This window comes from Rana temporaria, chromosome 10 (assembly GCF_905171775.1).
Source record: "Rana temporaria chromosome 10, aRanTem1.1, whole genome shotgun sequence".
Classification (NCBI taxonomy): domain Eukaryota; kingdom Metazoa; phylum Chordata; class Amphibia; order Anura; family Ranidae; genus Rana; species Rana temporaria.
Window position 1 is genome coordinate 111,739,833 of NC_053498.1, and position 121,896 is coordinate 111,861,728.

The 121,896-nt window shown below is 46.8% G+C and overlaps 1 protein-coding gene across 1 annotated transcript; it reads left to right on the forward strand.

Annotated features, from left to right (window-relative positions):
* The first annotated feature begins 6,657 nt into the window (after positions 1–6,657).
* Positions 6,658–121,318, forward strand: TTLL10 (tubulin tyrosine ligase like 10). The gene is made up of 12 exons (XM_040325993.1): positions 6,658–6,771; positions 28,128–28,539; positions 37,036–37,198; positions 65,206–65,324; positions 68,304–68,415; positions 73,403–73,488; positions 76,448–76,619; positions 98,266–98,437; positions 100,903–101,043; positions 109,135–109,251; positions 116,633–116,726; positions 120,584–121,318. Exons 2-12 carry the CDS (start codon positions 28,203–28,205, stop codon positions 121,270–121,272), a joined length of 2,202 nt encoding a protein of 733 aa, XP_040181927.1. The 5' UTR covers positions 6,658–6,771; positions 28,128–28,202; the 3' UTR covers positions 121,273–121,318.
* The last annotated feature ends 578 nt before the right edge of the window (positions 121,319–121,896 follow it).

Genomic DNA, 121,896 nt, shown 5'->3' on the forward strand with positions numbered 1-121,896 from the left:
CGCACATACTGCACAAGATGACCAGAGACTGCGCACATACTGCACAAGATGACCAGAGACTGCGCACATACTGCACAAGATGACCAGAGACTGCGGACATACTGCACAAGATGACCAGAGACTGCGCACATACTGCACAAGATGACCAGAGACTGCGCACATACTGCACAAGATGACCAGAGACTGCGCACATACTGCACAAGATGACCAGAGACTGCGCACATACTGCACAAGATGACCAGAGACTGCGCACATACTGCACAAGATGACCAGAGACTGCAGACATACTGCACAAGATGACCAGAGACTGCAGACATACTGCACAAGATGACCAGAGACTGCAGACATACTGCACAAGATGACCAGAGACTGCAGACATACTGCACAAGATGACCAGAGACTGCAGACATACTGCATTACTTGTCCTGCGACTTGGGACTTCAACGTCGCATGACGAGTCGTACCCTATGATTTCCAATGAGAACCGTTCATATCTGTGCGACTTCAAGTCACAGCGACTTCAAAGTAGTCCCTGCATTACTTTGGTCGCACTTTGATGCAACTTGAGGTCCATAGACCTCTAGAATACACAGGCATTGCTTTAAGTCGCATCAAACTTTCAGACTGCGTTAGCCTTAAAGTCGCAAGATTCTGCCACAATTTTTTGCTGCGATTTTGCAGCGACTTGAAGCAATGCCTGTGTATTCTGGAGGTCTATGCACCTCAAGTCACATCAAAGTGGGACAAAAGTAATGCACGGACTACTTCGAAGTCGCTGTGACTTGAAGTTGCACAGATATGAACGGTTCTCATTGGGTCCGACTTATCCTGCAACTTTCCAGTCCCAAGTCACTATTTCCACCAATTAAATATAAAAACCAATTAAAAAAAAAAAAAAAAACATTTTAACAAGCCGGGGGTGGGGGGGGGGGGTGCGATCGGATGGGGTCCAAAAAAAACGAATAAGCGGCGGGGGGGGGGGGGGGTGATGGGGTTGGGATGGTTTGGGTGCCGTTACGGCTGCTATTTCCACCAATTAAATAAATAAAAAAAAAAATGTTAAATACTTTTTTTTTAACAAGCCCGAGGGGGGGGGATTGGATGGGGTCGAAAAAAAATGAATAAGCGGGGGGGGGGGGGGGGGGGGGCTTTGGGTGCCGTTGCGGCTGCTATTTCCACCAGTTAAATTAAAAAAACCAATGTTAAATACTTTATTTTTTTTAACAAGCCCAAAAATAAAAAATGAATAAGCGGGGGGGGGGGGGGGGCGATTAACAAAAAAAAATTATTACTTAATTTTTTAAGAGCCAGGTGAAGGAAGGGGTCCGTTTGCCCGCTATTATAAACATGTCGGCTATTTGCAATAATTTGATTAGGCAGGGAGGGGATTCATACCGGTTACTGCAGGCATGCAGGCAGCATAGCTCAGCTTCCAGGCGCACTGAGCTCGAGAGTCCCGACGTCACTTCCGGTTCTTCCTGAGACGTCGGAAATAGCATAGAGACGTGCGGGTGCATACAGAAAGTGTGCACCCGAGCCATAACAACACAGTCCATCGCGCCGGAGGCAAGTGGCGCGATGGAGAACGCCACAATGGCATTTTTTTCCGGCCAATGTAGCGCCTCGTCTGCAATCCCTTGATTGCACAGACGTGGCGCTACTCACACAGCACTGTGCCCGGCGTCCGGCGCTGGGACACAGTGCACCGAAGGACCTTTTTTGGAAAAAAAAATCCTTAAAGGGACATGTTTAAATAAACTTTTTTTTTTTTTTTTTTAGATTTTTTTTTTTTTTTTACTGATTGGGGAGGGGGGGCGGCGCCCGGGCGCCCTCTATGGACGGGCCGCCACTGGGTCCCAGTGGCCAATGTAAATGCCCCCATTATATTAAAGGCTAGATTCAACTGTAGGAACACATTACACTTATACTTAGGAGGTAACAAAATATACTCCCAATCAACTGTCTCCCACCATCAGCGCCTCCTCCCCTTACAGCAGGTGGCGTTCATTTTTGTTTGAGCTTTGGGGTGCACACCCTAATACAATAGCTATGACTTTAGACCAATGCATGGGGGAAAAGATGGTGAGGAGACCAGTCTAGCAGTGTGGAGAAGAGGGGGATCTGGTAAGTAAATCTTACTTTCTATGCCTCCTAAATCTAAACAAGCAGTTCATTCTTGAAGTGTAAGTAGAGTCCAGGAAGACTTTTTAATTTGCCTAAAGTTGTACTTTTTATTGCTCTCAGGCTCCTCCAAATCTCCAAATTCCTGCTGAGATCCAACTTCTTGTAAAAGGTGTCTACATTTGTAAGACAAGTGAGCCCATAGACTTCTATGCAGAGAGCGGACAATGGTGGGAGTTGTAGTTAGAGACGGCAGCCATATACAGTAAAGGCTGGTTTATAATGGTTGCACTACAGATCCCAAGATGCACTGTGCAGTAGGAGGAGATGAGAGAGGATTTTTATGAAATTGAAAAGTTATTCGTCTTGGTGACAAGGAGGGAGGGAGAGAAGAGCACATTTATCTGAGTATTCACCTGCCAGCGGGGATGCGAGCCTGAGACTAAAGCCTCGTACACACGACCGAGTTTCTCGGCAAAAACCAGCAAGAAACTTGCTGGGAGATATTTTTTTGCAGAGGAAACCGGTCGTGTGTACATTTTCGTCGAGGAAACTGTCGAGAAAAAAAAGAGAGCACGTTCTCTATTTCCTTGACGGGAATGGAGAAACTTGCCTTATCGAGTTCCTCGACAGCCTAACAAGGAACTCGACGAGGAAAACGATGTGTTTCGCCCGTCGAGTTCCTCGGTCGTGTGTACGAGGCTTGAGAGTGAGAACACTCGGGGGCAACACAGCACTGCCCACATCACAGATTCTGAGAGACTGGAGCATCTGCTCATCCTCTGTTTCCCACCATTGATCACAGGAGGCCTTTGGAGAGACACTGAATAGGCCACCTTCTACAGCAAGCGTCCACAGCAGCATTCTGGGAACTGGTGATAGGGCTATCCACCCATTACTGACACTGCTAGCAGAGACTGTGCCACTGAGAGCAGGACACCAAGTGTACTCAATCCATACAGCACCCATACTGCATCCTATACCGCATTATACCCAACCATTACCACATCTGAACCAAATCTAACTTGCACCTGTGCTGCTGAGACTTTACCATACCTATACTGGATCAGTGGTATCTCCTCCCAGGGGAGATCAGGGCAGGTAATCAGGGCACTAATCATCAGTGCCCTAATTACAGTAAAGCCCCAGCAGTGCCCACCAGTGCCACCAATCAGTGCCAATCAGTGACATCAATCAGTGCCCATCAATGACACCAATCAGTACCCATTAGTGATGCCATTGAGTGCTGCCGTTGAGTGCCCATCAGTCCCTGCTCATCCATGCTGCCTATCAGTGCCCACCAGTGCCACCTATAAGTGCTCATCAGTGCCACCTATCAGTACCTGTAACTGGAGATTAATCTGGGCTAATGGAATGGACTTTTGACGGTACAAGTAAATATTGTAGAAAATCTATACATATTTTTATTCATAAAAAAAAGGATGTACGAAGAAAAAATGATGATATACAGAACTTCGTGAACAAAACAGTAAACAATCAGCATATTATCACAGTACATAATTTAGGACATATTACATAAAAGCTTATACTTATGCATATGTGTTTGTGTAGACAAAACCATACAGCACCAGAAGGTAAACAAACAACGTTTAAATCCTAGGGACTGGATTGAATATGCTGAATGATGGATGTTGCTTTTACTCGCTTTTACTCAACATGTTTCGCGTTCAGGACGCTTCATCAGGAGCATAACGGTCTGATGGTAAACATACATGACACAAACAAGAAACATCAAAAGATGTTAATTAATTAAACAGAATTAAACATAGCAAATACATAAAAATGTTATTAAAAAGAATGTATATAAAATAGAAAGCTGCCAATTGATTATTAATGATGCATAGCAAACCAATATCCCTATCAGTACCCACCAGTGCCACCTATCAGTGCTCATCAGTGCCCATCAGTGCAGCATATTAGTGCCTCCTCATCGGTGCCCATAAGTGCTGCCTCATCGCTACACATTAGTGAAGGAGAAAAATTACTTATTTACAACATTTGCAGTCTTTTTCTTTAAATACCACCAAAAGAAGCTTTATTTAATAAAGAAAATGATTAAAAAATCATTTGGGTACAATGTTGTATGACCGCGCAATTGGTATTCAAAATGTGAGAGCGCTGAAAGCTGAAAATTAGCCTGGGCAGGGGTGAAAGAGCCCTGTATTGAAGTGGTTAATGGGGACACTATTTCTGGTGACCTGTGGTTCTCCAAGGGACTTCCCTAATATTCAGGGTTTTCCTCTTACTTCCATTTTTGGTTATGAGACAGGAAGTGAGGTGAAATCTCCCTAATGGCACACAGATGGCAAACAAATAAATACAAATTCTGATAGGAATCATAACCTTTACTTGCTCTAGCCAAAACAAAAAAGAAATGTTTTGCGTATAGTTCTACTAATTTTTGGACTAAATTTAAAATTGCTGTATTGTGATGCAATGTGTTAGCCACGGCATTGTGTACTCATACAAGCCGCACCATGACGGTTTGTACTGTAGGTGTTCAGTTTGAGGACAGGAAAAACCCTGTTTTTACCGACCACTGGCTGCCCATGTTAAGAAGCCTTATGCCGCGTACACACGATCGGACATTCCGACAACAGAACCGTGGATTTTTTTCTGACGGATGTTGGCTCAAACTTGTCTTGCACACGGTCACACAAATGTTGTCGGAAATTCCGAACGTCAAGAACGCAGTGCCGTACAAGATGTACGACGAGCCAAGAAAAATGAAGTTCAATAGCCAGTGCGGCTCTTCTGCTTGATTCCGAACATGCGTGGAATTTTGTGCGTCGGAAATTGTGTTGTTTTCGGAAAATTTGAGAACAAGCTCTCAAACATTTGTTGTCGGAAATTCCGACAGCAAATGTCCGATGGAGCCTACACACATCGCACATTTGTTGTCGGAAATTCCGACTGTGTGTACGTGGCAATACAGTGAATGTGGTTTTTATCTCGGCAAAGTCTATTTACTCCAAATTCGAATGGAGTTCCCGGAAGTGCGGGTTGATTTTGCTGCATGCTGGCTAGTGAGGATCTTAATACGCTTATGCCCCGTACACACAATCGGAAATTCTGACAGCAAAAGTCAAAAGTCAGATGTGAGCTTTTGAACGGAAATTCCGACCGTGTGTATGCTCCATCGGACTTTTGCTGTCGGAATTTCCAACAAAAGACTGAGAGCTCGTTCCCAAATCGAAAAATCTGTATGTCTGTAGCAATTCCGATGTGCAAAATTCCGACGCATGATTGGAAACAATTTGACGCATGCTCGAAAGCATTGAACTTAATTTTCTCGGCTCGTCGTAGTGTTGTACGTCACCACGTTCTTGTCGGTCGAAAGTTCAGAGAACTTTTGTGTGACCGTGTGTATGCAAGCCAAGCTTGAGCAGAATTCCGTCGGAAAAACCATCCAAGGTTTTTCCGACCGTAAATCCGATCATGTGTACGCGGCATTAGCCTACCACTTTGGCCCCATACACACAATAGAATCCATCCACTGAAAAATCCCAGCGAATGGGTTTCAGCGGATAGATCCTATGGTGTGTACACTCCAGCGGATCTTTTTCCGCGGATATTTATCCCCTGGGATGGATTTCCAGCAGATAAATATTTGATGACATGCTATCAAATCTATCCGCTGGAATCCATCCCAACGGATGGATCCGCTGGTCTGTACAGACTCACCGGATCCATCCGTCCGAAGGGATCCCCCGCATGCGTCGTAATGATTCGACGCATGCGTGGAATTCCTTATATGACAGCGTCGCGCACGTCGCCGCGTCATAATCGCGGCGACGGCGCGACACGTCATCGCCAGAGGATTTCGTCGCGGATTTCAATGCGATGGTGAGTACACTCCATCGCATGGAAATCCGCACAAATCCTCGAGAGGATTTATCCGCGGAAACGGTCCGCTGGACCGTATTCGCGGATAAATCCTCTCGTGTGTATGGGGCCTTTGATGTAAGTGCATCCTTAAATGTATAATAAAGTTTACTAAGATTTTTTTACACTACGGGGGTTATTTACGAAAGGCAAATCCACTTTGCACTACAAGTGCACTTGAAATTGCACTGAAAGTGCACTTGGAAGTGCAGTCGCTGTAAATCTGAGGGGTAGATCTGAAATGAGGGGAAGCTGATTTTATCATCCAATCATGCACAAGCTAAAAACATTTTTTTTTATTTTCCTTGCATGTCCCCCTCGGATCTACAGCGACTGCACTTCCAAGTGGATTTGCCTTTCACTATATCACTATTTCAATGTGAATTACATTTTGTCTAAGCGCAGTTTTAGTTATTTAATTACTGATGAGAATGTTCATGTAAATTTTTGCACGAACGTATCTTTGAAAATCTTCTAGATTAGTCGTATTCTACGATACAAAGGAACCATGTCATATGGTGAAGAAGCGGACCTATACAATACGATCTGTAGCCAGCAGTTGCTATGGGACAGGCTATAAGAGAGGAGGGGGGGGGGGAGGGGAGGGATACAGCCGCTGCTCCACCTCAGTAAACCAGAGTTGTGGAACTCCCTTCGGTGTCCTGGCAACCAAAAGCAGCTTCTGTGACAAAAAATGACTTCCTGCAATGACTGGACCTTTCACTGGCACACAGGTGACGCCAGGTTAGTGATTGTGGGGACACAGTGCCAAGAAAAAAAGAAGGGGGGGGGGATAATCAGCAAAAATATCATCTAGGAAAGGCCACAATGGCAGTAAGAGAGGGGCTGAGCTGGAGCTGCTCATTTCTCAGCTCCCTTTATAATACATACTGTCATTATGTATTGCACAATTCAAGTGATAGTCAAGCCTCTCTACATAAAAGGCAAGGAGGAAATGGCTACAGTTGTGCTTTTATCTTTACCTATTAGTGAGTGTAAGTGCTTTTATCTATAAACGGATGGTATTTGTGGTTCCAGGAGCTTGCGTTAATCACAGACAATCCTTCTTGTGAATGAAGGCAGCACCCAACACGTGTTCACTCACTTTACAAATGCATGGGATGCTCTAAGTGTATCTAAACCTAATGCCGCGTACACACAATCGTTTTTCGTCATGAAAAAAAACGACGTTTTTTAAAACGTCATTAAGCCCTGGTTCACACTGGGTACGATTTGGAACGATTTGAGATGCGATTTGACATGTCAAATCGCATCTCAAATCGGCGGCAATTGTCGGCAATGGCACTGTCCTAATCAGTGCGACGCCGCATCTGCGATTTCAAAAAGTAGTTCCTGTACTACTTTTTGCGATTTCGGGCTGCGAGTTACATTAAATTGCGGCCGAAATCGCGGCAAATCGCGGCAAAATCGCGGCCGCGAAATCGCGGTAAAATCGCGCATTTTACCGCGATTTTGAATTCGCAGCAGTGTGAACCTAGGCTTAAAATGATCGTGTGCGGGCTTCACATCGTTTTTCGGCTTCTGAAAAACGAAAAAAAAAAAAAATCAAACATGCTGCATTTTTTCACGTCGTTTTTTTAAAATGACGTTTTTCGTGTTGTTAAAAATGATTTTAACAACGTTTTAAACCTGCGTTTTAAACCTGCCCAAAAGCAAGTTATGAGACGGGAGCGCTCGTTCTGGTAAAAATACCGTTCATAATGGAGTAAGCACATTCATCACGCTGTAACAGACAGAAAAGCGCGAATCGTCTTTTACTAACACGGAATCAGCTAAAAGCAACCCAAAGGCGAATAGAACTTCCCCTTTAGAGTGCCGTCGTACGTATTGTACGTCACCGCGCTTTGTTCATAATTTTTCAAAAACGATGGTGTGTGGGCAACATCGGGCCAGATCCTCAAAGAACTTACGGCGGCGTATCTATTGATACGTCGCGTAAGTTCTAGGATGCGCCGTCGTATCTTTGTTTTGTATCCATAAAACAAGATACGCCTGAATGTGTGCTAGATCCGACTGACATACGTCTTAGTACGCCGTCGGATCTTAGGTGCATATTTACGCTGGCCGCTAGGTGGCGCTTCCGTTGATTTCCGCGTAGAGTATGCAAATTAGACTTCTGAGGAATATACAGTGGTCAGTTTTTATTAAATCATTTTGTAATATTGTTTATGTATTTATATGCTATTAAATATAATTTTTTAAAAAATACTTCCTTGGCCTGAAAGTCTGACCATCAATGTCCACTTGCTAGATATTGTTCTTTTTTTCTCATGCAAATTAGCTAGATACGCCGATTCTGAAATGTACGTCCGCCCGGTGCATTTTTTTTACGTCGTTTACGTAAGGCTTTTTTCGGCGTAACTTTACCCCTGCCTCTATGAGGTGTACGCAATGTTAGGTATGTACGTCGGGACAGCGTCTAATTTTCTGTTGTTTGCGTAAATCGTTCGCGAATAGGGCTTTGCGTAAGTTACGTTCACGTCGAAAGCATTGACTATTTGCAACGTGATTTCACGCATGCGCACTGGGATACGTCCACGGACCGGGCCTGCGCCGTTCGTAAAAAGCGTCAATTACCTGGGGTCATACCAGATTACCATACAACACGCCCACTCCAAGCCTACTTTGAATTACGCGGGCTTACGCCGGCAGATTTACGTTACGCCAGCCCGCATATGGGAGCAAGTTCTTTGAGGATACCCTAGGAGCCACTCAGATTTACGGCGGCGTAGCGCATATGAGATGCGCTACGCCCGCCTAAATATACGCCCGTTTTTGTGGATCTGGCCCATTGTTTTTAATGATGAAGTTGGAAAAACAAAGTTTTTTGGACATGCTGAAAAATTAAGTTTTTTTTTTCATGCCGAAAAACGATCGTGTGTACGCTGCATAAGAACAAAAAATTATAGTATTGCAGTTTAGTGGTGTACTTAAAGCGGATGTGCCATGGGAAAAAATATTAAAAGCCAGCAGCTACAAATACTGCAGCTGCTGACTTTTAATATTAGGACACTTACCTGTCCTGGAGTCCAGCGCTGATCGCAGCAGAGCACGAGCGATCGCTCGTCTCTCTGCTGCTCCCCCCGCCATCCACGCTGAGGGAACCAGGAAGTGAAGCGCTGCGGCTTCACTGCCCGGTTCCCTACGGCGCATGCGCGAGTCGCGCTGCGCCCGCCGATTGGCTCACACGCTGTGTGCTGGGAGCCAAGTGTTCACAGCACACATCGGGCGACAGACGGGAAGTCAGAAAAACCCGTCTTTTGCCCGTAGCGTATGGCCGGAAGTGGGTGCAAATACCTGTCTTTAGACAGGTATCTGCACCCCCCTCCCCCCTGAAAGGTGTCAAATGTGACACCGGAGGGGGGGAGGGTTCCGATCAGCGGGACTCCACTTTAGGGTGGAGAACCGCTTTAAAGGGTAACTCCACCTTAAAAAAAAAAAAAAAATTATATATATCTATAATTGCACAAATATTTGCAGGGAAAAAATATATGCATGTATTTGTTTATTTTTGCAAATTAGCCTTCAAAGCATTGCAAAGCCATGGTCGGTGAAATGCCAGGCTCCTGCAAACCCTTCCTGCAGCTCTCTGTCTTTACCGAGGTACGGGTTTCAGTTAGAGAGATGGAGGAAGTGTCAATAGAGTATGAGTTTTGGGTTTACGGTGGGTGGCAGACGGGGCCCATAATTCATTCATTCACAGAGCCACTAAAACTTTTGCAGATGTCACATGTGACAGTGTCTGCAGCGGAGAAAAAAACCCCCACATGCTGTCACAGAAGGGGTGGTTTGGGGGTCCCAATTTGGACCATATTACTTCTTAAAGTGGAGTTCCACCCATTTTTTTATGTTTGTCTGTGCTGCATGCTCTTATCTCATAGGCCCCGTACTCATGACCAAACATGTCTGCTGAAACTGGTCCGCAGACCAGTTTCAGCAGACATGTTTGGCCGTGTGTAGGCCCGAGCGGACCATTTTCGGGCGGATCGGACAGGTTTCCAGCGGACAACTGTTTCCTGGACTTGCTTTAAAACAGTCTGCTGGAAACCTGTCCCCCCGACATGTACGGTCGTCTGTACAGACCTACCGTACATGTCCGGCCGCCCGCCATCCCTCGCATGCGTCGAATGACTTCGACGCATGTGTGGAAGCATTTTAAAGGCAGGCCGTCCACGTCGCCGCGTCATTGTCGCGGTGACACCGCGTCATCGACGCGGCGACACCGCAGACACGCCCCACGTATTGTTTACGCGCGGACCTCTGTTCGATGGTGTGTACAGCCATCGAACAGAAGTCCCCGGGCAGACATGTCCGATGAAAACGGTCCGCGGACCGGTTTCATCGGACATGTCTGCTCGTGAGTACTCGGCCTTAGTGTTCAGAATGGACAATTTTTATTTAATTTGTTGCTTGTAAATACCTTTATTTTGTAGTCCTTCATTACTTCCTCCTCCTTATTTGCCTAGGCTATTTGCAAGGGTTTCTGGGATAGGCATCATGTTTCCCAGTAGTCCTTGCAAACCTGACTGAAACCTATTACATTGCTTGTGCACTGAGCATGTGCGAGATATGCAAAGCTGAAATCCAGGAAGTCATACAGTCTGGCTTCATGATGCCCACACTTAAGATGGCCACGGTCTATTTCTAGATTATAAACTATTTAAATGCTGTAACAACCTAACAAAACGGACCTTAGTTTACAGACTAACTTTACTAGAATACATTAAGCTTGTGTATTACAGGGGTATTTATATTTAAAAAGTGAAATTGTGGGTGGAACTCCCCTTTAAATACAGATGTAACCTTTAACATGGTTCAAAAGGTGGAGTCACCCTTAAATGTGGTCACTGCAATCATTTTTTTCACACTGTTTCCTTTAGTTTAACCAGGTAATTCTGCCATTCACTCCATTCCTGTTCTAGGGTGACAACCATACTGAGCAGGGTTGTCACCATAAGACAGGGAGTGTGTTAGGACTACATATTCCTTTCTTCTCCATAACGGGGGGGGGGGGGGTTGTATGTTTTGTAGTCCTCAGAGAAAGAACGGAACAATGCTAACTGATAACAGTCCAGAGGCAGAAACTATAGGAAATATCAGCTTGCTAGATTTTGTTTTTCACTTGTCGAAAAAGATATTCTGAAACACAAGAAATTGATAGAAATCTATTGTTACGCATGATCGGAAATGGGTGCACCAGAGGTGGGGGATGTGCCACTTCTATACACTCATGTGTCACATACATAAGGATGACAGGCTGGTCTCTCCTTGACTAAAGTGTATCTATAAATCAATAAATAAACACGTGCTGCACTAAAAAATGAAACAAACCGCAACAAAGTGTTTATTTCATTTTTTAGTGCAGCACTTGTTTCTTTTTTGTTTTTGTTTTAAAAAAAAGTTTTATTTGGAAGACAAGAAATAATACAGTTCAGTACAATGCAATGAGTTGGGAATCACACAGGGGCTGCAACATAAGGGCCAAAAGAGAGAGAAGGTTGGGAACATGAATAAAACTTGTTTCTTTTTTTAAGGATCTTGCACAATTTATGTCAGTTGTCCTGCTAGAAGCTCAATCAACCCATTAGCGCAGTACAGCCGTGGCCAAACATTTTGAAAATTACACAAATATTAATTTTCACAAAGTTGTCTGCCTCATTATTTTTTATGACAATTTGCATATACTCCAGAATGTTATGAAGAGTGGTCAGATGAATTGCAATTAATTGCAATGTCCCTCTTTGCCATGAAAATTAACTTGGTCCCATAAGAAAACATTTCTACTGCATTTGTGAAGAAGGCTTCAGGGTGCACAAGAAAGTCCAGCAAGTGCCAGGACCGTCTCCTACAGCTGATTTAGCTGCGGGATCGGGGCACCACCAGTGCAGAGTTTGCTCAGGAATGGCGGCAGGCAGGTGTGAGCGCATCTGCATGCACAGTGAGGAGAAGACCTTTGGAGGATGACCTGGTGTCAAGAAGGGCAGCAAAGAAGTCACGTTTCTCCAGTAAAAACATAAGGGACAGACTGATATTCTGCAAAAGGTACAGGAATTGGACTGCTGAGGATTGGGGTAAAGTAATTTTCTCTGATGAATCCCCTTTCCGATTATTTGGGGCATCCGGAAAAAACCTTGTCCAGAGAAGAAAAGGTAAGCGCTACCATCAGTCCTGTGTCATGCCAACAGTAAAGCATCCTGAAACCATTGATGTGTGGGTTGCTTCTCATTCAAGGGAGTGGGCTCACTCACAATTCTGCCTAAGAAGTGAGGATGCTCCCACTGAGTGGAGCCCAGTGTAGGAACTCACTTGTTCTGGCACTGGGCTCCGGGACTTTAGCCCTGATCTGCGGGACCCCGGGACTTATTTCAAATCGCGGGACGCACCCGCAGAATCCGGGACGTGTGGGAGGTATGGGTAATATCTGTTGCCAACTCAACAATGCAATGCATGCATTGACTTCTATGGGTCTTTCAATGCAATAAAACACAGAAAGAAGCCAGATATGTTGTATTTTTAAAACACACTACACTACAGTGATATAATGACAATAGGCTCTATCTTTATAACTGGTAACCATGACACATACATTTTAGAATGACAGAACACATGCAACAATATGTAGCACTACCCCCGAAGGAGCTGCTGGTTTGTTTTGGGCGGCATGTTACCTCGTGTTTCTCTGATGTCTAGGGGTGTTTGGTGAAAGTTGTAGTAACGGAATGTCCACGACAGGTGTCTTTTTCTGTGCTCTTTATTACCCAGCCGGGTAAAAACAATAAAACTTGGTGAAGAATAGAGGTTCAGAAGAAATGAAGATAGCAGATTCAGAAATAGGGAAACAGTCCTGCTCCCACGTGTAATGTCTCTTTCACCACTCCAGCCTGAGTGGGTATAGTGCACCTGGACAGGCCTCTCTCACCAGCCTGGCAGCCAGAATGTCACTCGAATGTTAGGAAAAAGTCTCTGCCATAGACCCTCCTAGTAAATGAACAGCGGAGATAATCCTCCTTAGCAGACTTGGCACCTGGATCTCCTTCAGGTAGTTTTGAATTAGGGTACCGACTGACAGGCGGCCAACATCCAGCCTTTCAGTGTCCGGTTCCTCTGGTCCCCAATGGATAGTCAGGCCCCTATCAGAACACCAGCCTCTCTTGGTACGCCTCGGGCAGACTCTCCACTGTACGGCCTCCTCCAACTGGACGGACGACCCAGGACCTTCTTAGGTGGGACCCAGTCGATTACTGAGTCCCCAAGCAGCAGATCAATTGCTCCGGGCCAACGTGGTCCCGAAGCTAGGATCCTTGCGTTGTACCCGCAACCCTGGCACGTAAGGCCAATTCGCCAGGGCGGCGCAAAGTGGCTACCCTAAAGGTGAGCGCCACACGAGGAGAGACCCAGGAAGATGGTGTCTGCCTCATAAATACTCTCTCCCAGCATGCACAGCGAGGCCAAACCCTCCTGATAGGCTGCTGGGCAAGAGCACACAACCCTTGACTCCACTGCTGCCATCTGCCGACCCGGGGTGAGATCAGCACCACAGAAACAGCAGAATGGACCCACAACACAGCCAAAGCTGAGACAGAGACCCAAATTTGAACAAATCAACATGGTCAGAGTGGACTAACTTTCTGACCCCCTCTAAATTTAACATAGCACCGGTACTGGAAAGTAACCAGGCACTACAAATATAACGATGTACATGCACACTCATCTCACAAAGGTCTATTTTATGTGAAATTTACACGCATGATTGGATGTTTGAACTGAACACAGGGTGTGGTTTCACAATGTTAGTGAAATATGAGTCAAAGCTTAAAGCTGGGATATTATTGATGTCTACAGGGGCATCCAGATACTGTACACACTGTAATCTTGTAGGTCCCAAATGGAAAGCATTTTAGTGTGTGCTGGGAAGTGCAGCCACAGGTGAACTGTACTTTGAATATTCAGAGTGTGGAGAGCCAGACGCTAAAAAGAATACAATTCTATGGCTCTAAACACATGAGAAACGTTATCTGTAATAATGCAGAATTTTAAGTGATAGATATTAAACACACACATTCATTTACATTGTCCTTTCTATTTCTATATGTGGATGATGGCACTGTAATTTTGTTTTAATAAAAAAAACGGAAAAAAATCTAAGAACCTTTTTCCTAATCGATGTACAGCTGTCACATGACTGTCTGCAGGAAACATAAGCAGGAGGAGCTTTTAGTCCTCTGCTGCTGGTCCCATGTTAAAAAAAAAACAGCCTTTGGAATACAGTAAAAATAAATAAATAAGATCAATAAACGATTTTAAATTGTCAAAGAAATACACATGTTGCCAAAAGTATTGGAACGCCTGCCAGCATTTGATAGGGCACACTGGCAGCAATTGATGGGGCAAACTGGCAGCAATTGATGGGGCACACTTGCGGCAATTGATGGGGCACACTGGCAGCAATTAATGAAGCACACTGGTGGCAATTGATGAGCACACTGGCAACAATTGATGGCACAAGTGGCGGCAATTGATGGGCACACTGGCAGCAATTGATGGGGCACACTGGCAGCAATTGATGGGCACACACTGGCAGCAATTAATGGGGCACACTGGTGGCAATTGATGGGCACACTGGCAACAATTGATGGCACAAATGGCAGAAATTTATGGGCACAGTGGCTGCGCTTGATGGGCACAGTGGCTGGGCTTGATGGGCACAATTGCTGCAATTGATGTGTTTTTTTTTTTTCAGTTTGTTTGCGCTCCCCCAAAAATTTTGAGCACCAGCCGCCACTGGCACTGATCACTGTATTAGTGTCACTGGTCCCCAAAAAAGTGTCAAAAGTGTCAGTTAGGTGTCCGATTTGTCCGCCACAATATTGGTATCGCTAATCACCACTATTACTAGTAAAAAATAAAATAAAAAAAATAAACAAAAATGTCCCATAGTTTGTAGACGCTGTAACTTTTGCACAAACCAATCTTTTTTCAAAATTGTCGGTCGTTCTTTGTTTCTAGCGAAAAAAAAACAAAAAACTGTATAGGTGATCAAATACCACCAAAATAAAGCTCTATTTGTGGGAAAAAAAGGATGCCAATTTTGTTTGGGAGCAACGTCGTACGAACGCGCAATTGTCAGTTAAAGCCAAACTACTTTTATTTTGCTAAATTATTTCAATTTGTTGTACACACAATATCATTTTTAAGAAAAGATAATGAATTTTTTGCCTTTCTTATTTTTTAATTGTATAATTAAATAAATGTGATTGTTCAGTTGCTGTCCCTATTTATTCTATCATTTCTCAGTTTCTGTAATGGCCAGGAGAAAAAATATATTTTTCATCATGTTGTAATAAGCCTGTTACCAACCTCCTGTAGATAGTCTAGAAAGTTAGAAAGCTGTAGAATGAAAACAAGTGATACTTTGGAGTTCACAGGTCACACAAGGGGTTCACCAACACAAAATGAAATAAAGACATTTATTTTCCTATCAAAAATGAATTTAGCGTGAATCAAAGGGTTGCCCCGAGGCATTTATCTTTTTTCTTAGGGTTTCTATTCTTAGATTCTGAAGAAGAAACTTGATTTGTGTGAGAAAATAGCACGATGGTATGTCTCAGTCTGCAAACAAGGCCTAAGGTGTGGATGTGATATAAGGAGCTAGGTCATTGACTCCTATCCTGTGATCATATGACACTTCTCTTAGCTTTTGTCTGCTATATGATGCTGCTGCTTTATTGTAGCTTTTGGTAGAAAGGACTGCCTTTTTTCTTTTTGGAACCAATTATTTTTGTGCAGAATGGTAATATGAACAATGTATATGTTACCAGGTGCTGGTACAGATGCTATTTAAGGAACATTGGGCAACGAGTAACTCTGCAGAACTCTAAGGCCTTGTACACACGACCGAACATGTCCACTGAAACTGGTCCGTCGGACCAGTTTCCACGGACATGTCCGACCGTGTGTAGGGCCTACCGGACAGTTTTCCGGCCTAGCGGACAGGTTTCCAGCGGACAAAAGTTTCTTAGCATGCTAAGAAACTTGTCCGCTGGAAGCCTGTCCGTCAGACATGTCCGATGGTCAGTACAACTCATCGGACATGTCCGCTGGCCCAAAATCCCGTGCATGCGTCAAAGTGATTTGACGCATGCGTGGAAGCATTGAACTTCCGGGTTCGCGCGCGTCGCCGCGTCATCGTCGCCGCCACGTCACCGCGTATTCTGTCCGCGGGGAATTTGGTCTGATGGTGTGTACACACATCAGACTAAAATCACCCAGCAGACATGTCCGATTGAAAACGGTCCACGGACCGTTTTTATCGGACATGTCTGGTCATGTGTACGAGGCCTCATGGTGGGACAGCATACCCACCCATTACGTCCCCATTGTCTCCTTATGTCTTCATCTGATTGGTCAGCTTCAGACTGGGAATAGAAGATGCTGTTTAAAAAAGGACTTTGGGTGGTGTAGTTTCATTATGTACAGGTGCCACTGCATTACAACGGCGAGAAAACTATAATTCCCAAAGGGGCATGTAGCCTAGGAAAAGGAGCGGAGGTGGATTGAGTGAGTTGCTCAGGGAGGTTCGGGACATGAGGAAGGAAACAGACATCCAGGCTAGAGTGCTGAGCCCTCGGGCACTTGCCTTCTAGTATGGCCTAAACAGCAGCATCCCCAGCAGTATAGAGGTTGTTTGCCTGTCTTCTTCTGCATCTCCAGCAGTATAGAGCAGGTTCACCAGAGCTCAAGACAGCGATCCATGGAGGACCCCTCTGCCATCGGCATCCACTGCTGAAGAGCAGGATTGGTGAGAGGGTTGTCAACCGATTACACATGCTGCACAGTAGGAAATGAAACTTCATCCCAACTAACCTAAGAAAGAAATTTGTTTCAGAGGGCCCATTAAACTAGCGGCTCCTTAAGGGTGCAATTTCCACATCAACTACATGTGGGGGCTTTCTTGGATCCCTATGATTCTTAGTTGACACAAGCAGAAAAAAGCCAATAGACTGAACAAAGGATGCAAACGATAGAGATTCCCAGCACTACCTGGTCAGAAGAGCAAATTAGTCAATCTCACTCCCAGGCAGAGAGTGTCCTTTGTAGATCTCAAGACTTGCCAAGATGGAACACATACTCTGGTTCTATTGGAGTGGTAAAAGGGGATCCCAACAAACTTCAGGGGTCCCAGTCTAAACTTGAACGATGAAACAGAAGTTTGAGTAATACAGATGAGGCCTTTAGTTAGAAGCAATAGGGAGGTGAGTGCAAGCACTCTGCCCAGCGGGTCCCCTCACCCCTGCTTCTGTTACTGTGAGCACAGTATTCATCACAGCCCTGGAAGGCTTCATGATCAAATGTGAACACCTTGCCCTCTGGAGCTGGCTATCGGAAACCAAGACTCTTCTCTGGGACACTCCAATGGGGCACCTGCAAAGCCAGGGCCCATGGAATTGGTGTGCATTGACTTTCTGTGCTTGGAACCTGGATCAAGTGGGCAGGATATTGTATTGGAAGTGACTGACCACTTTGCTTGATATACTCTGGTGTTTTCAACTAAAGACCAACAGACCTCAACTGTAGCTAAAGTTCTAGTAGAGAAATTCTTCATCCATTATGGTCTACCCCAACAAATCCATTCAGATCAAGTGAGAGACGTTGAAAGTAAGCTCTTTAAGAGACTGTTAGGTATGCTGGGCATCCAAAAGTCAAGAACGACTCCTTATCATCCCAATGGAAATCCTCAGCCTGAATGCTTCAACTGAACCAAAACGATGCCACAGGGTTCTCCCCGTATCTGTTAACATTCGGGAAGGCAGCACGGATACCAATAGCAGCCCACAGGATATACCTGGAGTTGTTGAGGAACAATTTGGCCACTAATGAAAAAGACACCTGTGAGCAGTGTAATAAAAAGCACAATATTCTTAGGGTAAAGATTCAGGACTTGCTGCCAGGGGACAGAGTGTTACTGAGAAATCTGGGCCTGACTGGCAAGCATAAACTCGCTGATCTTGGAAGTCACAACACTTTGTAGTATGTAAGAAGCTGCTCAGCTTACTTGCTTATTAAATCCACCTGTATGGAAAAACCAGGCCATTGAAGGTTTGAAATCAAATTTATCTTTTGAGAATCACAGACACAGAAACGATAACAGAGCCACAAGCCAATGACTCCCCTCTGGTGACACGTAGAGAAATGCATTTGCAGCACAACTTAAGGAAGGCCACATCAGACTCTGAAAATGAGGGCAGTGAGGATGAAGAAGCCCAGCTGGACTGGTTATGGCAACCACCAGCAGAAATGACAGTTACTTCTCCTTCCAAACGTAGATTCAGTAACCTATGCCTCCAATATGCCCGAAACATCACCTGCCACCCAATTAATAGACTGCCTTGCAGATTCTAAATGCTCAGAATTCCCATTAGCAAGTCAGCTAGCAGACAGCCCTATAGATGCATTGTCCTCAGATGCAGAGGAAGAGGGAGAGAATGAAAATAGTCCAAATTCCCCTAAAACATTCAACAAGGCGGCTATACAGCCTCCAAGAGGGTTGACATATAATACACATGGAGAGTTCCAAAGAAATGTTGTGTTTTCGAGTGATGATAGGCCAGCTTGCCTCCACATCGAACTAAAAATGTGTGACCTTTTTCTTGTTGGTAGCTGTTTCATTATTCTGTTGACTCTATGTGATAAATAATCATAGTCGTTTTTTCTATCTTTTGGGACCAAATAGATTTAGTAGGGGGAGTGTGTAGCCAGGTGCTGGCACAGGAGCCCTTCAAGGAAAATAAGGCAGCGAGGAACTCACAGAACTATCATGTTGGGACAACAAGTCCAGGCATGGCTACCTGTTATGTTCCCATTGCTTCTTTATTTCTTCACCATTTTTTTGCTTTGGTTCATGTTCCCCAGAGCAGTTCAAAGCCCCCTGTCATATTTGTTTGACAATCCCTTGCCTAGAAAATGTCCATTACCTTTTTTTTGACATTCGGCTCCCATTGACTTCAATGGGGTTTGCATTCAGCACCCGAAATGATGCAAGGGGCGGTCACTACCAACCTACCGCTTCTTTAAGCAGAAATAAAAAATGCAAATACTCACCTCTGCTAACAAAACTTGACAGGAGTTCTAATCTCTTCATTACTTAACTTTCAGTTTTGGCTATTGTGGGATTGTTTTTGGTTAATAATCATTACTGACTTCGGAAATTTAAAACATATTGCATTTACTCATCTCACAGTACCAATTAGTAAATTGGCTCAGCCAAAAATAGAGGTTCAGGTTCTTCTGTTGTGATGCACACGAAGATCTTATGGTCCAACCAGTATATGAAATTTCATCTAACAAGTGCACAAATACATTTTGCTGCTCAACCTGTCTGCACAAAATCTCTCTTGGCACGGACAAAATGTTCCTGTAGATTAGAAAATTAGGAGCTGTCTTTCGTCTACTATGTGCTTCCATTCATGCCAACAGCCTGTTTTTAATAAGTAACTTGGCATGACAGTTCTCTTGTTTCCAGTATTAGCAGATTGGATTCCATCCAGCCCATTGTCCTTCCTGTTGTATTCACACTTGCCCTTTTTCTGGGTGTACAATGACCTGCAAAGAGAGCACAGCACAGGAGAGCCTTTAACTGAGGCTATCTACCAAGAAAAGCACAACGCTGCTGGCAGGCACAGCATGTGAAAAATCATCCACACGTATATGGGCCGCAAGGATTCGTGACATGTCTCTCACCACAAATCACCTGTAAGTGCATGAGCACCAAGGATTGGTGATCTGTCTCTCACCACAAATCATCTGTAGGTACATGAGTCCCAAGGATTGGTGACCTGTCTCTCACCACAAATCATCTGTAGGTAGTCCTAAGAATTGGTGACCTGTCTCTCACCACAAATCATCTGTAGTTAGTCCCAAGAATTGGTGACCTGTCTCTCACCACAAATCATCTGTAGGTACATGAGTCTCAAGAATTGGTGACCTGTCTCTCATCACAAATCATCTGTAGGTACATGAGTCCCAAGGATTGGTGACCTGTCTCTCATCACAAATCATCTGTAGGTACATGAGCCCCAAGGATTGGTGACCTGTCTCTCACCACAAATCATCTGTAGGTACATGAGTCCCAAGGATTGGTGACCTGTCTCTCACTACAAATCATCTGTAGGTACATGAGTCCCAAGAATTGGTGACCTATCTCTCACCACAAATCATCTGTAGGTACATGAGTCTCAAGAATTGGTAAACTGTCTCTCATCACAAATCATCTGTAGGTACATGAGTCCCAAGGATTGGTGACCTATCTCTCACCACAAATCATCTGTAGGTACATGAGTCCCAAGGATTGGTGACCTGTCTCTCATTACAAATCATCTGTAGGTACACGAGTCCCAAGGATTGGTGACCTGTCTCTCACCACAAATCATCTGTAGGTACATGAGCCCCAAGGATTGGTGACCTGTCTCTCATCACAAATCATCTGTAGGTACATGAGTCCCAAGGATTGGTGACCTGTCTCTCATTACAAATCATCTGTAGGTACATGAGTCTCAAAAATTGGTGACCTGTCTCTCATCACAAATCATCTGTAGGTACATGAGTCCCAAGGATTGGTGACCTGTCTCTCATCACAAATCATCTGTAGGTACATGAGCCCCAAGGATTGGTGACCTGTCTCTCACCACAAATCATCTGTAGGTACATGAGTCCCAAGGATTGGTGACCTGTCTCTCACTACAAATCATCTGTAGGTACATGAGACTCAAGAATTGGTAAACTGTCTCTCATCACAAATCATCTGTAGGTACATGAGTCCCAAGGATTGGTGACCTATCTCTCACCACAAATCATCTATAGGTACATGAGTCCCAAGGATTGGTGACCTGTCTCTCATTACAAATCATCTGTAGGTACACGAGTCCCAAGGATTGGTGACCTGTCTCTCACAACAAATCATCTGTAGGTACATGAGCCCCAAGGATTGGTGACCTGTCTCTCATCACAAATCATCTGTAGGTACATGAGTCCCAAGGATTGGTGACCTGTCTCTCACCACAAATCATCTGTAGGTACATGAGTCCCAAGGATTTGTGACCTGTCTCTCACCACAAATCATCTGTACAGTAAGTATATGAGTCCAAGGCATGGTGGACCTGTCTCTCATCACAAATCATCTGTAGGTACATGAGTCCCAAGGATTGGTGACCTGTCTCTCACCACAAATCATCTGTAGGTATGCAAGCCCCAGGGTATGGTGACCTGTCTCTCATGAAAAATGATATGTAGGTATTTTACCATGCAATGATCGGTGAGACCTATCTCCAACCAAAAATAGTCTCCAGGTATTTGAGTCCCAAGGATTGATAGCCTATCTCTAACCACAATTTCCCCCAAATCATCTGTATTTATATCAGTCACATGTCCTGTCTCCCACCAAAGCATTTCTGTAGATATGTGACCTACAATGATTAGTGACTTGTCTCCCACCAAAAATGATCTGTAGGTATATGAGCCATACGGATTGGCGACTTGTTTCTCTCAGCAAACCATCTCCAAATATATGAGCTACAATGATTGGTAATTTGTCTCTAACCACAAATGATCTGTAGGTATAAGACCAGAAATGGGTGGTGAGCTGTCTCTCACAAAAATGATGTGTAGTTATATGATCCCCAGGGTGTGTCGACCTGTCTCTCATGAAAAATGATCTGTAGGTATATGACCTGCAATGATTGGTGACCAGTTTCCAAACCAAAAATGATCTCCAGGTATATGAGCCACAAGGATTGATAGCCTGTCTCTTACCACAATTACCTCAAAGTATATGAGCCCCAAGGATTGGTGACCTGTCTCTCCACAAATCATCTGTCTTGTGCACCCTGCAGATTTTCTCAAGTAGTCTTATTTGCATCTGTCTTGGTTACCTCTGTGGAAAAACAGAACACCTTACCCATATGTTATAGAGATGAGAAGAGGGAATGTGACCTGTAGTCATAAAACACTTTTTATCCATAGTAAACAAAGCTGCTTCTACGTAGATATACAGTTAGATCCACACATATTTGGACACAGGCACAATTTACATATATTTGCCTCTGTATACCACCAGAAAAAAATTAAAACAAAACCATACAAATTTATTTGAAGTGCAGACTTTCAGCTTTAATTCAAGGGGTTGAACATTAAAGTCAAGTACAAATTTTAGGAACTGTAACCATTTTTATACACCGTCCCACCATTTTCAGGGGCTCAAATGTAATTGGACAAATAATATAATCATAAAAAAAAAAAGTTTCTTATATTTTGTTGAGAATCCTTTACCGGCAATGATTGCCTGAAGTCTGGAACCCATGGAGATTACCGAAGACTGGATTTCCTCCTTTTTAATGCTTTGCCACGCTATAACTGCAGCTGTCTTCAGTTCTTTGTTTGTGGGGTTTTCTGCCTTTAGTTTTGCCTTCAGTAAGCGAAATGCAAGCTCAATCGGGTTGGGATCAGGTGATTGACTTGGGCCATTGCAGAATGTTCCACTTCTTCTCCTTCAAAGGCTCCTGGGTTGCTTTTGCAGTGTGTTTTGGATCAATGTCCATCTGTACTGTGAAGCGCCGTCCAATCAAATTTGCTACATTTGCCTAAATTTGGGCTGACAGTATTCATCCGGCTGCTTCTGTCCTCTGTCACATCATCAATAAACACCAATGACCCAGTGCCACTGGAAGCCATGCATGCCCATGCCATCACACTGCCCCCACCATGTTTTACAGATGATGTTGTGTGCTTTGGATTATGAGCTGTTACAAGCCTTCTCCACACTTCTTCCTCCACGTCATTCGGTACAGATTAATCTTAGTTTCATCTATCCAAAGAATGCTTTTCCAGAACTGGTCTGGCTTTTTTAGATGTTTTTTTGGCAAAATCTAATCTGGCTTTTCTATTCTTCTTCAGGCTCATGAATAGTTTGCACCTTGTGGTGAACCCTCTGTATTTGCTCTTGTGAAGTCTTCTCTTGATTTTAGACTTTGACAATGATATGCCCACCCTTGGAGGGTGTCCTTCACTTGTCTTTTTTTTGGATCCAACAAAATTTTATTTCGTTTGCAGAGGTACAAGGTATGCAAGGTCCCCTTGACATTGCGGGGACAGAATAATAACAAAGATTAAGATAACCAATACTCATAAAGTATCCATAGACAGGAGGTAGACCCCCCTCCCCCAAAACCGTTTCAAACATCACCATCCCGACAAGTATCACAGTCCCCACCTCACCCCACATTGATGCCCAAAAGTCTATCCATCACCAGGTCACCCATGTGATTTCTGTTTATCTGCACTGTCTCCATTGTGGGGGCCCCAGAGCATTACTTTGCTCAGGGGCCCATGATGCTATTAAGATAGCCCTGATTCAGGGGTGTGCTACTGTATGTACAGAGTGCAAAGTTCAGGGGTACAATGTGTACAGAGTGCAGGGTTGAGGAGTGTGCTACCCACTATGTGCAGGGTTCTGGCTAAAAAACAAACCCTAGGTGCGAGGGCCACATAAAATGGCCTGGTGGGCCGAAATCGGCCCGCTGACTTGTGTTTGACACCTGTGACCTACAGTATTACAGGTGGGCATGTTGATCTGGTGAGTTCTCTGGTGTGGAGGATCTTCAGAGGTTATTCACAGATGATAAGCACACAAAGCTAATGGCTTAATATCTTTGATGGAACTTTGCACAGCATTGAGCTTTTTTGAATATATTTGCATAGACACTTTATATATGCACGGACACTTTTGTATAATATTATTATGCACAAGTCAAGCGCTGTATATATAGTTACTAAAATATAAGGGGTTTTATAGTCATCAACCTTCTTGACTGTTGCTGGCTTCAATATTTTCTGAGACACTGATCCCAGGGAAAATGTGATGGTCAGGAAAGTTAGAGTTCCTAATCTGCATATTGGTTTCAGGTCAGTGACTTAAAGAACTGAAATGATTGGATTAGCATGATAACCAGGAAACGAATATAATCAGAATCAAAGGTCAGCAGTAGCAGCCACTATACTTACTTTTAGTATGGGTATTCTAAAGCTTTTCTGAAAATTTGCATTCACACTTTAAATTTGATATTGTAATATAAGGAGGAAGGAATACAATTCCACCTGTAATCAGGGCATGAAGGTAGAGTTGGTAATACTATACACAATAAATGTTCCAGGTGTGGCATTAAATATGAAGCATTTGTGTTCAAGTAAGATTTAAAAATCTGATAAGAAATTTAATGACAATGTATTTCATAAGAAACATTTTTTTTTGCCTGAATAATGGCACACTGCACTGGAACTTTAGAACAAACCTAAAGTTTGCCTGAGGACGATTCACTGAAGTTACATTAATAGATAGCTATTGATGTCTGACAACTCGGGATGAGCAAAATGGGTTTCTGTCTCCTTGATGATGAAAAATAAAGTAATTTCAGCAAAATTGCACCATTTTAGTCAAAAGTCAATACAGAAAGTTAGGCCTCGTACACACGACCGAGAAACACGTCATAAAAGAAACATCGTTTTCCTCGACGAGTTTCTTGTCAGGCTTGTCGAAAATCTTGTCAAGCTTTCTTTGCGTACACACTGTCAAGACAAAATCTCGTTGTTCTCAAACGCGGTGACTTACAACACGTACGACAGCACTATAAAGGGGAAGTTCGATTCCACTGGCACAACCCTTGGGGCTGCTTTTACTAATCTCATGTTACTGCGTGTTAAATAAAAGTTTGGTAAGAGAGGATTTGCACTTTTCAGTCTGTTACAGCGTGACGAATGTGCTATCTCCATTACGAACGCTGGGCCATATTCTGAGTAGAGTTACGACGGAGTATCTCAGGAAACTCCGTTCGTATCTCTCTTTTTTGACCCGCGTATCTATGTGAGTGATTCCTAGAATCATTTTCGCATAGATACGCTGAAGATCCGACATGTGTAAGTCACTTACACTGTCGGATCTTAAATGTAATTTGCCGCCGGCCCCTAGGTGGCGTTTACGTTCAGGTCTCATTTGTTTATGCAAATGAGCCTGATACGCCGATTCCCGAACGAATTTGCGTCGCGTAACCGTCGCTTACGTCGTTTGCGTAAGCGTAAGGTTACCCCTGCTATATGAGGGGTAACCTTACGCCAGTCCAACGTATGCCATGTTAAGTATGGCGTCGGGTCTGCGTCGTCTTTTCCCGTCGTTTTCCTAAGTTGTTCTTGAATACGACTTTACGTCAATGACGCACACGTCGGCGTCACTGACGTTTTCCGCCGAGAACTGGAGCATGCGCACTGGGCTATTTTTAGCCCGGCGCATGTGCAGTTCAATCGAAACGGGGCACGCTTAATTTAAATATAAGCCGCCCCCTTTGAAATACGCGGGGATACGCCAGGCCTTTTACACTACGCCTCCGCAAACTACGGAGCAAGTGCTTGAGGAATACGGCACTTGCTCCAGTAAGTTGCGGCGGCGTAGTGTAAATAGCTTACGCGAGGCCGCCGCAGAATATTGGAGAATCTGGCCCGCTACTTTTACCGAAGGTGCGCTCCCATCTCATACTTTATTCTCAGCATGCGCGGGTTTCTAAGCATACATACGAACGTGTTTCTCGTCGTAAACCAGCCCGACAAGAAACACGACGAGGAAATTGAGACTCCCGACGAGAAAAAAGAGAACTTGTTCTCTTTTTTTCTCGTCGAGATCCACGACAGTTTTCTCGACAAAAAACATACACACGACCGTTTTCCTCGGCAAAAAAGCTCTGCCGCCAAGTTTCTTCACGGATTTTGTCGCGGAAAACGGTCGTGTCTACGAGGCCTCAGAGTAAGGTGATATGGCTTTTTTCTTAAGGGTGAGTTTGCTCTGAAAGAGCTTCTGAAGGTAATGGAAGCCCCTATACCTAACATGGACCTGTTCTTTTGCCATAAAACAGCCCCTAATTTTCCCTCATTATTTCATAATTTTTCATTAATTTAAAATGTAGCACTACCCCCAAAGGAGCTGCTGGTTTAGATTTTGGGTTTTGCACGTTACCTCTGAGTTTGTTGTCTAGAGAAGAAAGTCTTTAGTAATTGCAATGTCCACACAAGATGTAAAACCTTTACAAGTTTTTTTTTGCTGCATAAACTTGTGAAGGAAGCAGAGAGTATAGAGAGAAGGGAAAGGTTCAGGTACCCAGTACAGAATGCACACAAAGTATTCGAAGTTCCAATGTTCGCCGCTCACTCCTGAGTGGGTATTGCTCACCCGGATAGACCCCTCTCACATGGCCTAGCAGCCGGAATGATACACGGACAGTATAGCAACAGTCTCTGCCACAGACCATCTGAGAAACAGAAAAATGGATAGCCAGGAATCCTCTGCCACAGGATTTCAGTGCCGAACTTCCTTCCTTACAGCAAAAGAGACTTTAAGCCAAACCGGCGGGCTGTAAGACAAATTGTATAGTGGATCCCTTTCCTTAACAAGGTCACCAGGCCTATCCCAGGACATCAGTTTGCCTTGCTTGGTCTCCTCCAGGGCAGGTCCTCCCCTGGTGTCCTTCGCTAAGAAGCTTCCCCCGCTTGGATGGACAGCTTGGGATCCCTTGTAGAACCATAGGCCCCAGCCAGCATAGCTGGGCCTACTTGATAGGAGCACAGCCTCGGACCAACGTGGTCCCGAGACTGGAATCACGCACACCCACCTCACGCCATGAGGGCCACGAGGTAAAGCACCCTGAAAAATGGAGTCTGCCCCTTAAGTACCCCTTCTCAGCATGCACAGCAGGGCACCACTCCCACTGGACTGCTGCCGAGAAGGGTCACCTAACACACCATGGTTCGCCCGAGTTCCATCATGGTGGTAACGCCGCCTACAGGCAACAGGGGAAAATCTCAATCGAGCACAACCACAGCTAGAACAGAGGCTAATTTACATAAAATTAGCAAAGTCTGAGCCCAACTATTGGCTCAGACACCCCTAAATTTACAATAGCGCCCGACTCAATGGGAGACCAGCGCTACAAAAAAATTACACAGTGGAAGAAAAGTACATTTAAAAACATTAAGGTGACTAATATAGTGCACAAATAATGACCAAATAAAAACAAAACAGGAAAAGAACACAAATACAAAGAAAGAGGCCCGGATTCAGATAGCCTTTACGCCGGCGTATCTATTGATATGCCGCGTAAGTGCTACGAAGCGCCGGCGTATCTTCTTTCTGTATTCAGAAAGCAAGATACGCCCGAATTTTACTAAGATACGGCCGGCATAAGGCTCTTACACCGTCGTATCTTAGGCTGCATATTTACGCTGGCCGCTAGGTGGCGCTTCCGTAGATTTCCGCATCAAATATGCAAATTAGGTAGATACGTCGATTCAGAAACGTACGTTCGCCCAGCGGATTTTTTTTACGTCGTTTACGTTAGGCTTTTTCCGGCGTAAAGTTACCCCAGCTATATGAGGGGTATCCTATGTTAAGTATGGACGTCGTTCCCGCGTCAAATTTTGAAAATTTTACGTCGTTTGCGTAAGTCGTTCGCGAATAGGGCTGTACGTAAGTTACGTTCACGTCTAAAGCAATGACGATTTGCGGCGTAATTTCGAGCATGCGCCGTTTGTAAAAAACGTAAAATACGCGGGGTCACATGAAATTTTAATAAAACACGCCCACATCATCCAGATTTGAATTAGGCAGGCTTACGCCGGACCTCATACGTTACCCTGCCGTAACTTAGGGCGCAAGTTCTTTCTGAATACGGAACTTGTGCCCTAATTTACGGCGGCGTAACGTATCTGAGATACGTTACGCCTCGCCGGGCCAGAATGTTTAATTAAATAAACTAAACTATTCTAAATGTATTATCTAAGTACAGATGTGATTTGCAAAAAAAATACTTAATGATGAGATCCTTATGATTAAGCACTTGTTGTGCAAAACACGTTAAAGCAGCCCTTGATGCATGCTTGTGAAGTGTTTTGTTTGTTTGCATCTCATTTATTTGCATACACCCAAAAGTACCTGAGATGATGCTTTGACCAGCCTTTGGCTAACATCCATTAAATATTATTCTCTTTGACAGATAGACTGCATTAAATTTCTGTCCACAATTAACTGACTTGGGCTTTCTGATGACCCAGCCCAACCCTTTCACAAAATGCAGTTAAAAGCCAGTCCGACTGAGACGAGAGAAGAGGACTCTCCGCAAATATCATGTGATGCATCAAAACAAACTCTGGGGTCAGAGGGAATCAAACAACATGAAAAGCAGATGAAGACAAAGGATACGCATGTAAATGAGACAACACAGCAAAGCAGAGGCAGCGAGACACCGTGGTCAAAAAACGGTGCTCAGGAAAAAGTTCCTGATGAAGCATCAAACCAAATGCGACTTGTGAAGATAGCATCTATTTCCCGTAAAACACCAACAGCAAGAAGGAAAAAGAAGCATCAGACGGGCACAGATTTGCAGGTTTTACCCAGGATATCCCAAGGTGAATATCTTAAATATACTTTATTATGTTAGTAATGTTTGGGGGGGGGGGGGGGGGTAGGATGGTCATCATAAAAGAAGCAGCTATTTCCATCTCAGCACCAACAATCATGCACAACTATTATTATGCTGCGTACACACGGTCAGAATTTCCAACAACAAATGTTCGATGTGAGCTTGTTGACGGAAAATCCGACCGTGTGTAGGCTCCATCGGACATTTGCTGTCGGAATTTCCGCCAACAAAAATTTGAGAGCTGGTTCTCAAATTTTCCGAAATTCCAGCCGCGTGTACACAATTTAACGCACAAAAATTCTACGCATGCTCGGAATCAATTCGACGCATGCTCGGAATCATTGAACTTCATTTTTCTCGGGCTTGTCGTAGTGTTGTACATGACCGCGTTCTTGACGTTCGCAATTTCCAACAACATTTGTGTGACCGTGTGTATACAAGACAAGTTTGAGTGAACATCCGCCAGAACAAAATCCACGGTTTTGATGTCGGAATGTCCGATCGTGTGTACGTAGCATTAGGTGCCAAAAGAACAAGTGAGAATGTTTAGGGTGGAAATTTTTTTAAGGCGCAAAATAGTCAACAAGCATAAAACTTTTAAAATAAGAAGTTTTTATTTACAATTATTATTAAAACAATGAAATATTGGTATAGCGATACTGTATACACGTTGTAGGTAATCCCTTCTCATATAATCGTCTATGTTTCGGCATCCTGGCTTTGTCAGGAGGTACATTTAAGGGATGCTACTAAACAAAAAAGCAATAACAAAAATTAAACAATAAAATAGCTTACAGGATAATCATACAAACATTTTTTTTGCATGATTATCCTGTACTTAAGCTACCGTATTAATCGGGGTATTGCGCGCTCCGGCGTATAGCACGCACCCCTAATGTGGACCCGCAATTCCTGTAAAAAACCATTTTAGTACTTACAGTTTTGGTGTCTTGCGCGGCGTCCATCGGCGGCCTCGTCGGGTCCGGCGTCCGTCTGCGACTTCGGTGGTGTCCTCCCGGCTTCTCCCGCGCTGTCTCCCCATCGAATTGCCGCTTCCCGCGCTCAGTTTGAATGCCTGCACCGACATATACCGAGTGCAGTACACTCGGCTACATTCGGCCAGGCTCGGCTTCAGTCGTGCTCACGCTCTGTGACGTTTATGCGTGAGCACGTGCGAAGCCGAGCCTGGCCGAATGTAGCCGAGTGTACTGCACTCAATATATGTCGGCGCAGGCATTCAAACTGAGCGCGGGAAGTGGGTATCGGCGTATATCGCGCACCCACGATTTCCCCTTATTTTAAGGGGAAAAAAGTGTGCGGTATACACCGATAAATACGGTATTTGATTTTTGAATTTTTGTTATTTTTTTTTTGTTTAGTAGCATTTTTCCTTACTTCCTAACAAAGCAAGGATGGCAAAACTCTTTTTCAATATTTACTGTACAACACGTATACAGTATCGCTATACCAATGTTTTATTGTTTTAATACAAATTGTAAATACAAATTTGTTATTTTAACAGTTAGGCCCCTTTCACACGGGGCGGATCAGTAACAATCCGCCTCCGTATGCTCCGTATGCTCAGCGGGGGTGGCTCCGTTGATCCCCGCTGACCCGGCGGATCACAGGGTGGTCCCTGCACCCTGTGCAGGGACCGCCCTGTCTTTTCTCCGCTCTACCCTATGGCGGGATCGGATGAACATGGACCGTATGTCCGTGTTCATCCGATCCGCAGACGGAAGGAAAAATAGGATTTTCTTCTGTCTGCAGAATCAGATCATTGCGGAGGCGGACGAGATCGTGTGTCAACGGTTTTTTATCCGCTGACATCCGCGATCTCATAGGGACCAATGTATGTCCCTTTTTCATCCGCAAACGGATGGATGAAAAAGCGGACATATGGTCCGCAGGTGTGAAAGGGGCCTTATATGCTTGTTGACTATTTTGTGAAAGGGGCCTAAGCCTACAAATGTGAGTAAAATTAGTGGGGCAGATTCACATAGTGAGTACGCCGGCGTATCTACTGATACGCTGGCGTACTTTAAAATTTCCCGCATCGTATCTTTAGTTTGAATCCTCAAACCAAGATAAGACGGCATCTGGGTAAGATCCGACAGGCGTACGGCTTTGTACGCCTTCGGATCGCAGATGCAATACTTCGGCGTCCGCTGGGTGGAGTTCGCATCGTTTTCCGCGTCGGGTATGCAAATGAGCTTTTTCCGACGATCCACGAACGTACGCGCGGTCGTCGCATTCTCATACGTCGTCTGTAGTCGGCTTTTTCCGGCGTATAGTTAAAGCTGCTATTTTGTGGCGTATAGCTAGACTTGCCATGTTAAAGTATGGCCGTCGTTCCCGCGTCGAAATGAATTTTTTTTTTTTTGCGCAAGTCGTCCGTGAATAGGGATGGACGTAAGTCACGTCTAAGTTAAAAAAATGACGTTGTTGCGACGTCATTTAGCGCAATGCGCGGCGGGAAATTTAGAAACGACGCATGCGCATTTCATTCGGCACGGGGATGCGCTTCATTTAAATGAAACCCGCCCCAACCCGCCCAATTTTAAATACGCCTCCAGAAAAACACGACGCTGCCTAACTTACGGGGCAAATTCTTCCTGGATTCGAATTTACGTCAGGTAAGATACGGCGGCGTAGCGTATCTCTAAAACGCTGCGCCTGTCCAATTGTATGTGAATCTGCCCCAGTAAGATTATGCTAGGAAAATAATTTTTGAAATCGAATTGGCTGCTGTGACACCCCCGTGTTGCACTCTTCCAGTTTGCAGGAGAGATATTAAGTGGTATGGTCAAAATGCAGCTGAGGGACCTATTAAACAAACATAAAAAAAAGAGCGAGATTATAATGAAGCCATCACCATACAGAGCTGTGTTAAAGAAGAAAGCCAAAATAAGAAAGCAGATAATCAGCTTTACAGCAAGGAAAGCTTGTTATTTCCACTGATTAAAGCCAAGAGTCTGGCTCTTCCGCATTATGGAAGGTGAGTCATTTCAGAGACCACTAGCTTTGCAAGGCCTGGAAATAATGAATTTTACTTATTGTCTCTCTTATTTGAAAAAAAAAGATTTCTAGGTTTCTATTTTTTAAGCTTTCTTATCCTTTACATATGTGAATATTGTTTAAAAACTGTACCTTTATCTAATAATTTAGCACTTGGTAGCTTTTGTTGAGATGGTCGGTTTGTTTCCCTTTTGGAGCTCTGATTTGAAGATGTACTTTGTGGTTTTTATTTGAAGGTCCTATTTTCTTATGTACCCTTCTCCCCTTCTTATTTCTTACTCTTTCATTCTCTCATTTTTATTTTCTATAATAAAAGAGTGTCCTTGTCTGCCGTCTAAATACTACAAATTCTAGCTACGGTCTTGACTGCTGAGGCGCAATGAGCCCATGTAGGTGATTAATTGTAACATAAATGCATAGAAAAACCTTCCCCCCTGCCCCTCACCCCATTAAAGGGGAGTTCCACCCACAATTTCACTTTTTAAATATAAATACCCCTGTAATACACAAGCTTAATGTATTCTAGTAAAGTTAGTCTGTAAACTAAGGTCCGTTTTGTTAGGTTGTTACAGCATTTAGTTAGTTTATAATCTAGAAATAGACCGTGGCCATCTTAAGTGTGGGCATCATGAAGCCAGACTGTATGACTTCCTGGATTTCAGCCTTGCAGATCTTGCACATGCTCAGTGCTGCACAAGCGATGTAATAGGTTTCAGTCAGGTTTCCATAGCAACGGGAGTGTCAGTGGAAGTTGCCGCCCCTTATCTATGCAAATAGGATATTTGCAAGGACTACTGGGATACATGATGCCTATCCCAGAAACCCTTGCGAATAGCCTTGTGACTTAATAGCCTAGGCTAATAAGGAGGAGGAAGTAATGAAGGACTACAAAATAAAGGTATTTACAAGCAACAAAATAAATAAAAATTGTCCATTCTGAACACTATGAGATTAGGGCATGCAGCACAGACAAACATAAAAAATGGGTGGAACTCCACTTTAAATAAACACACTTAACACCATTAGGTTGGAAAGGGCAAGGCCACAGCTTTATTAAATCCAAACATAACATGTGAACACTTTTCAACCAGTGCCAGTCATAGTTTTAAATTGTCGCTCTATTTTTGTCTATAGCGCAAAAAATAAAAACCGCAGAGGTGATCAAATACCACCAAAAGAAAGCTCTATTTGTGGGGAAAAAAGGACGCCAATTTTGTTTGGGAGCCACGTCGCACGACCGCGCAATTGTCAGTTAACCACTTAAGACCCGGACCATTACGCAGGTAAAGGACCTGGCCAGTTTTTGCGATTCGGCACTGCCTCGCTTTAACTGACAATTGCGCGGTCGTGCAACGTGGCTCCCAAACAAAATTGATTATTTTTTTCCCACAAATAGAGCTTTCTTTTAGTGATATTTGATCACCTCTGCGGTTTTTATTTTTTACGCTATAAACAAAAATAGAGCAACAATTTTGAAAAAAAAAACAATATTTTTTACTTTTTGCTATAATAAATACCCTCAGTAAATACCCTGCAGTTTTCTTTAGACTAGGGTTGTCCCGATACCACTTTTTTAGGACCGAGTACAAGTACAGATACTTTTTTTCAAGTACTCGCCGATACCGAATACCGATACTTTTTTTTAAATGTGTCCCCAAATGCAGCCATGTCCCCCACGAATGCAGCCATGTCCCCCACATATGCAGCCATGTCCCCCACATATACAGCCATGTCCCCCATATATGCAGCCATGTCCCCCACATATGCAGCCATGTCCCCCACATATGCAGCCATGTCCCCCACATATGCAGCCATGTCCCCCATATATGCAGCCATGTCCCCCACATATGCAGCCATGTCCCCACATATGCAGCCATGTCCCCCACATATGCAGCCATGTCCCCACATATGCAGCCATGTCCCCACATATGCAGCCATGTCCCCCACATATGCAGCCATGTCCCCCACATATGCAGCCATGTCCCCCACATATGCAGCCATGTCCCCCACATATGCAGCCATGTCCCCACATATGTAGCCATGTCCCCCACATATGCAGCCATGTCGCCCACATATGCAACCATGTCCCCCACATATGCAACCATGTCCCCCCACATATGCAGCCATGTCCCCCACATATGCAGCCATGTCCCCACATATGCAGCCATGTCCCCCACATATGCAGCCATGTCCCCCCACATATGCAGCCATGTCTCCCCATACCTAGATGCCGCCGCCTAGTTAATCGGCGTGCGGGGAACATTACAGCTTTCATTTGAATAGTTGTCTGTTCCCCGCCGCGCCGCGTATAGACACTCCCCCTTGCTCGGGATTGGACGGGTGATCTGCACTTTGATAGACAGATCACCCGTCCAATCCCGAGCAAGGGGGAGTGTCTATACGCGGCGCGGCGGGGAACAGACAGCTATTCAAATGAAAGCTGTAATGTTCTCTGCATGCTGATTAAATAGGCGGTGGGGGCAATGCGGCGTATGGGGTAGTATCGGATCTGGCATTGGGGGCATTTGCGGGAGTACAAGTACTCCCGCAAATTCTCAGTATCGGCCCTGATACTGATACTGGTATCGGTATCGGGACAACCCTACTTTAGACTGTGCACTGAGCTAAGCATGCGCAACATTCTTAGCAAGGTACCTTGTTACCAGGATGAATAAACTCCTGTGCATTCATTGGAGTTAGATCATCCCCTGCTAGCTGGTCAAGATGGCCAAAGACAAGGCTCCTGGAAAAAGCTGGGGAGAAGATGAAGAGGGAATGCACAGACTTCAGATCATTGGAGTGGAGTATTTGTGAACCTTAGCTCCACTTTAAGGTTTACGAAAGGTCGCTGTCAAAGTGAATCTCTTGTCATGCCCTACAAAGTGTATGAACTAACATTACTGGTACAGTGCAAGCAGCTTGAGGTGCGTGCAAGTAAATTTGTTTGTTTTTACTTTAGTTCCTTGCATCTGGGGAGGACTTGCATTTTGAAAGCTTTCTTTATATGGGCCTTGACTGCTCCCCAAATGGAGAAATAAAGCAGAACTAAACCCTCCTATCCACTACAACTGAGGATGGCGCCATCTTAGCCTCTATTTAGATTTGCAGTTGCCATGGTTCTGCCCTTGTAATCACTATGATACAAGCCATTTGAGGGTTTGAAAGTTCGGTTGAGAGCTGACATAAGCACATTGGCGACTGTGACAGTTATCATCAGAGGCCTACCTTGAATGTAACTGTTTAATTGTAACAAGTCCAGCCCCCTCCTGGCACTAAGCCCCACCTCTATCCCTCAACTGTCAAACAGCAAAATCGGTAGTGACCACGGAGGAAAGAAGGCACCATCATTTGGGGGGAAATCAAGACCCATTATACACGATCCAAGGTCCTCCTAGGCACATCTGACCCCTGGACAGGTAAGGGAAGCAGGGACACACCAATAAAAGCAGGCAGAGAATCTAACCTTCCCTCCACTTTCCTAGAACCTGCTCTTAATGTGTTTTTGCCATGAGAGTGACACCATGGAGGGACACAAGGCCTAATTTTCTCCAAGCATGTTATCTCCATCGATACATCTTATGAGCTAAGTAAGCTTTTGCTGGATCCTGAGTGTGGGAAGATTGCTCACTTATGCCGCGTACACACGATCGGAATTTCCGACAACAAAACCGTGGATTTTTTTTTCCGATGGAATGTTGGCTCAAACTTGTGTTGCATGACACTGTTGTCTGAAATTCCGAACGTCACGACCGCGGTGACGTACAACACTACGACGAGCCAAGCAAAATTAAGTTTAATGATTCCGAGCAAGCGTCGAATTGATTCAGAGAATGCGTAGGATTTTTGTGCGTCGGAATTGCATACAGACGATCAGAATTTCCGACAAGAACTTTTATTGTCTGAAAAATTGAGAACCAGCACTCAAATTTTTGTTGTTGGAAATTCCGACAGGAAATGTCCGATGGAGCCTACACACGGTCGGAATATCCGACCAAAAGCTCACATCGAACATTTGTTGTCGGAAATTCCGATCGTGTGTACGTGGCATAAGAATTACTGGATGGTTGATTTGTCTGATGGCTGTACCACAGGGATAGGCAACCTGGGGCCCTCCAGCAGAACTACAAGTCCCATTATGCCTCTGGGAGTAATTGTAACTGCCAGCCTTGCAATGCCCCATGGGAAATGAAGGCCCCTTGACCCGCCCTGCACTAAGGAAAGGCAGCCTTGACTGCTGGATGCTTGGCAACCAGGTGGGGCGTCAACATAAGGAGGGAGTCGGTGTGGCTCCGCTGGGATTGTCTACGATGGCACGAGGTGAGGGGGTGGTGACAGAACTCTAGAAATAGCTACGCAGAGGCCCGTCCCACTACTTCTGAAGAATTAACGTCACAAGAGTTAAGCACCCACCCACCCGCCCATTGTGTTGTTGTTTCTTCACAGCTTCTTTGGCGGTTTTACCTGGCCAGCAATTGGCATTACTTTTTGGGCTAAACTGTTGAATTACAGGGTCAGTTAAGGCCTGTCTCGCACTGATGGTGGAGACAGGCCTCTTAGACTAGACAGTTGGTTTAGAGACTCTTACGGTGTAACCGTGACTGGCATGGTTTTTGGAGTTTGTTATAACAATATGTTTCAATAAAGCTATGGCCTTGCCCACTTCCAACTTTAAATGGTCTATGTGTAATTATAAGGTTTGTTATGGTTGAATTGACTGGTAGTTAAAGGGTCACTAAAGGAATTATTTTTTTTAGCTAAATAGCTTCCTTTACCTTACTGCAGTACTGGTTTCATGTCCTCATTGTTCGTTTTTGCTTTGAAGTAGCTGTAATTCTGCTGTGATCTCCACACTTCCTGGTTGCCTGTTTTCTTATAACCATTGTACTGGGAGATTTTCACGGTGGTCTAAGCTGTCATTACTGTGTGTCTAAAACTCCTCAGAACCAATCAGATTAATTTTAAAAACAAAACACTGCCCTGGATTTGTTTGTTTTTGTTCTGTGTCTTCCTGACTCACCTCTCACCCGGAACTTCATGTATGTACCTTTGAAACCGAAAGTGAAACTAGAGGCACATTATATGATAGATTAAATTCAATTTTTAATCATTTTTAAAAGCAATCAGTTAACTTTTATGTCTCTATACCCAATAAACAGTCATTTCAGCAAAAAAATTGTTTTCCTTTAGTGACCCTTTAAGTTAAGCCTAAGCTTCTCAGCAGTCATGTAGTTCTACAACAGCTGGAGGGTACCAGGTTGCCTAACCCTGTTATTTCCCTTCATGGATGGACAGCAATTACTGATACTGAGCTGGTTGCAGGTAGTATCCATGCGCTATAAAGAATAGTTTTCTGTCTAGGATAAATAGAGCTGGATGCATTTTTCTGCATTGTTTTACGTCTCTAAATTAATGAATAAAATGCTAAGATTGGTATTAATCTCATCTCTCATTTTACTCTGAACAGACAGATTTGAGACCAACGATTCGGAGAACTCAGAGGCAGCTAAAATGCAAACCACCAACCAGAAGATTTTCTCAGTGTCATCTACTGCCATAGAGAAGAAACCAGAAGACCCACGGGGCCTGGGGCCCTTCTTTTACATTGGTGGCAGTAATGGGGCACAACTGTAAGTGACTTTCAGTTCTAAAAAAAAAAGAGCATTTGAAAAACAAGTGTATGTATCAGGTTAGAAACATTTACAAATGCAATCATGTAGATTTGTTAAAGCGGTAGTATAAAAAAAAAAACCTGCAGGACAATGGCACAATGGGGGTTATTTACAAAAGGCAAATCCACTTTGCACTACAAGTGCAAAGTCAAGTGCACTTGAAATTGCACTGAAAGTGCACTTGGAAGTGCAGTCGCTGTAAATCTGAGGGGTACATATGAATAGAGAAGAAGCTCTGCTGATTTTATTATCCAATCATGTGCAAGCTAAAATGCTGTTTTTTATTTTCCTTGCATGTCCCTTGCATGTCCCCTTCGGATCTACAGCGACTGCACTTCCAAGTGCACTTTCAGTGCAATTTTCAGGATTTGCCTTAAGTAAATAACCCCCACTGTGTATGCATGGCATACTAGCACACTATGGAATACTTACCTTAGAACGAAGACCCCCAGCAGCGCGCTTTTACCGCTGACAGGGCTTCCTTTTTCACCTGGTCTTCCTTCCAGGTTTGCTTGCTCCGGGCCCTATGACTAGCCAAGCCTTCATGACGCCACTCCTGTGTATGTGCACTGGAGTCATGGCCACAGCCCAGTGCTCTGAAGGGATGGCACGGGTCTGCCGTCCCTTCAGAGCGATGCACCAGTGACATCACCGGCTGCATGCAGTGTGAATATCTCTTAAACTGTGCAAGTTTAGGAGATATTCACTGTACCTACAGGTAAGCCTTATTATAGGTAGTGTTGCTCACGAATATTCGCATTGCGAATATTCGACTCGAATATAGCATATTCGAGAAATCGCGCTATATTTCGAATTTCGCGGTGAATATTCGCAATTCCGAATATTCGCATTTTTTCAATTTGATTTTTAAAACAGATCACATCCTATCGACGTCTAAAAGCATTGCTGGTATGATTAGAGACCCTGGGCCGAGTAGCTAAGCTGAGGCGATCCTTTTATGTTGCCAAATTGAAAAAAAAAAAATTGCGATTTTTCGCTATTGCGAATGCGAAAATGATTGCGAATTTTCGATAACTGTGGTAGGAGAACTCTGATTGTCTCTGATGCAAAATGGGGGGGCTTTGTGTATGTGTATGTTATGAATATTTGTATGTTTGATATTATTATTTTTTGTAAGAAGGAAAAAATTGCGCATACCTTAAAAAAGGGGAGAATACAGCAGCAACTCAAAAATGTTATACAACATAAATTAATACAAGACAGAAAATGGAGTCGCTCTACAAGAATAAAAAATATGTCTAGTGACAAGACATGTGGGCAAATTATAAAATAAGCAAGCGCAAATAACTTGTGAAATACACAGTGAAACAAATATATAAAGAAATATAGTCCCAATAATAGAAAAATAATCTTTCATAAAAATGTCTTTGATATGTGAAGTGAAAAAAAGTCCAAAGCATGCAGCATGAACGTGTTCAATCTTCAAGGTGTTTGATTGACAAATGGCTGTGACAGATGGATAGAGTAAAGAATCGCCACCAATGCAAAACACTTTTTATTTTCTATTGTAAAATATCAAGAATATTCTGAGCCAATCAGAGTGCTCCTTCCGCATTTCCCGAATATTCGCAATTATTTTGTATTGTAAAATATCAAGAATATTCTGAGCCAATCAGAGTGCTCCTTCCGCATTTGCCGAATATTCGCAATTATTTTGTATTGTAAAATATCAAGAATATTCTGAGCCAATCAGAGTGCTCCTTCTGCATTTGCCGAATATTCGCAATTATTTTGTATTGTAAAATATCAAGAATATTCTGAGCCAATCAGAGTGCTCCTTCCGCATTTGCCGAATATTCGCAATTATTTTGTATTGTAAAATATCACGAATATTCTGAGCCAATCAGAGTGCTCCTACAGCATTTGTCGAAATTGCGCAATAAATATCGCATTCGCATGTTGCGATATTTCGATAAAATATCACGAATATTCTGAGCCAATCAGAGCGCTCCTCCAGCATTTCTCGAAATTGCGCAATAAATATCGCATTCGCATGTTGCGATATTTCGATAAAATATCACGAATATTCTGAGCCAATCAGAGTGCTCCTACCGCAGTTATCAAAAAATCGCAATTATTTTCGCATTCGCAATAGCGAAAAATCGCAATCATTTAATTTCGATAAAATATCACGAATATTCGAATTTAGCGAATATATCTCGAATATTCGAATATATATTCGAGATATATCGCGAAATCGAATATGGCATATTCTGCTCAACACTAATTATAGGTACAAGTTAAAAAAAGGCTTTACTTCCACTTTAAGACTAGCTTCACACCTATGCAGGTTGCAGTTGATGTGTTTCCCCAGCGTTTTTTGTGATTTTCCCCATATGGTTTTTATGCCTTTTTATTTATTGTTAGACAGCGGTGTCTCATGCGGAAGAAACCAGCAAAAACGCAGTTGAACCGCATCTAAATGCACTGCTTGCGTTTTTGATGCATTTCTTCTGAAGTCTATGGAACCAAAAATACAACCTGTAGCAGCCAAAAAAGTTCCTGACCCTTTCCAAAAAACGTACCAGTTGAAAACGCACAGATGTGAATGTGACCTACAGTATAGGAAATCATATTAAATGGACTGTAGTGCGTTTCTGCAAATCTGAAAACGCACTGCAAAACACATAGGTGTTAACCTAGCCTAAAGTGAAGTTTTGGTGCTTTCTCTTTCGTCCAATGGACGGACACAGCTTCCTTAAATCTTGACATTTGGGTTATGTTCTGTCTATTAGGAGAGGACTAGGCAGACATGTTAGATATATAAAAACATGTAATTATATCAAAGCTGAACAGCCCCGCCCAGGGGGCGGTCCCTCTGGTCATAACCCCTCACCCTGTACTCTGCAGCTCAATTTTTTTCTGCCTAGTGTAGGAAAGGGCCTGGCTCCCTAGGGGCCCATTGGTCCTGCAGAAACTTTTATTTTTATTTCTTATTTTTGTTTTTCTTGAAAATTTACTTTTTGACCCTGATATCTACTATCAACTGCCGGCTGGGTGACAGGCTGGATAATATAGATCCTTGTAGTCTCCCCAGTCCGGCCATCGAGCGTGAGCAGGCCTTAGCTACGCGCTGGGTCGGCCACAACATACCTTGTTTGCTTTAGGGGTGGCCGGTGAGCTATATGCTCCGGGGCCCACATATGACCAGGCTACTGCTGTCCAGTCACAGTGGCCGTCAGCCACTACGTACTGCTCGGTTTGGGTCTGTCAGAAATGCGTCCAGCAGTCCTCGCAAGGACGGGTAAGTAGATTCCCCCTGTCTTGGCAGGATGGAACAGCTAGGCATTCCAGGGGGGGGGGGGCAGATTAGGGGGTCTCTAGTCCGCTCTTTCCTCTCTCCCGGTCCTTCCCCTAATGCTTTGCTGGGCCTGCTGTGGGGGGGGGGGGGTCCGGGGCCTGGCTGGGGGCTGCGCAAAGTGCCCGGGTCTGCTCTAGTGCAGGTGGTCTGTATTTTTTTTTGGGGGGGCCCTGTTGTGTACCCAGTGTTGTTTGGCCCTTTTTTTTACCTCAGATTCGATCGGCGCCTTTTTGGAAGCACGGGCGCAATTTTCCTGTGGCCACGCTGTTTTTATTGCTAATACAGCGGCGGCCATTTTCTTGTAGCCGCACTGTGTCTATGGCTAATACAGCGGTCGGCCATTTTCTTGTAGCTCGCACTCTTTTTTCCTGAGGTAACCGGCGGCCATCTTGTTGAGGCTTTTCACATTGGTTTGGCCTCTAGCGCTACTTTGTCATTTCTGAACGGCGCGAATGGCAGATCACCTCAGAGACACCTCAGGCACACACTATGCGAGGGTTAGAGCAGACGGCAGCGCTGAGCAGTGCCTGGTTCAGGATGGTGAGTCCTCTGGGAAAACCACTCGGTCTGTGCAGCTAGGAGGGTGGGCATTTTTGTACCTTGACTTAGTCCTTGAGTGGCTGTCAGGTGTGTGGGTCAGCATGGCGTCAGAAGCTAGCGCTTCTTCCCCAGACATTCCTGCATTAGCAACCGGTGCCCCTGCATCTGCTAGACCTATGGACGCTTTGTCGGCAGTCCTGGAGTCATTTGTTGCCAGGGTAGAGGCGGTGTGCGGGCAAAAGCGGGGGGGAAATGCCCCCTCCCCCACCATCTTCTGTGGAAAGCTCTGACTCAGACTCGGGCCCAGATGTAAAACAGGACCCCTGTTCTGAAGGGTCAGAGTATGTGGACCAGGACAGTGAGGGAGATGTGTCCGGGTCAGCGCAAGAAAAGCGCTTGTTGGAGCACTTATCACCACAGTGCGGGAAACCCTCAACCTGGAGGATGCGGCTGGGGCACTGAGGTGTCGGTCCCTTTTGGGTCCCACAAGCCGACCCGCACTACTAAGGTGTTTCCTTATGTAACTTATTTTGATACGTTTATAGACAAGGTATGGGAAAGAACGCAGAGGACCTTTTCGGTCCCAAAACGCATGGCGGCCCATTACCCTTTTGAGTAGAACCTTCTGAAAAAATGAGCTTCTCCCCCTGTTGTGGACCCCCCGGTATCCAGGTTAAACAAGGTAACCACAATTCCGGTGGAGGGGACCCCTGCATTTAAGGACCCTACAGACAGGGGGGCCGAGGCGGTGGCCCGGTCCATTTTTGCCATGCTGGGGTCAGCCTTACGGACAGTTTTGGCTGCGGCTCTGGTGTCACAAACACTCACTGAATGGGCAAAATTGTTGCACGGGGAGTTGAAGAAGCAACATGCTTCCCCAGTCTGCGTAGAATTGTCCGACCAGTTGATTCCAGAGCCTCAGTATGTGCTGTGGTACTGCGTCGCCTAATTTGGCTAAAATGCTGGTCAGCGGACCAGACTTCCAAGAAGGCTATGGCAGATTTGACCATCAAGGGAGGGAGGTTATTTGGTGCCTCCCTGGACGACATTATCAAGGATATCACTGGGGGTAAGAGCACGCTGCTCCCACAATCCAGAAAGGGTAAGGAGCCGCGCCAATGTACCGAGTGGTACTTACATTTAAGACCCTATACATTCAGAGTCATATTCTTGGAATGTAGGTATTCTGTGTTCCGGCATATATCCCTGAATGCCCTGGGCCCTGTCATTGTTGTGGGGCCCAAAGCAGCTGCCTCATTGCCAACTATCCCAGTTTAAATTCCCTTGTCCCTGAAAGTCCTTTGCTGTGTCCTGATATCTCAGTGTGAAGTGCTGCTACTAATACTGCCCAGTTCTCTCCTATTGTTGTGTACAGATGACTCACCTGCAGACCCTGCATTTACCGTCATTCATATGTAAATAACTGGAGATTTATATGTAAATAGTGCATTCATATGTAAATAGCTGAGGCTGGCGGCATTTATATGTAAATAAAGGTGGCATTTATATGTAAATAAAGGTGGCATTCATATGTACATCATGCCCCTCTGCAGTGAAGAGATGATGTGCTGTAACCTCTAGCAACCAATCAGTGAGAAGTATTACTATACAGTAATCTCTAGAAACCCATCAACAAGAAGTAATGATATGCAGGGCTGGACTGGGACAGAAATTTGGCCCTGGACTTCATCCAGACTGGCCCATTTTGACAGGTCTCTCCCATGGCGGCCGGACAACTCCCGCACACCCCCCCCCCCCTGGTCACCCAAGCCCCCTCTCCCCCTTCACTAGCCACTAGCCGTTCTACTTTATTACTATTAGAGTAGAAAGGCTGGTACTGGTACTCTTATAGGCAGTACCAGTGGGGAAGCTAGACATTATTTCACCCGGGACAAGATTAGGCAGAAGGGAGAAACTCCCAGGCCATAGCTGTTGAGTCAGCTGTCTGTCCCCTCCCCCATGCACCTCTGTTGCCCCCCCTGCTCCTCTGGTCCTCCCCCTGCTTCTTTGTTCCCCCCAGGTGAGCGCTGTGGGGAGGGAGAGGAGGTGAGCGCTGCGGGAAGGGAGAGACAGAGGACCGGGGGGGCAGCGGTCCACTGTCACTGAAGCCGGCCCACTGAGCCATCGGCCCACCGGGAAACTCCCTGTAGTCCCTATGGCCAGTCCATCCCTGATGATATGCTGTAACCTCTAGCAACTAATCAGTGAGCCGTAATGTGTGCTGTAACCTCTAGCAACCAGTCAGTAAGTGGTAATGATATTCTGTAACCTCTGGCAACCAATCACAATCACTGCCTGATCTGATACAGTAAACTGATTTTAAGTCTAGCTGATATTTATTGCAAAATTGCATGGGGGGCCCCAAGAACATTTTTGCCCAGGGTCCAATCAACATTAAAGACGGCCCTGCCTGTGCCTCCTGAAGCATGAAAACTCCAGAATTTACTGCACTGTGCTTATAGCCTAGCAGAAGATCTACTACCACATGCCTGATAGCTCTGAGCATTATTATACATGTGTTCAATAGCACTGAGGATAGCAGCAGGCAGTACACCTGGATTCCCTACTTTTCCTGGCATGGGCGATCTCTTGGGAGATGGAGGATTATGTTAAGATGGCAGCTGCTACAGATGAAAAAATCATCAAAAGGTGTAGTAGGTCTTTGATATTTTATTGATTGTTGTTTCTCTTTTGACCTTGTAAGCCACATCAATAATATGGGACTTAACGCACCAAGATGTCGATCGGCTACAAGATTTGGTGCACCTACAATACGGAAAAATTGCCATATTCTGCATTTTCAATTGTGTAAATGTTTACCAGGCCCTCTGCAACCTATGACACTGGTCAAGGAAAAAAAAAATGACATCCTCAAGAGGTGGATTATTTCTGCATAGCTCCCAACTGTCCCTGACCTGGAACAAAGTCCCTCTGTCCCTCTTTCCTCCTCATTTATCCCTCATTTGGGTCTGATTTATATAGTTGCATTTAAAATGTACTATTTCTTTTTCAAAAAGTGTTTCCCAGTGATAAACCTTTCATCCAATTTCTAAATTGCTGCATTTGTAAATTTCAAAAGCCAATATAAAGGAATAATAGTGGTAAAAAAAGCCCTTGTGGGTTTAACTACCATATTTATCGGCGTATAACACGCACTTTTTCCCCCTTAAATTTAGGGGGAAATCGTGGGTGCGCGTTATATGCCGATCCCCGCTGTCTCTGAGCGCCGCCGACAATGACCGACCCGGGCCGAGTGTACTGCGCACTCGGCTAGGCTCGGCCACGTCGGCTCCGCCCGCAGGATCACGAGAGAAGCCGACATAGACCGAGCAGAGCCGAGTGTACTGCGCCCTCGGCTAGGCTCGGCCACGCTCGGCTCTGCCCGCAGGACCGCGAGAGAACACGACATAGACCGAGCCAAGCCAAGTGTACTACGCACTCGGCTAGGCTCGGCCACGCTCAGCTCCGCCCGCAGGATCGCGAGAGAAGCTGACATAGAACGAGCAGAGCCGAGTGTACTGCGCACTCGGCTAGGCTTGGCCATGCTCGGCTCCGCCCGCAGGACCACAAGAGAAGCCTAGAGAAGCCGACATAGACTGAGCCAAGCCGAGTGTACTGCGCACTCGGCTAGGCTCGGCCACGCTCAGGTCCGCCCGCAGGACACAGGAAATCCGGCAAGACAGCAGATGGACACCTCCAAAGCCGCAGATGGACACCCACAAGGCTGGATGGGCCGCAAACGGACGCCGGACAAGGCCGCCGATGGACGCCGGGCAAGACAGCAGACGGACACCGAAAAATTTAAGTTTTTTTTTTCCCCTTAAACTTCCCTTCTAATTTTGGGCTGCGCGTTATACGCCGGCGCGCGGTATACGCAGATAAATACGGTAATCATTTTTTTAACAATTCTCCTTTAAGGGGACGTGGCAAAGGGTGTGTCCTATGGCTACATACTTTTGCTAATAGGTGTCCCTCGTTCCCGTCTCAAAACGTTGGGAGGTATGTTTCTGTGTGCCCTGTTTCCTTAACCGCTTGCCAAGCAGCCGCAGCAGTTATACTGTGGCCTGGTTGGCTTGGCTTCATGAATCGCCATAGCTGTACGCCAGTTTTTGCACATGCCCATTGGTCAGCGGGGGAGCCAATTAGCAGGTGCGGTGGACTCAATATCCGCCAGCCGCCCACGATCGTTCCCCGCAGTGACCAAACTGGGATCTGCTGTGTAAACAAGGCAGATCTCCGTTCTGACAGGGGATCACACAGAGATCCTGTCTTTCTGCTATGCAGGAAGACGGATTTGTGTGTTGTCCCAGGCGGCCCACCCCACCCTCCCCACACAGTTAAGCCGGCCCACCCCACCCTCCCCACACAGTTAAGCCGGCCATACACGGTTCGAATTTCGCAAATCGTATCAAAGAATTTTCATACGATTTTCACACCGTTAGTGGGCTGCAGCAACAGCCGATTTTTGTGCGGCAATCAAATTTGAGGAATCGGACAAACGATTTTCTTTTTTTTTTTTTTTTGTTTCAAAGATGTTTATTGTTAGCTCTTCACAGTACAATCATTAAGACAAAGGTACACGGAATGACATCTCGGTGGTCACAGACCCATAAAGCGAAAATGAGCGGGCGCAGCCGCTTCGCCATACATAGAAAGGGTTTAAATAAAACATCTAAGGGTTATAATGCAGTGAATTAGGGTGATAACCACCTCTATAAACAATCTTCAACTTCTGTGATTGGTAGTCGTGCCAGGAGGCGAAAGTCTGCCCCTCGTGCGGCTTCCATAGCTTGCCTAAAGCAGTGAGTAGCTTATCTGAGGAGCGAAGGTAACGTGCTCCTCTCGTTCAGCCCTGGCGTCTTCCGAGCGCCTTTATGGATAGCTAATATCAAGTGTCTATCTGTCTACCGAGTGTGTCACTAGGCTGATCGCCCTAGCCACATCTCAGCTCTGTTGTCTGTACCGTTTAGCGAAGGGTCATCCCCGTGTGTCGAGGAGGGTATGTGGGATACTTAAAGACAAGGGGAGGGGGGGGGGTAGGACCGGCAATGGGACTGGGGGGGGGGGCCGAGATGAAGGGAACGGAACATTCCGCCACAGCTCTGTAGGGGGGTATAGCACAGACGTCTGAGGTCCGTGACGTCAAGGTCTAACAGTCCGGTAGTCGGCTGTCGAGGTGTAGTGTTTCCAGCAGGCCCATGTCTCGTTGAATCTGGCAGGGTTGTCGTTGGCTTGATGGATTAGGTCCTCCATCTCCATCGTCTTCTGAATGCGTTGGAACCAGTCCGCCAGAGACGGGGGTTGTGAGGATAGCCATTTGATTGGGATGCACATCCGAGCAGCGTTCACCATGTGCATAGCCAATGAGCGGTTATATCCCTTCGGGAGCGTCAGGGCGTGGTGAAGGAGGTATTGTGCGGGAGAGAAATCTAAGGTAACGGTGGTTATGCGTGCAATGAGCTTGTGGACCTCTGTCCAATAGGATTGGAGTGAAGGGCAAGTCCACCATATGTGGAGAAAAGAGCCCGTCTCCCGATGGCATCTCCAGCATGTTTTCGAGAGCGTGGGGTCAATTCTGTGTAGTTTGAGCGGAGTCTTGTACCATCGGGAGAGGAGCTTGTATGCATTCTCCTGTGTTTGGACATTAACCGAGCCCTTGTGGGCTAGTCTGTATACCGATTCCCATTCCGCTTCCGTGAGGTCAAGTGCGGTATCCCTTTCCCATTGTTGGTTTGCCCAGTGGATTTTGGAGGAGTGGGTTGCAAATAGTAGGCCATAGATGATGGAGATAAGGTGTCTCTGAGGCTCCTTACTGGAGCAGAGGTTCTCGAATGGGGAGTTGGGTCTGGACCATTGGGGGCTCGGGGCTGTCCTGTCTAGGAAGTGTCTGATTTGCACGTAAGTCCAGAAGGGGAACTCGTCCTTGTCAGTTTTAGCTGCCAGTTCCGTTTGTAGCATGAGTCTGCCTGAAGTAAAAAATTGATGTGCCTGGACCGTCGCGTGGGGCCAACCGTCCGACAAAAAGGCCTGGTGCATGCCTGGGGGGAAGTCAGGGTTCAGTTTGAGGGGGGTTATCGGGCCGCATTGGTCCGACAGGTTGTGTTTGATACATGCCTCTCTAAAGGCCCGTAGTGATTGGAGTATGAGGGGATGGTTCCCGCAGTCAGGCGGGGTGTTTCCCTTTGAGACCCATGGCAGGTGAGACAACGGGAGGGGAGAGAAGGCCTGCTCTATTCCCACCCATTGTTTACGTTTCCCATTGGTGGCCCAGTCAACTATTCTAGTGAGGCTACAGGCCAAGTGGTATTTGCGTAGGTCCGGGAGGCTCAGTCCCCCTTGCAGTTTGGGGACTGTGAGCCGGTCATAGCTTAAGCGAGGTCGGGTGCCCCGCCACACAAAGGATGTGCATGCCGATCTGAAAGATGAGAAGAACGCCGGGGGGAGTCTGATGGGAATCGTTTGCATGGCGTACAGTAGTCGTGGAAGGATGTTCATTTTGATCACCGCGATCCTGCCGAACCAGGACAGGTGCTTTGAGGACCACCCCTTCAAGTCCTTCACCACCGCTTGGAGCAGTGTGAGGTGGTTAAGGGAGTAGAGGTCTGATAGGGATGCTGGGAGTTGTATCCCCAGATATGTGATGGCTCTAGCGTTCCACTTGAAAGGGAAGTTCACCTGACATAGATCCCCCAGGGATTGGGGTAGGGAGACGTTGAGAGCGTAAGATTTGGAGAGGTTTATTTGCAAATTGGAAAGAAGCTTAAACTCATTGAGGTCTTTTAGTAAGTTGGGGATGGTCGTGAGGGGGTCTCGAAGGAACAGGAGGATATCGTCCGCGAATGCGGCGAGTTTATAGGTCCGGTCCTTGATCTCAATGCCCTTGATCGTCGGGTTGGACCTGAGTCGTCGTAAGAAGGGTTCTAGTGTGAGGACGAAAATCAGGGGGGATAGGGGGCACCCCTGACGTGTCCCGTTCGATATGGAGAAGGCGTCCGACAGGTGGCCGTTCACACTGACCCGTGCCGTGGGGCCCGCGTATAGCATGGCTATATAATTTAACATGAGTGGCGGAATATTGGTGGCTTCAAGGGTCGCTCGCATGAAATCCCACGCCACCCTGTCAAACGCCTTCTCCGCGTCGAGTGAGAGAAAGAACCCCGAGGATTTGGTGGAGGTAAGCCAGTGGTGTATGTTTAGGGCCGCTACGGTGTTGTCCCTCGCCTCACGGCCAGGGACAAAGCCGGCCTGGTCTATGTGGACAATATTGGGCATGTAGGGGAGTAGCCTGTTCGCTATAGTCTTGGCGAACCATTTAAGGTCTACGTTGAGGAGCGAGATGGGTCTATAATTGGTCACTATTGTCGAGTCCTTGTCAGGTTTGGGGATGACTACAATGTGTGCGGTCAGTAGGTCTCGTGGAGGGGTTTGGGCTTTGGCGAAGGAGGCAAACGCCGATACGAAAAAGGGTGTTAGAACCTCAGCGTAGGTCTTATAGTACCCCGTAGTCAGCCCGTCTGGGCCCGGGCTTTTGCCCGTTTTCAGTTGTTTTAGGGCCAGTCCTACCTCTGCACTGTTTAGGGGTCTGTCTAATTCTGCCCTGGCCTCTGCCGTCAGCTTGGTAGGGCCGTATTGGCGCAGGAAGCCGTCAATTAAGTCTTTCCGTGTGCTTTGTGCTTTTGGTGTGGTCGGGGATGGTAGGTTGTAGAGACCGGAGTAATAGTTGACAAATAGCTTGGCTATGTCGGGAGTGGATTGCACCTTATGGCCTTTGTCGTCCGTCAGTGAGTAGACGGTTGCTTTGGCTCTTTTGGTTTGTAGGGCTTTCGCCAACAGTTTGCCCGCTTTGTCGCCGTGTTCGTAGAAGGATTTCTGGGCTAGAGCATAACTACGTCTGATCTTTTTACCTATAATCTCCAGGAGTTCTGTCCTAGCCTGGCTGAGTTCCTGTAATGTCGCGAGAGCTTGAGATTGTTTGTGTGCGGACTCCAAGCGTGAGATCCGTGCTAGGATATCGTTGTACTGTTTGCGCTGTGCCTTGTTGCGTTTGGCAGCCGCGGCTATTAGAAGGCCTCGGACCACGCACTTGTGCGCCTCCCAGTTGATGATAGGGGCTGTGTCTTCCGGGTTGTTTTCCCGGAAATATGCTGTAAGAGCCATCTCCAGCTCCTTTGCCACTACCGAGTCTGTGAGTAGGGACGGATCTAGCCTCCACACCCTCGCGCGATGGTGGCAGGGGGGAAGGGACAGTGTCATTGAGATTGGGTGATGGTCCGACAGGAACATGGGCTCTATGGTTGCAGCGGTCAGCCTGTGTAAGTCGTCCTGGCTTATTAGTAAGTAGTCGAGTCGGGAGTATCGATTATGGGGGGCTGAGTAGAATGTGTAGTCCTTGCTGGAAGGATTTAAGGCGCGCCATGTGTCGTGGAGCCTGTGGTTTTGGAGGATCGCTTTAATTCTCCTCAGGGCCGTGTACCGGAGCGAAGACGAACCCGTGGACGTATCTAGGGCTGGAGTGAGGGGCACGTTGAAGTCGCCCCCCAAAATCAACATCCCTGCCTGGAAGGGTGTCAGCACTTCTGAAACTGATCTAAAAAATGGGACCTGGCGGGAGTTCGGGGCATAAACATTTGCGAGTGTGATCGTACGGTTCATGTAGGAGCCCTTCAGGAACAAGTACCTTCCCTCCGGGTCAGCTAGCGATTCTGTCATTCTAAAGGGGCAATTTCTGGCTATTAGTATGGAGACACCTTTTGTCTTGATGCGTGTGTTCGTGGCGTGGTGGGCTTGCGGGAAATGAATATTGTGCAGTTTGGGTGTGGTTCCTGACTTGAAGTGTGTTTCCTGCACAAACACTATGTCTGCCCGAGCCCGGTGCATGGCCAGGAGGAGTTGGGCTCTCTTTTCGGGGAGGTTCAGTCCCTGTGCATTCACCGAGATCACTTTCAGTGTTGGGTTATCAGTCTTCGATCGTGAGTCCGACATTGTGATTGTCACTGTAGTCACGTGTCAACGGGTGGGGGGGGGGGGTGTCTGAGCTGTGGCGGAGTAGGAACCGGCCTCTGGGGGGAGCTTTGCAGAGACGGGACTAGGGTTATAGTTCAATCGGGGGGAGGGGGAGGGGGGGTTCGTTGCCGGGACTACCACCTGAGTGGTTAGTAGCGTACGGTGGGAAGGAGGGAGGGATGTGTGCCCGCAGAAGGGCGGGTGTTTGTAGGGGGGGGGAGGATGAGGTTTTGGGGGAGGGGGGTGACCAGAATTCCCCTCTCAGAGGGGGAGATAAAACCGATTAGGTGGGGGGCACTGTGGCCCACCACCTATCTAGAGTGATGTACTCAATCGGTTTAGTGCGGCCGCACGGGATACCCACGCCTAATGATAGGCCCAGACACCACCGTGCGGTGCCGCGGGGGGGGTTAGCCAAGTCCCAGCCAGAAGGCAATTGGGTAGGATGTGGGGGATCAACAAAGAAATGCCCGAGCCTGGTATGCCACCCCAGAGCGGTCTGCCTTGCGTGTCCTCAAGGGGGCAATCTCTGGGGCCCTTAGTGTATGGAGGTCAAGGCGTCTCGGTCTAACTATCTGCTATATTTGCAGCCTAAGGGGGTCTGGTGATGGCGGGCTTATAGAGCTATGTATGTTATGGGGTGCGTCTGCGCTCGCCTCTCCCCGCGGCCGGGCCACCACCGAGCCATCGGTGTACTTGCGTCCGCGGCGGGAGGGCGAGAGAGAGACACCCGCGTGCCCCCTCCACCTCCAGCAGAACCTCCCGCTTATAAGACTGGCCAAACATCAGCTAGCTAGCATGATAACCCCGCTACAGGGTTGCATCTTATCTCGGGAGCAGTCTTGTGAGGCGGTGAGCCACCGTGCTTATACTTATCCTAAAGTTCGGATCTTGACCGGCATCGCTATTCTTTGCGCCCGCAGCTGCCTGGGTGAGAGAGTCATTCGGGGTTGCTTCCACGTTACTCGGTGAGGGAGCTCTTTTGCGGAGGAATGTCTGTTGGATGATGTGTGAGGCCTGAGGCATTCGGGCCTCGCCCCCTTGTTGGACCCCGGCCCCTTGACAGTGACGTGAACCAGTCCTAGAGGGCGTTTCCCTCCGGTGTATCTCCATAACTCAGGGGTGCTGTCACCGTTCCAGTCAGCCCGGGGCCTTGCACGTTGTTCCTGTACGCCGGGCCTGGGAAGCTGGTGTGTGTGAGTGCCAGTAACGCCTCCGTCGTTAGTTCAGATGAGGAGAGTGACGAGGGTATCGCGCCCGGCTGCATTGCTTGTGGCAAGGTTCCCCCCCGCCTCTTGGTGGGGGGATGAGTATCCCTGGCACTTCTCCTCGAGACATGTCGCTGTAGGGATCCAGGGTAGCAGTTCCTGCGTCGGGAAGAAGGAGGTGCACTTTGCCGTAGTTCCGGTGGTGTAGGCTGGCGCAGGGCATCTTGGGCAATGTAGTATGTAGTTGAGTCCGATCGTTGCGGGTCCCGAAGAGCGTCAGAGGATGGGCTACGTTTTGCTGTCACGCCCCTAAGGTGGGTGGGACGGAAGTTTCCCGCTCGGAACGTAAGGCCTGGCGACAGTCAGTCAGAGCAAAAGACCGCGCATTTCAGCTGTCTCTGGGGGATACAGGAAAGTTCAAACCGGTCTCCCCATACAAACGAGAACATGTGTAAAACACCCAACATGGCAACGGGGGTAATAAACTTGCCAACAACACAGCGGGTAACAGAAGTAATAGGCAGACCTCGGGGTTGTTAGTGGTCTCTCCGGGCCCTCCGTGACCCGGGTGATGATAGCGGGTCTCGTTCGCTCCTGGGCCCCACGGCTGTGGTCGAGTTGCGGGAGCCTGAGGGAGATCTTCTCCTTCGGTACCTCGTTGGCTGCGTATCCATGCTCTCTGCCGGAGGTCCGTTCCATCTGCCCACTGAACGGCGGTATACTGCGTACCATTCCGGAACCGCAACTGGTTGGATGCCCAGAGCTTCAAAGAAGTGAGGGAGATCCTCGGGGACTTTTAGCATTGCGGTACGGCCTTGGTGGGAGGCCGACAGGCAGAAAGGGAACTTCCACTTATAGCGAATGTTCTCGGAGCGCAGGACATCAAGCAGGGGTTTGAGGTCCCTGCGATGCTTTAAAGTGATTCCCGAGAGGTCCTGGTAGAGTTGAATTGGCGCTCCTCCATGTTGAAGGCGCTGTCCTCTGGCTTGCTTCAGGATCTCTTCCTTCAGGCCGTAATCAGAGAGACAGCAGACAATATCCCTAGGGGGATCTGTGTCCTTGCCTCTGGGGCGTAGCGCCCTGTGGATCCGTTCCATGGCGATCTGCGTGTCCGGGGGCCTTTGAAGGATCGAGTTAAAGATACTTGTCACTTCTTGTCTGATCCTGTCACTTTCCACTGCCTCCGGGAGGCCCCTCACACGTACGTTATGGCGGCGTCCCCTGTTCTCTAGGTCTTCCAAATGGCGGTTTACCTCCCGCAGCTGTAGTGTGTGGTCATCAATTTTTCTGGTTGAGCGCTGGAGGACAAGGTCGTGGTCTTCCAGGGCTTTCTCCGCTGCCTGTACTCTCCCATCTAGCGCCTTAAAATCCAGGCGCAGGTCTGCAATGGCCGCCGCGAGTGCATCTTTGATGTCCGTCGCCACCGCCTTCAGGTCTAGGATGGTGATCGGTGTAGCCGCCGATGCCGGGGTCAGAACTGCGTCCGGGCCCCCGAGAGCCCCCGGGGGGGAAGTGTGTGGCGTCGCGGAGAGAACAATCTCCTGATCTTGTGAGGAGATCTGCGAGCGGCCTACTCGCGCTCCTTGGCGGGAAGCCGTCATGGTCCCGCGGCCGGCCCGGAACATCTCCGGTATTGTATGCTCCAGCGCGTCGGTATGTTCCCGGGGGGAGCGGGAACGGGAGGCTGAGGACTGCCTCGACGCCGTGCCCATGCTGTAGTCCGAAAAAGACGGGTGAAAAGTGCCGCTAAGTTTGATAAAGGCTCTGAGGTGGCAGGAGCTCAGCAATCAGGCAGCCATCTCCTAGCTCGGCTCGGCCACGCCACGATTTTCTAATCAATGATGGGAGAAGCATGCGAGAAATGTAATAGAAAAAAAAATGCGCATGTACAAAAAAAGAAAATTCCCGGAGAGAAAAGAATATTTCCGACCACAAAAATTCTTTTCTGTAGCAACATGAAGCCTTGTCGAGAAATCAACGGTGGCATCATCGGATCACAACGAAAAAAAAACGTTCTGATTTTGAAGAGAAAATTTGTTCGAAATTCGACCGTGTATGGCCTGCTTGAGAAACACATTGAGGGAACACATTTAACCCCTTGATTGCCCCTGATGTTAACCCCTTCCTTGCTAGTGTCATTAGTACAATGTCAGTGCATATTTTTAGCACTGATCACTGTAATAATGTCACTGGTTTCCAAAAAAAAAAAAAAAAAAATGTCAGCTAGGTTTCCGATCTGTCCGCCGCAATGTTGCTGATCACTGCCATTACTCGTAAAAAATTATAAAAATGCCATAAATCTTTCCCCTATTTTGTAGCCGCTATAAACCAATCAATGTATGCTTTTTTTTTTTTACCAAAAATATGTAGCAGAATACATATTGGTCTAAATATATGAAGAAATACGATTTTTACATTTTTTTTATTGGATATTTTTTATAGCAGAAAGTAAAAAATATTGGGGTGGATTCAAGAAGCAATTGCGCCTGTGTAACCATAGGTTACACAGCGCAATTGCTTACTTGCCCCGGCGTAACGAGTGCTCCTGATTGAGGAACCTCGTTACGCCGACTGCAGCCTAAGATATGCGTGGCATAAGGCTCTTATGCCCGCATATCTTAGGCTGCATTCTTGCGATGGCCGCTAGGTGGCGTTCCCGTTGTGCTCAGCGTATAGTATGCAAATTGCATACTAACACCGATTCACAACGTTGCGCGAGCCCTGCGTACGCAATTTACGTTGTTTCCGTAAGTGAATCGTGAATGGCGCTGGACGCCATTCACGATCACTTTGAAGCAAATGACGTCCTTGCGACGTCATTTGCCGCAATGCACGTCGGGAAAGTTTCCCGACGGAGCATGCGCTCTACGCTCGGCGTGGGAACGCGCCTAATTTAAATGATTCCCGCCCCCTACGGGATCATTTAAATTGCGCGCGCTTGCGCCGGGCATTTTGCCGGCGCGCCCACGCAATTTACGAAGCTTCTGCTCCGTGAATCGAGGGCAGCGCAAAAAAATTGCGGGGGCGCAGGGCAAAATCGTTGCCCTGCGCCTCCGTAATAAATGCGCAAATCTACTTGAATCCGGCCCACCGTGTTTTTTTTCAAAAATTTTCTTTTTTGTTTAAAGGGAAAAAAATAAAAACTACAGAGGTGATCAAATACCACCAAACGAAAGTTCTATTTGTGGGGAAAAAAGGACATACATTTTATTTGGGTACAGCGTCGCACGACCGCGCAGTTAAAGTAATGCAGTGCCGTATCGCAAAAAATGTCTTGGTCAGAAAGTGGGTAAATCCTTCCGGGGGCTGAAGTGGTTAAACTTTATTTATAATTTGCAATCAGGCCTGCTTTATTAGGTGACAGTGATGTGTCAAAGTGTTTGAACTGTATAGAGCAGAAAAGTAAGAGTGGATAAGCCGTGAGCCTGGAAAATGCGTGAAAACAGGGCGCCCTCTGCTGGCTACCACTCCACACTGTTATTGTATGCAAGTCACAAAATGCACAAGGTGTGATAATATGTTCCAATACTGTAAGAATAAGAAGTTAGCCATTAGCAGAGCTGCAGTTTTGTGTCCGCAGATGCACTTTACCATGCTTCATTTCCTGGCTTCCAACAGCTTTATGTTAAGACCCCCCCAAAATAAATAAATAATTGCAATAAGTAATAAAAAAATAATTGTAAAAAATAATAATACAAAAAAAACACACTGGGCCAGATTCATGAAGAGATACGATGGCGGATCTCCTGATCCGCCGTCGTATCTCTGAGATCCGACGGTCGGATCTATGCGACTGATTCATAAGAATCAGTTCCGCATAGATCTCCCTTAGATCCAACTGGTGTAAGTGACTTACACCAGTCGGATCTTAGGCTGCAATCTACCGCGGGCCGCTAGGTGTCGTCACGTTTTTTTACACGTCGGATATGCAAATGAAGGGGAGCCGCCGATTCAAGACCGAACGCCCGCCTGTCGCTTTTTTTTTACGTCGTTTGCGTTCGGCTTTTTCCGGCGGATAGTTACCCCTGCTATATGAGGGGTAGCTAATGTTAAGTATGGCCATCGTTCCCGCGCCGAGATTCAAATTTTTACGTCGTTTGCGTAAGTCGATCGGGAATACGGATGGCCGGAATTTACGTAGCCGCCGAAAACAATGACGTCCTAGCGACGTCATTTGGAGCATGTGCACTGGGAAATTTCGCAGGCGGCGCATGTGCAGTTAAATCGCCGTGGGAACGCGCCTGATTTAAATTGTACACTCCCCCTAGCCGCGGAATTTGAATTCCGCCGGGGAGTTACGATCCGACGGTGCAATTTTCGAGGTAAGTGCTTTGTGAATACTGCACTGGCCTTGATAAATTGCACCGGCGGATCGTAAATCACATAGATTACGCGGATCTAAAGATCCGCTAATCTATGTGAATCTAGCCCACTGACACTCCCCCCCCCCACCCCCTTAAAAAAGAAAGCATTGTAAAAAAAAAAAATACTGATACATGTGCCACTGTCACAGTATCGGTACTTGCACTCGGTCTTAAAAAAGTGGTATCGGGACAACCCTAGTTCAGACCCATGTGATCCGATTCCACAGTTCGCACTGTGTCCTGTGAACCGATTTGGGGGTGTCATTAACTTTATATTGACACCCGCAGCAGTTCGCAGATGTTAGTGCGAACTGCTTGCGAGTCAGATGCGATGCGGGATCCTCACAGGAATCGCGCTGTTTCCAGCATCAGTGTCAACTGAGACTTTATGTGTATTGCAGTAAAACTTTAGGCTCTTTTCGCTTTAAAGTTTTGCATACTTTGTTTTGTTATATTGCATTGCTTTAGTAGTTCAAACAATTTATTCTAATGCCGCGTACACACGATCATTTTTCAGCATGAAAAAAAAACAGTTTTTCATCATGTCCAAAAAACGACGTTTTCCCAACATCATCATTAAAACGACGTTGCCCACACACCATCGTTTTAAAAAAAATGATCTAGCAAAGCGCGGTGACGTACAACACGTACGACGGCACTATAAAGGGGAAGTTCCATTCGCCTTTGGGCTGCTTTAGCTGTTTCCGTGTTAGTAAAAGACGATTTGCGCTTTTCTGTCTGTTACAGTATGATGAATGTGCTTACTCCATTACGAACGGTAGTTTTACCAGAACGAGTGCTCCCGTCTCATAACTTGCTTCTGAGCATGCGCAGGTTTTTTTACGTCGTTTTAGCCCACACACGATAATTTTTTACAACCCGAAAAACAACATCGTGAAAAAATAGAGCATGTTCGAAAAAAAAAATTGTCGTTTTTCAGAACCCGAAAAATGCTCTGGAGCCCACACACGATCGTTTTAAATTACATTTTAAAAAAAACTTTGTTTTTTACAACCCGAAAAATTATCCTGTGTACGCGGCATAACTGTTTCATCCAAAGTAAGTTATTTACCGTATTTATCGGGGTAAAGCGCGCACCGGCGTATAGCGCGCACCCCAAACCTAGAAGGGAATTTTAAGAAAAATAAATAAATACTTACAGTTTGAATGACCCTCGTCGGTGTCTTGCCCAGCGTCCATCGGCGGCCTTGTCCGGTCCGGCGTCCGTCTGCGGCCTTGGTGGTGTCCTCCCCGCTTCTCCCGCGCTGTCTCTGAGCGCCGCCGCCGACATATATCGAGCGCAGTACACTCGGGTACACTCGGCTAGGCTCGGCCACGCTCGGCTCCACTCGCATAAAGGCTAGGAGGCGGGACAGGGCGTGACCGCGCTTAGCCGAGTGTACCCGAGTGTACTACGCTCGGTATATGTCGGCGGCGGCACCCACGATTTCCCCCCAAAAAATGCACGTTATACGCCAATAAATACGGTATTTTATCTACTAGTAGTACTTTAATAAAGCATTTGAACTAGTGCATAACCTTGACTAGGAATTGGGTAGGGGAGACTATTATGTCACAATTAAAGTGAAACTACATCTGAGCACCACAAACCCAAATTGCTATTAAATACTCCATCCTGGACCAGCCTTTCTCAACCTTCTTACCCCAGGGGAACCCACAAAATATTTGTTTAGGTCTCGGGGAACCACGGATAAAACCCATTCATTGGGGGTCAGTGGGAACGGTGACCCTTATTTTGAATTGCCTTTTTATCATGTGGTGGTAAGTATGACCCCCTTACAGAGAGCTATAAAGATTATTGGTGTCATACCACTGGCTCCTCCAAGTGGCATTGGCTCGGAACTATGTAGGCACCATCAAATAGGAGGTAAATCAGCCAGAGCTCAAGGAACCCCTAGCCACCTCTGGGGGAACCCTTGTTGAGAATGGCTGTCCTAGACGCTGTTAGAATTTTTTCTGCTTCTAAAAGCTAAATAGTGTTAGGGTTAGGGCGGCTATTGATGTTCTTTGAGCTTCAGCGTCTAGGAGCAGAAAACAAATTTACAAAGTTTTTATAGTGTTTTTTTTTTAGCAGAAAAATCTTTTGTGTAGTGTTTTGTCCATCATTTTTCTAGCTTTAAGAAAATGCTAGTGTGCATAGAGCCAATATTCACAAGCCTCAGTTCACACTGCTATGGCTTGTCATGCGACTTGAGAGTTCTAGTCGCTCCCCATTAACGGCAATGGAACCATCCTAATCGGTGCGACTCAAGTCACAGCAGCTTAGGATAAGGTTCCTGCACTACTTTGGGGTGACTTCATCACGACTTGCATTGACTTCTGTCAATGAAGTCTCAAGGAAGCCGCAATAAAGTCGAGCAGGACGTAGGCAGTCAAAGTCGCGTGACTTTGAAGCTGCATAGATGTGAACCAGCACTGAAAGAGAAGTATAGACTTATACAATAACAAACATTTATGTAAACAAGCCTATACTCACCTAAGTGTATGCAGCATCGATCCAAAAGCTGCATCTGTCCCGTGCTCACTCTGCAGTGAGAACGGAGCGATCAAACACCAATGATTGTTCAGTTCTCCCCACTGTGACTGTCAGTCACCAGCTCTCTGCTTTTCCCCTCCAAGCCGCCAGGACCACCAGGGAAGCCCCTAACATGTGGATGGCCAGTTAAGTCCCCCATGGCCATCCACATGTGCGAATGGGCACTGATTGACACTATTATGGCACAAATAACATTTATGATCCCCAGCAATGCCACCCACCAGTGTCCATCAGTGCCATCTATCATTGCCCTTCCGTGCCACCTATCAGTGCCACCCATAAGTACCCATCAGTACTGCCTATGAGTGCCCATCTGTGCCGCCTAATAGTGCCCATCAGTGCTGCCTATGAGTGCCCATCAGTGCCACCTATGAGTGCCCATCAGTGCCGCATAACAGTGCCACCTATCAGTACCGCCTAGCAGTGCCCATCAGTGCCGCCTAGCAGTACCCATCATTGCCACCTCATCAGCCGCCACCTCATTGGTGCTACCTCATCAGTGCCCATTAGTGCCGGCTTATCAGTGCCCATTAGTGCAGCCATATCAGTGCACGTCATTGAAGAAGAAAAGGTAGTTTTTTACCCCAAAAAATTACAGAAACAAAGAAAAACATATTTTTTTTTCAAAATTTTCATTTTTTTTTATTTGTTGCACAAAAAATAAAAATCGCAGAGATGATCAAATACCACCAAAATAAAGCTCTATTTGTGGGAAAAAAATTATAAAAAATTTGTTTGGGTACAGCGTAGCATGACCACGCAATTGTCATTCAAATTGCGACAGAGCTGAAACTTAGCCTGGGCAGGAAGGTGTATAAGTGCCTGGTATTGAAGTGGTTAAAAATAGTGTTGATTGTAAGTGAACTTCCACTTTAAAACGCTCAGGAAAACAAAGGGTTACGAGAATCTGGTCTCCTTCTGTATATATGGTATAAACTGTAGGAGTGTTGAGGGACTTTGCCAAGTAAACAACAAAGTTATAATTCTAGACTCTCAATATTTCATCTTCTCGGGGGAACATTCTGATTGGAGGGAATGGAAGTCTGATGCGCAAGAAATAAATATTGGATCTGCTGGGACTTGTTGAGGTCTCCGAGCATCACTCTTGTTTACTGAGTTTCTATTACAAGATACAGCAAGGGTTTTATTTTATGTGTGTGTGCCGAGCCATAAGCTGAATGAGTACCACGAGAAATGTGAGTCGCTAATAGCCAAAGTGCTTTGCTGCCCGTATACCAATATCCTCCGTCACCGGTGGGCCGTGTTATCGGTTAGAAATGGATGCTTCTTAGTTATTTCCTGGGTGGTCTTCGGTAGACAGATAACATACTGTGATAAATCTCAATATAAGATTATTATCCACCTCTGCCCAGCCTCAATGCACACAGATAGAGCTACCGGGAAACATTCTCTCCTATTAAACCATGGCTTAGAAGTAAACTATGGTGGATCTAGCACAAGGGACAAATCGCATACAATATACATTATCATTGATTTCATTAACACAGTGTGGGGCTCCTGGGCCAAGTTTTCAAATGAGAAAAACCTCCCTGATACTTTAACAAGCAGCTAAGTCATTAAACTACGGTATATTCTTACTTATATGCTTACTTTTCCTTCTTTTTGTTCAGTACTTGCACACACCTTTGTTGATTGAGGGATATACCGTATTTATCGGCGTATAACACGCACCCCAATTTTAAGAGGGAATTTTCTGGAAAAACACATTTTTTTAATAAACAACTTTGAAGCAATCTAAGCCAGTCTCTGGGGTGTCCCTCAGACTTTCCTGACAGATGGGAGGGGAGGGACAAAGCTAGGAGAGCAGAAGATCTCATGCATAATGCTGGATCGCAATGGGGTTCAGGCAAAGTAATCATAGAGCCTGGGATGTCCCAAATAATGAGACTAGATTTCTACAAGAGAGCGGTGTCAATGCTGCAATACACGCCGGCTGATTTATACAATTCATTTTGGCCAGTGGCAAGGATTGGCCGTCCACCTAATAAAACTTTGTGTACGGAGTACACTTACCTCTCACACATACCTCGGAGGGGAAGGAGGGGGATGAGCGTCCACCGGAAATCACTGAGCTGTCATCTCCTCTCCACTCGGCTCTCATGTCACACACGCACAGTTCCCGCCTCCGCCATCGGCATTGGACCATCTCCTGTGATAGACAGAACACTAGTCCAATGCTGGTGGCAGAGGCGGGACTGTGCGTGTGTGACGTGACAGCCGAGTGAGAGCCGAGAGGAGATGACAGCTCTGTGATTTCCGGCGGGGGCTCGCCCCCCTCCTTCACAGGAGATGGTCCAATGCCGATGGCGGAGGCGGGACTGTGCGTGTTTGACGTGACAGCCGAGTGAGAGCCGAGAGGAGATGACAGCTCTGTGATTTCCGGCGGGGGCTCGCCCCCCTCCTTCACAGGAGATGGTCCAATGGCGATGGCGGGACTGTGCGTGTTTGACGTGACAGCCGAGAGGAGATGACGGCTCGGTGATTTCCGGCGGGGGCTCGTCCCCCTCCTTCACAGGAGATGGTCCAATGCCGATGGCGGAGGCGGGACTGTGCGTGTGTGACGTGACAGCCGAGAGGAGATGACGGCTCGGTGATTTCCGGCGGGCGCTCGTCCCCCTCCTTCCGTGATTTTCCCCCTATTTTCAGGGGGAAAAAGTGCGCAGTATACATCGAAATACGGTACATATAATGCTAGTTTAGGCTTTGGTGTACAAGAATTTGTTTTTTTTGGTGACAAATACAGATGTTGCCTAGTTGTTTTTCACAGTCTACATTGTATTTGTTCATTATATTAAAATCATAATATGTTCTAATAATATGTAATAAAAAAATTATTACAAAAAGCACCTTTAGCTCAGGCCCTCTGCTCCCTGCTCATCACTATCACTAGTAAACACAGAAGTCTGGCTTCTGTATTTACAAGTGACAGCCTGTCTCCCAATGGCTCCCACAGATCCGATCTCCTGAGCAGCTCCCTCTGAGTGCAGGATGGGGACAAGGGAGATGCAGGTGCCCGGTGTGCACCCCCACTGGATGGTCTCCCTCCCTACCGAGGTGGTACTAGAGCCAACTGGGTGCTTCAGTTTAATACAGCAACAAAAGTAAGACACATAAGAGATGGTGGAGGTTTTAAGAAGGGGGGGATGGGGCAGTGGAGGGGGGGTTGTATGCAGAGGTCAGACCTGAAGAGGGGTGAAAGTGTAATGTGGATGGGGAGATGCAGAGGTAAGCAGCTGGGGAAGAAGGCTGAACTTGCACTCTGTGTGTAGTGCACCCCTGAACTCTGCACTATGTACATAATGCACCCCTGAACTCTATACATAGCACACCCCTGAACTCTGCACTATGTATGTAATGCACCCCTGAACTCTGCACTATGTACGTAATGCACCCCTGAACTCTGTACATAGCACACCCCTGAACTCTGCACTATGTATGTAATGCACCCCTGAACTCTGTACATAGCACACCCCTGAACTCTGCACTATGTACGTAGCGCACTCCTGAACTCTGCACTAACACCCCCCACACTATACACTTTGTATGTAATGCACTCCTGTTATTTAATGCCCCTTTAAGACCCTCCCACTGTTAGTAACATTTGTCCATACCCACTACTTGATGCGGTTTGGAGGGTGTATGTGGGGACTTTGAATGAGAAAAACAAAGCCCTGAGTAAAATAAAAACATGGTTCACTACTCTAAGTGAAATGCATCTCAACTTTAGAGAATATAAAAATGAACCTGTCAGTTTTTTTTTTTTTAAACCTTAATGCACTGCCTTGGAGCAAGCACCACAAGGTGTGTACTGTTATTGTATTAATTATAAAGCCCTCTTCTATACTTTGCCCATCATTAGAGGCTAGACTTCTCTGACTTTGAATTGGAAAACCCACCAGCCAGAGTAGGGTTCTCCAAACTTTCTAAGCGAAAGGCTGGTTTGCTGTCCTTTAGACATTTTATAGGGCCCAGACTGTAGCCAGTGGTATTGGAAAATGCCCCAGTGTCAATGGGAATACACAATGCGGCAGGCTTGGCAGCCAAAAGTACATTAGAAAGCATTTGTGGTCAGTAAGAGGAGGAATAGAGCCTCATCATCAGTATTAGTGAGAGGAATACTGCCCCATTGGTGTCATTGGAATGCATAGCGGGTTATTTACTAAAGGCCAATCCACTTTGCACTACAAGTGCAATTTCAAGTGCACTTCCCCTCACTGCACGGCTATGCCTTTCCTGACAGTGCCATCCATGCCCCATGCTGGCGCACCTGGTAGGGCTGGTCATCAAGAACTGTATTCTGTTCCCTAAACGGACTCGTTCCCTTGCGGTGACATCACTACACTATACAGTTTTCTGAAGCCTGAGAGGACCCTGTCACTGGATGGCCAATAGGAAGTGTCCACGTCACCTACCTGTAGATGCAGGTACCCAAATAAGGTCCCCCCCCCCCACTATGCTGATTAGAGGAAGACTTGGAACTTTGTGAATTACATCACCATGGATTTGGTAAAGGGTGTATTTACTGTAGGTAGTTTTATCTTCATCCAGCAGTTTGAGGGGTGTGTGTAGGAGTTTGGGGGGGGGGGGGGCACCTTACCTATAACCATACTCTAATGTTTAATCCCATTTTCTGTTCAAACTGCAAAGCAATTAAAGGCCAACATGGTGGATTTCATCATCCGCAAACAGATGGGATTAAAATTGTCCCTAAAAAACTGGCAGGGAAAATACGAATACTGTCTGTTTTCCCGTTTTTGATATTTCAATAAACTGTATTGAACCTATCAATGTATTCGCCATTTTCCACATAATTCTGGTGGTTGATTAAACTTGTGGATTGTAGATTTCTTAGCTTCTTATATGTTTACTTACAATTATACTGGTGGTGGATGAAAAGTGGTTGAAATTGACTGTAAATCCAGGTCTTATTTCATCGCTTTATGTATCTCCTAATAGTAGGTAATCATTATCAACTCTTTCCTATGTGACACAATGGGAGCGAGACCTTGGTTCTGGTATTGAGGGAGAGGACTGGAGCAAAGCTTGGACGTCAATTGCGAAATGTTCATTTAACACTTCCACCCTAGAGGCCGCTTATAAAGTACTCCTGCGGTGTTACTGGGTCCCAGCTAGACTAGCCCATGCCTATCCTGGCAGCAGTGATAGATGCTTTCGGAATTGTGGTCAACGTGGGGAGGTCCTCCATATATGGTGGTCGTGCCCACGCTTGATCGGCTTTTGGTCCAGGGTCTTTGGCTTATTACAGACATTATTTCATGTGACAATCCGTAGGGATGCCCAACTGGCTCTCTTACATTGCCCTATACCGGGCCTATTTGCGTCCCAACAGAAATTGGCCACGTACCTTTTTATTTCTGCCAAGAGGACCATTGCCCAGGAATGGAAGACTCCGTCTGTTGCTTCCAGGGGGTGAGATCCAGAATGACGGCTATGATGATTGATGAGCAGATGTCCAGTATATTGAAGGATTCGCATGCAAACATTTTGAAAGTCTGGAAACCATGGATAAGTTATTCCTTTCCATCCCTGTCCCTGACCAGTTATGGTCGGCTTTAAGAAACCTTGCTTCGGCGGGTCCCGTGTCCGTGATACTTGCCCTCTTCTGGGGCTCCTCTTTTTCCCTACTCTTTTTCTTATTCTTTCTCTTTTTTTTCACTGTTTGCTTTCCCTTTCATTGCTGTAACGGCTACCCCCTAGTAGGGAGGGTATCAGCCGTTGGAGACATCCTTTTCCCTGGCAAGTTGCGATATGCAGGTACAGCCGTATATCCCATCCACGAGATCCAGAGAGAGAGAGTCAGGTTCAGCTGTGAAAATAGCAGAATAACAATCCAATAGAATGCCCTTTCAAGAACGAGACGAGGCTACGTTTTGAAGGGTCAAGTAGGACTGATTTTTAATGGTTCACTCTGAGATTTTATACAGTCTTCAAGGCACATGAACAATCAAACTGTCCCCACCCACACATCACACCGTGGGGAAGCTTCAATCACATTCTTTGAGCTAATTACTAAACATTCCTTCATTAACAGAACTCAAACAAAAACACCATCACACAATGATCTCCTTCCAATCCACATCTCTAGACAGACGTTCTGTCTCCGACAAGTACATTCCACACATAAACAGTATTTAGCATACATAACACCTTTACACAAGGGACAATGAAATGTCTAGGAGTCTATGCAATTAACACCTTTCAAAAGAATGTGTCCCCACATTGAATAGCCAACAACTTGTGATATCTCCAGACATCCTGCAAACATGGATTATGATATCTCAAGACATCCTGCAAACATGGATTATGATTCACTTGCCACCCCATCTCCTGGCTCAATCTGTGCCCAAAAGTTACTCTACAATTAACCCTTTGTATGCCTCACTGCATGATGATTATAGATGTCCAGGCAGAATACATAGTTCCGTTACAATTGCTTTTTGATATGAAGGCCAACAATGTAGGCTGCTGTACTCCTGGGTACAGAATGACATTCGTGTCTATGACACAGGCCTAATTTTCAACCTGGTCCTCCATGGCCTGGGTTATAATTTGTCTTGGTGTTTATTACGTGTTCATGCACTATTTCTTATTTTGTTGTGCTGTCACCCCTGCGTGGGCAAACCATGGCTTGTTTTAATTTTTGAAAATCCAATAACATATTGAAAATGAAATTGACTGTAAATTGTTTCATATATGATCAATTTTAGACTAGTTGTGACTTGTGAGACAAAAAAATTGGCAAATTCCACTAATCCCATGTAAATGTTTGATTAAAAACTATACAGCAGACAATAGTAGGGCGATTGACATGTTTGATCTCTTTCATATTTGGATCTACAAAACATTCAAAAATAATATATATATTTTTACTTTGCTAAATGTAGGTTTTGTATTGAATGTTATCCCAACGAATAGACCTTGTTTTCTAGGGTAAGTGAATATTGCCTGAACAAAGGATGGCAACAGATCCATGACAACAAAAGAGGGGACTACAAGCTGAAATGGTGCGAAATCAAGAGCGCGGCCACCTACAATGCCTTCCGAGAAGGTTAGAATGCATACATTGCATGTTTAATGCTGAAACACAATACAGGCAGTCCCTAGGGTGACCACATGTCCCGCAATGCCCGGGACAGTCCCGCAATGTCCGGGACAGTCCCGCACTTTGCAGGTCTGTCCCGGGCACATTCATTCCAGGACAATACAGTGTCCCGGAATGAAACTGACACAGCCACCCCCCCCCCCCCGGGGCAATCTGATGCCCCCAAAAAAGCCCGCCACTTCATTGCTTTACACACTGACAGTACTTGTCCTGGTCAGGAATGCCTGGAGGAGCACAATCCTGCCCCCTGCTTGTGATTGGAGAAATCATGAATCTTGTGTCAAATCACTGTGCTGTGATTCGTTACAGCACAAGCTAATTTTTGGAAAGGGAGGGTGTCCCTGAATGGTAGTTTGGAAATGTGGTCACCCTAGCAGTCCCCCAGTTGCATACATCTGATTTACATACAGAAACAACAGGAAGTGAGAGGAAATCTACCCCTAGGAAGGGAAATTCTCTCCTGTAAGAGTTGTTATGTGAAAAGGGTATCACCACTGAAGCTTTATCACCAATCCTTGTTTTCACAACAACCCAACATTTTCAAAATCTGAATGTCACAGGGACAGAACGTGAAGCCCTGTACACAAGGCCCGGGTTCTCGTCAGGAAAAAAAAAACGTTGATTTTCTTGACGAGATTCCTGGCAAGATTCTCTTGCCGGCCGAGTGTACACACACACCATTCAAAAGAACCACCGTTCTTTAGAATGGCACGAACGCTGTGACGTCATCGACTACAACGAGCATGCGCTCGTCACATTCGATGCCGCCGCCATCTTGCTTCACCCTACCTATTCCTTGGAAGCTACCGCGCATGCGTCAAAGTCATTTCGAGCATGCGCGGGTTTCCACGGAGAGGTAAGTATACACACGCTCGGGTTTCTCGCCAGGAAAACACTGCCGAGAATCTCACAATGAGAAAATAGAGAGTAGGTTCTCTATTTTTCCTGTTTCCTACTGCACATGTTTAAGTCGCGCTGCACTTTCTTAATGGTCCAACTGTCTTCTGTAACTGTGGGCCAGATTCAGAAAGATCAGCGGATCTTTCTGCTGGCGTAACGTATGTCATTTACGTTACGCCGCCGCAAGTTTTCCAGGCAAGTGCTTTATTCGCAAAGCACTTGCCTGTAAAGTTGCGGCGGCGTAGCGTAAATCACCCGGCGGAATTCAAATTCGGCGGTGTAGAGGGCGTGTATCATTTAAATGAAGCGCGTCCCTGCGCCGAACGAACTGTGCATGCGCCGGCCACTTACACCTGGCGGATCTTAGGGATATCTATGCGTAACTGATTCTCTGAATCAGTCGCATAGATACGACCGGCCGGACTCAGAGATATGACGGCGTATCAGGATCTCAGTATCTCTTTCTGAATCCGGCCCTGTGTGTCTCCCAGAAGGCAGCAGAGGGAAGGAGGAGGGGCCGTAAATAAGTAGATCAGCACGACGATTGCAGCGATCTTATCCAGAAGTGTGAGCGAATACATGGTTCTGACCGTCATTCTATGCGTTTAGGCAAAAAACCTTCTGTATGCAGCAGCCCCCATAACCGCCCCCATGCCGCTCTCGACCCAGTGATGTCCACGAGAGCCTTGGCTCTTCGGGGACTCGCGCGCCTGATTGGCTTTTTGCAGCAGCAGGAGCCATTGGTTCCAGCTGCTGTCAATCACAGCCAGTGAGCCAATCAGGAGACAGAGAGGGCAGGGCCGAGGCGCGGGACTCTGTGTCAATGGACACACAGACCCCCGGGTCAGAAGCGCACCTGCTTGAGTGCCCCCAGAGAAAGCTGCTTGCTGTGGGGGCACCCGGCAGGAGGGAGGGGCAATGAGCGCCGTTGGGGAACCAGAGAAGAGGAGGATTGGGGCTGCTCTGTGCAAAACCACCGTACAGAGCAGGTAAGTATAACGGGCCAGATTCACAAAGAGATACGACGGTGTATCTACAGATACACCATCGTATCTCTGACTTACACTGGTCCTATCTATGCGCCTGATTCACAGAATCAGTTACGCATAGATAGGGCTAGATCCGACAGTGTTACACTGTGTTACACTGTCGGATCTATTTTTAAATTTAAAAATGGCGCCGGGGGCGTTCCCGCTGATTTACGATAAATAATATGTAAATCAGCGAGATATGCAAATTCACGAACGTACGCAGACCCGATGCAGTCTTCTTACAACGTTTCCGTAGCGGCGTACCCGTCGTATACTTACCCCTTCTTTTATCAGGCGCAGCCAATGTTAAGTATAGCCGTTGTTCCCGCGTCGAATTTGAATTTTTTAACGTCGTTTGCGTAAGTCGTTCTCGAATACGGACGGACGTCGTTTACGTAAGCGTCGAAACCACTGACGTCCTAGCGACGTCAGTGGGAGCAATGCACGCCGGAAAATTTCGCGGACGGCGCCTGCGCATTTAAATCGGCGCGGGAACGCGCCTGATTTAAATAGTACACTCCCCTAGCCGCGGAATTTGAATTGCGCCGGGGGAGTTAGGATCCGCCGTCGCAAGTTTGGAGGTAAGTTGTTTGTGAATTAGCCACTTGCCTCCTAAACTTGCGTGAGCGGATCTTAATTCACGTAGATCGAGCGGATCTATAGATCCGCTGCGCTACGTGAATCTGGCCCAACATGTTTGTTATTTTAATGTTACCCCCCAAGGGTTTAGTAACCTTTTCAATGAACAAGTTGAAATTAGAAGCTGATTGGCTACCATGCAAAGCTGCAGCAGATTTTGCACTCTCCAGTTTGAGTAAATCAACCCATTTGTCTTGTACCGCCCTGCAGATAAAATAGAATATAAGATATACTTCCATAAGTTGTTAGTATTCTGTTTTCATTGCAAAAACATAGCCAGCAATAATGAGGTTTTGCATCTGCTTTGTATAAAAATCCCATACTTTACAATAATGCTTTAATGTTTTATGTTTAGGTGAACAACTTTTGTATCAAATACCTAACAATAAGGTGCTCACCACGAAGATCGGACTTTTGAGCAGCCTGCGAGAATATGAAAGAGTCATGCAAAAAATCAGCAAAGCCAGGTGTGCAATCATCTCTAATGACAGTAGTTGTAAAAGTGTCCCTAATATAGTGGTTAGGGAGCCATTTGTGGCTTTTTTATGAATCACTATTCACTTTATGTATTAGAGGTTAGTTACTCCATTAAAAGCCACTTGCCGACCAGCCACAGAACATATTCACTTACAACGGCGCATAGTTATGCCGTTGTAGCGTATCGAATATACGATACGCCGACGTAGCGCAGAGCGGCGAGCACAGTATTCACAAAGCAAATGCTCCCAACGTTGCGCCGGCGTAACGTAAATTCGTAGGCGTAAGCCAGCCTAATTAAAAGTAGGTGGAAGTGGGCGTGATACATTTAAATGAAGCGTGACCCCATGCAAATGATGGGCCGAACGAACGGCGCATGCACCGTCCCGTGGACGCAAACCAGTGCACATGCTCAGAATCACGTCGGAAATACTCCCTAAGATACGTCAAATCACTGCCTACGACGTGAACGTAACCTACGCCCATCCCTATTCACGTACTACTATGTAAACGACGTAAAATACGACGGCTGTTCCCTGGTCCATACCTTTGCATGAGCTGCGCCTCATAGATGGGGAATAACTATACGCCGGACGTAAGCTTACGTAAACCGCGTATATTAATGCACCGGGCGCAAGTACGTTCGTGAATCGGCGTATCTCACTCATTTGCATATTCAAATCGTAAATCAATGGGAGCGCCCCTTGCGTCCAGCGTAAATATGCGCCTAGAATCCGACGGCGTAGGAAATTTTCGTCGGTCGTAGGAAGCCTATTTTCAGGCGTATGTAGTTCTGTGGGTACGGCGCACAGATACGACGGCGCACATGGACACTTACGCGGCGTATCTCGAGATACGTCGGCGTAAGTGCTACGTGAATCCGGGCCATACTGCGTCAGGTCGGTTCTATTGCACAAAATGACGTACCTGTACGACGCTTCATGCAATAGATACTGTGGGTCCAGCTGACTAGATGTCCTCCAGCCACCCTTGATCGCTCCACGGAACAGGGATCTACCTATGTAAACAAGACGGATCCCCCTTCTGGAAGGAACAGCATTGAGATCTGCTGTTCCTAGTGATCAGGAACAGCGATCTCTGTGTTGTCCCAGTGAGCCCATCCCCCACATAGTTAGAACACACCCAGGGAACACAGTTAACCCCTTGATCGCCCCTAGTGTTAACCCCTTCCCTGCCAGTGTCATTTATACATTTATCAGTGCATTTTTTTTAGCACTGATCACTGTAATAGTGTCACTGGTCCCCAAAAAGTGTCACTTGGGGTCAGATTTGTCCGCCGTAATGTCGCAGTCCCTCTAGAAATCGCTGCCATTACCAGTAAAAACAACAAAAAAATGTTTTTTAACTCCATTAATCTATCCCCTATTTTGTAGACACTATGGCCCAGATTCACAAAGCACTTACGCCGACGTATAACAAGTTACGCCGGCGTAAGTGCAAATGTGCGCCGTCGTATCTGTGCGCCAGACCCACAAACAGATGTGCGCCTAAAACTAGGCTACACCCCGCCGACGTAGCTTACTTACGCCGGCGTAGGGTGGGCGCACATTTAGGCTGGGTGCATGGTGCCGCTCCCATTCATTAGCCATTCAAACATGCAAATAAGGGAAATACGGCGATTCACGAACCTGCGTGCGTCCGACGCAGGCTACGCGAGGTGCGCGTAAGTTGTACGTCCGGCGTAAAGTTATTCCCCATAAAGGAGGTGCAACCCAGCAGCAGACATGCAAAGGTCTGCACCAGGGAACAACAAGCCGGCGTATTTTACGTTGGACGTGTGTCTGGCTCGGCGTAAGTTACGTTCACGCCGTACGTAGTGATCCGGCGTAGTTTAGGTAGTTGTTCCGACGTGGTTGTGAGCAGGCGCAGGGGGATGCGTCCACGTCACGGAGCATGCGCAGTTCCTGATACGTATCTGTCTGGTGCTCGGCCCATCATTTGCATGGGGTCACGCCTCATTTGCATGGGTCACGCCCACTTACCTACCCCGGCGTACGCCTTCGAATCCCACGCCACGCTGGCGCAGCGTTGGGAGCACTGGCTTGCTGAATGCATTGCTTGCCTCTCTGCGCTGCGTTGGCGTAGCGTACATTGGTTACTCTACAGCGGCGTAATGTGCGCCCACACTCTGTGAATCTGGGCCTATAACTTTTGCAAACCAATCAATATACGCGTATTGCAATTTTTTTACCAAAAATATGTAGTCAGATACATATTGGCCTAAAATGATGAATATTTTTTTTTTGTATATTTTTTGGGGATCTGTATTATAGCGGAAAGTTGTTCTTTTTTTGTTTATAGCGCAAAAAATAAAAACCGCAGAGGTGATCAAATACCACCAAAAGAAAGCGCTATTTGTGGGAAAAAGAAGACATCAATTTTTTTGGGGTACAACATCGCACAAGCGTGCACTTGTCAGTTAAAGCGATGCAGTGCCATATCACAACAAATAGCCTGGTCATTAAGGGGGTAAATCTTTCTGGGGCTGAAGTGGTTAATGTAAAGCGTAATTTATATTTCAATACTTTGTCATGTTGTCAGTCATGCTGTCTCTTATTGTAAATTGATATATCCTTATTTATTACTAGCTTGTATTATAAGCTTACAATACAATTCACTCCGGCCCAGATTCAGAAAGACTTACGACGGGCCTATCTGTAGATACGCCGTCGTAAGTCCGAATCCACGCCATCGCAACTTTAAGCGTATGCTCAAACTGAGATACGATTAAATGTTGCTAAGATACGACCGGCGTAAGTCTCCTACGCCGTCGTATCTTAACTGCATAGTTACGCTGGCCGCTAGGGGCGTGTACGCTGATTTACGCCTAGAATATGTAAATCAGCTAGATACGCCTATTCACAAATGTACGCCCGGCCGTCGCAGTACAGATACGCCGTTTACGTAAGGCTTTTTCCGGCGTAAAGTTACCCCTGCTATACGTTCACGTCGAAAGCATTGGCTTTTTGCAGGTTAATTTGGAGCATGCGCACTGGGATACTTTCACGGACGGCACATGCGCCGTTCGGAAAAAGCGTCATTTACGTGGGGTCACAATAAATTTACATAAAACACGCCCACATCTTCCACATTTGAATTAGGCGGGCTTACGCTGGCCTATTTACGCTACGCCGCCGCAACTTTGCTTTGTGAATACTGCACTTGCCTGTCAAAGTTGCGGAGGCGTAGCGTAAATAGGATACGTTACGTCCGCACACAAATACGTTTTTCTACCCCTCTATGTTTATGTTCATTTTTTATGGATTAAAGGTTGCTATAGCATTGCAGGAGTTGTGTAAACATACTACACAAAAGAATACTGTTGACCCCAATTTGTTGGCAAAATATGCAAACATGCCCATCTTGCTTCCATACGGGCCAACAGTAATTTGTACAAATGATTTTATGTATTGACAATTACCTAAAACGGCCCCTTTAGCAAAAAAAAAAAAAAAACGTATACAACACATTAGTATAACTCACTACCGGTAGTACCTACTGTACAGTATGTAAAAAAAAATATGTTGCTCATAGCAAGTAAGTTAAATAAATGAAGAACATATGACTGCTTGTGATGGGTAGCTTTTTTGTTTCCAATGCACTATAAGGCACTGCAATGCACATGGTTGTGGTGCACAAGTGTGGGGTTCAAGGGGTTATGTGTGATGATGTCACAGAACAGCTCTATCCGACGCGTTTCCCCTAAACAAGCATCATCAGGAAGGGAGGCTGACTCATTAATTGGCACATTGATGGATTATAAGTACTTAGGGCCAGATTCACATAGAACTGCGGCGGCGTAACGTATCGTAGATACGTTACACCGTCGCAAGTTTTCATCGCAGGTGCCTGATTCACAGAGCACTTGCGATGAAAACTACGCCGGCGGCCTCCGGCGCAAGACGGGCCAATTCAAATGGGCGTGTGCCATTTAAATTAGGCGCGCTCCCGCGCCGGACCTACTGCGTATGCTCCGTTTCGCAAATCCCGTCGTGCTTTGCGCGCCGTGAGGTCATTTGTTAGAACGCCGACGCGCGTAGCGTACTTCCATATTCCCGGACGTGTTACGCAAACGACGTTCATTTTTAAATTTCGACGCGGGAACGACGGCCATACATTGAGGGGCAAGTACTGTATTCACAAAGCACTTGCTCCCATATGTACGCCGGCGTAACGTAAATGGGCCGGCGTAAGCCCGCGTAATTCAAAGTAGCAAGGCAGTGGGCGTGTTGTATTCAAATGTATCGTGACCCCATGTGAATGCATGGCCGAACGAACGGCGCATGCGCGCGCATGCACGCGCATGCTCAGAATCACGTCGCAAATACTCCCTACGATACGACGTCACAATGCGTACGACGTGAAACCTCACTTACGCCCAGCCCTATTCACGTACCATTTACGTAAACAAAGTAAAATCCGACGGCACTTCCGACGTCCATACCCTAAACGACTTAGACCAGCTTTTTGGTGGTTTAACTTTACGCCGGAAAAACGCCTTACGTAAATGACGTAGATTACAGCGACAGGGGCAAGTACGTTCGTGAATCGGCGTATCTAGCTCATTTACATATTCGATGCGTAAATCAACTGAAGCACCCCTTGCGTCCAGCGTAATAATGCACCCAAGATACGACGACGTAGGAGACTTATGTCGGTCGTATCTTGGCCAAATTCAGGCATATCTGGTTTCCAGAATACGCTCAAAGATACGACGGCACACATTCGGACTTACGGCGGCGTATCTACTGATACGTCGCCGTAAGTCTCTCTGAATCTGCCTATATGTGTTTATAAAGATACCTCCTAAAAGAAGTGCAGTTGTGGAGGTACAGGAAAATTTCAGTTCAAGAAAGAACAAAAGCTACAGCTAGGAGATGTATGACACTGTTCTGTTAGCGCAATATTGCGGTGTATCTGTGGTCAATATTGATTTTTATTTCTGTCTACAAACAGGATATTGAAAATGGCAGATTTTTTCCCTGAGACATTCCGCCTGGATTTGAAAGAAGAGGCAGAGACATTCTTTTCTATGTATGAAGGTAACCCACTATACATGCAATATATTGGTTACATTAAAAAAAGTCGTTAAATTATTGTTAATTTTTTTTAAACATGAAGAAGTTCTACCTGTTAGATTTCAAATAAACAAATTAGTATTGCAATTAGTGAACTCAGGTTAGCCTGCCAGCAAACCTATAGGCCCGGATTCACATACATCGGCGCATATATATGCCGCCGCAGCGTATCTCTTTTACGCTACGCCAACGCAGCGCAGAGAGGCAAGCATGGAATTCACAAAGCAAATGCTCCCAACGTTGCGCCGGTGTAATGTAAATTCGTAGGCGTAAGCCAGCCTAATTCAAAGTAGGTGGAAGTTGGCGTGATCCATTTAAATAAAGCATGACCACATGTAAATGATGGGCCGAACGAACGGCGCATGCGCCGTCCAGTGGACGCATCCCAGTGCGCATGCTCAGAATCACGTCGAAAATACTCCCTAAGATACGTCGAAACACTGTCTACGACTTGAACGTAACCTACGCCCAGCCCTATTCACGTACTACTACGTAAACGACGTAAAATACGACGGCTGTTCCCTGGTCCATACCTTTGCATGAGTTGCGCCTCATAGATGGGGAATAACTTTACGCCGGACGTACGACTTACGTAAACCGCGTATATTAATGCGCCGGGCGCAAGTACGTTCGTGAATCGGCGTATCTCACACAATTTGCATATTCGAATCGTAAATCAATGGGAGCGCCCCTTGCGGCCAGCGTAAATATGCGCCCACGATAGGACGGCGTAGGAAACTTAAGTCGGTGGGATGAAGCCTATTTACAGGCGTATCTTGCTTTCAAAGTCAGGCGCATAGATACGACGGCGCATATGTGCTCTTACGCGGCGTATCTCGAGATACGTCGGCGGAAGTGCTACGTGAATCCGGGCCATATTATTAAATTTACTTAGTATTGTCATTATAAGCTGCAGACATGCAGATACATTTCCAGCTGAAAATTCAAACCAAAAATGTAGAGTGGTAATTCATTTTTTACTAGTTATACATTAAGGGACACAGGATGTAAATTTCAAATATATCAGATTATGCTGCTGCTTTCAGGAGATTGCCCACTGGCAAACAAAATGTCTGGCAGGAAAGAGCAGTCTCTGGATCAATCCATATGCCCGATCAGTAAAACCAGGCGTGCCTTGGTGTGGTGGGTTGCGAGTAGACATGTGCATTCGTTTTTGTCCGAATGCATTTTCGTCTGAATTTTGGGGATTTTCAAGTTCATTTCAACAAACGATAACGAATGTGCAGAATCCAAAAGATCCGACATAAAAAAAATGCTTTATTTTCGTTTCATTGCGACAACAGTTCAAAATAGATAGAAGATTCGACATGACTGTGACGATAGCGATTTGTGTCCATCGAACCTGCGGTTCAATGTGCCTAACCTAACTCTATTAGTCCGAGATTATTCGACATAGAAAGAAAAGATTTGACATTATAGAGACATAAAGATTTAGATTTAATAAGGGGGCCCCCAGATCCCGGCCCCCCTCCCTAGGTGAATGAGTATAGGGTACATCGTACCCCTACCCATTCACCTGGAGGAAAAGTGTAAAAAAAAAAAACACACTACACAGGTTTTTAAAGTCATTTATTAGGCAGCTCTTCTTCCGACTTCGGGGGTCTCTTCCGTCTTCTCCGCTCTCTCATCTCGCTCTTCGGGGGTCTTCTTCTAACTTTGGGGATCTTCTTTCGACTTCTCCGCTCTCTTCTTCTGCTCTCTGGTGTCTTCTCCGTGCTCTCTGGTTCTTCTCCCGATCTCCGGTGACTTCTTCCTTCTGCCGGCCTGCTCCGCTATCTTCTTGCAGCTCTTTTACTAGCGGCCGCCAGCCCGGTCTTCCTCCGTCACCTTCTTCCTCTTCTTTTCTCCAGATGTTGCCACGACGCTCTCTCCCGCTGTAATGCCGGGTGTGCGGTGCGCAACGATTTATATAGGCCTCTTATGACATCACAGTCCCATCATTCTCTTGGTGGTGACGACATAAGGGGGCGGGGTAATTATGTTGTACATTCAATCTTTGATTTTGTTTTTGATGTAACTATTTTACTGCATTGGGTATAAGTTTTGCTGGGCTATATGGGCCATATTCTGAGAGAAGTTACGATGGAGTATCTCAGGATACTCCATCGTATCTCTCTTTTTTGGCCCGTGTATCTATGCGAGTGATTCTTAGAATAATTTTCGCATAGATACACTTAAGATCCGCCATGTGTAAGTCACTTACACTGTCGGATCTTAAATGTAATTACGCCGCCCGCCGCTAGATGGCATTTACGTGAAGGTCTCATTTGTTTATGCAAATGAGCCTGCTACGCCGATTCCCGAACGATTTCGCGTTGCGTACCCGTCGCTAACGTCGTTTGCGTAAGCGGAAACTTACTCCTGCTATATGAGGAGTACGTTTCCGCATGTCCCACGTAGGCCATGTTACGGATAGCGTCGGGTCCGCGTCGTGTTTTTCCGTCGGCTACGTCGTTTCCCCAAGTCGTTCTTGAATACGACTTTACGTCAATGACGCACACGTCGGCGTCATTGACGTTTTCCGCCGAGAACTGGAGCATGCACACTGGGTATTTTTAAGCCCAGCGCATGCGCAGTTACTTAGAATCGGGGGCGCGCTTAATTTGAATAGAAGCCGCCCCCTTGAAGATACGCGTGGCTACGCCGGGCCATTTACACTCCGCCGCCCCAAACTACGGAGCAAGTGTTTGGGGAATACAGCACTTGCTCCTGTAGTTTGGGGCGGCGGAGTGTAAATGCCTTACGCGCCGCCCGCGGACATTTACAGAGAATATGGGCCTATATGTATAAACTGTCTATTTCATGGAATATTTAATCCATGATTGCAGAAGGTACTATGGATGCCAAACAGTGAAGCAACCCTAACACCGATTTTGAATACCTACTCATTTCATTTTTCTAGACAACGAAACTTGGATCTGTAAACCCACTGGGCTCAATCAAGGACGTGGTATCTATTTGCTGAAAAACCAAGAGCAGGTTGACACTCTTCAAAGCCAAATCCAGACCATGATGGAAAATTCCATGGCAAAGAAAATTCCAGCAAAATGTCCACAAGCTCGGATTGTACAAAGGTAAGGATGAGTTTGTATAAAGCAATTATTTTCCCCCTACCCAAATTAACTACTAGCCGACCAGCCGCCGCAGTTATACGGCGGCAGGTCGGCTCGGCTGCACGAAATCACATAAGTATACGTCATTTCGCATTCCAGCCATTAGGGGCGCGTGCGCCCCCTGCTCGCCCCTGGTGCCGACGTGCGTGCCCGGGGGGCGCGATCACCGTCGGGCACCCGCGATCGCTCGTTACAGAGCGAGAACCGGGAGCTGTGTGTGTAAACACACAGCTCCCGGTCCTGTCAGAGGGAGAAATGACTGTTCGTCTGTTCATACAATGTATGAACAGCAATCTGTTATTTCCCCTAGTCAGTTCCACCCCCCCTTCAGTTAGAACACACCCAGGGAACATAATTAACCCCTTCCTCGCCCCCTAGTGTTAACCCCTTCCCTGCCAGTGACATTTTTACCGTAATCAATGCATTTTTATAACACTGATCGCTATAAAAATGCCAATGGTCCCAAAAATGTGTCAAAAGTGTCCGAAGTGTCCGCCATAAGGTCGCAGTACCGATAAAAATCGATGATCGCCGCCATTACTAGTAAAAAAAAAACAATATTAATAAAAATGCCATAAAACTATCCCCTATTTTGTAGACGCTATAACTTTTGCGCAAACCAATCAATAAACGCTTATTGCGATTTTTTTTACGTAAAAAATATGTAGAAGAATACGTATCGGTCTAAACTGAGGGGGAAAAAAATTTGTATATATTTTTGGGGGTATTTATTACAGCAAAAAGTAAAAAATATAATAAAAAAAAATCAAAATTGTCGCTCTATTTTTGTTTATAGCGCAAAAAATAAAAACCGCAGAGGTGATCAGATACCACCAAAAGAAAGCTCTATTTGTGGGGAAAAAAGGACGCCAATTTTGTTTGGGAGCCACGTCGCACGACCGCGCAATTGTCAGTTAAAACGACGCAGTGCCGAAATGCAAAAAGTGGCCAGCTCATTGACCAGCAAAATGGTGCGGGGCTGAAGTGGTTAAAGCGGAGTTCCAACTACAATCAATAATTAATTTTTTTAAACCTTTCACAAGCTTTTAAAATAGGATTGTAACACTCACGTCTTCTGTAAAATTGGCCCCCCAATGTCCGGTTTCATCTCATAAAAGAACTTTGATAAAGCTGTGCAGGCCGTTTTAATTTTGCTTGTGGGCATGTGAAGCCCACAAGCATCCAGTTTAGGAATATGACAAGTCTGACAAGGTCGGATCCCAAGTCACTGTAGTGTGAACCGGCACTGAGGCCTCGTACACACGACCGCTTTCCTCGACAGAATCCATCAAGAAACTTGGTGGCAGAGCTTTTTTGCAGAGGAAAACGGTCGTGTGTATGTTTTTCATCGAGAAAACTGCCGAGGAACTCGACGAGAAAAAAAGAGAACAAGTTATCTTTTTCCTCGTCGGGAGTCTCAATTTCCTCGTCGGGCTGGTTTTCGACGAGAAACACGTTCGTGTGTATGCTTAGAAACCCGCGCATGCTCAGAATAAAGTATGAGACGGGAGCGCACCTTCGGTAAAAGTAGCGTTTGTAATGGAGATAGCACATTTGTCACGCTGTAACAGTCTGAAAAGTGCAAATTGTCTCTTACCAAACTTTTACTTAACACGCAGTAACATGAGATTAGCAAAAGCAGCCCCAAGGGTTGTGCCAGTGGAATCGAACTTCCCCTGCCGTCGTACGTGTTGTACGTCACCGCGTTTGAGAACAAGGAGATTTTGTCTTGACAGTGTGTACGCAAAGCAAGCTTGTCGAGTTCCTCAACAAGCCTAACAAGGAACTCGTTGAGGAAAACAATGTTTCATTTACGACGAGTTTCTCGGTCGTGTGTACGAGGCCTAACATGTTTATTGGCATTTGTATTTAATGGTTTGTTTGTAAATCATTTGAACACAAACAGGGGTAATGGAAATGCACCCACATCAAAGGGTACATCTGATAAAGTGGCAAACTCCAGGGCAGGGGTATTTGATAAAGGTTTGGCTTTTATAGGGTCTGCATATTTTGATAAAGCTGAGAAACGCTACTTTATAGAAAGCTAACTAGCTACCTTGTAGCAGGTTTGTCTGTTTGCTGTAGGAGTGCAAATCACATCCCTGATGCTGATGTTTACGATGGCCGTTGTAAGAACTCCCCCTGGTGGTTATATAAATAAGTACAGTACTAGAATTTTAAAATAAAATTGTACTAAGAGAATATGGAGACTCGTTACTGACCTCTCCTCGGCTGCTGGTAATTGGAGATCAGCTGTGATACTTTCTCTTTCGTTCATAGACGGACACAGCCTTCATTGACCTTAGGGTTATGCTTCTTCCTACCAGGAGATTTAGGCAGAATTCTACAGCACTTAAGGTGTTAAAAACTTTCCTTCATGCTGCTCCTCCCAGGGGGCGTGGCTCCCCCAGGCATAACCCACACCCTGCTTTAGCAGCCTCAGTTTGTTTTCTGCCTAACGACAGGAGGTCAAGGCTATCTCTGGAGTTCCTGGACTCTGGAGTTTTTTTCTGGCGATTTTTCTCGCTTTTTTTATTATTTTGTTCCTGCATTTTTGAATCCTGCGATTCTTCTATCAACAGCCGACTGGGTGACAGGCTGGGTCCTCGACTCTTGTAGTCCCCCCATGTTCGGCCTTCGAGCGTGTGCCGGCCCTCAGCTCAGCTTTGGGACGTCCACGACAGGCCCCATTGCTCCAGGGGCGGCCGGGGAACTTTGGTTCTAGGGCACACATATGACCGGTCTCTATGGCTTTGTCACAGTGTGTCTGGCCGACAGCCATGCCGTTTACGGACGTTGGTTCTGTCTGGGATACCTCCAGCCGGGTAGTCGCAGGACAGGTAAGTAGTGGCCCCTTACTCAGGTAAGTGGTCTGGCTGGTGGTTTCCCTGGGGAGGTCGACTGAGGGTCCGCCCTGCTTTCCTCTCTCCCCTTCCTCTCCCTCCTTCCCCTGACTGGGTAGTGGCTGTGAAGGGGGGCCTCCTGGGTTTTCTTTGTTACCACCGGGGCCCGTGTGTTGTTAGGGGGACTGTGTTGTTACTCTGGAGGGTGCTGCTGTGTGCTGCTGTGTTCTATGAGGTAATTTTTACCTCAGACAGCGGCCGTCTTGGAAATCTCCTTGGCAACGCTGTGATTCTTTTCTGAGGTAACAGACAAAGCAGTCAGTGCTGCTGTGTTCTATGAGGTAATTTTTACCTCAGACAGCGGCCGTCTTGGAAATCTCCTTGGTAACGCTGTGATTCTTTTCTGAGGTAACAAAGCAGTCAGTGCTGCTGTGTTCTATGAGGTAATTTTTACCTCAGACAGCGGCCGTCTTGGAAATCTCCTTGGTAACGATGTGATTCTTCCCTGAGATGACTCGGCACAGCCTCTGGTCAGTTTTAGTGCTGTTACAGTTTTAGTGCTGTGAATATTCCATGAGGTGAATACACATCACAGTCAGCACATCAGAGCACACCTGAGGTTTTTCAGCTCCCTCTGCAGCTGGGTGGGGTGGTGAATACCGGGGGCCCCCATGCTCTGCAATAGCAGCAAGGAGGTGACCAGTGGTTTTTTTTTTGTCCTGCCTTGCAGGGTGGGTGACTCAGCGCTGACACTATGGAACTCAAGCTATGCCTGAGTTAACCCTTACCGCCCCTCCCCCTGCCACATCTGTTATGTTGGCTGTCCTGGGTTTCTTGCCAGGTTTGAAGCAGCTAGTGCCCGGATGGGGGGTAAAAAAGCGCCCCCTCCCTGAAGCCTGCTTCTGGGGATGACACAGAATCGCTGTTTTTTTCTGGTTCTGTTATGTCAGAGGCTGCGGGTTTTAACCCTTATGGATAGTGAGGATGACTCTGCTGCAGTCAGTTGCTGGCAAGAATTTGTTGGAGCTCTTGTTTCTGCGGTGCGTGAGGCTCTAAAAATTGAGGATGTGGCGGAGACACCTCCGTGTCAGTACCAGCAGACTACCACGCATCGCTGAAGTGTTTCCTTGTGTTCCTTATTTGGACTATATGTTATACAAGGAATGGGATGCACCGCAAAAAGTTTGTCAAAAAACTTTGCAACCTGTTACCCCCTTGAGGGGGGTTTAAAAAAAAAAAAAAGTAGGTCTCTCCTCCGCCAGTGGACCCCCCTGTGTCCAGACTGCGCAAGGCCACCACATTGCCTGTGGAAGGGGCTCCTGCATTTCAGGATCCCGCTGATAGGAGAGTGGAGGCCGTGGCCCGCTCCCTATTCACGGTGGTGGGTTCGGCGGTGAGGCCGGCTCTGGCCGGGGCCCTGGCAGGCCCCGACTAAAAGGGCGAAGCTCCTGCTGCAGGAGCTGGAAGAAGGACCTCTAAGGTGGCCTTGGTGATCACTGTTAAGGGTGAACGGTCCTTTTGGGTCTTCCCTGACTGGCATCATTGAGGATGCCACAGGTGGTAAGCGCATGCTGTTCCCACGGTTTGGGAAGGGCTAGGGACCTCGCCCTGTGCAAGGACCCTCCTTGCCTACCTCCGAGCGTTTTTTCGCTCGCCCTGTGCGGTGGGGGTAGGTCTACATGGTGCTTGAATCCCCGCTGCGGGGTAGCAGCGCACCGGATACCGCATGCCTAACAAGTCTGCGGACATACCTGCTTCCGCGTGAAGGTCTGCTCCCGCCCGTGTCTCGGGTGGGAGACTGGCTTCGCATTGCGAAGTGTTTTCCTTGGGGTACAAGATTGAGTTTCTCTTTTGTCTGCCAAACAGGTTTTTTCCCTCCGGCTTCTGGCCTCCTCCGGTTCGCCGGTTGACTCCGTCAGGGGCTGTCCAGGATCTTCTGGTCAGGGGAGTGATTGTGCCAGTTCCCTCGTTGGAACGGTCTCGGGGTTTTACTCCATTCTGTTTGTGTCCCCATGGAGGATGGGGCCCGGTCGATCCTGGGCCTCAAGTCCCTCGTTTTGTTTTGTCAGGTTTTTCTGGCATCCTTGGATGTCATGAACGTGTACCTGCATATCCTCAAACCACCAGAGATTCTGTGCTTTGCGGTCGGGGGGGGACCATTTTCAATGGTGTCCTTCCCATTCGGCGGGTTTTCGCCAAGGTGCTCGTACCGATACTGGCCCGGCTGTGACAGCGGGGGTTTGTTATCATGGGATGTCTGGACGACATTCTCCTACGAGCTTCTTCGAGCTCTGCATTGGTGGAGCGGTGTCTATCACGTGTCAGGCTCTCCGAGTGTTCGGCTGGTTTCTGGATTGTCCTGAAATCAGGGTTGATTCCGTCTCAGGGATACCTGAGACTGGTCCTGGATTCCTCCGGGGCGGGAGTGTTTTTCTCCTAGCGGAAAAACTTCAGACTCTGCTATCTGCTGTGCAGCAGTTGCCGACCCAGAAGCGGTCATCTCTGCGATTCTGCAGGAAGGTTCTGGGTCAGTTGGTAGCCTCTTTCGAGGCGGTTCCGTATGCCCAATTCCACGCCAGGGTACTACGGAGGGAACTGCTGTCACGATGGGACTAGCTTCCGTCATCTCTGGATTACCAGATTCAGTTGAGTCATCTGATCATGTCTCCCCTGGTATGGTGGCTGGCGTTTCCGGTGCTTCGGGCCGGAAAGTCATTTTTCTGCAGGCCACTGGACAGTGGTCACGACGGATGCCAGCCTCTCCGGTTGGGGAGGGGCGCTTGGGGCACCCAGTCAGCCCAGGGGCACTGGACTCAGGTGGAGTCCTGCCTACTGATCAACGTTCTGGAGCTCCGAGCAATCAAGCTTTGCCTTACCAGGTGGTCCCTGGATCTACAGGGCCGACCGGTAAGGATCCTGTCCGATAACACCACGTCCGTGGCGTAGGTTGATCATCAGGGAGGCACACGGAGTTCTGTTGCAGCGACGGGGGTCGCGCGCATCCTTTCGGTGGGCCGAAGGGTCCGTTCCGGCTCTATCGGCCGGGTACATTCCGGGAATACGGAATTGGCTAGCCGACTACCTAAGTCGCACTGCACTGGGCCAAGGAGAGTGGTCTCTCCACCCGCAGGTGTTTCGGGGTCTGTGCCGCGTTGGTGGCTCCTTGGGGTCGCTGTCGCCTACTTTACACCTTCCCTCCTCGGAAGCTTCTTCCTCGCCTGCTGCGCAGAGTAGAAGCTGTAGGGATTCTATCGGTCCTGATTGCCCCAGATTGGCCGCGTCGCTTCTGGTACGCGGACCAGGTGCGTCTGCTGGCAGACGCCCCCTAGCGTCTTCCCCTGGGAATTGATTTTCTGTTACAGGGTCCAATCTTCCACCCTGTTTCACAGCCACCGGCCTTAGCGGCGTGGCTGTTGAGAGCCAGGGGCTTAAGGACCGAGGCCTATTGGGCTCGGTGGTCTCTACCGTGCTGCCTGCACGGAGGTCTACCTCACGTAGGTTTTTTCCTCATACATGGAAGGCCTACTTCTCTGTGTGTGGGGAGATGAACTGGCACTCTCGTACATGCGTTGTGTACAGGATTCTGCTGTCTTTGCAGCAGGGAGTGGTTCAGGCTCTCGCCTTACGTACGGTTAGGAGCCAGATTTCTGCTCTGGCTGTTTTTTACTTGCAGCGACCCTTGGCATAGCACTCCTGGGTGCGTGCGTTGGGTCAGGGGGTCTGGCAGGTGGCCCCTCCGGTGCGCCCTCCATTACCCCCATGGGACTTGATTTTAGTCCTTTCAGTGCTTCGGGATGCTCCCTTTGAGGACATTTGGGAGGTTTTTTGTTTTATTGTCACAAAAGGTGATTTTATTTCTGGTAGCAATTACCTCGATCAGACGGGTGTCTGTCTGTTCTGGTGGCCTTGTCTTGCAAGGCTCCCTGCTTGGTCATCCGTAAGGATGAGGTGGTGCTGCGGCCGCAGCCGTTTTTCTCCCTAAGGTCGTTTCGGCTTTTCACTTGGATGTGGACATTGTTCTTCTATCCTTGTGTCCTCAGCCAAAGAACCCGAAGGAGGCCACTTTACATTCTTTGGATGTGGTTCGGGCCCTTCGAGTTTACTTGTCGGCGACAGCTCTGTTCCGGATGTCGGACTCGCTGTTCGTGTCTGTGTCCGGTCCCAGTAAGGGCCTGGCAGTTTCGTCGGCCACCATTTCCAGGTGGATCCGACGGATTGTGCTTCAGGCCTATGCCCTGAAGGGCGGGCGCCCCCCTTTCGGGTCATGGCGCATTCGACCAGGGCGATCGGGGCCTCTTGGGCTTTCCGACACCAAGCCTCTGTGTTACTGGTGTGTAAGGCTGCGACCTGGTCGTCGGTCCACGCTTTTTCAAAGTTTTATATGGTGGATGTGAGTGCATCTTCGGATGCCTCCATTGGCCGCAGGGTGTTACAGGCGGCAGTTTAAGGTTGGAGTTCCTCCGTTGAGTAACTCCGGTTTTTGTTTGGGGTGTAACCTGTTTTTGCTGTGTTATTTTTCCCACCCCTCGAATTTTTTTGACACTGCTTGGGGACGTCCCTAAGGTCAATGAAGGCTGTGTCCGTCTATGAACGAAAGAGAAAAAAGGATTTTTGTACTCACCGTAAAATCCATTTCTCTGAGTTCATAGACGGACACAGCACCCACCCCTCCTTTGTTTGTACTGCTTGTTACGAACTGAGGCTGCTAAAGCAGGGTGTGGGTTATGCCTGGGAGAGCCACGCCCCCTGGGAGGAGCAGCATGAAGGAAAGTTTTTAACACCTTAAGTGCTGTAGAATTCTGCCTAAATCTCCTGGTAGGAAGAAGCATAACCCTAAGGTCAATGAAGGCTGTGTCCGTCTATGAACTCAGAGAAATTGATTTTACGGTGAGTACAAAAATCCTTTTTTTTTGAGGCACAGATCTGGAAGAAATATGTATTCTGGGTGTTAAAACTTAATTTTGATTTTCTAATATAATTGATATTTCCACTCACTTAAAAAGTAGTAATGAGAGACAGCCAGGTAACTAGCATTTTTTAAAAAGTGTGGACCCGCCATGAGCTAGTATTGTATAGCAGTTTCAGCAAAAAATGTAACAAATAAAAGCTGTCTTTTAGCTGTTTTCATTGGTCTGTCTTTAAAATAAGTTTGCAGAGGAGTAGGAAAAGGAAGAATCTGACGAGTTACCTAATTAGAGGGTTAGAGATCCTGATTTATTCTGGTAATGCATCCCAATATAAAGATACTTGTGGCAGTTATGGTTTCTGTGGGAGCGTTTCTTTTTATTTAAAGGCTGAACTTGATGGGCCTGTCTCGTCTGTTAGCCTATGTACTGTATTACATGAAATTCATTGCCGAAGGGCCACTAAACTTCCCAAACGGAACATTATTTTTACCTAGATTGGTGCCTTGTCTACGTATCCTCCTCTCTTCAGCTGTTAACATTACTATATGTTCCTAAAATCTTAATTTGTTACTGTAATGGAGTCAGGCTGCATATATAAAAATACCTATTCTTCCTGTTTATTTTTTTACGGGCTGCAGTAAGGGCTAAAATGTAGTGGTTCCCCCGAAATGGAAATTTCAGAACCGAAAAAAAAAATAAAAATAAAAAAAATGTCAGGCCGAAACCGAAAATTACTTTTCTTTTTTTTTTTTTAATAATTACAATTTTTTTTTATGGTGATTTTTTTTTTTTTACAGTGATATTTTTTTTTGGGGGGGGGGGGGAGTGGATTGTCAGTGTGTTTTTTAAAAAAAAACATTTTTATTATTATTTACATTATATTTTTTATTATTATTTACATTTTATTTTTTATTATTATTTACATTTTAATTTTTAAATTATTTATTGCAATTTTTATTTTTATTTTTTAATCAGCCCTGTTGGGGGCTTTGGTGAGATATCAGGGGTCTTAACAGACCTCTGACATCTCCTCTCTGAGACAGGGAAAGAGACTAGGGACACAGATTCCCCAATACCTTTCTCTGCAGCTAAAACAAATGGACAGAAGACAGTCACTTCTCTTCATTCAAAAACTGAAATATTGTAAACCCAGTTTACGATGTTTCAGTTATGTGAATGGACAGTCAGTCATCATCACTAACTCTGTCCATTCGTAGCAGTAAGGAGCCGGATTTACTGGATCCTACCCCGCTCTCCATCCTGACAGTTCCAGGGGGTGGAGAAGGAGCACGGAAGGGGAGAGAAACACGGCGGGATACACGAAGGGATACACGGCGGGATACACGGAGGGAGAGAGAAACACGGCAGGGGACACGGGGGAGAAGGAAAAACCAAAGGGGACACGGAGGAGAAGGAAACACGGAGGGGGACAATGAGGAGAAGGAAACACTGAGGGAGACATGGAGGGAGAGAGACTGCAGCAAAACAGAGGTGGGCTGGAGGAGGACACGGGACAGTCAGCGGTGATCGTGCGAGCAGTCATTATCGGCAATTTTTAAGCTGTTTCGGCATGTCCCCAAAACAGTTGTTTTTGGCCGATATGTATCGGCCACCGATATATATCGGTGCATCCCTACTAAAAAGCATAATGTTGTTAACTGGTTCTCGACTGGCTCACGCAGATATACTGCGGCAGAATGGCTCTCCTGGGCGAAATCCCATACATATACGGCTTCGCCCAGGAGAGCCACGGCCACCAGAGGGCGCGCGTTTGCTGCACATCGGGGAACCCGATGCGCGTGGCCGGCGGGTGCGATTGCGTGCACGAGTGGCAACACGTGGGTTTTATGTGTGTAAGCACACAAATCCCTGTGCTATCAGAGGTGAGAAGACAGATTGTGTGTTTCTACAATGTAGAAACCACAATCTGTCATCTCTCCAAGTCAGTCCCCTTTCCCCCACAGTTAGAACACACAATAGGGAACACAGTTAACCCCTTGATCGCCCCACTAGTGTTAACCCCTTCCCTGCCTGACATTTACATAGTAATCAGTGCATATTTATAGTACTGATCACTCTGTAGATGTCAGTGGTCCCAAAAACGCAGAGATGATCAAATACCACCAAAAGAAAGCTTTATTTGTGGGGGAAAAAAAGGACGTAAATTTTGTTTGGGAGCCACGTCGCAATGGTTAGTTAAAGCGACGCAGTGCCGAATCACAAAAAGTGCTCTGGTCTTTGGCCAGCCAAATGGTCCTGGACTGAAGTGGTTAATAAAGCTGTTATTTACCAAGTTACTGCACAGTAAAGAGGTATTAAAAGGGTCTTTTTATTTCTGAGTGACAGAGGGTAAGACAATATCTGGGGAGCAAATATACAGACTCACTCAGTTGGGAAACTGGAATTGGTCAAGACAAGGAGGGTCAGTCAGCCTGGTGGTGGTGACGGGTTTCTCATCTGGCCCGCATGTCTTGTACGGCTTGACCCCTGTGTTGTTTGGGCTGGGTGTTTGACTGAGCCCCCCCTCCCCCGGACCCCCATGGACCTGGCCTGTAACCGCAGAATCCGGGGCCTTGGAGAGAACCCAGATCAACAGGAAAGGTTTCTAACATTCCTTGGTGCAAATTCTATTGTAGGCCATGGCACAGGAACGAGCTAAACAACCCACTGCAAGGGGAAAATACTTATTTATATATGTTTATATTCAATAAGATACATTAAAGTGGATGTAAACCCACTCTCATCCTTTCTAAACGACTGCCATAGTGCTGATCTATAAGGATATACATGCCTCCTGCATGTATCCTTACCTGTCAAATGTTTCCCCTCTGTCTGTTATAAGAACTGAAAAACTGCAGATTCTGTGGGTGGATCTGTTGTCTGGAGCTCTGTGGGTGGATTTGTGATGTCAGTAGACTCCCTGCCCTCCTCTACACTCCCCTTGTCAACATGCATTTTTTCCTATGTATTTCTTACACTGAATTCTGCTATGATCACTAACATCCAGTCAAAATCCAGAAAAGTAACCACATGACTTCAGAAAAGGAGTGGGAGTGGGAATTAAAATATAATGCCTGTCTTCAGGCTACTGCATGAGATATGTAAATAACCTGTCACTTACAGCAAGGGGGCGGAACGAACTAAGGTTTTTCACTGTAAGTTCGTTTTATTTCACCAAACAATAAAAGAGGATTGCTCAGAGCTGGATTAACTCTGTGTGGCAAGACTGGACACAGATGATAGGAAATCTTATACTGTACATTGTGACATAAAACATTTTTTTTTTTTACATCCACTTTAAAACTGCAAAAATGACATGAAATTCTGCTATTCGCTCCTACAATGCACATGTCTGACTCCTTTGACTCTAGTAGTAATAGTAGGCAAAAGATTACATTTTAAAGGTAACCTTCAGAGGTCACAACAAACAATAATAGTTTAAATTGTCCTAGACTTGGGAACAATATAACTTATTGCACAGTGACCTATTGCAAGTAAATGTTGCTGAAAAGAGGTGAAAATAATAGCAACTACATAGCATTGAAGCACAACACAATGAGAGTGCAAGCTGTTCCCAGGCCCCAGATGTTACAAAGGCCACAAGTGAACAGATAAAGGTGGCACAGCACTGAATACCAGGTTTATCCTCGTAATTAAGGGTGAATTATTGTGTTGGGAGAATCAGGGAAGCACCAAATTCTTTTGTTAATTCAAGCTTCAGTTTGAAGCATTTGTAAAAAGGAATTGCCAGCGTCTACAGACTTTCAAAATGTGCAGTGCTACATTAATGGTGGATTTAAATACTTTGGACCAGATTCACGTAGACTCGCGCAAAACTGCGGCGGCGTAACGTATGACATTTACGTTACGCCGCCGCAAGTTTTACGGGCAAGTGCTTGATTCACAAAGCACTTGCCTGTAAAGTTGCGGCGGCGTAGCGTAAATCCCCCGGCGCAAGCCCGCCTAATTCAAATGATCCGGGTAGGGGGCGTGGATCATTTAAATTAGGCACATTCCCGCGCCGAACGTACTGCGCATGCGCCGTCCCTAAAATTTCCCGACGTGCATTGCGCTAAATGACGTCGCAAGGACGTCATTGGTTTCGACGTGAACGTAAATGGCGTCCAGCCCCATTCACGGACGACTTACGCAAACGACGTAAAATTTTCAAATTGCGACGCGGGAACGACGGCCATACTTAACATTGGATACGCCACCTAGGGGGCATGTTTATCTTTACGCCGCGTATCTCTTACGGAAACTGCGTAAATTTACTGCGTACGTTCGTGAATCGGCGTAACAACTCATTTGCCTATTCTACGCCGACCGCAATGGAAGCGCCACCTAGCGGCCAGCGTAAATATTGCACCCTAAGATATGACGGCGCAGGCCGTCGTATCTTAGGCATGTTTAAGTGTATCTCAGTTTGAGAATACATTTAGACATACGACGGGCTTAGATTCGGAGTTACGTCGGCGTATCTACTGATACGCCGGCGTAACTCTTTGTGAATCTGAGCCTTTGTGTTCTGCAGGTGACCTTTTTTTTTTTACTTCTTACATCCACATTGTTAAATCCAATCTTTATGCAATAAAAATATATTTGTTCAAATTCTTTAAATGTTTCCTTAAAGCAGACCTTTACCTTTGGGCTTGGTTTCCACTTGTCTTACTTGGGACTGCAAAGTCACATGACAAGGCATACCCTATGATTTCCAATGAGTATAATTCATATCTGTGCGACTTCAAGTCGCAGCGACTTCAAAGTAGTCCCTGCACTTCTATGGTCCCACTTTTGATGCGACTTGATGTCCATAGACCTCAAGAATACACAGGCATTGCTTCAAGTCGCATCAAAATCACGGCAAAAAAATTGTGGCAAAATCGCGTGACTTTCAGGTCACAATAGTAGAAACCTAGGCTAAGCTAATTTTGGCCAAAAATTTGAAAATCTGTAATAATAACTAACTAGTAATAACTTTACTATCACTAACTAATAAATTATAGGTCTAGCAGCTTGCTCATGTTGAACAGGCGCTGCTTTAAATTTAGTGGGGGTCTGGGCTGCTATTTGGCTCAGACTAATATGATTGATGGCAAATTTAGCCTCTGTTCCAGCCAGGGCCGGACTGGGAATAAAAACCAGCCCTGGAAAAAATGTAATACCAGCCCCACAGCATTATTATACCAGCGTAACAGCATAGCGTCATTATTTTCTTGTTCATGAAAGGGAAAACCATACATTTCTCTTTCGTTCATAGACGGACACAGCCTTCATTGACCTTAGGGTTATGCTTCTTCCTACCAGGAGATTTAGGCAGAATTCTACAGCACTTAAGGTGTTAAAAACTTTCCTTCATGCCGCTCCTCCCAGGGGGCGTGGCTCCCCCAGGCATAACCCCCACTCTGCTCTAGCAGCTTCAGTTTGTTTCTGCCTAACCGTCAGGAGAGTCAGGCTCTCTCTGGAGTCCTGGACTCTGGAGTTTTTCTTGCAATTTTCTTGCGATTTTTCTTGCGATTTTTCTCGCTTTTTATTATTTTGTTCCTGCATTTTTGAATCCTGCGATTCTTCTATCAACAGCCGACTGGGTGACAGGCTGGGTCCTCGACCCTTGTAGTCCCCCCAGGTTCGGCCTTCGAGCGTGTGCCGGCCCTCAGCTCAGCTTTGGGACGTCCACGACAGGCCCCTTTGCTCCAGGGGCGGCCGGGGAACTTCGGTTCTAGGGCACACATATGACCGGTCTTTATGGCCTTGTCACAGTGTGTCTGGCCGACAGCCATGCCGTTTAGCGGACGTTGGTTCTGTCCGGGATACCTCCAGCCGGTAGTCGCAGGACAGGTAAGTAGTGACCCTTGCTCAGGTAAGTGGTCTGGCTGGAATTTTCCCTGGGGAGGTCGACTGAGGGTTCGCCCTGCTTTCCTCTCTCCCTTATTCCTCTCCTTCCTTCCCTTTTGGGTAGCGGCTGTGAGGGGGTTTTTTTTCTGGGGTCTCTTTATTATCACCGGGGCCTGTGTGCGTAGCGGGGGCTGTGTGTGTTCACTGCAGGGGGCTGTAGTGTTCTCTGCGGGACTTGTGTGCTGTTTTACTATGCTGCTGTGGCTGCTGGCTGTCTGTTTAAAAAAAAAAAAAAAAAAAAAAAAATTTTTTGAAAAGTGCGCCACGGCCGCCATTTTGCCGTAGTCGCGCCTTGTATATCTCGGCGGCCATTTTCTTGTGGTCCTTGGCAGTTTTTTTGCATTACGGCGGCCATCTTTAATTTTCGTTTGTCCTCGTGTGGCCGTTTTAGCGCTCGGAGAGACCGCGAATCTCTCCGTGGGGACTGTCAGCAGCGCAGCCGGCTTCTCAGCACATCATCAGGCTCCTCTCAGCGCGATGCACCAGGCGGGGTGGTGAGTTCCCTGGGGGCCCTCATGCTCAGAATAGAGCTGGAACAGCCGGGAGGTGACCGTGGGTGGTTCTCTGCTTAGCAGTTTGGGTAACTCGGTGGTGGGATGCCCTGGAGCCTGTACTAGGTACTATCCTCCCCACTAAGGCCTGAGTTAACCCTTGATGCCCCTCCCCCTGCCACTTCTGTTGAGGGAGTGTTATTTCTGAAGCAGCTAGTGCCTGGTTGGGGGGTAAAAAAGCGCCCCCTCCCTGAGCCTGCTTCGGGGGATGCCGCTGACATTATACTATGCCCGGCTATTGCGTCTGGTTCTGTGGTGTCAGTGGATGCGGGCTATAAAAACCCACGCGACCAAGGAATTTGTTGGAGCTCTTATTTTCTGCGGTTAGAGCTTATAGCTCAGTAACTAGACGGTTTGTGGTTTTGGCGGAGGTACCAGTTGTACCGGTCCCTTTTGGGTTCCGCAAAAACGCAGCGCACTGCAACTGTGTTCCTTATTTGGACTTTTTATGTTACACCGCAGTGTATATATATATATATATATATATATTTATTTTTTGCAGTCCCTGAATGCTTTGCGACCCCTTTGTAAGTAGGTGGGTCTCTCCTCCTGTGGACCCTCCAGTGTCCGGATGGAGCAAAGCCGCCACGTTGCCCGTGGAAGGGGCTCCTGCCTGTGGGTACCCCGCTGAGACCGGTCTTGACGCGGTCTCTGGTGTCACAGACTCTGACTAGAGGGCTGTAGCTCCTGCTGCAGGAGCTGGGGGCACAAGATGCTGCTGAGCCCTGTAAGGACCTAGCTGAACGTTTGGTTCGGGGTCTGTAGTTCGTCTGTGAGTCGGTCCTGGATGCGCTTCCCTTGCTTTCCAGGGCCTCCGCCTGTGTGGGGGTGTTTGCGCCGCCTCGTGTGGCTTACATGCTGGTCTTCGGACCGATCCTCAAAGGGTCCTTGGTGGACTCACCCCTTTAGGGGTGGGCGGCTTTTTGGGCCTCCCGGGTTGGCACCCCTAGGGATGCCACGGGTGGTAAGAGTACGCTGCTTCCTCTGCTAGGAAGGGCAAGGAGCCTCGCCGTCGGCGAGGGCCCTCCTCTCCCGAGCAGTTCGTGCGCCCAGCACGGGGGGTATTCTGCAGGGTGCTAAGGCCCCCGCTGCGGGGCTGTGACGCGACTGGCACCACGTGCCTTATGGGCCTGCGGACGGTATTGCTTCCGCATGTAGGTCTGCCCCCGCCCGTGTCGGGTGGTGGGCTGGCTTTGTGATTTTGCGGCTCGGTTGAGGCCTCTTCTTTCCGACCGTTGGCTTTGCGAGGTTTTCTCGCGGTGCAAGATAGATTTTCTCTCTTGGCTGCCTAACAGATTTTTTCCTCCGTCCTCTGGCTTCCTCCGGTTCGCTGGTTGGTTCTGTCCAGGATCTTCTGATCGGGGGAGTGATGGTGCCAGTTCCCTCAATGGAACGGTCTCAGGGGTAATACTCCAATCTGTTGGTAATCCCCATGGTGGACGGGGTCCGTCCAATCCTGGGCCTCAGGGCCCTCGTTTGTTTTTTTGTGAAGTACAAAATTTCAGGATGGGAATTTTTTTCTGGCGTCCTTGGATGTCATGAACGCATACCTGCATGTTCCCATATGCTCTAAGCACCAGAGATTCTGGGCTTTGCGGTCAGGGAGGACTTTTTCTTTTTGTGGCCCTCCCGCTCGACTTGGTGTCGACACCACAGGTTTTTACCGGGGTGCTCGTCCCGATACTGGCCCAGCTGTGTCAGCGGGGGTTTATCGTGGGGTGTCTGGGCGACATTCTCCTACGAGCTTCTGAGAACTCTGCATTTGTGGAGCCGTGTCTATCAAGTGTCAGACTCTCCAGGAAGTTTGGCTGGCTTCTGTTTTTGTCCAGAAGTCAGTGTTGGTCCCGTCTGGGACTGGAATTCCTGGGACTAGTCCTGGATTCCGCCGGGGCGGGAGTTTTGTTCTCCTAACGGAAAAATTTAAGACTCTGCAATCTGCTGGGCAGCAGTTGTCGACCTAGTGACACGTGGGGACTAGCTTCCGTCATCTCTGGATTACCAGGTTCGGATGAGTCATCTAGTCCCTGGTGTGGTGGCTGATGTTTTCCGGTGCTTCGGGCCGGGAAGTCGTTTCGGCCAAGCCACTGGACAGTGGTCGCGACGGATGCCAGCCTCTCCGGTTGTGGGAGGGGTTTTTGGGGCACCCAGTCAGCCCTGGGGTGCTGGACTCAGGTGGCGACCCACCTACCAATCATTGTTCTGAATCGAGCTTTGCCTTGCCTGGGGGTCCCTGGATCTACAGGGCCGACCATTCGGGACCCTGTCCGTCAACGCTGTGGCGTACGTTGACCTTCAGGGAGGCACACAGAGCTCTGTTGCAGCGACGAGGGTCGCGCACATACTTTGGTGGGCCGAAGGGTCCGTTCCGGCTCTATTGGCCGCGTACATTCCGGGAGTACGGAATTGGCAAGCCGACTCCTAAGTCGGATTGTGCTTGACCACGGAGAGTGGTCTCTCCACCCGTAGGGGTTTTTCAGTATATGTGCCGAAAGTGGGGCACTCCAGGCGTGGTCCTTCTAGTGTCCCGCCTCAACCGGAAGGTGCCATGTTTTTGGCCAGGTCACGGGACCCGTGGGCTGACGCCTCAGGCGCGTTGGTGGCTCCTTGGGGTCGCTATCGCCTGCTTTACACCTTCCCTCCTCGGTAGCTTCTTCCTCGCCTGCTGCGCAGAGTGGAAGCCGAGGGTATTTATCAATTCGGATTGCCCCAGATTGGCCGCGTCGCTCCTGGTACGCGGACCTGGTGCGTCTGGTGGCTGACGCCCCCTAGCATTTTCCCCTGGGGGTTGATCTTCTGTTACAGGGTCCGATCTTCCACCCTGTTTTTACAGCCACTGGCTTAGCGACGTGGCTGTTGAGAGCCTGGGGCTGAAGGCCCGAGGCCTATTGGGCTCGGTGGTCTCGACCGTGCTGCCGGCACGGTAGTCTACCTCACGTAGGATTTACATCATACGTGGAGGGCCTGCATCTCTGGTGAGGAGATGAAATGGCACCCTAATACGTACGTACGTACGTACGTACGTACGTACGTATGTACGTACGTGGTATCCAGGATTCTGCTGTTTTTTACAGCAGGGAGTGGATCAGGCTCTCGCCTTACGTACAGTTGGGAATCAGTTTTCTGCTCTGGCTGTTACTTTCAATGAGCCTTGGCGTCTCGCTCCTTGGTGCGTACGTCTGTTCTGGGGGTCTGGCATATGGCCCCTCCACTACCCCCATGGGACTTGTATTTAGTCCTTTTGGTTCTTCTGGATGCTCCCTTTGTGGACATTCGGGAGGTTTTTTGTTGACTGTCACGAGACGGGAGCAGGTTTAGCTCAAGTGCTAGAGTACCTGCCCTTCAGGCATTTGACTCTGGGTTCTAGCCCAGGAAGGTCTGCGTTGTCACGTGGCTGTGGCTCGTCGTGGGCATTTCCACTGTGATTTTTTCTGGTAGCAATTACCTCGATCAGACTAGTGTTTGTCTGAACTGGAGGCCTTGTCTTGCATGGTTCCCTGCTTGGTCATCCATAAGGATGAGGTGGTGCTGCGGCGCAGCCGTCTTTTCTCCCCAAGGTGGTTTCGGCTTTTCACGTTGGTGTGGACATTGTTCTTCCATCCTTATGTCCTTGGCCGAAATGGAGGGAGGTGGCCACTTTTACATCCTCTGGATGTGATTCGGGCCCTACGTATGTACTTGTCTGCTACAATTCCGTTCCGGAAGTCGGTCTCACTGTTCGTGTCGCTGGCTGGTTCTACCAGGGGGCCTGGTAGTCTCGTCGGCCACCTTTTTCCGGGGTGGATCCGACGGATTGTGCTTCAGGCCTATGCCCTGAAGGGGCAGGCGCCTCCCTTTTGGGTTACGGCGCATTCGACCAGGGCGATCGGGGCCTCTTGGGCTTTCTGACATCATGCCTCTGTGTTACAGGGGTGTATGGCAGCGACCTGGTCGTCGTTCCACACTTTTTCTAAGTCTTAAAAGTGCATGTGAGTGCATCTTCTGATGCCTCCTTCGGCCGCAGGGTGTTACAGTTTACGGTTGGAGGTCCTCCGTTGAGTAACTCCGGTTTTGTTTGGGGTGTAACCTGTTTTTGCTGTGTTATTTTCCCACCCCTCGAATTTTTTTTGACACTGCTTGGGGACGTCCCTAAGGTCAATGAAGGCTGTGTCCGTCTATGAACGAAAGAGAAAAAAGGATTTTTGTACTCACCGTAAAATCCATTTCTCTGAGTTCATAGACGGACACAGCACCCACCCCTCCTTGGTTTGTACTGCTTGTTACGAACTGAAGCTGCTAGAGCAGAGTGGGGGTTATGCCTGGGGGAGCCACGCCCCCTGGGAGGAGCGGCATGAAGGAAAGTTTTTAACACCTTAAGTGCTGTAGAATTCTGCCTAAATCTCCTGGTAGGAAGAAGCATAACCCTAAGGTCAATGAAGGCTGTGTCCGTCTATGAACTCAGAGAAATGGATTTTACGGTGAGTACAAAAATCCTTTTTTTAAAGCACATTTGAACAGTGTATTATATATAGATATAAGACAGATATGAAAGCACATATACCGTATTTTTTCGCGGTATAACGCGCTCCCGCGTATACCGCGCACCCCCAAAGTGGCCCGAATTCCTGTGGAAAAAAAGTTTTTTTGTTTTTTTGTACTTACAGTTTTGGTGTCTTGCGCGGCGTTCATCGGCGGCCTCATCGGGTCCGGCGTTCGTCTGCGGCTTCGGGCGTCCGTCTTCGGCGGGTCGGGTGTCCTCTTCGGCGGGTCGGGTGTCCTCTTCGGCGGGTCCGGCGTCCTCTTCGGCGGGTCCGGCGTCCTCTTCGGCGGGTCCGGCGTCCTCTTTGGCGGGTCTGGCGTCCTCGCGTCCTCCCTGCTCGTTTCCCGCCACGAGTTTTGAATACTGCGCCGGCATATACCGAGCGCAGTACACTCGTGAATCTTCGGGCAGGCTCGGCAACTGTCGCGCTGACGTCCTGTACGTACAGGACGTCAGTGCGAGAGGCGCCGAGACTGCCCGAAGATTCACGAGTGTAGTGCGCTCGATATATGCCGACGCAGTATTCAAAACTCGTGGCGGGAAAGCGGGTATCGGCGTATATCGCGCACCCACGATTTTGCCCTGATTTTCAGGGCAAAATAGTGCGCGGTATACGCCGATAAATACGGTAATTCATAACTTTAAATAAATTTGTATTCGTTACGCTCACTAACAGCCAATTTTGAAAGGAGATTTTAATGCCTATAATTGAATAGTTAGTTATTATTAGTTAGTTAGTTACTATTTCAAATTTTTGGATGTTCGTTCTTTCAAATTTCCGAATTTTCTCATTTCAAAATTTTCGGATTTCCGAAAAAAAAACAAAAAAAAAACGAATGAAACGAAAACGAATGAACTTTTCGGCAGTGCACATGTGTAGGGATTACAGTTCCTCTTTAAATACTGCTTGTAAAAGTACACCACAAAAGCACTCCACAGCTCTGAAAGAGGGAGCGTTTCTGTATTTCTTAGCACAATGCTGCCAGTCCAACATGCTTTCAGGCCCTGGGGGCTTATTTACATGAACAAAGGGCAGAGAGGTGATCACAACAATGTGGTGATGCTCCTTCATTGTCAGGAAGGCACCCTAGGGAATAAAATGATGGTTATATTATCTTGCACGGTATTTTGCGCAATAAAGAAAAAAAAAAGGGTTTCATGAATTAAAAAATAATAAAACAGTAAAGTTAGCCCAATTTTTTATAAAATATGAAAGATGATGTTACGCAGAGTAAATAGATAACAAACTTTGGTACTTAAAAATCCCCATAGGCGACGCTTTGATTTTTTTTTACAGGTTACCAGTTTGGAGTTACAGAGGAGGTCTAGTGCTAGAAATAGAGATGACCAGAAACCTCTATGCTCGTCATGCAGCGCCAGACAATTCTTTCTCCGGGCCCCCGATGGCACAGGAGGAGCACCGGATGGCGGCGGAAGGGGGGGTGCCCCCTCCCATCGCCTATTAGAACGATCAAGCGGTGGAACTGCCACTATGATCATTCTTATCGTGCACAGAATCGCCAGCATGAAAGAATGATATCTGAATGATGCCTCCTAGCTGCAGGCATCATTCAGATATCCCCTCACAAAGTCAAGGACGTCATATGACGTCCACCCAGCACAAATCCACCCCCTAAATTTCCCCTCCTAGCACAAATCCCCCCATCCGAAACAAAAATTTCCTCTCCTAGCACAAATCCCCCCCCCATCCCAAACAAAAATGTCCTCTCCTAGCAAAAACCCCCCCCCCCCCCATCCCAAACAAAAATGTCCTCTCCTAGCACAATTCCCCCCATCCCAAACAAAATCCTCCCCTTCTAGCACAAATCCACCCCTAAATTTCCACCTTCTAGCACAAATCCACCCCTAAATTTCCCCTTCTAGCACAAATCCACCCCTAAATTTCCCCTTCTAGCACAAATCCACCCCTAAATTTCCCCTTCTAGCACAAATCCACCCCTAAATTTCCCCTCCTAGCACAAATCCACCCCTAAATTTCCCCTTCTAGCACAAATCCAAAGCTAAATTTCCCCTCCTAGCACAAATCCACCCCTAAATTTCCCCTCCTAGCACAAATCCACCCCTAAATTTCCCATCCTAGTACAAATCCACCCCTAAATTTCCCCTCCTAGCACAAATCCACCCCTAAATTTCCCCTTCTAGCACAAATCCATCCCTAAATTTCCCCTCCTAGCACAAATCCACCCCTAAATTTCCCCTCCTAGCACAAATCCATCCCTAAATTTCCCCTCCTAGCACAAATCCACCCCTAAATTTCCCCTCCTACCACAAATCCACCCCAAAATTTCCCCTCCTAGCACAAATCCACCCCTAAATTTCCCCTCCTAGCACAAATCCACCCCTAAATTTCCCCTCCTAGCACAAATCCACCCCTAAATTTCCCCTCCTAGCACAAATCCACCCCTAAATTTCCCCTCCTAGCACAAATCCACCCCTAAATTTTCCCTTCTAGCACAAATCCACCCCTAAATTTCCCCTTCTAGCACAAATCCACCCCTACATTTCTCCTCCTAGCACAAATCCACCCCTAAATTCCCCCTCCTAGTTAAAACCCCCCCATCCCAAACAAAAAATGTCCCCTCCTAGCACAATTCTCCTCCCCCTTTCACTCAATCCCTCCTCCTAACACAAATCCCCCTTAATCACCACTCCTAGCAATTCTTACTCCCTGCTGCCCCCCTAAATTTCCCCTCTCAACAAAAACCCCTCCCCCAATCATCTTGCCGCATCCCCCCCCCTCCTTACCTCGCAGGGCAGCTTCCTCTCCTGCCCACCCCTTGTCCCGGCCCTGGTTACACCCTTTTCAAGGAAGTCAGATGTTCTGCATACTAACTGTAATTTCTATAGAGTTACCATTGTTTTCCTCTATTACAGGTACATTCCAAAGCCTTTGCTGTTGGAAGGAAAGAAGTTTGATATTCGTTCCTACCTGCTCATAGCCTCTGCTGTGCCTTATTATGTATTCTTCTCTCATGGCTATGTACGCCTGACCTGCAACCCATATGATCTAAAGTCTGATGATCTCACAGGTCACCTGACCAACCAGGTTTGTTACTGGCATACACCCACCCGAAACCATGTAATGCTCCTTTGTTCCATACTTTATAAATGACATTGTATATATTTGATCATTTTCTAGATCAACTCTAGATATGCCCTTATTTCATAGGGCAAAGAGCAATGATAACGAAGCTTACAGCAATCAGTCCGAGTTTCTATTGAACTGATATGACATTACACATTTTATTACAGCACAGTTATAATTCAACAACAAATTTAAAGTAATATAGTTACAATTAAATTACTTGTTAAAGCGAGGTTCCACCCAAAAGTGGAACTTCCGCTCATTTGTCCCCCCTCCGGTGCCATGTTTGGCACCTTTCGGGGGGGAGGGGGGGGAGCGGTATCCTTAGACAGGTATCCTGTCCCTATTTCCAGAAGTCCGCACCGCAGCGAACTACGCCAGCAGCTCAGCTCCCACCTCCTCTTTCCCCCGCCGCCAGGCCAGTAGAATAGAGAAGCAGAGCCTCGCGCAGACGTGAGCGTGATGACGTAAGGAGTGAAAAATTATACATACTGTACTGCTATCTTTCTGTCTATTGTCAATTTATTTTACACATTATATACAATTTTATTTGGTTTCATTTTGTTTTAAGCTGGTCATACATAATACATTTTTCTTATTACATTTCCTTTAGATTTAGGCTGTCCATACATGCTCAATTTTCCTTTAGATTTACCGTAAACTATGTAGTACTAGGGCCTTCCTAATTGCATACAAATATAGATAATGCAGTTAGGGCTGGTGCACGGATTTTTGACACCTTAGGCGAAACTTCATTTTGCCACCCCCCTGGCTCCACCCCTGACTCCATCCCCTTTGCCTTGCCCATGTACATTAATGAAGCACCCATTAAATGCAGCCTCACCAGCACCCATCAATGCAGCCTCACCAGTGCCCATCAACGCAGCCTCACCTGCACCTATCAATGAAGACTCACCAGCCACCATCAATGCAGCCTCACCAGCGCCCATCAATGCAGCCTCACCAGCGCCCATCAATGAATGTTTGCTTGCTTCCATTCATTCGTGAGTCAGGACACAGACACAGTCCTCCGCCGCCGCTGCACCTCTGACACTATGTGCGAATGGAGCGGTGGCTGCCTGCTGATGCTGAGACTTAGTTGCTTGCTGCAGAGAGAAGACAGTAGGAACACCAGTAACCGGGCACCCTAGCCAGCAGTGCACCCTAGGCGCCTGCCTAGTTTGCCTAGTGGTAGCGCCGGCCCTGAATGAAGCTAGTCTGCCTTTGATTATCAATATAAGGTGCAGATGTTTGTACAATGAGGAGCAGCTTCAAATGTCATTGCCCTTCATCAACCTTTCTGATAAGGATAAAGACAATGTAGCAGAACACAGAGGAAACACATCATCCTTTGCCAAGAAACCACAATCATGCAGATCCTGTTTTGCATGTTTTATATGTTCAGAGGAATCCACGGTGCTTTACAGTAGAAAGGTTAAAGAGGTAGTAAACACAAAAACAAAAATGCAATGTAGTGCAGCTTACCGATTCCTAAATGTGGTGGCTGCATTATTTTTATTTCTTTCTTTATTTTTCACTTGGTGATCCATCCAGTAACACACTTCCTATCTTAGGGTGTCTTTACTCTCGATGGAAGAGCAACAGTGGACTCCTTTGGACAGCGGCATTTTCATTCTGGATAGAGGGTAGTGTAATGCCGCGTACACACGATTGGAATTTCCAATGGAAAAAGTCTGATGGATCGGAAATTCTGACCGTGTGTATGCCCCATCGCAGTAATTCCATCGGAATTTACCAACGTAAATGTACATGCCGATCGTGTGTGGGCCGCAAAAAATAAACACGCAGGAGTGATCAAATACCACCAAAAGAAAGCTCTATTTGTGGGGAATAAAGGACACACATTTTTTGGGGGTGCAGTATCGCACAACCATGCAATTGTCAGTTAAACTTGCTCAGTGAATAGTCGCAAAAAGTGGCCTAGTCAGGAAGGGGGTAAAACCTTCCGGAGCTGAAGTGGTTAAAGTACTGGATTTGAGCACCACAAACTGAAAACACTATTTCATTTATTTTTATTTTCATAGCAAATTCATTTATCCCTCCATGTCTCTGTGCTTTATTTTGCTGAGAAATCACTTTGAAAAACACCCCCTAGCATTTCTAGTTGCAGCCATCTTGAGTAAGGGCAAATGATTTATGAAGCATTTGCTTCCTGGAATCTGTATTCCCTCCTGGCATGTATGGCATCATGTTAGCCTAGGCTAGAAACCAGGAAACAAATGATTTTTTTAAAATAATTTAAATCTGATCTACTTTCCTATCTATTCACTAATACTATCAGCATAAGATTTAAAACTAGTTTATGAGAGTTTAGTTGTTCTGTTAATCCATGAACAGAATATAATTATTAAACTTTATAATGTGTTAGTTATTAAAATATATATATAATTTTTTTTTTTACCTAGTACATGCAGAAGAAGAACCCACTTTACAGTGAGATGAAGGAGGAGACAGTGTGGGGAATGGAAAGATTCAACAACTATATCAATGAGAATTTTGCTACAGCTAAGTCTTTGCCTCAAGATTGGGTTCTCAATGTTTTTACAGTGAGTAATCCTCGTGGTAGTCATGTGCCTAATGTTTTTTATTTGCCAACACATTTGATAAATTGGTGAAGTAATCAATGATTTATATAATTATTTATTCATTAACCCCTTCCCATCTCCCGGCCCTTCATGCGTTCTAAATGCTGGGAGCAGGGCCGCCATCAGGGGGGTACAGGCAGTACACCTGTCAGGCCGCGTACACACGGTCGGACAAAACCGATGAGAATGGACCGAGGTTCAGTTTCATCGGTCCAAACCGACCGTGTGTATAGGCCATCGGTCTGTTTTCCTTCGGTCCAAAATTTTAAAACATGCTTCAAAACCGAACCGATGGCCCGCTGCCCGATCCGTCCAAACCGATGGTTAGTACAGAAAAGCATCGGTTCAAAACCTGCGCATGCTCAGAATCAAGTCGACGCATGCTTGGAAGCATTGAAATTCGTTTTATTCAGCACGTCGTGTGTTTGACGTCACCGCGTTCTGACCCGATCGGTTTTTGGAACGATGGTGTGTACACACATCAGGCCACTTCAGCGGTGAACCGATGAAAACGGTCCGTCGGACCATTCTCATCGGTTTTGTCTGACCGTGTGTACGGGGCCTAAGGGGCCCGGTGGTCCCCAGGGGCCCAGATGACATCCCCCCTTTCTCTTTCGTTCATAGACGGACACAGCATCCTTTGACCTTAGGGTTATGTTCCTCCTACCAGGAGATTTTAGGCAGAATTCTTACAGCACCCAAGGTGTTAAAACTTTCCTTCATGCCGCTCCTCCCAGGGGGCGTGGCTCCCCAGGCATAACCCACACCCTGCTTCAGCAGCTTCAGTTTGTTTCTGCCTAACCGTCAGGAGAGTCAGGCTCTCTCTGGAGTCCTGGACTCTGGAGTTTTTTCTTGCAAATTTTTTTGCATTTTGCGAGTTTTTTCTCGCTTTTTTATTTTATTTTTATTTTGAATCCTGCGATTCTTCTATCAACAGCCGACTGGGTGACAGGCTGGGTCCTCGACCCTTGTAGTCCCCCCAGGTTCGGCCTTCGAGCGTGTGCCGGCCCTCAGCTCCGCTTTGGGACGTCCACGACGGGCCCCGTTGCTCCAGGGGCGGCCGGGGAACTTCGGTTCTAGGGCACACATATGACCGGTCTCTATGGCTTTGTCACAGTGTGTCTGGCCGACAGCCATGCCGTTCGCGGACGTTGGTTCTGTCTGGGATACCTCCAGCCGGGTAGTCGCAGGACAGGTAAGTAGTGGCCCCTTACTCAGGTAAGTGGTCTGGCTGGAATGTTTTCCCTTGGGAGGTCGACTGAGGGTTTTCCCCTGCTTTCCTCTCTCCCTTATTCCTCTCCCTCCTTCCCCCTTTGGGTGACGGCTGTGCAGGGGTTTTTTTTTCTCTGGGGCTCATATTTTTTTCACTCGGGTATGGCTGGGGCTGTTCTGTGTCACTGCAGGGGACTGTGGTGGACATTCTGGGCATTTTTGTGTGTGCTGTGTGCTGTTTTGGTGTACTGTCATTTTTGGGTACACTGTCTTTTTAAAACTGCGCAACGGCGGCCATTTTGCCGGAGCCGCGCTTGTATTATTCGGCGGCCATTTTCTTGTGGCCGGCGCCGTTTTCAGCACTAGTTCGGCCTCTAGTGGCCGTTTCGGCGGGGAAAAAAGACCGCGAATCATCTGAGGGGACAGACGCAGCGCTGCAGCTTCTCCTCAGCACACACTTGTCCTTCACAGACCGCGCTGTACCAGGGGGGTGGTGAGTCTCAGGGGGCCCCAGACTGTGCTCTAGCGGCCGGGAGGTGACCTGTGGGGGACTTTTTTCCTGCCATTGGCAGTGGGGGTGACACGGCAGCTGCAATATGGAGCCTGAATCAGGCCCCTCATTCCTCACAATGCCGGAATTAACCCTTAGCGCCCCTCCCCCTGCCACATCTGTTGAATCGGTGTCGGCTGTCCTGGAGTCTTTTCTCACCAGGTTTGAAGCTGCCAGTGCTCGGTTGGGGGGTAAAAAGCGCCCCCCCCCCCGGAGGCTGTTTCTGGGGATATCTCTGACGCAGAATCTGATAACGCTGTTGCTGCTTCTGGTTCTGTCATGTCAGAGGATGCGGGCTTAACCCACATGGACAGCGAGGATGACTCTGCTGCGGAGTCTGCTGACAAGGAATTTGTTGGAGCTCTTATTACTGCGGTACGTGAGACTCTTCATTTAGAGGATGTGGCGGAGACACCAGCGGTGTCAGTCCCTTTTGGATTCCGCAAACCACCGCGTACCGCTAAGGTATTCCCTTGTGTTCCTTATTTGGACAATTTGTTGTATAAGGAATGGGATACACCGCAAAAGGCTTTTACTGTTCCTAAAAGCTTTGCTACCCGTTACCCCCTGGAGGAGGACTTTTTAAAAAAGTGGGTCACTCCTCCGTCGGTGGACCCTCCTGTGTCCAGACTGAGTAAGGCTACTACGTTGCCTGTGGAGGGGGCTCCTGCTTTCAAGGACCCCGCTGATAGGAGAGTGGAGGCCGTGGCCCGCTCCCTGTTCTCGGTGGTGGGTTCGGCGGTAAGGCCGGCTCTGGCCGGCGCCCTGGTTGCTCAGACGCTAACTGAAAGGGCGAAGCTCCTGCTGCAGGATCTGGAGGTCCAGGGTGCTTCCGAGTCCTCTAGGGACCTGGCTGAGCAGTTGATTCAGGGTCAGAAGTTTCTCTGTGAGGCGGCTATGGATTCGATTCCTTTGCTTTCCAGGGCTTCTGTCTACGCAGTGGTTCTGCGCCGCCTTATATGGCTGAAGTGCTGGTCGGCTGACCAGTCCTCAAAAAAGGCCTTGGTGGATTTGCCCTTTAAGGGCGGACGGCTCTTTGGGGCATCCCTGGATGACATCATTAAGGATGCCACTGGAGGCAAGAGCACCTTGCTCCCTCAGTCGGGGAAGGGTAAGGAACCTCGCCGCAAGCAAGGTCCTACTTTTACTACCCCTAAGCGTTTTTTTCGTGCGCCCAGCGCGGCTGGAAAAGGTCCGCAGGGGGCAAAAGCCCCTGCTGCCGGGCGTAAGCGCCCCTGGTTTAACAAACCAAACAAGCCTGCGGAAAAGCCTGCTTCCGCATGAAGGTCTGCCCCCGCCCGGGTCTCGGGTGGGGGGACGGCTTCACGACTTCGCGGATCGGTGGAACTCTCTTCTGACCGACCGTTGGGTTTGCGAGGTGGTCGCCTCGGGGTACAAGATAGAGTTCCTCTCTTGTCCCCCAAACAGATTTTTTCCATCCAACCTCCAGCTTCCTCCGGATCGTCGGCTAGCCCTGTCCGGGGCTGTCCAGGATCTTCTGGACAGAGGGGTGGTTGTGCCGGTTCCCTCGCTGGAACGGTTTCGGGGGTTCTACTCCAATCTGTTCGTGGTTCCCAAGAAGGGAGGGGTTCGCCCTGTCCTGGACCTAAAGGCCCTCAACTCCTTTGTCAAGGTGCAGCGATTCAGGATGGAGTCGGTCCGTTCTATCATAGCGGCCCTCCACCAGGGGGACTTCATGGCGTCCTTGGACATCATGGACGCATACCTGCATGTCCCCGTTTGCACAAGCCACCAAAGGTATCTGCGTTTTGCGATCGGGGAGGACCACTATCAATTCGTGGCCCTCCCGTTCGGGCTGGCGTCGGCACCACGGGTGTTCACCAAGGTGCTCGCCCCGATCCTGGCCTTGCTAAGGCAGCGAGGGATCGCTATCGTGGGATACCTGGACGACCTTCTCCTGAGAGCTTCTTCAAGCTCAGAGTTAGAGGAGGACGTGTCCATCACGTGTCGGACTCTGCAGGAGTTCGGCTGGCTTCTGAATCTCAAAAAATCAGTGTTGGTTCCGTCCCAGAGGCTGGAACACCTGGGGCTGGTTTTGGATTCGGGGGAGGCAAAAGTGTTCCTCCCATCGGAAAAACTGCGGACCCTGCAATCTGCAGTGAGACAGTTGTCGACCCAGAAGTGGTCGTCTCTTCGCTTCTGCATGCGGGTTCTGGGTCTGATGGTGGCCTCCTTCGAGGCGGTTCCGTATGCCCAATTCCACACCAGGGTACTACAGAAGGAGATTCTGTCACGATGGGACAGGGTCCCATCTTCTCTGGATCGCCAGATTCGGTTGAGCCATCTGGCCAAGTCTTCCCTGGCATGGTGGCTGACGTCTCCGGTTCTTCGGTCCGGGAAGTCTTTTCTTCCGTGCCGCTGGACAGTGGTCACGACGGATGCCAGCCTCTTCGGCTGGGGGGGCGTCTGGGGCACCCAGTCAGCCCAGGGGCGTTGGACTCAGGAGGAGTCCCGCCTGCCGATCAATATCCTGGAGCTCCGAGCGATCAAGCTGTGCCTTGTCAGGTGGTCCCTGGAGCTGCAGGGCCGTCCTGTCAGGATCCAGTCCGACAACGCCACGGCCATGGCGTACGTCAATCATCAGGGCGGCACAAGGAGCTCGGCCACGGCGACGGAGGTCGCTCACATACTTCGGTGGGCCGAAAGGTCCGTTCCGGCCCTGTCAGCGGTATACATTCCGGGAGTTCTGAATTGGCAAGCCGACTTCCTAAGTCGCACGACTCTGGATCAAGGGGAGTGGTCTCTCCACCCGGAGGTTTTTCAGATCCTGTGTCAAAAATGGGGCACTCCAGACGTGGACCTTCTGGCGTCCCGTCTCAATCGGAAGGTACCACGGTTTGTGGCCAGGTCAAGGGACCCGTGGGCAGACGCGGCAGACGCGTTAGTGGCTCCCTGGGGTCAATATCACCTGATTTACGCCTTCCCTCCTCTAAGGCTCCTACCCCGCCTGCTGCGCAGGGTGGAAGCCGAAGGGATTCCAACGATCCTGATCGCCCCAGATTGGCCGCGTCGCTCTTGGTACGCGGACCTGGTACGTCTGGTGGCAGACGCCCCCTGGCGCCTGCCTCTGAGGGAAGATCTCCTGTCTCAGGGCCCGATCTTCCATCCTGCTTTACGGTCACTGGCTTTAACGGCGTGGCTGTTGAGAACCAGGTACTGAAGGACCGGGGCCTGTCGGGCCCGGTAATCTCTACCATGATACGTGCACGGAAGTCCACTTCTCGAAAAATTTATCATCGTACATGGAAAGCATACATCTCTATGTGTGAGGAGATGAAGTGGCACCCCCGTACTTACGTGGTGTCCCGGATCCTGCTGTTCCTACAGCGGGGAGTGGACCAGGCTCTTGCCTTGAGCACGATCAAGAGTCAGATTTCTGCTCTGGCTGTTTATTTTCAGCGTCCCGTGGCAGCGCACTCTTTGGTTCACACGTTTGTGCAGGGGGTCCGGCATGTGGCCCCCCCGGTGCGCCCTCCGCTACCTTCTTGGGACTTGAACTTGGTCCTCTCGGCGCTTCAGCGTGCCCCCTTTGAGGACATTCGGGAGATCCCCTTGCTGACTTTGTCGCAGAAGGTGGTCTTTCTGGTAGCTATTACCTCTATCAGACGAGTGTCTGAACTGGCGGCCTTGTCTTGCAAGGCCCCCTACTTGGTCATCCATCAGGATAAGGCGGTGCTGCGCCCGCGACCTTCTTTTCTTCCGAAGGTCGTTTCGGCCTTTCACATTAACGAGGACATTGTTGTTCCATCATTATGTCCTCAGCCGAAGAACCCGAAGGAAGCCGTTTTACATTCTCTGGATGTGGTTCGGGCCCTTCGAGTTTACTTGTCGGCGACAGCTCCGTTCCGGAAGTCGGACTCGCTGTTCGTGTCTGTGTCCGGTCCCAGTAAGGGCCTGGCAGTCTCGTCGGCCACCATTTCCAGGTGGATCCGACAGGTTGTGCTTCAGGCCTACGCCCTGAAGGGGCGGGCGCCTCCCTTTCGGGTCACGGCGCATTCGACCAGGGCGATTGGAGCCTCCTGGGCTTTCCGACACCAAGCCTCTGTGTTACAGGTGTGTAAGGCTGCGACCTGGTCGTCGGTCCACACTTTTTCAAAGTTTTATAAGGTGGATGTGAGTGCATCTTCTGATGCCTCATTCGGCCGCAGGGTGTTACAGGCGGCAGTTTAAGGTTGGAGTTCCTCCGTTGAGTAACTCCGGTTTTGTTTGGGGTGTAACCTGTTGTTTGCTGTGTTATTTTTCCCACCCCTCGTTTTTTTTGACACTGCTTGGGGACGTCCCTAAGGTCAAAGGATGCTGTGTCCGTCTATGAACGAAAGAGAAAAAAGGATTTTTGTACTCACCGTAAAATCCATTTCTCTGAGTTCATAGACGGACACAGCACCCACCCCTCCTTGGTTTGTACTGCTTGTTACGAACTGAAGCTGCTGAAGCAGGGTGTGGGTTATGCCTGGGGGAGCCACGCCCCCTGGGAGGAGCGGCATGAAGGAAAGTTTTAACACCTTGGGTGCTGTAAGAATTCTGCCTAAAATCTCCTGGTAGGAGGAACATAACCCTAAGGTCAAAGGATGCTGTGTCCGTCTATGAACTCAGAGAAATGGATTTTACGGTGAGTACAAAAATCCTTTTTTTTTTTTTTTGTTCGTCAGCACCCAAAGCCCCCAGACCTTTAAGGGGCCCGAATGGCATCCCCCTTTTTGTTTTTTTTTCCGTCTGCACCCAAAGCCCCCCTGACCTCTAACGGGCCCGTTGGTCCACAAGGGCCCCGGATGGAATCCCTCTTTTTTTTACGGTTCAATATTTTTTTATCAAAGGTTTTAAATACAAAGAAGTATATCTATAAGTATCCAGCTGAGTACCGGTTAAAGCTTGTAGGAGGATTTTTCATTCTCCTCTGACTGTCCAATGAGGCCATATAACTCCTGACCCTCTGGACAGTGTTGATTGGCCCTGTGCTGATCACACCCTCCCAAGAAAAAAGAAAAACTCTCTAGCAATACATACCAAACTGAGCATGTGCAGAGTGCCCCCAAGGCTCTTTTCTATCATCAGATGGATTAGGAACAGCAAAAGAAGGGGTGTGCAGGAACAGGGACCGCCTGTCTTTTCTCCGCTCTCCCCTATGGGGGGATCGGATGAACACGGACTGTCTGTCCGTGTTCACCCGATCCGATCCGCCAGACAGATGGAAAAGTAGGTTTTTCCTCCATCACATTTGGGCGGATCGGAGCGGGTCGGATGTCAGCGGGTATGTCACCGCTGACATCCGCGGCTCCATAGAGGAGCATGAAGCGCCTGTTCAGGTCCACCTAAAAAACTGGCAGGCGGACCTGAACGGGGCCGCCCGTGTGAAGGAGCCCTAACTTTTTGGGAGTTTGGGGATTTTTTTAACAGCCTATAAACTCCCCTCTATGTTATCCTATGTGTCCTTGGATGTTTTTGGATGTTTATCAGCAGTGGAGTTTATGGGCTGTTTTCTGAACGCCCTAAAATCGCGTTCAGGAGTCGTTTTTCTGACTACAAAAAATGCCAAACGCTCATAAACGCTGATAAACGTTCAAAAACGTGGCTTACCAGCGTTTTTTAAAAGTTTTTGATACATAAAAAAAAAAAAAGGTTCAACGCTATTGCAAAAACGTTAAGAAACATTGAAAGACCCACTGCAAAGCTACTGGCGTTTTTTATAATGTTATTTTAGTTGTGTAATGCCCCGTACACACAACCGTTTTTCATCGGGAATCCCGACCGTGTGTATGCTTCATCTGACAGGATCTCTTTTTTTCCATCAGGAAAAAATCCTAGCGGAAAAAACATTCGTCTGGATGCTTTTCCGACGGGAAAAAAAACATGCATGCTCGGAAACAATTTGACACATGCTCGGAAGCATAGAGCTTAATTTTATCAGCTCGTCGTAGTCTTTTACGTCTCTGTGTTCTTGGCAGTCAAAAGTTCACCGGACTTTTGTGTGACCGTGTGTATGCAAGGCAGGCTTGAGAAGAATTCCATCGGGAAAACCATCTTTTTTTTTTCTGACTGGAAAATCGGTCGTGTGTACGGGGCATAGCGGAACATCGACCTAATAATGTTTGGCCGAGGTAAATATGATAACCACACTTTTCAGGGTCAGCAGGTTTACTGTATTTTTATTTTTTTGCGTTTATTGTATTACCTCTCATAGTCATATCTGACAGTAGATGAATTAAAAGCAGTCTGGTGTGCATGCCTGTAAATGTTTGCCTGCTATGTCATTGTCTTCCTGTCTTTGACAGAAAAGGATGCAGCAGATAATGATACACTGTTTCCTGAGCGTAAAATCAAAGCTGGAGTGTCGACGGGGCTTTTTTGACCTCATCGGCTGTGATTTCCTGATTGATGAAGATTTTAAGGTATTGTGTTAATGTCAATTTTAGACATTGTTACTGTTTAAACCGTACTGTATACTATAAGTATTGAATTGGTTAAAAAGAAAAAGGTTAACAATGCAGCTTCAGAATATGGAAAACAGCATAAAATCAGTACCAATGCTTTGCATTCACACTCACGATTACCATATATTAAAAGAGTTTTACATCTTAACCACTTTAAACCCGCACGCCGTCAAATGACATTCCGGGTGGACATCATATGACATCATATGACGTCCTGTACTTTGTGCGGGGATATCTGAATGATGCCTGCACCTAGAGGCATCATTCAGATATCATTTTCTTCCGGCGGCGATCCTGCGCACCGTAAGAACGATCATAGCGGTGGTCCCGCCACTTGATTGTTCTTACAGGCGGCGGGAGGGGACATCCCCCCCTCCCGCCGCCATCCGGTGCTTCTCCGGGCTCTCCCGTCCCATCAGACCAAAATCCGCCGCGGACAGAGAACGCGGTGACGTAGAAGACATCGACGTTCTCAAACACGGAAGTGGAATGCTTCCACGCATGCGTTGAATCAATTCGACGCATGCGCGGGATTTCGGGACGCTGGTTACACGTCATAACCAGCGGACATGCCCGATTAGGTGTACTAACCATCGGACGTGTCCGACGGACATGTTTCCAGCGGACAAGTTTCTTAGCTTGCTAAGATACTTTTGTCCGCTGGAAACCTGTCCGCTAGGCCGTACACACGGTCGGACATGTCCGCGGAAACTGGTCCGCGGACCAGTTTCAGCGGACATGTTCGACCGTGTGTACGCGGCCTTAGATGTTCCACCCGAAATATAGGTGGAACATGTAACACGTTTTAAAGATAAACTAAGCTGTTAAAATTCCAATATAATGGAAAAACCTACTTGGTCATAGTGGTTCTAAGCAAGAGAGAAAATAATATTAGCAATCTATTCCGATGCCTTTATATGTGGGGCAAAGCAATTGCAGTGACCTGTTGTTTTCATGTGCCTTGTTGACATATTGCCTTTCACATATGTTCTGAGGTTTTAAAAGATACCTGTAAAAGGCCAACCAGGAGCCTTAAAGTGGTATTCCGGGCAAAAAAAATAATAATTAAAAGCCATCAGCTACACATACTGCAGCTGCTGGCTTTTAATAAATGGACACTTACCTGTCCTGGAGTCCCTTGATGTCAGCACTGGGTGCTTCCGCCACCATTGAGAGTAATGCCGCGTGCACACGACCATTTTTCATGACGTGAAAAATGCAATTTTTTTAAATGGTCATTAACCACTTGCTTACTGGGCACATAAACCCCCTTCGTTCCCAGGCGAAATCTCAGCGTCCGGCACTGCGTCGCTTTAACTGACAATTGCGCGGTCGTGCGACGTGGCTCCCAAACAAAATTGGCGTCCTTTTTTCCCCACAAATAGAGCTTTCTTTTGGTGGTATTTGATCACCTCTGCGGTTTTTATTTTTTGCGCTATAAACAAAAAAAGAGCAACAATTTAAAAAAAATATATTTTTTTTTTACTTGTTGCTATAATAAATATCCCAATTTTTTTTTTAAAAAACAATTTTTTTTCTCAGTTAAGGCCGATACGTATTTTTCGACGTATTGTTGTAAAAAAAAAAAAAAAAAATCGCAATAAGCGACTGGTTTGCGCAAAAGTTATAGCGCCTACAAAATGGGGAACAGAATTATGATTTTTTTTATTATTTTTTTTTTTTACTAGTAATGGCGGCGATCTGCGATTTTTATTGGGACTGGGATATTGCGGCGGACGTATCGGACACTTTTGACACAAATTTGACGCCATTCACATTTATACAGCGATCAGTGCTATAAAAATGCACGAATTACTGTATAAATGTGACTGGCAGTGAAGGGGTTAACACTAGGGGGTGAGGAAGGGGTTAACTGTGTAGCCTGGGTGTGTTATAACTGTGTGGGGGGAGGGGGGTGACTGGGGGAGGGGACCGATGCTGTGTCTCTATGTACAAGAGACACAGATCGGTCTCCTCTCCTCTGACAGCACGTGGAGCTCTGTGTTTACACACAGAGCTCCACGTCCCTGCTGTCACCTGCCGTGTCACTGACGATCGCGTGTACCCGGCGGACATCGCGGCCGCCAGGTACACGCATCGGGTCTTCGGCGAGTTGCTTCGGGACAGTTTTTACCCGCCGCGCGCCACCCAGTGGCGCGCGCGGGTAATGCACATAAAAGGCAGTTTTTAAACGGCCACTTGGCACTTGAGAGCCGCGCTGCGGACGTATTTCGTCTATAGCGCGGATCTCAAGTGGTTAAAGCGGAGGTTCACCCTAAAAACATGTACCGGTATATAACATTACATTCTGCATACTTCCAACATTTACAGTATGCTGTTTGTTTTTTGTTTTTTGCTGTACATACCGTATTATTGCTATTTTCCACCCGACTTCCGGGTGCTCACTCCCGCGGGAGTAGGCGTTCCTATGCAGAGGCGCAGTGTCATGTGGGACTTCGCCCAGATGATTGACGTCTTGAGAAAAACTCCCCCCCCGGCGGATAAGGCGCGTCACGAGTTTCCAAAAGTAGCCGAACTGCGAATCGGCTCTATACGGCGCCTGCGTGCCAACTAGGAGCCATGTAGAGCTGACTGCGCAGGTGCCGTATAGAGTCGACTCGCAGTTCGGCTACTTTCGGAAACTCGTGACACGCCTTATCCGCCGGGGGGAAGTTTTTCTCAAGACGTCAATCATCTGGGCGAAGTCCCACATGACACTGCGCCTCTGCATAGGAACGCCTACTCCCGCGGGAGTGAGTACCCGGAAGCTGGATAGAAAATAGCAATAATACGGTATGTACAACAAAAAACAAAAAACAAACAGCATACTGTAAATGTTGGAAGTATGCAGAATGTAATGTTATATACATGTTTTTAGGGTGAACCTCCGCTTTAAAAACGACCGTGTGTAGGCTCCAGAGCATTTTTTTCGACGTGAAAAATGGGCATTAAAAATTTAGAACATGCTCTAATTTTTTGCGTCGTTTTTCACGTCGTGAAAAACGGTCGTGTGTAGGCTTTAACGACTGGGAAAAAACGCTCATGCTCAGAAGCAAGTTATGAAACGGGAGCACTCGTTCTGGTGAAACTAGCGTTTGTAATGGAGATAGCACATTCGTCACGCTGTAACAGACTGAAAAGCACGAAGACTGAAAAGCGCGAATCGTCTCCAACTTTTACTAACACAAAATCAGCAAAAGCAGCCCAAAGGGTGGCGCCATCCGAATGGAACTTCCCCTTCATAGTGCCGTAGTACATGTTGTACGTCACTGAGCCTTGCTCGAGCATTTTTTATCACGATCATGTGTATGCAAGGCAGGCTTGAGAGAAATCACGTTGAGAAAATGTCGTTTTTTTCCATGACATGAAAAATGGTCGTGTGTATGCGGCATTATAGAAGGGGGAATAGAGGTTTTCTAATATCTAGGGATCAAGGTTCTACCAGCCAGAATAAAAAAATCTGAAAATACTATTTTTCATATTTTTAATAGAACTCGTGATCATGGAGAGAAGGGCTTACTTAGGACGTTCTGGCTATTGTTAGTTGTGATTATGTGGCCTATTTTAAAACTAATCTTCCAAAATGAACGAATGATAGGGCATGACGAGTTTTTAATTTAGGCTGGATAATAATGGATTGTTATTTGTTTTGTTCAGCCAGCAGGCTAGATTCTTCCATCTACATAGTCGAGGTGGATGGAGGAATCCTCTCTGCTGAGATATTGTATTCAGACAGCAGGAACTGTCCGCTATCAGAATAAACTGATCAGTGGCTGCAGCTCGTTGGCTGCAGTTGCTGATTGAATTTTTTTTCCAACAAGGCCATTCAACAGAAGTCGATCATTAGATCAACTTCTGTTGGGCAGAAGTGGCCAAACATGTGTCGAAATTTAGCTGGTCCCCGCTGAACTGGCCAAATTCTGCTCCAACTACGGCCAGCTTTAGTCTATGCTAGGACAGCTGGGAACCAGGAGCTCATTTTTTAGGCTCTCCAAAGCCCCAGTGCCAGTGCTCTTCTGATGTTAGGCCTCGTACACACAACCGTTTTCCTCGAACAGAATCCATCAAGAAACTTGGTGGCAGAGCTTTTTTGCAGAGGAAAGCGGTCGTGTGTATGTTTTTCATCGAGGAAACTGTCGAGGAACTCGACGAGGAAAAAAGAGAACAAGTTCTCTTTTTCCTCAACGGTAGTCTCAATTTCCTCGTCGTGTTCCTCGTCGGGCTGGTTTTCGATGAGAAACACGTTCGTGTGTATGGTAAGAAACCCGCGCATGCTCAGAATAAATGAGATGGGAGCGCACCTTCGGTAAAAGTAGCGTTTGCAATGGAGATAGCACATTTGTCACGCTGTAACAGTCTGAAAAGTGCAAATTGTCTCTTACCAAACTTTTACTTACCACGCAGTAACATGAGATTAGCAAAAGCAGCCCCAAGGGTTGTGCCAGTGGAATCGAACTTCCCCTGCCGTTGTATGTGTTGTACGTCACCGCGTTTGAGAACGAGGAGATTTGGTCTTGACAGTGTGTACGCAAAGCAAGCTTGTCAAGTTTCTCGACAAGCCTAACAAGGAACTCGTCGAGGAAAACGATGTGTCTTCTCCGGCGAGTTCCTCGGTCGTGTGTACAAGGCCTAAGGCCGCGTACAGACGACCGTATCTGTCCGATGAAAACGGTCCGCCGGACCGTTTTCATTGGACATGTACGCTGCCGGATTTTGGTCTGATGGTTGTACACACTATCAAACCAAAATCCCTGCGGACAGAGAACGCGGTGACGTATACGACACCGACGTTCTCTGATGCTGAAAGTTCAAAGCTTCCACGCATGCGTCGAATCGATTCGACGTCATGCGCGGGTTCTCGGGCCAGCGGACATGTCCGGTGAGTCATACTGACCATCGGACATGTCCGGCGGACATGGTTCCAGCGGACGTGTTTCTTAGCAAGCTAAGAAACGGTTGTCCGCTGGAAACCTGTCCGGTTGGCCGGAAAATTGTCCGGTCGGCCCTACACACGACCGAACATGTCCGCGGGAACTGGTCCGGCGGACCAGTTTCAGCAGACATGTTCGGTCGTGTGTACGAGGCCTAAGAGGTAATTCTGCAACTGATAAAAAGTGGGGACATACAAGACACTAAATTTGTGTACTGGACATGTACAATAGACCTGCTGAAGATATTGTAAAGTTCTACAAAAAAAAGCAATATCAGCCATTCAAATTCAAAAGCAACTTATGATGTAATATATGGTAAATTAATTGGCTTCTGTCTAAATTGGCCCTAGTATATGAATGTGAGTTAGGGACCTTAGATTTTAAGCTCCTTGAGGGTAGGGACTGATGTGATTGTACAATATGGGTAGATTCACGTAGGGAGCGCGTATTTGTGTCCTATTTACGCTATGCCTCCGCAACTTTGACAGGCAAGTGCAGTATTCACAAAGCAAAGTTGCGGCGGCGTAGCGTAAATAGGCCGGCGTAGCGTAAATAGGCCGGCGTAAGCCCGCCTAATTCAAATGTGTTTTATGTTAATTTATTGTGACCCCACGTAAATGACGCTTTTTCCGAACGGCACATGCGGCGTCCGTTAAAGTATCCCAGTGCGCATGCTCCAAATTAACCCGCAAAAATGCTTTCAACGTGAACGTAAATGACGCACAGCCCTATTCGCGAACGACTTATGCAAACGGCGTAATCAACGGAAAATTCGACGCTGGCCTGACGTCCATACTTAACATTGGCTGCGCCTCATATAGCAGGGGTAACTTTATGCCGGAAAAAGCCTTACATAAACGGCGTATCTGTACTGCGACGGCCGGGCGTACGTTCGTGAATAGGTGTATCTAGCTGATTTACATATTCTAGGCGTAAATCAGCGTACACGCCCCTAGCGGCCAGCGTAAATATGCAGTTAAGATACGACGGTGTAGGAGACTTACGCTGGTCGTATCTTAGACAAATTCTGATTCTTTGAATCAGGCGCCAAGATACGACGCCTCACACTCAGAGATACGCCGTCGTATCTCCTACCTGAATCTGGCCCAATATATGTAAATTGATGGCGTTATATAAGTACCTTAAATAATAATAATAATAATAATTAATAGCCATAACAAGCTGGTTTACACTCCTCCCAGGGGAATCGTATTCCTTGATCCGTTCACATGTCAAACTGTATTGAGAGGAAGGAAACACAGACATCATGTAGTGACATAGGATATAGGCTACATTGAGTTTAGCTGAGGAGTGATATTACATTGTCTGTTTGGTTTGTAAAAAAAACAAAAAAAACAAAAAAAAAAGGCTTGCAGCTTAAAGTTGAAGTTTTTCCTGCTTATATTTTGTCCTCTATGGTTCCTCCCACTTCATTCAACAACATACTAATTAAATTAACTTTAACTTTTTCATTGCATACCTAGTTATAGACCCAGTGGTGTCATCAGTGGGTCTTTGTGCTTCTCTATGCAATGCAAGCAGATCAAACCTGGTGAGAGGTGCTGTACATAACTTCCTAAAAATATCACATCCCCCTGCCTCAGTTCTTCTCTCAAAGGTCCAAGTCAGTGTTTCTCAACTCCAGTCCTCAAGGCGCCCCAACAGGTCATGTTTTCAGGATCCTAACATCACGACTCCACCCACACAGCTCCAGACAACAGACCCACCCACAGAATCTGCAGTTTTTCAGGTTTCATAACAGACAGAGGGGAGAGATTTGACAGGTAAGGATACATGCAGGAGGCATCTATATCCTTATAGATCAGCACTATGGTAGTAGTTTATAAAGAATGAGAGTGGCTTTACATCCACTTTAAAACTATGTCAAACTAGACCCCCCTTTCTTCTCTGATCCCTTCTCCTTCACTTTCTTTTCCTTCTATTCTCTGCTACTTAAATCGATAGTCTTCCTGTCTTTAAAAAGGCCCACATGTTATAACACGGTTGCTATCGCCAAGGTCCACGCACTTCTACTTTTGCTGAACGCAGCTTACGGGTTGGGGGATATACCCCTCTCTCCATGACACAGTTAGTCTCCATTAGGGGTGTCTGCAGATAGGCCACACCCCCAAGGACTTTCTCGACCTTTTTTCTTGTTAACTATTATGTTAGTTTTTATTGTACTATGGATTTAATAATTTCATCTTGAAATGTACAACAGACTGTGCCAATGTCTTCTTACACTTTCTGAAAAACTCAATAAAAAACTATTGAAAATTAAAACGATGTCAAAAAAAGTTGGGTTAGACAGTGACCAAGATAAAAACCTTTGCCAAGCCTTACCTCCTACAATGAAAGCCCTTTCTATCTATAGCCAGCCAGACACTTATTGCTGACTCTTTTTTTAGGTGTGGCTGCTGGAAATGAACTGTAATCCTGCTCTGCATACCAACTGTGAGGCACTGAAAGAAGTAATCCCCAATGTGGTCAATGAAACCCTTGGTATGTATATTTCATACACATTTTCCAAGTTTAATTTGTGAATGTTTGTTCAGACTTTAGCAAGGCCTACTGATTTATTATATTTATTGTTTTTCAATTTTTTTTTATATATTTTTCACTGCCTGCAATTTGCCAAATGATACTAGCATAGAAGACGAAAGTGGGTTAATTGTGATTGTCATTTTGTCTACACCAGGTGCTGCACAAGCATCATAAAAATCACTGCATACTAGCACATTATGACAGACTTACCTTATGTGGAGCCCTCCAATGTAGCGCTGTCACAGCTCCCTGGCACTTCCATCTTCACCCGGGTTCGTGGGCTCCAGCTATACGAATGACACCGGCTGCATCTAAATGGTGCAAGTTTAGGAGATATTCACTGTACTTACAGGAAAGCCTTATTATAGGCTTACCTGTGGATACAAGTTAAAAAAGTAGACTTTACTTCCACTCAGGGCCGATCCGCCCTATAGGCTCACTATGCAAGCCGCTTAGGGTCCCGCAAAGCTGCAGACGGCCCCCCAAATTACTAGAGGCCCCACCTGGTGAGAAGTCATTTTCGGCCCCTTACCCCGATTCTCAACTCGCTGGCTGCATGGCAGAAGAGGTAAGAAGTCAGTACCCCCCGCTTCTCATTTTATTGTAAGATGTCATTTTCGACAGCAGAACACCCCCTTCCCCACACTTTTCAACTTTAATATTTAATGTCACTGTCGGCAGCTCCCCCCTCCCCTAAAGTAATACTATTTTATCCCATTCCTCCGTCATAAATTGATTAAATGATTGGTCATCACAGTGATGACATGGCACAGAGCCGCTCAGTGCACCAAGTCTGTGGACTAAACTTGGCCATAGATGGAGAAAATCACTCGATTCCCTAATCAACACAGTCAGTATTGATGGGGGAATCTCTCTCGGGGAGCCATTGTGTTCTGGGGTAGCTGTCCTTGCTGGGTAAACGCAATGATTACTGCTAGTGAATATACTAGCCATTAGCTATAATCGAATGTGAAATCCAACAGGATGGTTGTACCCCAGTTGATCGATTGATCAACTGGGTACATTTAGCCTGCCCATAAATGGTTCGAACCAACTATGGTCAGCTTAAGATGTCTAATGATGACTTTGAGGTCATTAACGAGCACAACAGCCGTTAACAGTTGCCGTTTATGAACAGTACTGGAGAAATAACAGTCCACATCTTCTGCGAAGTGGTTAAGCCACACTGGCACTGCAATACATACTTGAAGGCATCCCCCTCATTAAAGGTTCAGCAACACACTAAAAGCGCAGACATCACCTTATCAGGCAGCTGAAGACTTTCAATGAGTGTCTGCACCAAATGAAAAAAAAAAAAACAACAATAGCGGCGCAAATTAGTTTGAAACTAAAAAACTTAAGAAAGGGAAGGGCATACAAAGGGTGGTCTTGGATTTTTATTACTCCCTGTGTTTCCACTGGGGGGATTCACCCCCCCCCCCCCCCAGTATTAGTCTCTACTAACTTACTGTCACCAGGACAGATAGTGATGGGAAATCCAAAATGTTTAAGTTGCCAGCGGACCAGGAGAGGAGGGGAAATCATCCAACATGGACACTTGTTCCAGTGACTTCTCTCACTTTATAGAGATATCCACTCACTTTGTATCAGGGTCAGATCTAACCTCCCTGATGTGGGGTGCCGTAAAAAATGTTGGGTGGGGGATGAAAGGTCAGCAGGGCAGAGGAGGGGCTTTAGGGGGGCACACATGAAATCTGAGGGGCTCTATGCAGCCAACCTCAGCACCCCCAAAGGTCATTCATTGTATCTTATCACTGGGAAAGGAAGTGAAGAGAAATATTCCCAAGGGCACAAAGACAGAGGAAAACAATTGTTTTAGCCATATAACCCAACCCAAAACTAGAAAAATAAAGGTTTTCTTTAGATATACTTTAACAGACATACGTATGGAAAATAATTCCCAGCTTTTTGGGGATTGTAGTACACTTTGAACTCCCATAGGGGTTTTAGAGCTCTTTAGGAATGGTGGTAGGGATACTTCTACCTCTACATTTAGGTGTGACAGATGCTGCTCGTTTTTTTCGATTGAGCCTCTGATGCCATCAGACAAAATCATTTTCCTTCCTATAGAATCCACTGACTGGGGTCAATTCACAAAGAGAAACGTTATTGGTTTCCTTCAGTTGTTAAATTACCACCCCTTATTTAACACTAGCAAACATGGTATTCACGAAAGCTATAATCGTTATTCAACATAGTCGTTATGGTTTTCAACTGACTCGTTAACCAATCGTTATGCTAACTACTCAAGAGTTATTTTAACGTCCCAAATCGTAATAATAACGTCTAAGATCATTAAATAATGCTGGAGAGATGCATTCTGGGAGCAGAAGGGGAGGAGAACAGCTGCATGTGGAAAAGAGCAGATGCAGAGAGAGAGAGAGACACAAGCAAGACACACGTGGAGATTGAGCATGTGATGTGCATAACTTCTCTGTGTGCGTTTTTCTAAAGCCATGTGTATTTCCTCATACAGAGAATAAATCATGGGAGATGATAATCGAAATTTAGCCATCACCTGGGTTTCAGAAAAGACATCCAAAATAGTACGTGAACGGAATACACGTTTATAAATCTGAACAACATTCTAATGTGTTCTTCTTCGCCTCTGGATAATTTTAAGTTTAAATAGAGCATGGTTCCATCTTGCCCAAAACTACTAAAAACTTCACTACACTATAAAAATCGCCAAAAGCTTCCTCTAACAACGAAATATCGCCTGGGAAATGTCATAACGACACCCTGAGGGAGGTGATATGTAACGATTGCTTAACGATCGATAACAGTCAAAAAAATCTTTGTGAATTGCACTTCTGTACATATTTAACGATTTGTCTTGTTAAAACAACGATCGAATCGTTAAATAACGATCCACACCTTTAAATATCGGTTCCGTGTAGTGAAACGTTATTTGATGACTTTTCAAAGCGTTAAATCGTTTAGTGAATTGAACTAGCTTCAATAACGTGCAAAATCGTTAAAATAACGACCGGAATCTGGAAATAAAGCTTTGTGAATTGACCCCATTGTCTATATTTAAGATTAATTTGGTAACACCAGAGACTTAAAGCGGGAGTTCACCCATAAGAATTTTTTTTCAAAAAATCCCCTTAGATGGATGCTCGTTTTGTCTAGGGGAATCGGCTAGTTGTTTTAAAATATGAGCTGTACTTACCCGTTTTCGAGATGCATCTTCTCCGTCGCTTCCGGGTATGGGTCTTCGGGAGCGGGCGTTCATTCTTGATTGACAGTCTTCCGGTCGCATCCATCGCGTCACTAGTAGCCGAAAGAAGCCGAACGTCGGTGCGGCTCTATACTGCGCCTGCGCACCGACGTTTGGCTTCTTTCGGAAAATCGTGACGCGATGGATGCGACCGTCGGAAGCCTCTCGGAAGACTGTCAATCAAAATAGGAACGCCCAGTCCCGCAGCCCATACCCGGAAGCGGCGGAGAAGATGCATCTCGTAAACGGTAAGTACAGCTCATATTTTAAAACAACTAGCCGATTCCCCTAGACAAAACGAGCAGGAATCTAGGGGGAACAAGTTTTATGTACGGGTGAACCCCCGCTTTAACTGAAAAGATAAGCAGGATTTGTTACAACCTTTCTAGCGGGGAAAGATCTATAAGGCTTCTTGGAGAAACGAAAAACCGGACAGGAGATTGAAGCTTTCTCTATGCCATCCCCAATAGGGTAATTCTGTCTTAGATGAAGCTCCTCTTTAAATAAAGCCCTTTATGATATGCAACTCAACTAATTTGAAAGACTTTATTGAAGTCCTTTGTTTCCGCAGACTTGGCACTTGAGATCTTCAAAAAAGGCTTTAAAGGCCAACGTATTATGCCCCTGAATACACAGAGAAAATTTGTGTTGTTATACAATGGGGAGACCAATGAACAGGCTATAAAATTTTACTGGCCCATAAGCTCCAGTCCTGCTAAAGAAGAGAAGAAGACAGCTCCAGCTGACAACCAAATCAGACTTGTGAAAAATGCGGAGAAGCCCCAGAGATCTTTGAAACCTCTTGCAGGCCGTATTGCAACTAGGTCAACTGTCTTGCGATCTCCTCGAAGAACAAGCTTGGCAATGTCCCCTATTAATATGATGGGCTTTCATGATGGCATGGCACTCCACACAGTAAGACACAAAGCCATGTACAACACAACATCTAAGAGTCTGGATGGGCCTCGGTTCAGCAATTTAACAGAGGTGGGCCGAACAAATAAAAAAGTTAAACCAACACCTGTTGCCAAGATTTCATTTACAGGTCCTCAGAAATTTAGAACGCTTGGCAAAAAAACACCCCCGTTTACAAGGAGGAGCACACCAGATACATCGACCAACGCCAATGTTGTGATCCTCTCTGAACAGAATCGTCTCCTCTTCAGCAGAGGCTCTGTCCGCAATGTTGAGGACCCCGGTGAACCCAAATTAGAAGATGAACACTCAAATGAACATGGTCATGGAGTATCTGTAAAATAATGATGGTCATCATGCCAAAACTAGTAAAAGAGCATTAAAAAAGTGATTAGCGGTCTTTATATATGTAGATGGTCACATCTGGCATTTCTAAACTTGTATTTGTCAAACTGAAAACCATTGCCAAACTTACAGTATTTATCTTTGCTGATCTTTCAAGAAAAGAGTCCAGGAATGCATAAAGATTGGGATTTTTACGACAGAATTTGCAAGCTAACTTGTAAGTTTTGTTAAGAATTCCACCCAAAAGTTTTACAGGACTAGTGTATGAGTTTAAAGCTAACATCTGTGCCTTTTTGCTAAATTCTGCTAAGGTGAAAAAAAAATGCTTTGATCATTTGCAGCTCTGGTTCACTCTTCTGCATTTAATGTCACTCAAATGTTTGCCCCACAGCCATGGAAGCCAATATCCTCTGACACATGCTTATCACAGACACAGAAAACTGCAGGCAGAAGAACTTAAAGTGGATGTAAACCCCCCCAAAAAAATTTTTGGATGTCACAATGTAGAGTATACGATTTCCTATCATCTGTGCCCAGTCTTGCCACACAGAGTTAATCCAGCTCTGAGCAATCCTCTTTTATTGTTCAGTGATAATTAACAGACTTTCAGATAAAAACCTGTCT

Bases quoted from the DNA above. Each gene is read 5' to 3' on its own strand.
- TTLL10 (XM_040325993.1), top strand. From the start codon at position 28,203: ATGCAGTTAAAAGCCAGTCCGACTGAGACGAGAGAAGAGGACTCTCCG. The intron at 37,199-65,205 runs GTAAGTGACTTT...CTTGTTTTCTAG, and splicing joins GGCAGTAATGGGGCACAACT to GGTAAGTGAATATTGCCTGA. The intron at 68,416-73,402 runs GTGTGCAATCAT...GTCTACAAACAG, and splicing joins CAAAAAATCAGCAAAGCCAG to GATATTGAAAATGGCAGATT.